Source organism: Dendrobates tinctorius, unplaced genomic scaffold (genome assembly GCF_039654945.1).
Source record: "Dendrobates tinctorius isolate UK_male_01 unplaced genomic scaffold, ASM3965494v1 ptg000257l, whole genome shotgun sequence".
Taxonomy (NCBI): Eukaryota; Metazoa; Chordata; class Amphibia; order Anura; family Dendrobatidae; genus Dendrobates; species Dendrobates tinctorius.
The window spans coordinates 7,417,562-7,559,943 of record NW_027361924.1 but is presented as its reverse complement, the minus strand read 5'-3'; the positions used below and the strand labels follow the sequence as shown (position 1 = coordinate 7,559,943).

At 48.2% G+C, this 142,382-nt stretch overlaps 6 protein-coding genes and 1 long non-coding RNA gene across 13 annotated transcripts; 4 read left to right on the top strand and 3 right to left on the bottom strand.

Moving 5' to 3' along the window:
• The first annotated feature begins 15,409 nt into the window (after positions 1-15,409).
• Positions 15,410-16,330, top strand: LOC141069254 (olfactory receptor 1L4-like). The gene has a single exon (XM_073558707.1). The coding sequence runs from the start codon at positions 15,410-15,412 to the stop codon at positions 16,328-16,330; it is 921 nt and encodes a 306-aa protein (XP_073414808.1).
• A 10,881-nt stretch (positions 16,331-27,211) lies between these two features.
• JMJD8 (jumonji domain containing 8) lies at positions 27,212-45,382 on the top strand. Of its 3 annotated transcripts, none has more exons than XM_073558606.1 (10): positions 27,212-27,283; positions 37,536-37,682; positions 40,066-40,158; positions 40,604-40,652; positions 40,731-40,827; positions 42,517-42,585; positions 42,684-42,803; positions 42,948-43,015; positions 43,092-43,226; positions 45,005-45,382. In XM_073558606.1, the coding sequence occupies exons 2-10, from the start codon at positions 37,585-37,587 to the stop codon at positions 45,083-45,085; spliced, it is 810 nt and encodes a 269-aa protein (XP_073414707.1). In that variant the 5' UTR covers positions 27,212-27,283; positions 37,536-37,584; the 3' UTR covers positions 45,086-45,382. The 3 variants fall into 3 exon arrangements, with proteins under 3 accessions (XP_073414707.1, XP_073414708.1, XP_073414706.1); XM_073558605.1 differs by lacking the exon at positions 27,212-27,283 and adding an exon at positions 35,976-36,505; XM_073558607.1 differs by lacking the exons at positions 37,536-37,682; positions 40,066-40,158; positions 40,604-40,652; ... (4 more) ...; positions 43,092-43,226; positions 45,005-45,382 and adding an exon at positions 30,780-36,504 and having other exon boundaries at positions 27,215-27,283.
• Positions 45,383-45,580: 198 nt separating this feature from the next.
• Positions 45,581-57,466, bottom strand: STUB1 (STIP1 homology and U-box containing protein 1). Its single transcript, XM_073558603.1, has 7 exons — positions 56,211-57,466; positions 53,270-53,468; positions 52,813-52,978; positions 52,381-52,471; positions 46,629-46,685; positions 46,414-46,530; positions 45,581-46,330 (listed from the first exon to the last, which is right to left on the bottom strand). Exons 1-7 carry the CDS (start codon positions 56,391-56,393, stop codon positions 46,205-46,207), a joined length of 939 nt encoding a protein of 312 aa, XP_073414704.1. The 5' UTR covers positions 56,394-57,466; the 3' UTR covers positions 45,581-46,204.
• Positions 57,467-57,691: 225 nt separating this feature from the next.
• Positions 57,692-61,146, top strand: LOC141069192 (uncharacterized). 2 transcript variants are annotated; one of them, XM_073558608.1, is made up of 6 exons: positions 57,692-57,842; positions 58,009-58,177; positions 58,573-58,666; positions 58,763-58,922; positions 59,014-59,166; positions 60,355-61,146. In XM_073558608.1, the coding sequence occupies exons 2-6, from the start codon at positions 58,050-58,052 to the stop codon at positions 60,495-60,497; spliced, it is 678 nt and encodes a 225-aa protein (XP_073414709.1). In that variant the 5' UTR covers positions 57,692-57,842; positions 58,009-58,049; the 3' UTR covers positions 60,498-61,146. The 2 variants fall into 2 exon arrangements, with proteins under 2 accessions (XP_073414709.1, XP_073414710.1); XM_073558609.1 differs by having other exon boundaries at positions 59,014-59,179.
• A 2,625-nt stretch (positions 61,147-63,771) lies between these two features.
• On the bottom strand, positions 63,772-117,819 carry RHBDL1 (rhomboid like 1). Its single transcript, XM_073558602.1, has 8 exons — positions 117,317-117,819; positions 92,347-92,505; positions 91,814-92,038; positions 86,631-86,779; positions 83,371-83,483; positions 72,753-72,853; positions 71,537-71,597; positions 63,772-65,188 (listed from the first exon to the last, which is right to left on the bottom strand). Exons 1-8 carry the CDS (start codon positions 117,353-117,355, stop codon positions 64,917-64,919), a joined length of 1,119 nt encoding a protein of 372 aa, XP_073414703.1. The 5' UTR covers positions 117,356-117,819; the 3' UTR covers positions 63,772-64,916.
• A 2,727-nt stretch (positions 117,820-120,546) lies between these two features.
• On the top strand, positions 120,547-131,036 carry LOC141069189 (uncharacterized). The gene is made up of 4 exons (XR_012226527.1): positions 120,547-120,658; positions 124,766-124,887; positions 127,182-128,627; positions 128,715-131,036. It is a non-coding gene; the product is annotated as an uncharacterized lncRNA (long non-coding RNA).
• On the bottom strand, positions 130,825-141,108 carry RHOT2 (ras homolog family member T2). Of its 4 annotated transcripts, XM_073558599.1 has the most exons (19): positions 140,952-141,108; positions 140,363-140,421; positions 140,159-140,240; positions 138,581-138,624; positions 137,572-137,625; positions 136,881-136,933; positions 136,692-136,800; positions 136,472-136,573; positions 136,232-136,330; positions 135,971-136,079; positions 135,628-135,748; positions 134,435-134,519; positions 134,027-134,172; positions 133,850-133,950; positions 133,336-133,466; positions 132,972-133,052; positions 132,358-132,480; positions 131,883-132,079; positions 130,825-131,612 (listed from the first exon to the last, which is right to left on the bottom strand). In XM_073558599.1, exons 1-19 carry the CDS (start codon positions 140,986-140,988, stop codon positions 131,495-131,497), a joined length of 1,851 nt encoding a protein of 616 aa, XP_073414700.1. In that variant the 5' UTR covers positions 140,989-141,108; the 3' UTR covers positions 130,825-131,494. The 4 variants fall into 4 exon arrangements, with proteins under 4 accessions (XP_073414700.1, XP_073414699.1, XP_073414701.1 ...); XM_073558598.1 differs by lacking the exon at positions 140,952-141,108 and having other exon boundaries at positions 140,363-140,922; XM_073558600.1 differs by lacking the exons at positions 140,159-140,240; positions 140,363-140,421 and having other exon boundaries at positions 140,952-141,085.
• Between the last annotated feature and the right edge of the window lie 1,274 nt (positions 141,109-142,382).

Genomic DNA, 142,382 nt, shown 5'->3' with positions numbered 1-142,382 from the left:
GTCTCCGGCACGTCGACCCAAAAGGGGGTCCGTGCGGGGGGCTCCGCCGCCACTGGGCGACGAGGGGGAGTGGCCGGCCCTGCCCGTGGCAAGTGGTGGGCACAGAGTGGCGGCGGTGGTCTGCGAGGGGGGCGGGGCCTCCCCAAGTGTTGCCCGGCCTGCAAAGGCTGTGGCATGCGGGGGGGCGTGTCCTCCTTGGCCGCTGTCCCGCTCGCTACGTCCGCGTCACCTGGGGGGGCGTGGCCTCGCAAGGGGTCACTGCTCTGCCTGTGGTGGCTGTGACTGGCGGGGGGGCGTGGCCACGGCAGGCCCGCTGCCCTCTGTCCCACCCACCCTCCCAAGCAGTGCAAGCAAGCTGCCCCCAAAAGCTGGCGGGGGGTTGTCGGGGTCCCCAGCCCACCTACCTTCATCTGAGGGTGCGGGGACTCTGGCGCCCCCTGGCAAGCCGGCAGAGGGAGTGAAGAAGGATGCAGGGCAGGGAGCTGTGCCAGAGGCCGTCCCTGCCCAGAGCAAGGAAAACAAAAGAAACTCTGAAAAAGAAAAAAAAATGGTGCTGGAGAAACCAAGAGCTGCTCCCAGGCACAGCCAGGGAAATGTGCAGTATGCTATCAGCGCTGAGGCACTTAAAGGGGCAGCAGCACTCTTGGCCAGTAAGGGCAATCATGGAGCACCTGGCCAGCTAGGGCCCCCAGCAGGTGGGAGGGAAAATTGCAGCAAAGGAACTGTTAATGCTGATGTAAATAAAAATGTAAATATAAATAAAATTGGTGCTGAGGAGTATGAGGAGTGCGTGAGTGAATGTGAGAGCGGGATGACTGATATTTTTGAGGAGTTGTTTGTGGACGTGAATGGGGATGTGAGTGACATGGATGAGGGAGTGAATGTGGCTGAAAGTGCTGGAGTGAATTCTGGGGTGAGCGGGAATAATAGAGTGAATGGGAGAGTGAGTGGGAGGACGAATGAGGGTGCAGGCACAAGTGGTGGTAGGAGGGCTGGCCCATCTGCCCCCCCCGGCCGTGAGACCCCAACGTAACTATGCGGGGGCCACGACTGGGGGTCAGGGTGGTCCTGGGGGGGTCTCCTCGCCTCCGGGCTCCAGGGACAGCGCTTTGCACCACCGTTTCCTGGAAGCCCTTAAAAGGGGAGAAAGGTCGGTAACAGTAGAGGGGAGGACAGTGGACCTGTCTTTCTGGATAGAGAGACACGGCCTTGCTGCCTTCCAAAATCAAAGGGAGGGAGGGACTGTTTGGTCTCTCCCCACAGCTGGGCAGGGGCCGCCAAGAAGGAATGTGGTCTGTCTTAGGTGGGGGGGCAATGAAGCTTGTCCACCCAGGAGCAAGGTGGTGGAGCTCCTCCTAAAGATGGGCTTCGGGGCGAATGACATCTTTGCCCTGATACATCCTTCGGCGTCCCGCTTCTTTGATGTCAGTTTCGTGCGGCCAGAGGGGCTTGAGCTCTTCTGGTCGAACTACGAGCTGGTGCGAGAAGAGCCCGGATGGCGAGACTTCGTTGCGCAAGCGGTGTCTCGCCAAAATGCCGTCAAGCGAGTGACCGTGGTGACTTGTAACGAGTCGCTCGCAGGCGTGGACATAATGACGTGGCTTTCTCGTTACGGGGAAGTCACCGAGGTCCCAAAAAAGAACAGGGATGAATTTGGCATCTGGTCGGGGGGCTGGACCTTCATGGTAAAGCTGAAGGTTTCCAGCGGCACGGTCACCCACATCCCTTCCTCGGCGTTCTTGGGGAGGGACAGGATCCTGGTCTTCTACCAGGGGCAACCGAAGGTCTGCCACAAGTGCGGCGACCCCACCCACTTCAGCGCCAGCTGCAAGGTGCAGAAGTGTGCGTTGTGTGGTGGGGTAGGCCACCTGGCCGCCTTGTGCAAAGACATTTGGTGCCACCTGTGTGGTGACCTAGGTCACCCGCTCAGCCGCTGCCCTCGCTCTTTCTCCAATACTGCTGCAGGCCCGGTGGGGGGAAACCGTGAGGGGGTAACCTCTGGCGGTGCTTCTGCCGTGGCAGGTGGTGGTGGAGGGGGAAGGGCTGAGGGGGTGGTGAGGAAGGGCAATGCTAAGGCAAGGGGCCCCGCGTATGAGCGGAGGCAAGAAAAACGCCATGGAGGCAAGGGGCAGTGGAGCCTCGGGAAACTGGGGTGATGCCTGCCCCTCCCTCTAGGCCCGTGGCAAAAGCCTCTGAGGCCCTGGGAGAGAGTGCAGTGAGTGAGGAGATCAGGAGGATGGAGAGAGAGGAGAAAGCGGCTGACTCAGACGACTCCTCTCATTATGAAAGTGTCGACGAGGATGTCAGGGGGCAGCCTACAGCATCAGGTGGCAAAAACAAGCGTGCCAACCTTAAATCGGGAGGGAAGAGGGCTGACAAGTCTTCAAAGTCCCCCCCGCCCCCGACCACAAGAGTGCATACGGAAGGGCCCGCTGACCCCCCTCTGATCAGACTCTCCAACCGGTTAAGCGCCCTCGGAGGTTCAGATGATGATCCGCAAGACGAGGGTGCTGGGCCGTGGGTAACACCGGAGGGTCCTTCAGGGGATGGTGGAGTCCGTCCCTCAGGGGGCACTGTTCCTCCTGAGGGGGGGACAGGCCTGGAACCCGGGGGCGAGGACACTGGGGGGAAGGGATGGACACGTCGGGGGCTTCCCTAAAAAGGAAGGTGTCTGACCCCTCCCCAGGAGGAGGTGATAGCGGGGCAGGGAAGAAACTGGCCATCCAACTCGATCACCCATGATGGCTGAACTCGCCCCGTTGACGCTGGCATCCATTAATGTCGCCAGCATTAAGTCAGATGCGGCTCGCTTCACGGCCTTTGATTTTCTCTCCCGGATTGAGGCAGAAATGTTATTTTTGCAAGAGACCAGACTAATGGACATGGGGGCCATCTTTAAAGCACGGAGGGAGTGGAGGTGCGAGCACTCATACTGGTCTCTTGCGACTGAGCCGTATAGCGGGGTGGCAGTCCTTTTTAAGACTGCAGATGTTGAATGCCGACGGGTTACTGAGTTGGAAATGGGGAGGTGCCTGATCCTAGATGTCTTCATGAGGGGACAAGAGCTCCGGCTCATTAATATCTACGGCCCACAGTCCAAGTGGGACCGTAAATGTCTCTTCCTGAGGATCAAGCCCTTTCTTTTTACGAGCCGACAGGTGGTCTTCGGTGGGGACTTCAACACCGTTACAAGGTCCCGTGACCGGGGGGGTCCCGGAGACCGCCTGGCTTATGACAGCGTCGCGCTTAATAGCATAGCTAGTGAAGCTCGCCTGGTGGATGTCCACATCCGGCACACCCCAGGCCACGGGGGTTTCACCTACCATAGGGGTAGCAGTAGGTCTAGAATAGACAGGTTTTTTTTGAAGGAGGACGCCATCTTTTCTGCTGTGTCCGCCGTTGAGGTGGAGTTCTCCGACCACTGTTTAATTTTCTTTTCTCTGAATGTTGCAGAGACTCCTCGGATGGGAAGAGGGCTGTGGAAGCTCAATTCGTCCCTGCTGGAAGAAGCGGAGGTGAGACAATCCTTCGAGGATTTTCTTCAGAGCCAGGTACCGCTGTTGGATCTCTGTAGTAGTAAGTCAGAGTGGTGGGAGATCTTCAAAAAGCGGGTGGCGGGGTTCTTCCGTCAGCTCTCGAACCTCAGAAGTCTGAACAGGCACCGCTTGTATCAGGCTCTGGGGAGGAAACTCGAGCAGCTTGTCTCGACTGGAGGTGACCGTGAGGAAATCTCCAGAGTGAAATCTTTGCTCAAGAGGTGCCAGTATGATAGACACACATCTTTAGTTTTTGAGAGGGACTTCGGGAAGTACCGCTCGCCCGACCCTTACAGAAACTGTAAGATGTCAGTGAATTGTAAGATGGTGACAGGACTGATCGACAGTACGGGGTCCCTGAACAGATCCAAATCAGGGATCCTGGAGGTGGTCAGATCCTTCTACTCGCGCCTCTTGGAAAAGAAGGATCTGGATCGGGATAGGATGTCGGCTTTCCTGGCTGAAACCATCCCTGAGCCAGGGGGTGATCCCTCTCTTGGTGTTTTGGCAGAAGAAATTAGGGAGGAGGAAGTGAGACTGGCCATTGATGGGCTTCGGCCCAAGAAATCGCCAGGTCCGGATGGCTTAACATCCGAGTTTTATAAGACTTTTAGGGACTCCTTGGTCCCCCTCTTGACAGGGGTCTTTAATGAGTGTCTATCCTCGGGCACTCTTCCCGACTCAATGAGGAAGTCAGCCCTAATTATTCTGTCAAAGGGTAAAGATCCGTCCCGTATCGAGAATTGGCGTCCCATAGCGCTTCTCGATACGGACCGGAAGGTTCTGGCCAAAGTGCTGTTTAATCGGCTGGTGAAGTTTGCACCCCGGCTCCTTTCAGGGGCCCAGCATTGCTCTGTTCCAGGCCGCAGTACTTTTAGTGCTGTGCTCGGTGTCCGGGAGGCAGTGGAGCAGGGTAGGGCAGGCCACTGGAAGGGGTACTTGCTGTCGTTAGACCAAGTGAAAGCCTTTGACCGGGTCAACCATGAGTACCTCTGGTCCGTCCTTTTGAGGTATGGTCTGCCTGGGAGGTTTGTAAAATGGTTAGAGATCTTGTACCAAGGGGCTGAGACTTTTCCGCTGGTGAACGGTTGGTCAGGTCGCCCTTTTGAGGTGGGTTCTGGGGTCCGTCAGGGCTGTCCGCTGAGCCCGCTTTTATACGTGTTCGCAATCGATCCCTTCCTAAGGAGGGTAGATCGTGGACCGTTGGCGGGAGTCGGGATGGACCAGGCGGGCTCTGGGTCCTCTCTGAGGGTGGTGGCGTACGCCGATGATGTTTCCCTTTTCGTGTCCTCGAGGGGGGAGGCGGATTGGGTCATGTCAGAGGTAGTACGCTACTCTGAGGCATCCGGGTCCATGATCAACCGGGATAAGTGTGAAAGTCTCTGGCTGGGAGGGGGAGATCCTAGTTTTGATCTCCCGGACACCCTTCTAGGGCCCCAGGCCACCGCCAAAATTCTAGGCATCGAATTTGGCCCTGGGGACTACCCCCAGCAAAATTGGGAGGGCAGACTTAAGATCGCCGCCCAAAAGGTGGACCAATGGAAGGGTTGGTCTTTGTCCCTAAGGGAAAGGGTTGCCCTGGCTAAAGGCTTTCTGCTTCCCTTGTTAATTTACCTTGGCAGCGTGTGCATCTTGCCAGAACCTCTCTGGACACGGGTCTATAGCCTGTTCTTCCAGCTATTATGGGGGAATAGGCTCAACCTAATCAAGAGAGAGGTCACATACCGCACAAGGAGACTAGGTGGGTTGGGTATGGTCAACCCGGTAGTGTTCTTAGTGAACACCTTTCTTAAAGCCAACATTTCCAACCTCTGGCTAGAGAGGGCTCCTCCGTGGGTAGTATCCTGCAAGGGTTGGCTTCGGCCCTTCTTCCAGGAATGGGAGACAGGAGGGCAAGTGAAGGACCTCCGCACACCTCATGGGCATCTCCCGGCTTATGCTACCCCGGTTCTGAAGGTGATCCGCCGGTGGGGTCTGGGAATGTGGGAAATCAGGACCATGTCGCGGCAATGCCTTGACAGGAGGGTTCTGTTGGCCCATTTCCAGAAGCCCCTGGCCCTTAAGGATTGCCCAGGCTGGGATCTGGAGGTGGGGCTCGGGCTTTTAAATTCTAAGCGGATCCCCACGAAGTTTTGGGACTTGACCTGGCGCTGCTTCCACGGGAGGCTGTATGTAAAGGATAACCTGAAGTGCAGGAAATCCGATGATCGGGGTTGTCCCCGTGAGGAGTGTGGCGACGTGCTGAAAAGCATGGAGCACTTCCTGCTTCAGTGTCCCTTTAATACAGAGGTTTACAACAGGGTGGGGGCTTCCATACGTTGGCCGCGGCTGGCGTCCCTCTCCTATGCCGAGTGGGCCTATGGAGCGTTCAGAACTCTGGGTGGCCGAGACCGGGGCACTTTATTCCTAGTCAGTGTAGTGGTTAGGTTCTACATTTGGAATGCACGGTGCTTAGTTTCGACGCGGCAGAAAGCCCTCCCAAGGGAAGAGGTGGTTAGTAACATCCTGGGTGACCTGGTGAAGGTGCGTTCTTTGGAGTTCGAAAGGTTGGGTGTGAGGAGGGCCTCTTGGCTTTGGAGGGGCCTTTCCTTTTAAAAACGCACTCTAGGGAGAGCTAGATTTTGTGTGAATGTGGGTAGGGACAGCATAAGGTGGTGTGGGTGGTGAGGGACAGAAGTAGGGGCAGATAGGGACAGGAAGGGACAGGCACTGAGGGACAGATAGAGAGTTAGTTATGATAAGGTAGGTAGAGTAGGGGCAGGTAAGGACAGATAGGGACAGTTTCTTTAGGGACAGAAGTAGGGACAGTCTTAGTTGTTGAGGGACAGGGTGAATGTGTTAGTGAGGGATGGGGCCTCTAGAACTCCTTTTTCCTGGTGGTGGGCTACTGCATGGCACATCTAGATTTTTGTTTTGAGATAGAGAAATAATGGATATTGGGCTTGCAGGCACTGAACTTGGGCCTGTAAGTAAAGGTTTGTGGTGTGGTAATATTCGGTAAAGCAAATGATGTAATGACATTGCATTGTAATATTGTATTGTAATATGTATTGTAGTATATGTATTGTAGTATGTGTTTTTATTCTTTTCCGTAGTCAGAGGTGCATGGGGGGCGTAGTGAGGTTGGGAGGGGGGTGAATGGGGGGGTGAGAGCGGAAAAAAAAAGTAAAAGGACCCTAAAACAAGGGGAAAGTGGCGACTGGATATAACATATACCATGGACCATGGAAATTATGGAAAATGGACCATTTTTGAGCACATCGGGGGCAAATGGGTGAGGGTTTTGCTTGTGGGCATAAACTTTCGTGCTCATCAGGCCTAGACGTGATAAGGCCATGGACATTTATGGGCCTGTGGTGTGGGTGGTGGGAAAAATAATAAAAAAAAAAAAAAAAAATGTGTATGTATATATACAGTGGGGAAAAAAAGTATTTAGCCAGTCAGCAATAGTGCAAGTTCCACCACTTAAAAAGATGAGAGGCGTCTGTAATTTACATCATAGGTAGACCTCAACTATGGGAGACAAACTGAGAAAAAAAAATCCAGAAAATCACATTGTCTGTTTTTTTTTTTCATTTTATTTGCATATTATGGTGGAAAATAAGTATTTGGTCAGAAACAAAATTTCATCTCAATACTTTGTGATATATCCTTTGTTGGCAATGACAGAGGTCAAACGTTTTCTGTAAGTCTTCACAAGGTTGCCACACACTGTTGTTGGTATGTTGGCCCATTCCTCCATGCAGATCTCCTCTAGAGCAGTGATGTTTTTGGCTTTTCGCTTGGCAACACGGACTTTCAACTCCCTCCAAAGGTTTTCTATAGGGTTGATATCTGGAGACTGGCTAGGCCACTCCAGGACCTTGAAATGCTTCTTACGAAGCCACTCCTTCGTTGCCCTGGCGGTGTGCTTTGGATCATTGTCATGTTGAAAGACCCAGCCACGTTTCATCTTCAATGCCCTTGCTGATGGAAGGAGGTTTGCACTCAAAATCTCACGATACATGGCCCCATTCATTCTTTCATGTACCCGGATCAGTCGTCCTGGCCCCTTTGCAGAGAAACAACCCCAAAGCATGATGTTTCCACCACCATGCTTTACAGTAGGTATGGTGTTTGATGGATGCAACTCAGTATTCTTTTTCCTCCAAACACGACAAGTTGTGTTTCTACCAAACAGTTCCAGTTTGGCTTCATCAGACCATAGGACATTCTCCCAAAACTCCTCTGGATCATCCAAATGCTCTCTAGCAAACTTCAGACGGGCCCGGACATGTACAGGCTTAAGCAGTGGGACACATCTGGCACTGCAGGATGAGTCCATGGTGGCGTAGTGTGTTACTTATGGTAGGCCTTGTTACATTGGTCCCAGCTCTCTGCAGTTCATTCACTAGGACCCCCCGCGTGGTTCTGGGATTTTTGCTCACCGTTCTTGTGATCATTCTGACCCCACGGGGTGGGATTTTGCGTGGAGCACCAGATCGAGGGAGATTATCAGTGGTCTTGTATGTCTTCCATTTTCTAATTATTGCTCCCACAGTTGATTTCTTCACTCCAAGCTGGTTGGCTATTGCAGATTCAGTCTTCCCAGCCTGGTGCAGGGCTACAATTTTGTTTCTGGTGTCCTTTGACAGCTCTTTGGTCTTCACCATAGTGGAGTTTGGAGTCAGACTGTTTGAGGGTGTGCACAGGTGTCTTTTTATACTGATATCAAGTTTAAACAGGTGCCATTACTACAGGTAATGAGTGGAGGAAAGAGGAGACTCTTAAAGAAGAAGTTACAGGTCTGTGAGAGCCAGAAATCTTGATTGCTTGTTTCTGACCAAATACTTATTTTCCACCATAATATGCAAATAAAATGAAAAAAAAACAGACAATGTGATTTTCTGGATTTTTTTTTCTCAGTTTGTCTCCCATAGTTGAGGTCTACCTATGACGTAAATTACAGACGCCTCACATCTTTTTAAGTGGTGGAACTTGCACTATTGCTGACTGACTAAATACTTTTTTTCCCCACTGTATATATACACTCACTGGCCACTTTATTAGGTACACCTGTCCAACTGTGTGTTAAGACTTAATTTCTAATCAGCCAATCACATGGCGGCAACTCAGTGCATTTAGGCATGTAGACATGGTCAAGACAATCTCCTGCAGTTCAAACCGAGCATCAGTATGGGGAAGAAAGGTGATTTGAGTGCCTTTGAACGTGGCATGATTGTTGGTGCCAGAAGGGCTGGTCTGAGAATTTCAGAAACTGCTGATCTACTGGGATTTTCACGCACAACCATCTCTAGGGTTTACAGAGAATGGTCCGAAAAAGAAAAAAAATCCAGTGAGCGACAGTTCTGTGGCCGGAAATGCCATGTTGATGCCAGAGGTCAGAGGAGAATGGGCAGACTGGTTCGAGCTGATAGAAAGGCAACAGTGACTCAAATTGCCACCCGTTACAACCAAGGTAGGCAGAAGAGCATCTCTGAACGCACAGTGCGTCGAACTTTGAGGCAGATGGGCTACAGCAGCAGAAGACCACACTGGGTACCACTCCTCTCAGCTAAGAACAGGAAACTGAGGCTACAATTTGCACAAGCTCATCGAAATTGGACAGTAGAAGATTGGAAAAACGTTGCCTGGTCTGATGAGTCTCGATTTCTGCTGCGACATTCGGATGGTAGGGTCAGAATTTGGCGTAAACAACATGAAAGCATGGATCCATCCTGCCTTGTATCAACGGTTCAGGCTGGTGGTGGTGGTGTCATGGTGTGGGGAATTTTTTCTGGGCACTCTTTGGGCCCCTTGGTACCAATTGAGCATCGTTGCAACGCCACAGCCTACCTGAGTATTGTTGCTGACCATGTCCATCCCTTTATGACCACAATGTACCCAACATCTGATGGCTACTTTCAGCAGGATAATGCGCCATGTCATAAAGCTCGAATCATCTCAGATTGGTTTCTTGAACATGACAATGAGTTTACTGTACTCAAATGGCCTCCTCAGTCACCAGATCTCAATCCAATAGAGCATCTTTGGGATGTGGTGGAACGGGAGATTCGCATCAGGGATGTGCAGCCGACAAATCTGCGCCAACTGTGTGATGCCATCATGTCAATATGGTCCAAAATCTCTGAGGAATGCTTCCAGCACCTTGTTGAATCTCTGCCACGAAGAATTGAGGCAGTTCTGAAGGCAAAAGGGGGTCCAACCCCTTACTAGCATGGTGTACCTAATAAAGTGGCCAGTGAGTGTATATATATATATATATATGTATGTGTGTATATATGTGTATATGTGTGTATATTGAGGTGTTTAGCTGGTGTAGGTAATTTTGCCAAAAAAGAATTGGCTAGGTTTATTTAAGGCAGCATGGGCCAAGAATATTATTTTTATTTTCCTGTATATAGGTATGGGTGGAAGTGTGAATGGGGAGTGAAAGATTAAAAACTGTTTTTCATTATTTTATGGGAAAAGTTTTCTGTTGGAAAGTTCCTGCTGGGGGTCCCCTAAGCTGGAAAGCTTGGGGACTATAACAAGTTGCGGTTTTGCACAAGCGTCTGTATGTCCTAAGTGTATGATTAATATGTGTATTTTGGTTTATGTGTTTTCTTTTCTGGAATGTTGTGTTGTATTGTTTTTGATATTTTATAATAAAAGAGATACAGGAGGTAACTCAGGATCAGTAATGTAATGTATGTACACAGTGACTGCACCAGCAGAATAGTGAGTGCAGCTCTGGAGTATAATACAGGAGGTAACTCAGGATCAGTAATGTAATGTATGTACACAGTGACTGCACCAGCAGAATAGTGAGTGCAGCTCTGGAGTATAATACAGGATGTAACTCAGGATCAGTAATGTAATGTATGTACACAGTGAGTGCACCAGCAGAATAGTGAGTGCAGCTCTGGGGTATAATACAGGATGTAACTCAGGATCAGTAATGTAATGTACACAGTGACTGCACCAGCAGAATAGTGAGTGCAGCTCTGGAGTATAATACAGGATGTAACTCAGGATCAATAATGTAATGTATGTAGACAGTGACTGCACCAGCAGAATAGTGAGCGCAGCTCTGGAGTATAATACAGGATGTAACTCAGGATCAATAATGTAATGTATGTAGACAGTGACTGCACCAGCAGAATAGTGAGTGCAGCTCTGGAGTATAATACAGGATGTAACTCAGGATCAGTAATGTAATGTGTGTACACAGTGACTGCACCAGCAGAATAGTGAGTGCAGCTCTGGAGTATAATACAGGATGTAACTCAGGATCAGTAATGTAATGTATGTACACAGTGACTGCACCAGCAGAATAGTGAGTGCAGCTCTGGAGTATAATATTGGCTGTAACTCAGGATCTGTATAATTGCTTGGGGTGGAAAAGATATTTCAGACTTTACAATTATGCAAAGTTGTTAAAAAAACAAGATCCTGAGTAAATAAATCATAATCCAGGTTGAAGATAAAAATACCATAATTAATCCTAATAATAACTAGCTGGGCATTTCCTGAAGGAAATACATGGTGCTTGAACAGCGCTGCCAGCTTTACAGCAGTGTATTAGGTGTCGACTGTAAGGCTATGTGCACACGTGTGCAGAAAATTTCTGCATAAAAACCGGACTCCTTCCCAGAAAACGTGCGTTTTTGCGCGTTTTTAACGCGTTTTTTGTGCATTTTTGCCACAATTTTTTCCGGAGAGTCCCCACATAGAAAATAGCCACAAATGCGGAATTTACGGCGAAATTAATGCGCATGCTGCGTTTTTACCGCAAAGCTTTTTTTCCGCGGTAAAAAAACGCATCAACATGCACAAAAAGTGCAAAATGCATTAAAATGAATGAGAAGCTTCTTTTAGGCGTTTTTTGAGCGGATTTTTTGGTAAATCCGCGGGAAAAACGGGAAAAAAAAGTGTGTGCAACGTGTGAACACGGCCTAAGAGAGTAAAGTTAGAATATGAATGTTGTGTATAGCGATGGCACAACCTGGGATGGGCTGTATATGAAGCCAATGGGGGGGATGTAGTGATGCCACCATCATATAATATTGGGTGCCGGCTAAAGGACCTGTGCGATGTCACCATTTGCTTCCAGGGGACGCTGGGACCCACAATGATGAAATGAACGGGGTCCGGACACTTGTGAAAAACCGGCAGAGCGTCCTAGGCAGAGTCTGTATGGAAGACACTGTGGCTGCTCCGTCTGATTTACTGATTTCACTAGAAATAATGTATGATCTCTGTGAGAACCTGCAGGGCACAAATCAGATTATCTAAAGCTGAAAATGAATTGAGGCTTCCAAGAGATGTCAAAAGCAATAATAAAGGATTTTGGGGATATGTCAAAAGTAAAAGAAAAGTCAAAGATGCTATAGGATTTTTACAGGATGAAAATGATGAAATGGTAAGACAGGATGTTGAGAAGGCTGAACTTTTAAATTCCTATTTTGCATCTGTTTTCTCTCAGAAAGGAAATGTAACATCAACTGTTATTCACTGTCCTATTAAGGGAATAGAAGAATCCAGGATATCTATAAACAGAAAGATAGTGAGGAAACACTTAGCTAACCTAAATGAATTCAAGTCTCCAGGTCCAGATGAATTACACCCCAGAGTACTGAAGGAGATAGCAGAAGAAATTTTTGAACCCCTCTCCATAATCTTTGAAAATTCTTGGAGAACAGGAGAAGTGCCAGAAGACTGGAGAAGAGCAAATGTTGTTCCTATCTTCAAAAAGGGGAAGAAGGTGGACCCAGGCAACTATAGGCCGGTGAGTCTGACTTCTATACCAGGAAAGATCTTTGAACAAATTATTAAACAACATGTATGTCAATAACTGGATAAGAATGAAGTGATTAAACAGAGTCAGCATGGGTTTGTAACTAATAAGTCATGTCAGACTAACTTAATTTCCTTCTATGACGGTATCACTGATTGGGTGGATCAAGGAAATGCTGTAGATATAGTATATCTTGACTTCAGCAAAGCATTTGACAAAGTCTCTCATACAATCCTTATTGAAAAAATGACTAAGTATGGAATGGACAATGCAACTGTTAGGTGGATTCATAACTGGCTTAGTGATCGGACCCAAAGAGTGGTCGTAAATGGCTGCACATCCAGTTGGAAGAATGTCTCAAGTGGGGTACCACAGGGCTCTGTCCTGGGCCCTGTATTGTTCAACATCTTTATCAACGATTTAGATGAAGGAATTGAGGGTAAACTGATTAAATTTGCTGATGACACAAAGCTAGGAGGGATAGCTAATACTAGAGAAGAGAGAGAGAGGATTCAAAAAGATTTAAATAAACTGGAGAAGTGGGCAGCAACTAACAGAATGGTTTTTAACAGGGAGAAATGCAAAGTACTACATCTGGGCAATAAAAATGAAAAAAGCATTTATAGAATGGGAGGAATAGGGCTAAGTGACAGCACATGTGAAAAAGACTTGGGTATACTAATAGATCACAGACTGAATATGAGTCAACAGTGTGATGCAGCAGCAAAAAAGGAAAATGCAATTCTAGGATGTATTAACAGAAGCATACAGTCTAGATCACGTGAAGTCATTATTTCCCTCTACTCCTCTTTGGTCAGACCTCATCTGGAATATTGTGTCCAGTTTTGGGCACCACATTTTAAAAAAGACATCAACAAACTGGAGCAAGTTCAGAAAAGAGCGACCAGAATGGTGACCAGTCTGCAAACCCTGTCTTATGAGGAAAGGTTGCAGGATTGGGAATGTTTAGTTTGCAAAAGAGAAGACTGAGAGGAGACTTAATAGCTGTCTACAAATATCTAAAGGGCTGTCACATTGTAGAAGGATCAACTTTATTCTCATTTGCACAAGGAAAGACTAGAAGCAATGGGATGAAACTGAATGGGAGGAGACACAGATTAGATATTAGAAAAAACTTTTTGACAGTTAGAGTAATCAATGAGTGGAACAGGCTGCCACGAGAAGTGGTGAGTTCTCCTTCAATGGAAGTCTTCAAACAGAGGCTGGACAGACATCTGACTGGGATGATTTAGCGAATCCTGCTTTGAGCAGGGGGTTGGACCAGATGGCCCAGGAGGTCCCTTCCAACTCTACGATTCTATGATTCTATGATTCTATGTAGCAGCTGGTTCTCACAGGGAGACTCTGCTAACAGATGACGGTCTGCTTTAGGCAGATGTTAATAGGGACGGCCATAATGGAAACCAACTCTATTTATGTAGCTAATGAAGTCACATTTAGGGCTAGTACACACAGTCAGAATCAATAATCGGTCGAATTCGGATGTAAAAATCGGACTGTGTGTACTAGCCCTTATAAAGCAGTGTATAAGTGTACACACCCTACAGCACGATTACTTACATAGAGCTTCAAAATCAAAGGAAAGCGAATTAGAATGTTTTATGCCAAGTCAGAGACCAGGAAGCCTGGGCTAGTCCGGCACCACACACACAGCTTTGTAAATTGTAAATGGGTGGTGGTGGCCACAGCTTTTCATAAATCAGAAACTCTCACATTTTAAAAATTAAAATCATTGAAATGGAACAGGAAGCAGGGTGCCACACACCCTTGGTAGCCACTTTGGCACATTCGGCACCTCTGCAGCCACTTTGGCCACTTGCTAGCCACTTTGGCACATTCGGCACCTCTGCAGCCACTTTGGCCACTTGGTAGCAACTATAACCACCTGGTAGCCACTTTGGCACATTCGGCCCCTCGGTAGCCACTTTGGCCACTTGCTAACCACTTTGGCACATTTGGCCCCTCGGTAGCCACTTTGGCCACTTGCTAACCACTTTGGCACATTCGGCCCCTCGGTAGCCACTTTGGCCACTTGCTAACCACTTTGGCACATTCGGCACCTCAGTAGCCACTTTGGCCACTTGGTAGCCACTTTGGCACATTCGGCCCCTCGGTAGCCACTTTGGCTACTTTCTAACCACTTTGGCACATTCGGCTCCTCGGTTGCCACTTTGGCCACTTTGTAGCCACTTTGGTACATTCAGCACCTCAGTAGCCACTTTGGCCACTTGGTAGCCACTTTAGTCATGTTGACACATGCTGCCACTTTGAATCGGGGGCCACTTTGGCACACTGGGCTTCTGAAGCCACCTTGGCGTCCGACTGGGCTTTTCAGAAGCCATTGGCGCGCTGCGCCTTTAAGACCTTGAATGAGCGATCTGTCAGCTTCAATTAGCTAATACGGGTCATGTGTGGAAGCTGCACAATGGGGTCTCTGCGCCGAGCGGTTCGGGCCGTAATAATTGCAGAAAGCACGGAGAAGAAGAAGTAGAATAAAATATAAGAAATCGGAACCTAGAGGTTCAATCACCATAATAATAACATAGTGGGAACACAAATTAATACAGCAGATGCTAGTGCTGTAATTTCCCTGTGAGACTCTCCTTTACACCTGACAGATGGATCGCTCTATAAAACCTGTCTCTCCTTAGTCAAATTATTCCCCAGTAGGTTTCGTCCCGGTGTCTGATGTTCCCATGAGGATCAGTCGAGTATAAATATCCTCCTGTATTTCTTCTTCTCCTAACAGAAATGTAACTCAGGTTACAGACACATGATGGATTTCCTGAAGCACTGACATGGATAAGAGATATTCTCTTTAGCACCGGATTCTCCGATGATTTAGGCTTTATCCCGGCAGGTGGTGGTCGGAGCATTCATCGACGGTTGGCCTGGAGCTCCGTTTCTCTGCTTTACGCCAATGCAGACAAGGATGTGAGATGAAACAGCAGTTTCTATATCTAGCGCTGCTGGAAAGCCGCTCTTGTAGGTAGGATACAGGTGTGCTGGAGCAATTGTTTTCAGTCCAGACGGGTCTTTGTGAGGTTTGTACTCACGTCATCTCCAAAATGTCATGGCGAACTTCACCTCCCCAGGATATTTCCACATTGTGCCATTTTCATGTACCTCGGAGGATAAGCCGCTCATTTCCACGGTGTTCGCCTTCTTGTATCTATTCGGAGGAGTTGTGAATGGCGCTATCATAGCTGTCATATATGGAGATAGCCATCTGCACACCCCAATGTATTTACTCCTCTGTAACCTATCCATCGTAGATATCTGCTACACGACAGTCATTATTCCAAAGCTGATGGAAATGTTAATATCCGGAAATAACTCCATGTCTTTCAGCCAATGCTTCACTCAGTTGTACTTTTTTTTCTGGACTGGGAGTACGGAGGATCTGCTGCTGTTCGCTATGGCCTACGACCGATACGTTGCCATCTGCAATCCTTTACGTTATCAACTTGTCTTGAGCCGGAATACTTGCATCCTGATGATCACTTCTTTATGGTTTGGTGGATGTTTGAACGGTTTCTTCCTTTTACTTTCATTTACAGGATTGTCCTTTTGTCGTTCAGACACCATTCAACACTTCTTCTGTGACTCTAAGGCCCTCACCAAGATCTCTTGCAGCGGGACAAGCTTATTTTCCATCGCCATGTACATAGAATTCGTTCTATTTGGCTTTTGCCCATTTGTTTGCACTGTCGCCTCGTACGTGAAAATCATCAACATCATCCTGTGTATTAAATCTATGGATGGAAGGAAAAAAGCCTTCTCCACCTGCACATCCCACCTCACCGTCCTACTGATCTACTATGTCACGGTGGCCGTGGTGATAGTAATGCCAGCATCGCAGTACGCAGACCTCATGGAAGAGGTCTTCACAGTCCTATATGCCACAGTCGCCCCCATGATAAATCCCCTCATATACAGTCTTAGGAATAAAGAGGTTAAGAAGGCTCTGCTGAGATTAGCCGGGATAAAGTAAAAAATCTAAAGGGAAAACACACACTTGTTAAAAAAGTAATGTTCAGGAATCGATTATCACCACCGGGTTGTATGAACATATAGACATGATAAACTTCCCTGCTTGTTCAGTTTCCTTGCTCTATGCTCTCTGTAAGGCTGACCACATAAACACATTGCTATACGTATACTGTACTAATAGCGAGAATCTGAACTGTTGGATCTGTTACTTCTGTGTTTCTCAAGTTCTTCCATCTTTCTGCAGATCCTGTTTCTGAGGCTCAGTCCTTCTGCAGATACATATTTCTGAAGCTCCATCTTACAGTGGGTCTCTTTCTGAAGCTCTGTCTTCCTGCAGATGTGTATTTAGGAATTGTTCTCTTTCAAAATATCCTTGTTTTTAAAGTTTAATCTTCCAGAAGAGCCTTGTTTCTGAAGCTTCATCTTCCTGCAGATCCATATTTCTGATTTCTGAAGCATCGTCTTCCTGCAGATCCATATTACTGAAGCTTCGTCTTCCTGCAGATCCATATTTCTGATTTCTGAAGCTTCGTCTTCCTGCAGATCCATATTTCTGATTTCTGAAGCTTCGTCTTCCTGCAGATCCATATTTCTGATTTCTGAAGCTTCGTCTTCCTGCAGATCCATATTTCTGATTTCTGAAGCTTCGTCTTCCTGCAGATCCATATTTCTGATTTCTGAAGCATCGTCTTCCTGCAGATCCATATTTCTGAAGCTTCGTCTTCCTGCAGATCCATATTTCTGATTTCTGAAGCTTCGTCTTCCTGCAGATCCATATTTCTGAAGCTTCGTCTTCCTGCAGATCCATATTTCTGAAGCTTCGTCTTCCTGCAGATCCATATTTCTGAAGCTTCGTCTTCCTGCAGATCCATATTTCTGAAGTTTCGTCTTCCTGCAGATCCATACTTCTGATTTCTGATTTCTGAAGCATCGTCTTCCTGCAGATCCATATTTCTGATTTCTGATGGTTCGTCTTCCTGCAGATCCATATTTCTGATTTCTGAAGCTTCGTCTTCCTGCAGATCCATATTTCTGATTTTCGAAGCTTCGTCTTCCTGCAGATCCATATTTCTGAAGCTTCGTCTTCCTGCAGATCCATGTTCTTGCAGCTCTACCCTAATGAAGCACTTAAGGGTCCAGTTTATTTATTTATATTATTAGCTAGGAGGGATAGCTAATACTAGAGAAGACAGAGAGAGGATTCAAAAAGATATAAATAAACTGGAGCAGTGGGCAGCAACTAACAGAATGGTTTTTAACAGGGAAAAATGCAAAGTATTACATCTGGGCAATAAAAATGAAAAAAGCATATACAGAATGGGAGGAATAGGGCTAAGCAACAGCACATGTGAAAAAGACTTGGGTATACTAATAGATCACAGACTGAATATGAGTCAACAGTGTGATGCAGCAGCAAAATAGGCAAATGCAATTCTAGGATGTATTAACAGAAGCATACAGTCTAGATCACGTGAAGTCATTATTTCCCTCTACTCCTCTTTGGTCAGACCTCATCTGGAATACTGTGTCCAGTTTTAGGCGCCACATTTTAAAAAAGAGGTGGAGGTGCAATAGTCATGATGAATACGTCAGACTACATGAAGGAAGCAAACAGGCAACTTATGGACACACGCTACTATAGAAAATTGGAGTCGGATCCTACACAGGACTATTACAAGGAACTAAACAAGTTGGTTTCTTGTCTGCCTGACCAGTCCTTAAGAGCTGGCGATGACCTGATACCAGAGACTCCAAGAATAGGGACATTCTACATGCTTCCCAAAATCCACAAATCTGGAAATCCAGGAAGACCAATTATTTCATGTGTGGGCACCCTCACTAAGCAGGTATCTGGATGGGTAGAGGGTATTTTAAACCACTGGTGAAGGATACATCCAGCTACATTCAGGACACAACTGACCTATTGAATAAACTAGCAGCAATAGGTCCTCTACCAGAAGGAACCATCCTGGCCACCATGGATGTGGAATCTTTGTACTCTAATATCCCACACCAAGATGGTTTAAATGCCTGCAAATTCTTCATGGAAAACACAGGGACTGATGCTGATGCTGTGGTGAAACTTATAAAATTCATCCTCACCCACAATTACTTTGAATTTGACAACAGGATCTATCTACAGGAGACTGGCACAGCTATGGGAAGTAAAATGGCTCCACAGTATGCAAATCTTTTCATGGCAAAGCTTGAAAGCGACTTTTTGTCCTCATGTCCTATCAGGCCCGTGGCCTACTACCGCTTCATTGATGATATTTTAATCATCTGGATGGAGTCTGAGCAACAGCTAAAGACGTTCCACGAACAGTTTAATCAATTTCATCCCACCATCAATTTAACACTCAACTACTCCAGTACTGAGATTAATTTTTTGGACACCATCATTAAGCTAAAAAACAATGAAATAGAGACATCCCTGTATCAGAAGCCAATCGACCGTCCAACGTACCTTAAATGGGACAGTTTCCATCCAAAACACATAAAGAACTCTATTATCTATAGCCAAGCCATCAGATACAATCGTATATGTTCCAACCCCATGGATAGAGACAAACACCTTGGTCACCTCAAAAAGACCTTTTTGAATCAGGGTTACCATCCAAGAACAATTGAAAACCAAATTACAAGAGCCACCAGATTGTCAAGGAATCACCTGCTACATTACAAAGCTAAAGAAGAAAATAACCGGGTGCCTCTAGTAGTCACCTACAACCCAAATCTGGAAGTGCTAAGGGGAGCTGCACGGAAATTACAACCTTTACTACAAAAAGATGCCCGATTACAATCCATTTTTCCAGACCCCCCACTGCTGTGTTTTAGGCAGCCCCCAAATCTAAGAAGCATCATTGTCAGAAGCTCCCTGTCCTCTCCAACAGCTGCAGGAACCTTTCCCTGCAACCAGAAATGTAAAACCTGTCCATCTATAATGACCACGGACAAGATAAAGATCCCCAACTCACATCAGGACTACAAGATCCCAGGTACTTTCAGCTGCATCACATCTAATGTGGTGTACTTAATTATTTGTACTAAATGTCCAACTGGGGGTCTGTATGTGGGGGAGACAGGGCAAAAGCTTAGAACAAGGATAAATTCTCATTGTCACACAATAAGAGAAAAAAGAATGGATCTACCTGTGGCAAAACATTTCTGTATCCCTGATCACAGCAACATGGATATGAAATTACTGGTATTGAAAGGTAACTTCACATCTCAGAGAGAGAGACGAGTTTGGGAGTATAAATTTATGACGACCTTTGACACTCTCAGTGCTGGAATGAATGTGTCACATGGATTTATGTCTTTTTACATCAATTAAGAAATTTGCTCCTAAGACCTGGTGGGGGCATCACAACACAGAACCAGACACCAATCAGAGGACAATAAAACATCCGGACTCCTTATCTATGTACTGGTCCAATATTTATGTTTCTCCCTCTCCCATAATCATAATTCTGCTTCACGTCACTTGTCTTATCCATTGCATTTTTTCTATGCTGTATTGTGCATAAATATGTGACTTCAGATTTTGTATTAGTCTATGCCTGAAGAAGAGACCTGAGTAGTCTCGAAAGCTTGCAATGTGTTACCATCTTTTCAGTTAGCCATTAAAAGGTATCAACTACTGAGGACTCTCAATATTTTTACATTTTAAAAAAGACATCAACAAACTGGAGCAAGTTCAGAAAAGAGCGACCAGAATGGTGACCGGTCTGCAAACCCTGTCTTATGAGGAAAGGTTGCAGGATTTGGGAATGTTTAGTTTGCAAAAGAGAAGACTGAGAGGAGACTTAATAGCTGTCTACAAATATCTAAAGGGCTGTCACATTGTAGAAGGATCAACTTTATTCTCATTTGCACAAGGAAAGACTAGAAGCAATGGGATGAAACTGAATGGGAGGAGACACAGACTAGATATTAGAAAAAACTTTTTGACAGTTAGGGTGATCAATGATTGGAACAGGATGCCACGAGAGGTGGTGAGGTCTCCTTCAATGGAAGTCTTCAAACAGAGGCTGGACAATCATCTGTCTGGGATGATTTAGCGAATCCTGCTTTTGAGCAGGGGGTTGGACCAGATGGCCCAGGAGGTCCCTTCCAACTCTACGATTCTATGATTTTATTCCAATTACTTGGAATAATTTGAGACTTTTTTTTCTTACATGACATAGTTATTACTCACTTGCCCCATTTCCTTATTTGCACCTAAACAGTCAGTTCTACCGTTTGTCGGTGAAAGTGTGTGAGGTCACTTTGCCCAATGTTTTTACACAAGTTTCTGACCTGAAACTTTAATTTTTTTGATCCAACTCAAAGTTTGCCTCATTAAAGGGAACCTGTGATCAGGATTGTGCTCGGTAACCTACACACAGTGTCAGGTCGGTGCCGTTATACTGATTACAATGATACCTTGGTTGATAAAATCCATCTTGTGGTTGTGTAATCTTTATTTTTCAGTTTTTTGTTAATGAGATTCTCATGCCCTAAGGCGGGGTTCATGTATGTGGTGCTCTGCTTATGTATTCATAATGCAGACTGCTGACAGGTCACTGACCTGCCCCCATTGCATAATGAATATCTGTATATACTTAAAAAAACGCTTCTGTTGGCAGTGGCCGGCCGTGACACCTGCTCTGCACCAAAATCGCAGGTTTTGTGTGCCAATAATACATTTTATTCAGGTTATTCAGCTAGAGGGAAAAAAAAAATCAATTTGAAAACGGCGCCCGCCGCGCCTGCGCAGTAGCTGCTATCGGTGTCTAGCTGTCATCTGAAAACTGCTACTGCGCAGGCGCGGACCGCGCCATCTTGGAGGAGGATTTGTTTTTCTTCTCCGGTAAGATGACGTAGTGGAGCAGTGGAGAAGGATAGGTCAGGACCTGGGGAGGGTAGGTATAGCTCCTTGCTTGGGAAAAATTAATCCCAGATAACCCCTTTAACGCCTTCATGATGCCTCGATTTTCACACTTTTTATTTTTCCTACAGCCATAACATTTTTATTTTTACGTTTTTAGTTAATAGAGTTGTGGGGGTCTGATTTTTTCCTATGGAGAAATGTATGTTTTTTTATATTTTATTATTTATAAAATTTGGGGAACAATAACATTTTTATCGCTTTTTGTTTTTCCAAGGGGAAATACGGTGACCAAGAAAATAGTAACCAGGCACCAGGACAATCAGCAATTTTGTTGTTGATTTTTTCTTTTTACCCTTTGCAAGGTATGAAACATATTAGAGCGCGGCGGATCACGGGACTCCGGTCTGTAGTTTCTGGCCACTGGTTGGGACGCTCGCCGATCTCTTATCTTCCTAGATCCCCGATGCGTCTTCTGATTAGCCGGCCAGGCACGAGGTCTTCATGGCGATGTGACGCACCCACAAGACGCTGTACAGACTTGTGAATAGATCCGGGGGCTGTAATGGTTTCCTATCTGATCTGCAAACATCACGGATAAAACAAGTACAGCACGTGAAAACCAGACATGTGAGCGAGACCTCACGGTATAGTCACTGTATGAACAGCACAGGTTATGACCATTATAACACAGTGTAAATTCAGGAACATTGGATGCTTTTTTTTTTTAGTGCTTAGCATTTTTGGTCTCAACGGGGAAAAAAATGAAGAAAAAACGCTGTAAAAAAACACACCGAAAACTGCGCACCGTGTGAACACAATTTTAGAAACCTTTCGTTTTGCTGTAAAGAAATAAACGCATAAAAAAAACAGACAAGATAAATGCTGAAAAAAGTTTAATATCGATATGAGCCGGAATACAGATGTGATGCTACAGAAAGCCATTTCTAGCCGCATTCATTTCACGTAACATATTATGGAACTTTATGGAACCCGTCGTAGTTTCGCTGTATAGGCGCTGGTCCCCAACAGAGATCCGATCAAGAGAAATCTGGTAGAGAAGCCACATGAAAATCAAGCTGAAAGTGCACTGGGGGGTGTCAATGCACTCAGAACACACCCCCGTGCACTTGAACATTTCTTATGATTGGCATGCCGGATCTCTACAAAAAAAGTATACCGTAATTTTTCATTAGGAGACAAGCGCCTACACAGGCGTACCACCGCTAGAAATAAGCAAATCCCTTTTAATCCTTCACAACTATTCCCATAGTGCAACTTTACTTTCACCTATTAAACAAGAAAAAATCTATAATAATAACAGTAAGCTGCTAAGACCAGTCGGCCGCTCCCCGTTAGCAACATTTCCTAATATCAAGCACTCAGTTCCTTACAAAAAATATTTAATAAAACTTCTCCCTCCCAGAAAAAAAAGAAAACTAAACTTTGACAGCACCCGCTGTATAAACTCCTTATTCCTAAAGGTGACACACAACTTTTAAGGATTAAGTGCAACCAAAAAAAAAATATTTCTGACACCATTGTAGATAGGCAACTTGTGAAATAACAGTAAAAGTTGTGTATAAAAGTTTCCTTTAACTTTAAAGGGGTTGTCCATGAATATCAAGCTGTCTCTCGTCCAGTGATCGGTGGGGGTCCAGACTCCCTGTTAGAATGGAGTTGATGCAAAAAGTAAAGGCAGCCCCATAGGGAATGAATGGCGAGGCAGTCAAGTAAGTGCAGTTTCCGTTCCCAGACCAGCACCGGTCAACTTGTTCCCTATCCCTTGTACTGGTGACACCTTAGACAACCCTTTTAAATTTTAAAATTGACAGAAGAACTTGTTAGAAGGTAAGAGAACCTATTTGTGTTGCTTCATTGGGGGGGTGATCTTAATCCAGCCATCGACTACATAAAAGGCAGCATGAAGCGGCTCGGTGAACATGGCCGAGGTGGTGTGCAGGCGTGTGACTTTTCCACAAAAGCTGTAGAAGGTTAGTTGTCCGGCTTCATAGTCTAGAAACAATCCGACGCCGCGGATGACGCCATCTTCCGATTCGATCTGCGTGCAATCAGAGTCGTGGTAGACTTCGATGCGGTTATGACTCCAGATCAAGCACCAGGACTTCTCGTATCATAGAAAGGACTTTAAACCGGATCTCTCCATGGTGGGATAGGCAACGCCGATGGATTTCACTCCGAACTTTCTGGTTTTCACTTCCCAAAAGTGTCTTCCTGAAGAGAAAGACTCGATGCTGATGACCTGGCTAGATTTAAACCGGGATGGCGTGGTTTCCATGATTTTCCATGGAGTATGATAAACTTCTGAGGCCAGGGGAGAGACTGAGATAATTACTGGCGGGTTCTACTTTTAGCAGTAAATCGACTTTGTACTGTAAATGGTACCGCTTACTGGACAGAAAGCGCGGCAGAGAGTCGGAAACACGCTTTATGCATTTCTGGAAGAGTAAGGAAATCAGTAACCTGTCAAAGTATCGGTCGGCCATGGCTGCTTGGTTGCCTGTGTCGGTGCTTGTTGGCTCTTGTGAGGCACAGAACAGATCCATCGTGCTGGAAGGAGCCTGATCTACGTCCGGGGACATCTCGGCTCCTCTCTTGCAGACAGAATTAATTTCGCCACCTATCTGTTTTGCGATCTCTCTCAAATGTCTCCCGACTTCTTTACCGCGTCGACGTGCGCTTCCAAAATGTGATTGCTTAATTCTTTGCGCATGGCTTCGAAGTCTCTTTTCACTTGCGCTAGGTTTTCCTCCTTGCTTTTGAAAATGCTGCGCGAGACGTCCTCCGTTTCCTTAACAAGACGCCCGCTCTGATTTTAAGCCCCGGAGAATAGTTTTCAGGCGCTGTTTTTCATGCTGAACGACTTCTTCCAGGGGCTCGAGGTCATGGTCTTTGTGTTCCGACAAGCAGCAGGATGGACAGATGCTAGCCTGGTGGTTTACGCAATAATACTTGAAATTTCGTTGTGGATGTGGCATTTTCTGCTCCTTATCGACGTAGTGGGGTCAACTAAAATGTGTTCTTTGCTTTGGCTGTGGCGCACCAGATGCTGGCGGCAGAACGAAGCTTCGCACACAAGTCCTGGCAGCGGTGGAAGGGATCAGAATACAGAAGGTGCACGGCACCTCCTCTGGGCGCTGACCGCCCTTCACGGACTTATAATACTCCGCTATGTACCCCAGGTTAAAGTTGAGCCGAGATAAAGCGTTGGCTGAACAGATTTTCCGGCATTTGGGACAGGAATTATTTTCATTGTCTATCTGCCGCTCAATCAACATTTGAAAGCAGCCGAGGCAGAAGCTATGTCCACAGTCTACCACAGGGTTCCCCAACTCCAGTCCTCAAGGCCCACCAACAGGTCATGTTTTCAGGATTTCCCTTGTATTCTACAGCTGATGCAATTATCACCTCTGGGCAATACTAAGGAAATCCTGAAAACATGACCTGCTGGTGGCCTTGAGGACTGGAGCTGGGGAACCCTGGTCTAACATGACCTGCTGGTGGGCCTTGAGGACTGGAGTTGGGGAAGCTTGGTCTAACATGACCGGGCTGGTGTAAATGTCCAGATGGAGCAGGTCAGCTCGTAATCCAGTGTCGTGACCGCCATTGCTTCCCACTCCCACAACTCCTTCCTTCCTTCCTTCTACCGGTTTCTAATGAAGATTGACGCCGTCCAAGCGTGGACCCGAGATTTCCGTATCTGTTCAGGAGCGATTGAATGAGAAATAAGAGAAGCTCTAACATGGAATCTTAGAGCAAAAGTCACAAATTTCGGCAGAAATACATTTATATTCTCATTTTTTAATAAAGTCAATGATATCCGTTTGTCAGAAGCGCCAAAAGACGTGATGCCGAAGTGAACAGAGCCTCATACCAAGCTCCACAGCTGCTGCTGACCCCCGGCTGCCTGCAGTCACCACCAGGGAGTGTAGGAGCTCACCGTGTATGGAAGCAGTGGCCTCCTGAGCTCCCCCTGGTGGTGGCTGTGTGCACACAAAATTGATCGATCAATGGAGATCCGACCTCTAGGACCTTCATCATTCCCGAGAAGAAATGTGCTCTGAAATACCCTGAGCGGAAGTCGGACGAGCGCCCTGATCATTCTCTATGGGACTGCCAGAAAAAGCCGAGAGAACTGGGAGATCTGCACCAGTCCTGCAGACGATGCACGGAAGGAAAGTGCAGGTCCGGGAATGGCTGCAGCCTGAGTCATGTCCTCAGAATCAGTGGGGAGGCCAACTATGGACGAGGAGGCTGTCAGGATGGAGGAGACTGTCAGGATGGAGGTTGTCAGAATGGAGGAGGCTGTCAGGATGGAGGTTGTCAGGATGGAGGTGGCTGTCAGGATGGAGGAGGCTGTCAGGATGAAGGAGGCTGTCAGGATGGAGTTTGTCAGGATGGAGGAGACTGTCAGGATGGAGGTTGTCAGGATGAAGGAGGCTGTCAGGATGGAGGAGGCTGTCAGGATGGAGGATGTCAGGATGGAGGAAGCTGTCAGGATGGAGGAAGCTGTCAGGATGGAGGATGTCAGGATGGAGGAAGCTGTCAGGATGGAGGTTGTCAAGATGGAGGAGACTGTCAGGATGGAGGTTGTCAGGATGAAGGAGGCTGTCAGGATGGAGGAGGCTGTCAGGATGGAGGAAGCTATCAGGATGGAGGAAGCTATCAGGATGGAGGAGGATGTCAGGATCGAGGAGGCTGTCAGGATGGAGGAAGCTATCAGGATGGAGGAAGCTGTCAGGATGGAGGAAGCTGTCAGAATGGAGGTTGTCAGGATGGAGGGGGCTGTCAGGATGGAGGTTGTCAGGATGGAGGAGGCTGTCAGGATGGAGGAGGATGTCAGGATGGTGGAGGCTGTCAGGAAGGAGAAGGCTGTCAGGATGGAGGAGGCTGTCAGGATGGAGGAGGCTGTCAGGATCGAGGAGGCTGTCATGATCGAGGAAGCTGTCAGGATCGAGGAGGCTGTCAGGATGGAGGATGTCAGGATGGAGGAAGCTGTCAGGATGGAGGAAGCTGTCAGGATGGAGGATGTCAGGATGGAGGAAGCTGTCAGGATGGAGGTTGTCAGGATGAAGGAGGCTGTCAGGATGGAGGATGTCAGGATGGAGAAAGCTGTCAGGATGGAGGATGTCAGGATGGAGGATGTCAGGATGGAGGAGGATGTCAGGATGGAGGATGTCAGGATGGAGGTTGTCAGGATGAAGGAGGCTGTCAGGATGGAGAAAGCTGTCAGGATGGAGGATGTCAGGATGGAGGATGTCAGGATGGAGGAGGATGTCAGGATGGAGGATGTCAGGATGGAGGATGTCAGGATGGAGGATGTCAGGATGGAGGAAGCTGTCAGGATGGAGGATGTCAGGATGGAGAAAGCTGTCAGGATGGAGGATGTCAGGATGGAGGATGTCAGGATGGAGGAGGATGTCAGGATGGAGGATGTCAGGATGGAGGTTGTCAGGATGAAGGAGGCTGTCAGGATGGAGAAAGCTGTCAGGATGGAGGATGTCAGGATGGAGGATGTCAGGATGGAGGAGGATGTCAGGATGGAGGATGTCAGGATGGAGGATGTCAGGATGGAGGATGTCAGGATGGAGGAGGCTGTCAGGATGGAGGATGTCAGGATGGAGGAGGATGTCAGGATGGAGGATGTCAGGATGGAGGCTGGTGTCCTATAGTGACCACTTTGTACAGTGACAGACCCAGGAGTGGTTATTACACCGCTGAGCATCCTCCCTTGTGTGCAGCCTGTCACACGGCGCCTCCGGCCTTCTCCCTCATGCCGGTCAGTGACGGTGGTAATACCCGCTATGCCGTGCCGGTACACCGCCCGAGCCGCCACCTGTGTCCGGTGTGTGAGGCGCCTGTCTGATTCTGGAAGGATGAGGTCAGGTGACTGCGCCGCTGCCTAACTCTTATAGTGCAGCCTAACCTGCTGAGCAACCCAGCACGGAAATTCTGCAATTCAGCTGATTGGTTGTTTGATTTAACGCCAGAGCTGATTGGCTGCCAGAGTGTGTGAGCGGCTCTTCCTCGGCGAAGTCAATCGACCTAGAGGTCTGTGCGGTAAGTCGCGGGCGGAGCGCAGTGTCCGGTGTCAGGCCCGGGGCGGTCCGTCCACACCGTGTGCTCCCAGCACATACAATAGAGGGTCCTCACCTTCTGTGTAGCCCCGCAGACCCCGTGCGCACAGGCAGCGTGTCACCTCACACACTGCGCTCTCCGGCCCTGGGTGAAGCCCCTCACAGCCAGAGTGTAGCCGGACATGTTATTAATATGTGAGAATCAGGGGCTGCGGCGGCACCGAGCCGTCACCCCCTGCACCCGGTACCTTACAGCAATTGGGCTGGTCTGTGAGCGGCCGCGGTGTCACATCCCTTCCTGCGCCTGCGCGCTGAGAGACTGCGCGAGCGCCGCGGTGTGATCACAGTGTCCGTGCGGAGCGCTCTCTGATGGATGATGCCAGTACTCAGCAGCCCCATGTCAGGACGTACTCAGCAGCCCCATGGCAGGACGTACTCAGCAGCCCCATGGCAGGACGTACTCAGCAGCCCCATGGCAGGACGTACTCAGCAGCCCCATGTCAGGACGTACTCAGCAGCCCCATGGCAGGACGTACTCAGCAGCCCCATGGCAGGACGTACTCAGCAGCCCCATGTCAGGACGTACTCAGCAGCCCCATGGCAGGACGTGCTCAGCAGCCCCATGTCAGGACGTGCTCAGCAGCCCCATGTCAGGACGTGCTCAGCAGCCCCATGGCAGGACGTGCTCAGCAGCCCCATGGCAGGACGTGCTCAGCAGCCCCATGGCAGGACGTGCTCAGCAGCCCCATGTCAGGACGTACTCAGCAGCCCCATGGCAGGACGTACTCAGCAGCCCCATGGCAGGACGTACTCAGCAGCCCCATGGCAGGACGTACTCCGCAGCCCCATGGCAGGACGTACTCAGCAGCCCCATGTCAGGACGTACTCAGCAGCCCCATGTCAGGACGTACTCAGCAGCCCCATGTCAGGACGTACTCAGCAGCCCCATGTCAGGACGTACTCAGCAGCCCCATGTCAGGACGTACTCAGCAGCCCCATGGCAGGACGTACTCAGCAGCCCCATGTCAGGACGTACTCAGCAGCCCCATGTCAGGACGTACTCAGCAGCCCCATGTCAGGACGTACTCAGCAGCCCCATGGCAGGACGTACTCAGCAGCCCCATGTCAGGACGTACTCAGCAGCCCCATGGCAGGACGTACTCAGCAGCCCCATGTCAGGACGTACTCAGCAGCCCCATGTCAGGACGTACTCAGCAGCCCCATGTCAGGACGTACTCAGCAGCCCCATGGCAGGACGTACTCAGCAGCCCCATGGCAGGACGTACTCAGCAGCCCCATGTCAGGACGTACTCAGCAGCCCCATGTCAGGACGTACTCAGCAGCCCCATGTCAGGACACCCCGTCATCACTGAAGGCCCTCTCGCTCTACACTGACACACGAGAAGCCCCTGGTCCCCGCAGTTCCTCCGCACCTTTCTGGCGGGGACACGCTATATATATATTAAAAAAAGAGCCTTCAACCCCTTTAATGATAAAATTCATCATTTCATCCCTTTAACCCCTTGGCGACCCAGCCTGTTTGCACGTTCATGACCGGGCCAATGTTTACAATTCTGACCACTGTCCCTTTATGAGGTCATAACTCTGGAACGCTTCCATGGATCCCGTTGACTCTGACAATGTTTTCGCGTGACATATTGTACTTCATGTTGGTGGTAAAATTTCTTTGATATGACTTGTGTTTATTTGTGAAAAAAATGGAAACTTGGAGAAAATATTGAAAATTTCACAATTTTCCAACTTTTAATATTTATGCCCTTAAATCAGAGAGTCATATCACACAAAATAGTTAATAAGTAACATTTCCCACATGTCTACTTTACATCCGCACAATTATGGAACCTTTTTTTTTTTCTGCTAGGAAGTTATAAGGGTTAAAAGTTGACCAGTGATTTCTCATTTTCCAAGCAAAATTTACAAATACTTGTTTTTTTAGGGACCACCTCACATTTGAAGTCACTTTGAGGGGCCTTTTTGGCAGAAAACAAAAGTTATTGTACAATTTCTCCTGAATACGCCGATACCCTACATGTGGGGGTAAAACACTGTTTGGGCGCATGGCGGAGCTTGGAAGGGAAGGAGCGCCGTTTGACTTTTCAATGCATAATTGGTTGGAATTGAGATCAGACGCCATGTCGCGTTTGGAGAGCCCCTGATGTGCTCAAACAGTGGAAACCCCCAATTCTAACTCCAACCCGAACCCCAACACACCCCTAACCCTAATCTCAGCCCTAACCCTAGCCCTAATCTCAGGGGTTTGATTTACTATTTATGGCGGTTTTTATGTTTGGCGGCTGTCGCACGCTAAAAGACGCTTTTTATTGTAAAAATAGTTTTTGCATCACCACATATTGAGAGCTATAATTTTTCCGTATTTTCACCCACCGAGTCCTGTGAGGTCTTATTTTTTGCGGGACGAGTTGACGTTTGTATTGGTGCCATTTTTGGGCATTGGACGTTTTTTGATCGCTATTTATTCCAATTTTTGGGAGGCAGAATGAACAAAAACCAGCGTTTCATGAATTTCTTTTGGGGGAGTGCGTTTACACCATTCCACGTGCGGTAATATTGATAAAGCGGTTTTATTCTTCAGGTCAGTACGGTTACAGCGATACCTCATTTATGTTTTTTTATGTTTTGGCGCTTTTATGCAATAACTTTTACAGTATAGAAAAAAATAATTATTTTTGCATCGCTTTATTCTGCGAGCTATAACTTTTTTATTTTTCCGCTGATGACGCTATATGGCAGCTTGTTTTTTGCAGGACAAGGTGACGTTTTCAGCGGTACCATGGATATTTATATGCGTCTTTTTGATCGCGCGTTATTGCACTTTTTGTTCGGCGGTATGATGATAAAGCATTGTTTTTTGCCTCGTTTTTTTACAGTGTTCACTAAAGGGGTTAACTAGTGGGACAGTTTTATAGGGCGGGTCGGTAAGGACGCGGGGATATCAAATATGTGTACTTTTATTGTTTTTTATTATTTACATAAATATATGTATTTGTTGGTAAAATATTTAAAAAAATTTCTTTATTTGGGGATTTTTTTAAAAATATTTTTACGCATTATAATTTTTTTTTTTTCCTTTATTACATTGTCCCAGGCTGGCACATTAATATAGCATAGCACTGTGTCAGGTGTCAGATCAGCGATCTGGCAGGCAGTGAGGTGGCTTGCCGGTGCTTGCTTTCAGCAGGCACTGACAAAGCCACCTCATTGCAGGACCCGGAAGGACTCCGCGGCCATCTTGGAGCTGGGGGTCGCCATGCAGACTACAGGAACAACGCGATCACATCTCCCCTCCTTTACCTAAGCTCAGATCCCTCCTGTGTGTCTGCAGCAGGAGCCTCTCCCCATAGCTCATTCCTGGCCTGGGAGCGGTAGAATGTAAGTACGAAATAAAGATCAGCTCCAGTTTTTTGTGTGAATTGTGTTTTTTTTGCTGTCTTTTCCAGGCGGCTACCACCACTCTCAATATTCTCCTTGAAGCCGTGGACAATGGCGGACACGTTCCTGAAGAAGCCGACCATTTGCTCTCTGTGCAAGGCCACGTACCCAGAGGGGGCGGCGGGGCACCACTGCGGACATGACCAGGGTGACACGGTGGACGCCTCCCGTGACGAGCTGCCGAGGGCTGAGGATACCAGGAGCATTGAGATCGACAGCCTTATGAGATCAGTGACCATTCTGAAGGAGGAGATGAAGACACTCCGAGAGAAGAACGAAATAATGAAAGACGACATCAAAGACTTGTGCCGCATCTTCCTCAACTCCCTGCTGGAATCGATGATGTTCGTGGAGGAGAACATTAACCAGCAGAACTCCCTGCTGGAATCGATGATGTTCGTGGAGGAGAACATTAACCAGCAGAACTCCCTGCTGGAATCGATGATGTTCGTGGAGGAGAACATCAACCAGCAGAACTCCCTGCTGGAATCGATGATGTTCGTGGAGGAGAACATCAACCAGCAGAAGGTGCAGTTGTTTACGGAAATGAAGGTGAAAATACTTAATCTGAAGGAGAGGGAAATCTTCTTATCCCCGGAGATAAAACTCTTGGAGGATCTGTGCAGCCAGGGCGATCCTGTGGCCATCATGCAGAACCTAAAGAGCTACAAGGAGCAGGAGAAGACCGAACTCCAGGCAATACACCAACACTGACCTCATGCTCTTCTCCCTGATATTTAAGAAAAATTTGGAACTCTTTTCAGAGTTGGTCCAAAGATTGTTGGCCTCCCATTGCCTCCACCTGAGGCATACAGCCAGCTTCCTGCTGAACAAGGCCACGGCCAGCAGAGGCCTCCTGGTGATGGCCACCGGCAGAGCCGTCTTGTATGTCGGGAGTAAGGAGAGCCGCCAGGTCCTGTGAGATTCAAGACCTGCAACATCCTCAGCAATGCGGCCTTCTCGTCTGGAAAACACTACTGGGACGTGAACGGCAGCAAGACCGGCGTGCAGAGCGTCGGAGTAGCGTACCCGTCCATGGAGAAGAATGGTCTGGAAGCGTACCTAGGGTACAACGAGAAGTCCTGGTGTCTGACCTGGTGCCGCAGGTGCATGGAGGTCTGCCACGACTCGCGTGCAGGGAGGTCGCCTCTGAAGGAGCCGAGTCGTCTTCCATGGCCGTGTATCTGGATTACGATGTCGGCCGGATCTCCTTCTACCGGTAGGACCCAATCGCGCATCTCTACACCTTCTTCGCCAGCTTCAGCGAACCTCTCCACCCCGCATTTTGCGTGGTCTACGGCTCGATCAAGATTAACCCTTAAAAGTCTCCCGCACGGAAATAGATGTGATGTTTGGTCGTCACGTGAAGGATAAAAGTCTGTAAAAAAAAAAAAATTACCCATAGACGCCGAGATTGAATGACGTGACCTGCCGACTACAGGGGTCCTCTCCCATCCTCTGCTTTGCCTGAAAGCTCGGCTCCTCTTCATCACTTGTAGCACATTCCAGCATGACTTCCTATAAGCGGAATATCCCTTTAACAGGGAGAAGAAAAAGTCACGATTCCTGAGTTATTAAAGGGACAGTAAAAAAAAAATTAGAAAAACATGCTTACTTCCTAAAACAGCACCACCCTGCTCCCAGATTGTGTCTGGTACTGCAGCTCAGCCGCTTACCTGTAAATGAGACTGAGTTGTAATACCAAACACGACCAGTGGGGCGGCGTGGTTTGTAGGAAAGAGCAGCCTTTTTTTTCTAATTATGACCAACATGATTATTATGTCCAATTATTTTTTTTTCAATTTTGATATCTATTCAGAGAGGGTCGTGCCGGGGATTGCACTTCGTCTCGGGTCAGAGATAGATTATGGGTCGTTTTGGTGATGGGGGCAGTAGTCCCGCTCATAATAAGTCCTTACAGTTGTTACATTTTCTATAGTATTTTACGTTATCTTATAATTTATCTCTGGTGATAAGTTAGAGAATAGCTCAGTGTTACACAGTTGAGGGCAATTTAAATATTTAGGATTTTTTATATTTAAAAGTTTGAATTTTTGGATAGAAATCATTCTTGCAATTGTGTTTCATTAAAAATTGCGTTTTATAGCCTCGTGCATTGCACTGTCTAGCTGGCTGCAGAATGGTTTAACTGGGAATCCATCAGTGAGCTCGTGGGTGATGAAGAACAGGTAAGGCCGGTTTTATCGACCCAAGTACAGACCGCGATGTTCGGACCGGCTGCGAATCTCCTGATCCAAACTCAACACCTTCCTTAATGCTCATGAGTCTGTAGAGTTTGGGTGAGGAGTCTTCTCATCCCGGTCCCGTACATCGCAGCGAGCGCTCGACCCGTTACCGACCTGAGTCATGTGGCTATAAACCAGCCGAGAGGAACAGATGATGAGATCGAGCTCGCTGGTGGAGCCTCAGTTTTCTCATTCTGCAGCCAGCAACAGATAGAAGGAGGAAGCAAAGTTTTAATGAAACCCGTTTACAAAAATACACACATTTAAGTAATAAAAAATATCCCCTGTAGGAGTCCATATATTATATAAAATCCACGAAAACAGCGCCAGGTTCTCCAGTCACATCCAAAGCTTACATTTCATGAGTGAGCATTTCACTTCTGCCCTTCAGTGGCTGTGTGGGATTGTAGATGCAGCTTTGGGTGTGACTAGAGTATAAATTAAGGATGGACCGATAGTGAAGAAATAATTTTTTTTATAACTTTCTATTAGTTTAGAATCTGCAGAAACGTTTACACCTGGGGGGGCGGCGGGGGGCATCTCACCTAAATATGCCTTTTGATTCTGCTACCGCTTCTCCCATCTGTTTTGCAGCTTCTCACTTTACAGCAGCGACACAGATTCTCATTTTATCAGTGATATCTCCGTTTAGTGATAACTCTATCCTATTGACTCGTTCTCCCGCTGTCAGAGTTGCGTTATTTAATAAAGTTATGTTATAAAAGCACAATGGCGTCCTGCTTATCTAGCACCATTATTACTGCCCCCCCAATACAGGGAGCCCAGCGGCTTCTATAGGAGTCAGGGGTCTCACCCTCATAGCTGACAGCGCCTAGACTCGTGTAACAATGGTGACATCTAGTGGACGAAGATCAGAATTACACCACAACAGAACTTCTGCCTGATTGTGAGCTGATTCCGGGACCTGGCAATAAACGGGGACTTGTCCTGACTGTACGGGGGGGTTTTACTGTATTTTTCTTTCACGGTCTCTTTTTTATTTTTTCCATTACACCTGACAAGATGCAATCTCGGCTCTGCTCAACCTCTAGACATGAGGAAAACTTTACAGCCCTGAACCATATAAAGTACATCTGTGTCACTCATCGGGCCCCATTCTCTAGTTGCTGGGGGTTTTTTTTTAGTCTTGTGGTTTTTGTTAATTTTTTTTCTCCTTTAAATTTTTTGAAATTAACGGACATGGTCATGTGTTTCGTACAGAATCAAAAAAAGAAAACAAAAAAAAAAACCTTTTCTGCCAGATTTATTGCAATCGGACATTGCTGATCATTGTATCTGATGTTTTCTGCTGATTTATCAATTTGGCGACTTTGTAAAAAGTTGCCATATATTTCGGACAAATCCCCCCACCCCTGAGTGATTTTGCACAAACTTTGCAACATTCTGTTTGCAACTTTATGCACTAAAGGGTTAAAGATATTTTGACTGATGTGTTAGGCCTCTTTCACAAGTCCGTGAGACACACACAGACACATTCCAGTGACCTTCCGTGGACCGTGTGTCCGTTTTTTACCGGCAGTACGGACTGCAAAACATCACGCACGCGGATGACACACTGAGATGTCATCCGTGTGACATGTACCGGCACCTGAGAAGCAGCGGTACAGTAAGCGCTGTTCCCCGGCACCGGATGCTGAAGACGGCTCTCATCATTCTCCCCTGATCTGCCGGCGATCAGCGCTATCAGGGGAGAATAATGAGAGTGGTATTCAACCGATAACAGCAGGCGGCGACTGATGGAACTATTAACTCCCATCAGCGTACGCCTGCTGCCGCTAATACCAGTGAAAGCCTACTCTGTAAGTAAGTAATTTTAAAAAAACACCATTTTTGACAACCAGCCTTGCTAAAACTGACAGCTGGAGACTGGTATTCTCAGGCTGGTAAGGGACCATGGATATTGACCCCCCAGCCTAAAATAGCAGCTCGCGGCTGCCCGGAAAAGGCACATCTATTGGATGCACCACTTCTAGCGCTTTGCCCGGCTCTTCCCACTTGCCCTGTAGCAGTGGCAAGTGGGATTCATATTTGTGGGGTTGATGTCACCTTTGTATTGTCGGGTGATATCAAGCCCACAGCTTAGTAATAGAGAGACATCTGTTAGACACCTATCCATTACAAAGACACGGAATAAAGTCTTAGTAGAAATAACACTAAACACAGTTTTCCTTTTGTTATTTAAAAATAATTTCAGTTATACTCACTAAACACCTATTCCACCGAAGCCCTCGTCTCCTGTAATAAAAAAAAATAATATCCCTCACCTCTCCGCCGTTCTGTCCCACGCCGTAATCCATGTCTGGGAGGAAAAACAGTTTTCAACCTGGATGCTGCCAAGATGCGACCGTCCAGGCTGAGAACCACTGAGGAATGAGCAGCTGCGAGCGCAGCCTCAGTGACCAGTGGTGACGTTTTTGAGGTTACTGGAGGTCACTGTGGCTCCGTTCCCAGCCGGGCTGAACTGCGGTGACCTCAGCCACGTGGGAAAAAGTCAGTGATGAGGTCACTGCAGTTCATGCTCAGTGACATCACTGTGAGAAACGTACCAGCCTGAGAATACCAGCCCCCAGCTGTCTGCTTTATCAAAGCTGGTTGTCAAAAATGGGTGGGGACCCCATGCTGTTTTTTTAAATTATTTATTTCAATAGTTTAAAAAATAAGAGCGGGGACCCCTCTATTCTGGATAGCCAGCCTTGCTGAAGCTGACATCTGAGGGTTGCAGCCCCCAGCTGTGAGTTTTGCCTGGCTGGTTACAGAAAATACAGGAGAACCCGCGCAGTTGGCGGGTGAGGACTACTCCCATCAGCCGCTCCTGCTCTCACTCTTCTCACTTGAATATAACTCTCTCATTCTCCCCTGATCGCTGGCAGAGCAGGGGAGAATGATGAGAGCCGTTTTCAGGCGCCGGGGAACAGCGCTTACTGTACCGCTGCTTCGGTGCGTGTGGTACCGATGTGGCACACGTGTGCAGCATATTTTACACACACGGGCACTGACATCTCCAGACAAAAATGGACGTGTGAGGCCGGCCCTAGTGAGGCCATCGCCCCTAGCAACCAAAGGAATCCTAGCTTAAATCTCTAACATGATGTTAACAACCAATCAGATCGCTTCTTCCGTCCCAGACTCTGCTGTGCCAAAATGAGAGCTGCAATCTGATTGGCTGGTTCCTGCCAGTAGTCTTGGCAGGTGTTTGTCTCCGCTTTGGTTCCGCACTAATGACCAATGACAGCGGTGAAGGAGTTAATCTTTTTTTTTCGTTTCATAGAGCAGCTTTGCATGTCGGGTAATGTAGTTCTCTCGCTCTGTGATTCGTACTATGTCACGATTAGGAACTACACCTCCCAGAGTGCAGTGCGGCTACGGACGTGTGGACGGCAGTGAGTGGCCGGGCGGAGATTTCATGTGCTTTCTTTGTAACACATCATCAGTTCCCGTACACGGAGAGCCCCAGAGCCGGCAGTCAGGTCTGTCACACTATGTGCATGGGCGGAGAGAACGCTGCTGGATTATGGAGTAGTGAAACTACAGCTCCCAGCGTGCCCAGATGTATGGAGCGCAACATGGGAACGATTCCTGTCTTTGTAAATAAAGTTTATTGACAGTGCCATATATTCACCAATCAGATCGCTGCTTTCAATAACCCGCCATAAAAACTGGATTCTGATTGGTAAAGTAATTCGCACATAGCTGTCTTCCAATGGGCTTATTGTTTACACTAACCAATTAGATTCCAGCTTCTACAATGAAGAACGGAAGCTGATTGGTTACCATGGGCAACAGGCCAATCCAGTACTTGGTACAGCCTTATGTTGTCTATCAATAAACTTTATTCATACAGTGTGTATATCGCGATATTGGCACTCAATATATTTCACGATATTGGCGTTCTGTATAATGTATATCGTGATATTGGCGCTCTATACTGTATATAATGTATATCGTGATATTGGCGCTCTGTATATAATGTATATCGTGATATTAGCGCTCTGTATATAATGTATATCGTGATATTGGCGCTCTATACTGTATATAATGTATATCGTGATATTGGCGCTCTGTATATAATGTATATCGTGATATTGGTGCTCTGTATATAATGTATATCGTGATATTGGCGCTCTGTATATAATGTATATCGTGATATTGGCGCTCTATACTGTATATAATGTATATCGTGATATTGGCGCTCTGTATAGAATGTATATCGTGATATTGGCGCTCTATACTGTATATAATGTATATCGTGATATTGGCGCTCTGTATAGAATGTATATCGTGATATTGGCGCTCTATACTGTATATAATGTATATCGTGATATTGGCGCTCTGTATAGAATGTATATCGTGATATTGGCGCTCTGTATAGAATGTATATCGTGATATTGGCGCTCTGTATAGAATGTATATCGTGATATTGGCGCTCTGTATAGAATGTGTATTACGCACTGGAGCTTATACCCCGTTGTATCTGTCCCTCTCCTCCTTCCGCTGCAGGTCTGGGCTTAGAGGTGAAGCCGTCTGTGCTGCGGGGCCCCAGGGCCACATGGCTTCTCTCGCCCTCCTTTACCTCCTGCTCCAAGTCATCGTAGCGCTGTCACCGGAGGAGCGGAGCGACTACACAGCGTGTGACAGCGGCGGATGGTGGGTCCTAGTCATGGCCGACAGCGTGACTGATGTCATCACGATCTATGATGTCATCGCCTCACTGTACATACACAGCCTGGAAAAGCTGTTCAACTACAACTCCCAGCATCCCAACATCTGTGGAGAATTAATAAAGCACATTCGCCAGCAGCAGACATCCAATGCTCCATGAATCCGGCATCGAATTGTGGCCTGGACAAATAACAGAAGGGTCGGCTGGAGCCCGCTCCCGGACTGTGGAAGGACCAGACCAGAGTCTAATGTGTCACACAAAGTGGCTGTCACTAATCCAGAGGATAGGTGACAGTTATAGATCTGTGGTGGTCTGACCGCCGGGAACCGCAGTGATTGGCAAAACGGGGCAGCAGTGTGCACGCTCCACCGACGCGCCATTCCTTATCTATGGGGCAGCAGTGTGCACGCTCCACCGACGCGCCATTCCTTATCTATGGGGCAGCAGTGTGCACGCTCCACCGACGCGCCATTCCTTATCTATGGGGCAGCAGTGTGCACGCTCCACCGACGCGCCATTCCTTATCTATGGGGCAGCAGTGTGCACGCTCCACCGACGCGCCATTCCTTATCTATGGGGCAGCAGTGTGCACGCTCCACCGACGCGCCATTCCTTATCTATGGGGCAGCAGTGTGCACTAGGGTGACCGCAAAAAATCGATGTTGGAATTTTGTCCGTCTGGACCCCACAAAATGATTCCCCTTTCCAGATATTGAGATAGCCAAAATTTGAGCGCGATCAAATGACGTTAACCCGTGCCGCTCGTCGCTCAAAGTTTGAAAAAATCCAAATTGAGGTTTTTTAAGATTTAGGTATTTTGCATAGTCTGTTAGACTATAAAGAATGTGACAACAACATTGCAGAAATAGCCCTGACCAAATTTTCGAACCATTTTTGGTATTTGAATGCAGAGTTGGTGGGATTATCGTTTTTTGATCCCACCATTACAGACAATGAAAAGTTGTTAATGGCTAATAAATTGCTCAGTAGCACAGATGAACCATCAGAGCACGCTAGGGTTGTAAAGCCAAAAGTTAGGAAAGAAAAATTAAAAGAGGTAGGAAGTAGCCGACTTTAACGACCTTCTGACAAAAGATGAAGAACAAAAGCAATATGTCCTGCAAGTTGTAAGCAAATGCCGAGCATTATATTCTGACGTTTCAAAAACTACTTTAACAAAAGCTCTAGAATAGATTAGATAACTATGTAAAATTATCAACTCATGTAGGTTAGCGTGCTCTGATGGTTCATCTGTGCTACTGAGCAATTTATTAGCCATTAACAACTTTTCATTGTCTGTAATGGTGGGATCAAAAAACGATAATCCCACCAACTCTGCATTCAAATACCACAAATGGTTCGAAAATTTGGTCAGGGCTATTTCTGCAATGTTGTTGTCACATTCTTTATAGTCTAACAGACTATGCAAAATACCTAAATCTTAAAATACCTCAATTTGGATTTTTTCAAACTTTGAGCGACGAGCGGCACGGGTTAACGTCGTTTGATCGAGCTCAAATTTTGGCTCTCTCAATATCTGGAAAGGGGAATCGTTTTGTGGGGTCCAGACGGACAAGATTCCAACATTTTTTCCCCCCCATATGAGATCCGGTCACCCTAGTGTGCACGCTCCACCGACGCGCCATTCCTTATCTATGGGGCAGCAGTGTGCACGCTCCACCGACGCGTCATTCCCTATCTATGGGGCAGCAGTGTGCACGCTCCGACGCTCCATTCCTTATCTATGGGGCAGCAGTGTGCACGCTTCGACGCTCCATTCCTTATCTATGGGGCAGCAGTGTGCACGCTCCACTGACGCGCCATTCCTTATCTATGGGGCAGCAGTGTGCACGCTCCACCGACGCGCCATTCCTTATCTATGGGGCAGCAGTGTGCACGCTCCACCGACGCGCCATTCCTTATCTATGGGGCAGCAGTGTGCACGCTCCACCGACGCGCCATTCCTTATCTATGGGGCAGCAGTGTGCACGCTCCACCGACGCGCCATTCCTTATCTATGGGGCAGCAGTGTGCACGCTCCACCGACGCGCCATTCCTTATCTATGGGGCAGCAGTGTGCACGCTCCGACGCGCCATTCCTTATCTATGGGGCAGCAGTGTGCACGCTCCGACGCGCCATTCCTTATCTATGGGGCAGCAGTGTGCACGCTCCACCGACGCGCCATTCCTTATCCATGAGGCAGCAGTGTGCACGCTCCACCGACGCGCCATTCCTTATCTATGGGGCAGCAGTGTGCACGCTCCACCGACGCGCCATTCCTTATCTATGGGGCAGCAGAGTGCATGCTCCACCTTCAGGTCCGGGCTTCTGCAGGAAACATGACGTCCTCTTATTTTTGTCTCCAGGCAAAGGAACAATTACTCCCCGGTCCAAGAGGAGGAGCGCTGCACGGTGGAGAGGAGAGACGCCTCTATCACCTACTCAGAATTCATTGAGCGGTGAGTGATCACAGGTGTGCTCCCCGCTATGTCTCCATCACCTCTGTTGCATGTGTAAAGAGCCACCGGCACCCCCACAACGTGCACCAAGCCCCCTGCACCTCCACAGCACATGGACTGAGCCCCCCGCAGCACATGCCCCCGAGCCTTCTCCCCCCCCCCCCCCCCCCGCAGCACATGTCCCCCGAGCCTTCTCCCCCCCCCCCCCCCCGCAGCACATGTCCCCCGAGGCCCCTGCACCTCCACAGCACATGGACCGAGCCCCCTGCTCCCATGCAGCACATGGACCGAGCCCCCTGCTCCCCCGCAGCACATGCCCCGAGCCCCCGTGCTCCCCCCCCCCGCAGCACATGTACTGAGCTCCTGCTGCACGCCCGTTGCACATGCCCGAGCCCGCTGCTCCCCGCAGCACACGCACTGAGCCCCCTGATCTTCTTCTTGACAGGTATGCATACAAGAGGCCGCTCATTATCGAGGGAATCACAGACAATTCGGTGAGTGTGTCTTTGGTTCCTGTCCCTCCCACACAGGACTCTTGTTGTGCGGATCTCACATGTTGTCGTTTATGTCAGGAGTTCCGGTCACTGTGCAGGAAAGAGCAACTGCTCCGGACGTATGGAGATCGCAGCGTCCGACTGAGCACCGCAAACACGTATTCCTACGAGAAAGGTGAGATACTAATCACAGGTGAGACCAGTAACATTATAATATAAGGGGGAGGAGGGGACCACACAATACAGGACCAGGGTATAATGGAGGAGGGGATCGCAGGGTACAGGATCGGGGTATAATAGAGGAGGGGGCCGCAGCATACAGACTGGGGCATAATAGAGGAGGGGACCGCAGGGTACAGGACCGGGGTATAATAGAGGAGGCTGCAGTGTAGAGGACCGGGGTATAATAGAGGAGAGGGCTGCAGCTTACAGGACCAGGTATAATAGAGAAGGGGGCCGCAGGGTACAGGACCAGGTATAATAGAGAAGGGGGCCGCAGGGTACAGGACCAGGGTATAATAGAGGAGGGGGCCGCAGCGTACAGGACCAGGGTATGATAGAGGAGGGGGCCGCAGCATACAGGACGGGGTATAATAGAGGAGGGGGCTGCAGCGTACAGGATGGGGTATAATAGAGGAGAGGGCTGCAGCGTACAGGACCGGGGGTATAATAGAGGAGAGGGCCGCAGCGTACAGGACCGGGTATAATAGAGGAGAGGGCCGCAGCGTACAGGACCGGGTATAATAGAGGAGAGGGCCGCAGCGTACAGGATGGGGTATAATAGTGGAGAGGGCCGCAGCGTACAGGACTGGGGTACATTAGAGGAGGGGGCTGCAGTGTACAGGACGGGGTATAACAGGAGAGGGCTGCAGCGTACAGGACCGGGTATAATAGAGGAGAGGGCCGCAGCGTACAGGACCGGGTATAATAGAGGAGAGGGTCGCAGCGTACAGGACGGGGTATAATAGAGGAGGGGGCCGCAGTGTACAGGACTGGGGTACATTAGAGGAGGGGGCTGCAGTGTACAGGACGGGGTATAACAGGAGAGGGCTGCAGCGTACAGGACCGGGTATAATAGAGGAGAGGGCCGCAGCATACAGGACGGGGTATAATAGAGGAGAGGGTCGCAGCGTACAGGACGGGGTATAATAGAGGAGGGGGCCGCAGTGTACAGGACTGGGGTACATTAGAGGAGGGGGCTGCAGTGTACAGGACGGGGTATAACAGGAGAGGGCTGCAGCGTACAGGACCGGGTATAATAGAGGAGAGGGCCGCAGCGTACAGGACCGGGTATAATAGAGGAGAGGGCCGCAGCGTACAGGACCGGGTATAATAGAGGAGGGGGCCGCAGTGTACAGGACTGGGGTACATTAGAGGAGGGGGCTGCAGTGTACAGGACCAGGGTATAATAGAGGAGGGGGCCGCAGTGTACAGGACCGGGTATAATAGAGGGCTGCAGTGTACAGGACTGGGGTACATTAGAGGAGGGGGCTGCAGTGTACAGGACCAGGGTATAATAGAGGAGGGGGCTGCAGCGTACAGGACGGGGTATAACAGGAGAGGGCTGCAGCGTACAGGACCGGGTATAATAGAGGAGAGGGCCGCAGCGTACAGGACCGGGTATAATAGAGGAGAGGGCCGCAGCGTACAGGACGGGGTATAATAGTGGAGGGGGCCGTAGTGTACAGGACTGGGGTATATTAGAGGAGGGGGCCGCAGTGTACAGGACCAGGGTATAATAGAGGAGGGGGCCGCAGTGTACACGACCAGGTATAATATAGGATACACTGGAGGAGGCCGCATGATCGTGTCCCAGCCTCCTTGGGGGTCTCGTATGTATAACGCCGGCCTCCCTTCTCCCCAGTGGACGTCCCTTTCCAGGATTACGTCTCTCACCTCCTAGGCCCCCAGGACCTGGACTCTCTGGGAGTGGGTGAGTTATACACATACCGGTGACGTGACGGCTGTAGGGTATTAGGGACACGTGCAGGACCCCCAGTCACTACTAACAAATCCTCATTTCACCTGCAGATACTTTGTATTTCTTTGGTGATAATAACTTCACAGAATGGGGGTCTCTGTTTCAGAAATACTCCCCTCCTCCATTCACCCTTCCGGGCACGACCGGGGCCTACAGCTTTGGGATAGCTGGTAAGTGACATGATAAAAATGGCACCGAAAAATTGCAAATCTAGGGGTCTCTACAAATGCTGGCGGGAGGGAGACTCCCGGGAAGTGGTGGCACCCATGTGCTGTGCACAAATAAATGACCCCCAGCTCTCCGCTCCTCCACAGGTTCGGGCACCGGCGTTCCCTTCCACTGGCACGGGCCGGGCTACTCCGAGGTGATATACGGCAGGAAGGTGAGTGCCCCCCACACTGGGAGCCGCTCCGCTTATGTCTTACTACCAGATTATTTACAGTCCTTCTTTCTCCCAGCGCTGGTTCCTTTACCCACCCGACAAGACCCCCGAATTTAACCCCAACAGGACCACACTGTCCTGGATTCTGGAGACGTACCCGCTACTACCGGCAGCAGAACGTCCTATAGAGTGTACGATCCGACCCGGAGAGGTGAGGACCGGAGGGCAAAGGGTGGAGGAGAGAGCAAGAGGAGGCGACATAGTGTCTGGATGGGGGGCGAGCGGGATGATGACAGGATGGGTGGGATGTAGAGAGGGATAACGGCAAGATGGGGGATGTAGAGAGCCAGCGGGATGACAGGATGGGGAAGGTTGTAAAGAGTGAGCTGGATGACGGCAGGATGGGTGTGATGTGGGATGACGGCAAGCTGGAGGGGTCGTAGATGAGCGGGATGACAGAGCGAACAGGTTGATGGCAGAATCTGGGGGGCTCAGAGAGTGAGGGGGATGACAGCATTATGGTGGAGTCATAGAGAGCGAGCGGGATGACGGCAGTATGGGGGGGTCATAGAGAGCGAGCGGTATGACGGCAGTATGGTGGAGTCATAGAGAGCGAGCGGCATGACGGCAGTATGGTGGAGTCATAGAGAGCGAGCTGGATGACGGCAGTATGGTGGGGTCATAGAGAGCGAGCGGGATGACGGCAGTATGGTGGAGTCATAGAGAGCGAGCGGCATGACGGCAGTATGGTGGAGTCATAGAGAGCGAGCTGGATGACGGCAGTATGGGGGGGGTCATAGAGAGCGAGCGGGATGACGGCAGTATGGTGGAGTCAGAGAGCGAGCGGCATGACGGCAGTATGGTGGGGTCATAGAGAGCGAGCGGCATGACGGCAGTATGGTGGAGTCATAGAGAGCGAGCTGGATGACGGCAGTATGGTGGGGTCATAGAGAGCGAGTGGGAAGACGGCAGTATGGGGGAGTCATAGAGAGCGAGCTGGATGACGGCAGTATGGTGGGGTCATAGAGAGCGAGCGGGATGACGGCAGTATGGGGGAGTCAGAGAGCGAGCGGGATGACGGCAGTATGGTGGAGTCATAGAGAGCGAGCGGCATGACGGCAGTATGGTGGGGTCATAGAGAGCGAGCTGGATGACGGCAGTATGGTGGAGTCATAGAGAGCGAGCTGGATGACGGCAGTATGGTGGGGCACATAGAGAGCGAGCGGGATGATGGCAGTATGGGGGGGTCATAGAGAGCGAGCGGGATGACGGCAGAATGGTGGAGTCATAGAGAGCGAGCGGCATGACGGCAGTATGGTGGGGTCATAGAGAGCGAGCTGGATGACGGCAGTATGGTGGGGTCATAGAGAGCGAGCGGGATGACGGCAGTATGGTGGGGTCAGAGAGCGAGCGGGATGACGGCAGTATGGTGGAGTCATAGAGAGCGAGCGGGATGACGGCAGTATGGTGGAGTCATAGAGAGCGAGCGGCATGACGGCAGTATGGTGGGGTCATAGAGAGCGAGCGGGAAGACGGCAGTATGGTGGAGTCAAAGAGAGCGAGCGGCATGACGGCAGTATGGTGGGGTCATAGAGAGCGAGCTGGATGACGGCAGTATGGTGGGGTCATAGAGAGCGAGCGGGATGACGGCAGTATGGTGGGGTCATAGAGAGCGAGCGGGATGACGGCAGTATGGTGGGGTCATAGAGAGCGAGCGGGATGACGGCAGTATGGTGGGGTCATAGAGAGCGAGCGGGATGACGGCAGTATGGTGGGGTCAGAGAGCGAGCGGGATGACGGCAGTATGGGGGGTCGTAGAGAACGAGCGGGATAATTGTGAGAAGTGGCAAGAGCATTATTGGATGGATTTTGGCAGGGGATGGGGAATGCAGTACAGGCAGAGACCCTCGGGGACACGGATCTGTAGGAACCTTCTAGAAGCGGAGTCTTGTATTTGGCCGGTGATCTCCGCTACCGTCCTTCTCTTAGGTCCTCTACTTCCCGGATCGCTGGTGGCACGCCACCCTGAACCTGGACACCAGCGTCTTCATCTCCACGTTCCTGGGGTAGAGACTCCCCCATCACCACCGTTCTGCTGTACAACAACGAGAGACCTCAGAGCGCAGGCTGACAACTGCGAGACTGCGACGAGCGCCATCATCAGTGGAGTCCCCTTCCATGCTGACCGGCGGGGGAAGCACTGAGGCCCCCCTGACTGACATGCTGGCTGCTCGTAGCGGACACCTTCTGCACTTTTTTTTAGTTTGGATTTTTCTGTTTTCAGGTTTTAAAGTTTAAGGATTTTTATTGATGACGGAATTTTCTTCTGTAGTAAAACTGAATTAAAAAAAAAAGTCCCGAAGTGAATGAGGTTCTGGTCATCAATTGCTTAAAGGGATCACTGCTGCAGCCAGAGGTCGGGATCTGCGCATCACCACCAGGTGGCGCCCTCCCGTAGTTCTGTGTACGGGCAGTGGCGACAGCAGGCAGGGATGTGCGGCCATACTGTCTGTCTCCTCCGAGGACACCCCACCTCCAGAATCAACGGGACGCTCCAGCCGCAAAGCAACCGCATAACCGCTTTAATATTTGCACTGTGCATTCACAGGAGAAGCCGACACACTACCCCGACCCTCCCGTCAGACCCCGCGTGTCCCACCGGACATAAAGGTGGACGGTCCTGCAGCCGCACAGACACTGGAACCTATTTACATCAGCTATGTACAAGGAAGAGAGCTATAGTGGGGGACGGGGGCACCGTCTATAGCAGGCTAGTGACCGCCTGTTGTGGAAATATAATTTCCAGCATGCCTGTCATGACGCCACTGGGCTGTAAATAATGATCTGTGGCGCCATCTAGTGTCGCGTTTTCATCCACAAAGCGTAATAACACTGGGTATGCTGGCGGCCATATTGGCGTAGTCCTCGCGCTGTGAAGAAATCCATGTCTGATCTCTCTCTCGGATTCATTGGTGAGCGGCAGCGAGGAGACGAGAGCGGCCCCGGTGACAAGAGAGATGAGGCCAGAGCGCCCCGGAGAGGAGGTGCAGGCTGGTGATCTACGACGGGTGGACAGCGATGGGCGTGAGCGGGACAAGTAAGGCATGAAGGCAAATCAGGCACGTTACATCGCTCCGCCACCGCTGCTGGACACCTCCAAATATACGCCACCGCTGGGGGGGTACTCCACTAATAGTCCTCCACCCAACCATTCTCAGATATGAAGGCATCGATCACCTCCTTCATGGCAAGGTTCGGGATCAGCTGATCCTGGGTCAGGGGGCTCCGGGTCACCGGATCAAAGTGTCCCACTCTCTGCAGGAAAATAGATTTACCGTCAGTCAGGAGCCGGGGGTCCACGCCAACCCCAGCTCATCCCCCTCCCCATCCTCTGTTACCTGGAGGTGCTCCTCGATGTCCTTCCTGTCGTAGGTGATTCCGCTGGGGGTTATACACGGCTCCCGCATCAACTCAAAGCTGATCTTCCCGCAGAGGTAGTCCGGGATGTCTCTCTTCTACACAGAGGGAAAACAATGGGGTGAGTGACATTAGGGCGAGCTGGGAAGGGGGGCAACCAACATGGCTGATGGCATCCCAGACCGCGGCCTCTCACCTTACGTCTCTCGTCCACTTGGGAGAAGAGTTCGTCCATTTCTGCCAAATATTTGTCCTGCTCACAAAAGAAAGGGGAGTGTGAAAACACAGCATTTAATCAATTATGCCAGACGGATAACTTCAGTAGGCCAGGAGACATAGGCTAGTGGTGACTACTGAATTTGTATTTTTATTCCATTGGTCAAGAAATGCAGACTATTGCTCGTATAAGATAATTCTTGAATTGATGTTTGTGAATTACTGAATGACTGCTGTTTACCTCTTCTATCAGCGCCTACAGGTTATTGTCTGCTATCTTTGGAGGACAGGGATGCAGGGTCATTGAACAATCGATGTTTGCTAATATGTTGATTACCCATTGTACCGGGCCATGCAGTTTGTTGACCTGTAAACATTGAAGCTTAAACTATGAACCCTTGAACAATGTGAGAGGATATCCTGCCACCTTCCCCCAGTCCTGTGGAAAAATGCCTTAAGAGCTGTGAACTATAAAAGGGGGATCTGCTTCTGTTTCCAGAACACTGTAGGAAAAGGACGCCATGGCCCCATCAAGAGGGACTCTGCAGAACTGCAGCCAGGACGCCATGGTCCCATCAAGAGGGACTCTGCAGAACAGCAGCCAGGACGCCATGTCCCATCAAGAGGGGCTCTGCAGAACAGCAGCCAGGACGCCATGTCCCCATCAAGAGGGGCTCTGCAGAACAGCAGCCAGGACGCCAAGGGCCCCATCAAGAGGGACTCTGCAGAGCAGCAGCCAGGACGCCAAGGGCCCCATCAAGAGGGACTCTGCAGAACAGCATCCAGGACGCCATGGTCCCATCTAGAGGGGCTCTGCAGAACAGCAGCCAGGAGATCATGGCCCCATCAAGAGGGACTCTGCAGAACAGCAGCCAGGAGCTCATGGTCCCATCAAGAGGGGCTCTGCAGAACAGCAGCCAGGACGCCATGGCCCCATCAAGAGAGACTCTGCAGAACAGCAGCCAGGACGCCATGGTCCCATCAAGAGGGGCTCTGCAGAACAGCAGCCAGGAGATCATGGCCCCATCAAGAGGGACTCTGCAGAACAGCAGCCAGGAGCTCATGGCCCCATCAAGAGGGGCTCTGCAGAACAGCAGCCAGGACGCCATGGCCCCATCAAGAGAGACTCTGCAGAACAGCAGCCAGGACGCCATGGTCCCATCAAGAGGGGCTCTGCAGAACAGCAGCCAGGAGATCATGGCCCCATCAAGAGGGACTCTGCAGAACAGCAGCCAGGACGCCATGGTCCCATCAAGAGGGGCTCTGCAGAACAGCAGCCAGGACGCCATGGCCCCATCAAGAGGGGCTCTGCAGAACAGCAGCCAGGTGACCATGGTCCCATCAAGAGGGACTCTGCAGAACAGCAGCCAGGTGACCATGGCCCCATCAAGAGGGACTCTGCAGAACAGCAGCCAGGCGACCATGGCCCCATCAAGAGGGACTCTGCAGAACAGCAGCCAGGCGACCATGGCCCCATCAAGAGGGACTCTGCAGAACAGCAGCCAGGACGCCATGGCCCCATCAAGAGGGACTCTGCACAACAGCAGCCAGGACGCCATGGTCCCATCAAGAGGGACTCTGCACAACAGCAGCCAGGACGCCATGGCCCCATCAAGAGGGACTCTGCACAACAGCAGCCAGGACGCCATGGCCCCATCAAGAGGGACTCTGCACAACAGCAGCCAGGACGCCATGGCCCCATCAAGAGGGACTCTGCACAACAGCAGCCAGGACGCCATGGCCCCATCAAGAGGGAATCTGCACAACAGCAGCCAGGACGCCATGGCCCCATCAAGAGGGACTCTGCACAACAGCAGCCAGGACGCCATGGCCCCATCAAGAGGAACTCTGCAGAACAGCAGCCAGGAGACCATGGCCCCATCAAGAGGGACTCTGCACAACAGCAGCCAGGACGCCATGGTCCCATCAAGAGGGACTCTGCACAACAGCAGCCAGGACGCCATGGTCCCATCAAGAGGGACTCTGCACAACAGCAGCCAGGACGCCATGGTCCCATCAAGAGGGACTCTGCACAACAGCAGCCAGGACGCCATGGTTCCATCAAGAGGGACTCTGCACAACAGCAGCCAGGATGCCATGGCCCCATCAAGAGGGACTCTGCAGAACAGCAGCCAGGACGCCATGGCCCCATCAAGAGGGGCTCTGCAGAACAGCAGCCAGGATGCCATGGCCCCATCAAGAGGGACTCTGCAGAACAGCAGCCAGGACACCATGGCCCCATCAAGAGGGACTCTGCAGAACAGCAGCCAGGACACCATGGCCCCATCAAGAGGGACTCTGCAGAACAGCAGCCAGGAGACCATGGCCCCATCAAGAGGGACTCTGCAGAACAGCAGCCAGGAGACCATGGCCCCATCAAGAGGGACTCTGCAGAACAGCAGCCAGGACACCATGGTCCCATCAAGAGAGGCTCTGCAGAAAAGCAGCCAGGAGACCATGGCCCCATCAAGAGGGACTCTGCACAACAGCAGCCAGGACACTATGGTCCCATCAAGAGGGACTCTGCAGAACAGCAGCCAGGTCATCATGGCTCCTAAAGAAGTCGCTCTACAGAACAGCAGCCAAGGCATCATCAAGGGGAACACAGATTTGACATTCTACAGGATACCAGCTTAAGGACCACGGCACTAGCTGGGAGGATACAGATCTGCTTCATTGGCTATCAGTGAACCCATGGAGACATTAGGGGAAGCCAGGATTGGGACCCTCTGGTTACCTGGCCCCATTGAGACGTTCAGAGAGGCCAGGTTGTGACCCTCCGGTCACCTGGCCATGTGCTTCAATGGAATGTCAGCTTTGTAAGCTTGTTGACACCTCTCTGTGTGTACCCACGAAAAGCGGGGTGCCATTGGTGGGGTAGTCAGACCTAGAAGTCCAGAAGTGGCAGCTGCTCAATTCCTGGCGACTCAGTGGAAAAGGGAGATTCTAATGTGAGCCATTTCTGGTATTGTGCCGGGACTGTTTTACATGTTAGTGTTTGTGGATGGTTCAATAAAGTATTGCCCCAGTGTGTTACCCTCACCCTGTGCTGTCTTGGGTAGTCTTCTGCCCCCAGGAAAGGAGTGCAGGCGTTCAGTGGGATGAGCCCTGGGCCATGCAGTCTCAGGCCAGTGGACGAGAGCACCCACTGACCTTAGGGTCTCCACACTTGATTGCAGCAGTGGGATACTACTCCACCCAGCGGATCCGGGAGAGCTGCAGGGGGGACTGGTCTTCGCGTCCAAGGGCTCCACAACCAGGGAGGTATACAGACAGACCATGGGCGAGGCATGCACGGCAGGTTTCAGGAGGCACTATGTCCACCCTCACCAGCTCGGCCTTGAGAATAGGTCCGGAGGGGATATACAGCCTCAACAAGAAACCACAGGAGTTGTGCCGGCATTGACGGCTTTAATATAGGACCACCAACTCTCCGTCAGATTTGATACAGGAATATTGTATTCATATACACAGGAGATAGAGAGGAGCTGCAGGGTAGAGAATGGCAGATAACAGGGAACAATAGCCTGTATTCATATACACAGCTGATAGAGAATGGATGACAACAGGGAACAATACCCTGTATTCACATACACAGCTGAGAGAGGAGCTGCAGGGTAGAGAATGGCTGATAACAGGGAACAATAGCCTGTATTCATATACACAGCTGAGAGCGAGGAGCTGCAGGGTAGAGAATGGCTGATAACAGGAAGTAATAGCCTGTATTCATATACACAGCTGAGAGTGAGGAGCTGCAGGGTAGAGAATGGCTGATAACAGGGAGCAATAGCCTGTATTCATATACACAGCTGAGAGAGAGGAGCTGCAGGGTAGAGAATGGCTGATAACAGGGAACAACAGCCTGTATTCACATACACAGCTGAGAGAGAGGAGCTGCAGGGTAGAGAATGGCTGATAACAGGGAACAACAGCCTGTATTCACATACACAGCTGAGAGAGAGGAGCTGCAGGGTAGAGAATGGCTGATAACAGGGAACAACAGCCTGTATTCATATACACAGCTGAGAGCGAGGAGCTGCAGGGTAGAGAATGGCTGATAACAGGAAGTAATAGCCTGTATTCATATACACAGCTGAGAGGAGCTGCAGGGTAGAGAATGGCTGATAACAGGGAGCAATAGCCTGTATTCATATACACAGCTGAGAGAGAGGAGCTGCAGGGTAGAGAATGGCTGATAACAGGGAACAACAGCCTGTATTCACATACACAGCTGAGAAAGAGGAGCTGCAGGGTAGATAATGGCTGATAACAGGGAACAATAGCCTGTATTCACATACACAGCTGAGAGAGGAGCTGCAGGGTAGAGAATGGCTGATAACAGGGAACAATAGCCTGTATTCACATACACAGCTGAGAGAGAGGAGCTGCAGGGTAGAGAATGGCTGATAACAGGGAACAATAGCCTGTATTCACATACACAGGAGATAGAGAGGAGCTGCAGGGTAGAGAATGGCAGATAACAGGGAACAATAGCCTGTATTCACATACACAGCTGATAGAGAATGGCTGACAACAGGGAACAATACCCTGTATTCACATACACAGCTGAGAGAGGAGCTGCAGGGTAGAGAATGGCTGATAACAGGGAACAATAGCCTGTATTCATATACACAGCTGAGAGCGAGGAGCTGCAGGGTAGAGAATGGCTGATAACAGGAAGTAATAGCCTGTATTCACATACACAGCTGAGAGCGAGGAGCTGCAGGGTAGAGAATGGCTGATAACAGGGAACAACAGCCTGTATTCACATACACAGCTGAGAGAGAGGAGCTGCAGGGTAGATAATGGCTGATAACAGGGAACAACAGCCTGTATTCACATACACAGCTGAGAGCGAGGAGCTGCAGGGTAGAGAATGGCTGATAACAGGGAACAACAGCCTGTATTCACATACACAGCTGAGAGAGAGGAGCTGCAGGGTAGAGAATGGCTGATAACAGGGAACAACAGCCTGTATTCACATACACAGCTGAGAGAGAGGAGCTGCAGGGTAGAGAATGGCTGATAACAGGGAACAACAGCCTGTATTCATATACACAGCTGAGAGCGAGGAGCTGCAGGGTAGAGAATGGCTGATAACAGGAAGTAATAGCCTGTATTCATATACACAGCTGAGAGGAGCTGCAGGGTAGAGAATGGCTGATAACAGGGAGCAATAGCCTGTATTCATATACACAGCTGAGAGAGAGGAGCTGCAGGGTAGAGAATGGCTGATAACAGGGAACAACAGCCTGTATTCACATACACAGCTGAGAAAGAGGAGCTGCAGGGTAGATAATGGCTGATAACAGGGAACAATAGCCTGTATTCACATACACAGCTGAGAGAGAGGAGCTGCAGGGTAGAGAATGGCTGATAACAGGGAACAATAGCCTGTATTCACATACACAGCTGAGAGAGAGGAGCTGCAGGGTAGAGAATGGCTGATAACAGGGAACAATAGCCTGTATTCACATACACAGCTGAGAGAGAGGAGCTGCAGGGTAGAGAATGGCTGATAACAGGGAACAATAGCCTGTATTCACATACACAGCTGAGCGCATTGCCCGCCGCCCCTCTCGCACCAGGTACACACAGGTTGTTCCTCCGACCTTCATAAATGTTTAACCCCGCGCCACGTAATCAGGTGCGTACCCTCCGCCGTGCAGGGACGCCTCTAGCATGGGGGGGGGGGCAGATGTCTGTAGACCCCGGGTCTCTCCGGGACTCACGTGCTTGGTGGCCACTCCGGACAGCTGGGCCCGGCTCCGGGTCTCCTCCAGGTTCTCCTCCTCGTGTTTCCTCTTTGTCTCTTCCAGCTCCCTGTGAAGTGGAAACAGGCGAGAGGTTGGAGGCGGCATCTAAAGGGTTAAAGGGGCGATCGGCTCCGGGAGGCGTAAAAAGTGACGCCTGAAGCCAAATGTGTTTGCCCCACTGCTCTTGGAACTAAAAGGAAAAAAATAAATAAATAAATTTCCTGGTCCTTCAGGAGTTAATATAAGTCCCGCCCACCATTGCTGGACAAGGAGCTGTGCTGTGGAATGTTCCATTCTGGGTCACAGATGGGGGGGGATCCTGAGCTGGGACACTCCCCTGTACACATCCATGTTCTGCACTTCCACTGTCCAGACCCCGGGGGGGCGCTACACACGGCGGCTCCTCACCTCTCCTTTTCCACCAGGATCAGCTTGGTGAGATAGGCGTGCAGCTCGTTCTCCTGGTTGATCCTCCGCTCCTCGATGTTGTTCCACCGCTTCTTCTTGGCGATCCGCAGGGCGCTGGGGATGTCGTCTCCGAAGTTCAGCCGCTGCTCCTTGGCCAGATTGTACGCTGCGGAAGACAGAACCACCAGCCTCAAATTCAGTGTGGAAACCATCAGCAAGCATGGACGGATCTCATCTCCACAGTGGAGACACTGATCAGGCTTCTTGGCAGCGCAGTGTGAGCTAGAAGCAGTCGGCCTGCTTGCTGATGGTTTCCAAATACTTTTTTTTTTCCCTACAACTACATGAATGGAAGCTTTTCTCACTATAGTAGTCATTTAGCAGGAGATTCCGGATTATTGGAATTCTCCAGATTTTCCGCCTCTCTCCCGCCTGTCGGATAAGGCCGGGCTCTCACCTCTCTGCAGGTTGGCGATGGCCTCGTCGTAGTTCTCCATCTCCATCTGGCACTGCCCCAGGAAGAAGTGCGCCTTGACGGACTGGCAGTCCAGCTCCAGCGCGTGCTTACAGTCCGCCAGCGCCTTGTCCAGCTGCTGCATCTTCAGGTAGCACAGCGCGCGGTTGGTGTAGTACACCGCGATGGACGGGTTCCGGGTCTGAACGGTGCAGAGAGAAAGAAATCAGAACCAGAGCAGCAGCGCAGAGGATTTCAGCACAAGATCGAGATAATGTGACGGACAAGGCTGCACATGACAAGGGGGGTCCTGAGGGTCCCCAGCAGCACAGAGTGTTTCAGGAGGTGTAGGATGTGTAGGACAAGGCTGTACATGACAGAGGAGGGGGTCCTGAGGGTCCCCAGCAGCACAGAGTGTTTCAGGAGAGGTGTAGGATGTGGAGGAAGAGGCTGTACATGACAGAGGGGGGGGGGGTCCTGAGGGTCCTCAGCAGCACAGAGTGTTTCAGGAGGTGTAGGATGTGTAGGACAAGGCTGTACATGACAGAGGGGGGGGGGGGGTCCTGAGGGTCCTCAGCAGCACAGAGTGTTTCAGGAGGTGTAGGATGTGTAGGACAAGGCTGTACATGACAGAGGGGGGGGGGGTCCTGAGGGTCCTCAGCAGCACAGAGTGTTTCAGGAGGTGTAGGATGTGTAGGACAAGGCTGTACATGACAGAGGAGGGGGTCCTGAGGGTCCCCAGCAGCACAGAGTGTTTCAGGAGAGGTGTAGGATGTGGAGGAAGAGGCTGTACATGACAGAGGGGGGGGGGGTCCTGAGGGTCCTCAGCAGCACAGAGTGTTTCAGGAGGTGTAGGATGTGTAGGACAAGGCTGTACATGACAGAGGAGGGGGTCCTGAGGGACCCCAGCAGCACAGAGTGTTTCAGGAGGTGTATGATGTGTAGGACAAGGCTGCACATGAAAGGGGGGTCCTGAGGGACCCCAGCAGCACAGAGTGTTTCAGGAGAGGTGTAGGATGTGGAGGACAAGGCTGCACATGACAGAGGAGGGGGTCCTGAGGGTCCAAAGCACCACAGAGTGTTTCAGGAGGTGTATGATGTGGAGGACAAGGCTGCACATGACAGAGGGGGGTCCTGAGGGTCCCCAGCAGCACAGAGTGTTTCAGGAGAGGTGTAGGATGTGTAGGACAAGGCTGCACATGACAGAGGGGGGTCCTGAGGGTCCCCAGCAGCACAGAGTGTTACAGGGGAGGTGTAGGATGTGGAGGACACGGCTGTACATGACAGGGGGGGGGGGTCCTGAGGGTCCTCAGGACCACAGAGTGTTTCAGGAGAGGTGTAGGATGTGTAGGACAAGGCTGCACATGACAGGGGAGGGGGTCCTGAGGGACCCCAGCAGCACAGAGTGTTTCAGGGGAGGTGTAGGATGTGGAGGACACGGCTGTACATGACAGAGGGGGGGGGTCCTGAGGGTCCTCAGCAGCACAGAGTGTTTGAGGAGTTGTATGTTGTGTAGGACAAGGCTGCATATGACAGAGGGGGGGTCCTGAGGGTCCCCAGCAGCACAGAGTGTTTCAGGAGAGGTGTAGTATGTGGAGGAAGAGGCTGCACATGACAGGGGGGGGGGGTCCTGAGGGAACCCAGCAGCACAGAGTTTTTCTGGAGAGGTGTAGGATGTGGAGGACAAGGCTGCACATGAGAGGAGGGGGTCCTGAGGGTCCCCAGCAGCACAGAGTGTTTCAGGAGGTGTAGGATGTGTAGGACAAGGCTGTACATGACAGAGGAGGGGGTCCTGAGGGTCCCCAGCAGCACAGAGTGTTTCAGGAGAGGTGTAGGATGTGGAGGAAGAGGCTGCACATGACAGAGGGGGGGTCCTGAGGGTCCCCAGCAGCAGAGTGTTTCAGGAGGTGTATGATGTGTAGGACAAGGCTGCACATGAAAGGGGGGTCCTGAGGGACCCCAGCAGCACAGAGTGTTTCAGGAGAGGTGTAGGATGTGGAGGACAAGGCTGCACATGACAGAGGAGGGGGTCCTGAGGGTCCAAAGCACCACAGAGTGTTTCAGGAGGTGTATGATGTGGAGGACAAGGCTGCACATGACAGAGGGGGGGTCCTGAGGGTCCCCAGCAGCACAGAGTGTTTCAGGAGAGGTGTAGGATGTGTAGGACAAGGCTGCACATGACAGGGGAGGGGGTCCTGAGGGACCCCAGCAGCACAGAGTGTTTCAGGGGAGGTGTAGGATGTGGAGGACACGGCTGTACATGACAGAGGGGGGGGGTCCTGAGGGTCCTCAGCAGCACAGAGTGTTTGAGGAGTTGTATGTTGTGTAGGACAAGGCTGCATATGACAGAGGGGGGGGTCCTGAGGGTCCCCAGCAGCAGAGTGTTTCAGGAGAGGTGTAGTATGTGGAGGAAGAGGCTGCACATGACAGAGGGGGGGGGGGGTCCTGAGGGAACCCAGCAGCACAGTGTTTCAGGAGAGGTGTAGGATGTGGAGGACAAGGCTGCACATGACAGAGGGGGGTCCTGAGGGTCCCCAGCAGCACAGAGTGTTTCAGGAGGTGTATGATGTGGAGGACAAGGCTGCACATGACAGAGGGGGGTCCTGAGGGTCCCCAGCAGCACAGAGTGTTTCAGGAGGTGTATGATGTGTAGGACAAGGCTGCACATGACAGAGGAGGGGGTCCTGAGGGACCCCAGCAGCACAGAGTGTTTCAGGAGGTGTATGATGTGGAGGACAAGGCTGCACATGACAGAAAGGGGGTCCTGAGGGTCCCCAGCACCAAAGAGTGTTTCAGGGACTGAGGGTACTGATAATATGAGGTCGGGACCATTCACCTGTGACCATAATGAGGACAGGACAGTGTCATATGAGGAGTGTGCATCGGTGGTCACATATACTGGTCTCACAGCAGCACAGAGGATTTTCCTTGTGTGGACACTTACGATGGCTTTGCTGTAGCAGGAAACGGCTTCTTGGTATTTTCGGGCTACAAACAGCCGGTTGCCCTGTTCCTTTAGTTCCTGGGCACTGACACTTTTCTCTGGACTCCCCCCAATGCCCCCCAGACCGCCGCTGACTCCTGAAGGACGACCTCCGCCGCTCCCGCTCTCCTCCTTCCCCTTCATCCCAGGGCCTCCGGGGGTCACCCCTCCAAACCTGGGGACGCTTGGTGCCACCCCCAATTTCACAGCGGAAATGGGACCCCTAAATCTGGAGGGGACCCCCTTTTATGTGATGTCAAAAGCTCTCCTCCAGGGGACAGTTAATAGGAAGTCGCGGGCACCATAACAGGAGGGCGATGGCCCCTTACACCCTCATAATAACAGCCAGACAGCAGGGAGGGAAGAGGAAGACCCCAAAGGCTCAGATGTCAATACAAGCTATACACTGTATATTACAGGGGAGGGCACTACACAGCACCTTATACAGTGTATATAAGAGGGGAGGACACTATATATCACCCTATACACTGTATATAAGAGGGGAGGGCACTATATATCACCCTATACACTGTATATAAGAGGGGAGGGCACTATATATCACCCTATACACTGCATGTAAGAGGGGAGGGCACTATATATCACCCTATACACTGTATATAAGAGGGGAGGGCACTATATATCACCCTATACACTGTATATAAGAGGGGAGGGCACTATATATCACCCTATACACTGTATATAAGAGGGGAGGGCACTATATATCACCCTATACACTGTATATAAGAGGGGAGGGCACTATATATCACCCTATACACTGCATGTAAGAGGGGAGGGCACTATATATCACCCTATACACTGTATATAAGAGGGGAGGGCACTATATATCACCCTATACACTGTATATAAGAGGGGAGGGCACTATATGAGAACCTGTAGACTGTGTATTAGAGATAGGGATCCTATAACTCACCCTTCACACTGTCTAATAGGGGGAGGGCCCTATGTGGAGGGGCCTTGGCTGCCTACAGCGCCCCCTGTCACATTCGGCAAGGATGTGCCCCTCCTGACCTCCCGCAGGCCTCCGTCACACGGCATTCGGCTTTTCCTGACCCCCTCAGGCTTCCCTACATAACTCCTCCCGGGAAGGATCTCCAGCACTGACACAGCTCCGACCCGGACAGCCCCAGAGTCTCTGGAACCTACTACAGCAACCTCCAACCGGAACTTCCGGAGCATCCTCCGACTGACACAGCGTATTTGACAACATTGACGTTCATGTCCTCATCGAGTACACTGTTTTGTACAGTTGCGGCCATTTTATCGTAGAACGCATAATCCGTAAAACAATAGGTAAATGTCTTAACAAAAATGGCCTTCGAGAAGGGGACAATTTTGCTCGCACTGTGCAACCTCTGGTGTTTAGACGTACTTCGTCTTTGATTGGTCAGTTTTCTAAACAAGCAACAAAGACACCAATCAGAATTCAGGCTTATTAAATTCCTGTGGAACGCAAATCTGAGCTGGAACGCAGTCACGTGACCCGACCAAACTCGGTACTTTGAGCAGGAGAGCGGGAGAGGGTCCCCGCCGGTGAGAGGCGGCTGTTCTGCCTGTAGACGTGCAGTGGAAACGGTTAGTCTTAATTTTTTTTTTATTTTGCAATACTTTTATTTTTTTCCATTACTTTTCAGTCCCTGTACAGACTATGCTGCAGTGACGCAGTATTAGGTAAGATTATCGCGTTTGACTATTGATACTCGCAGCCTTATGTTTTCATTATTTTTCTACATTTTTGCAGATTTTTTATTGTTTCTGTGGTAAAGAAAAATTTTTTAAAAAATGGCAGCTGAGGCCGGCCTTTTCTACTGCAGCGATCCGAAAAAGTGGCAGCGTGTCTCCGATGTTTACTGGGAAGTCGTGGCGGCAAAAGCGGCAAAGCAGAAGCGGCTGCTGGAGCTGGAGAGATGGTGAGACGGCGGCGGCGGCCATCATGGGGGCTCGGTCACACACCGGCTGCCGGACGTCTGACCCCCTCAGATGCCGCAGTCATCGCGCGGTTAACTCCCACCCTCCTGGGAACCCCCATAGCGCACCGCATTGGGCGCGGGTTACATAAACTATGCTGCCTTTCAGGGTCCCTGGAAAGTTGGGAGACTGCCCCCCCCCCAAAATAAAAAAAAAATCTGAATCACTGTATCCATAAAAGTCCCCCAAAAAATATTAATAAATTGGCTTTGGAGGGAAAGGGTTAAACATAAAAAGTTCCACACAAACCCCATACAACTAAAAACTGCTGGCTTGTGAGCGGCGTCCTGCGGTCTCCTGCTCGCCGTGTTCTGTACAGTGCCGCTGTTGCTCGCAGGTGTCAGGAGGAGCTGCCGGCCTCCATGGCCGCTCGCCCGCACAAGTCCCTGACGCTGGAGGAGCTGGAGAAGCTCATGGAGTGGAAGCTAATGGTGAGTGAGGGCGTCTTCCCACCGTCTCCGTGGTTACCGTTGTGAGGAGTTGCCCTTTAAAGACGGTCGTGGTTTTCCCTTTTTGTGTCCGGGCAGAGGGGGAAGTTTCGTCCGCGCCTGAAGCAGCTGGTGTCGTGTAACTCGGCGAGCGCGGTGGAGCGCTGCTCCCGGAGAGCCTTCCAGCTGCTCCCCGATGTGTCTGCCGCCATCAGCGAGCTGTGCCAGCTGAAGGGCATCGGCCCGGCCACAGCGTCCGGTGAGTATGGCCTAGGTCAGGGCTGTTACCATGGTGACAGTAGCCCGTTACTACCGTGACGTGAGAATCCTCTGCCTTCCCCCAAATCCAGCGGTGCTGTCAGCTGGTGCCCCGGACATGGCGGCATTCATGGCAGATGAAGCTGTGGAGAGCGTCCCAGGCCTGTCCCCTGTCCAGTACACTGCCAAACACTACCTGACGTACCTGGGGGAGCTACAGCTGAAGGCCGAAGCCCTGAGCAAAGGTGAGGAGGAATGGTGAGCACAGCTCCAGAGTATAACGCAGTATCAGTAATGTACCCAGTGACTGCACCAGCAGAATAGTGAGTGCAGCTCTGGAGTATAATACAGGATGTAACTCAGGATCAGTAATGTAATGTATGTACACAGTGACTGCACCAGCAGAATAGTGAGTGCAGCTCTGGAGTATAATACAGGATGTAACTCAGGATCAGTAATGTATGTACACAGTGACTGCACCAGCAGAATAGTGAGTGCAGCTCTGGGGTATAATACAGGAGGTAACTCAGGATCAGTAATGTAATGTATGTACACAGTGACTGCACCAGCAGAATAGTGAGTGCAGCTCTGGGGTATAATACAGGATGTAACTCAGGATCAGTAATGTATGCACACAGTGACTACACCAGCAGAATAGTGAGTGCAGCTCTGGGGTATAATACAGGATGTAACTCAGGATCAGTAATGTATGTACACAGTGACTGCACCAGCAGAATAGTGCGTGCAGCTCTGGGGTATAATACAGGATGTGACTCAGGATCAGTAATGTAATCTATGTATACAGTGACTGCACCAGCAGAATAGTGAGTGTAGCTCTGGGGTATAATACAGGATGTAACTCAGGATCAGTAATGTAATGTATGTACACAGTGACTGCAGCAGCAGAATAGTGAGTGCAGCTCTGGGGTATAATACAGGATGTAACTCAGGATCAGTAATGTATGTACACAGTGACTGCACCAGCAGAATAGTGAGTGCAGCTCTGGAGTATAATACAGGATGTAACTCAGGATCAGTAATGTAATGTATGTACACAGTGACTGCACCAGCAGAATAGTGAGTGCAGCTCTGGAGTATAATACAGGAGGTAACTCAGGATCAGTAATGTATATACACAGTGACTGCACCAGCAGAATAGTGAGTGCAGCTCTGGGGTATAATACAGGATGTAACTCAGGATCAGTAATGTAATGTATGTACACAGTGACTGCACCAGCAGAATAGTGAGTGCAGCTCTGGAGTATAATACAGGATGTAACTCAGGATCAGTAATGTAATGTATGTACACAGTGACTGCACCAGCAGAATAGTGAGTGCAGCTCTGGGGTATAATACAGGAGGTAACTCAGGATCAGTACAGGATTAGGATGTCCTTTCAGTTCCAATAATCTGACACAATAAGTGTGTTGCAGTCTCAGAGGAAGAATGGACGCCTCACCGTGTGGAGCTATGTCTGTGGACCTGGAAAGTAGCCCAGAAATTGTGCCCCAAACTTATGGAGTTATCAGATGATGAGGATGAAAATTCTCCTAAGAGACAGAAGACCGAACGATGAGCAGAATGGATTGGTTCCTGTCTCCCGCTTCCTGCTGTTATAAAATGGTGGTGGGTCTCCGCCATATAGTCCACAATGCTTGTCACATCCGTTGGGCAGAGGAGGCACAATGTTAGGGGGGTTTGTGCACTTGGCAGCTTTGTCTTATGCTGCGTTGTGCGATGTCGTGTTCACCCTGGCACTGACCCTGAACGTGTAAGGCGCTGACAGGGAGCAGAATTGTAAATGCAGCTCTGAGCACATAATATCACTACTGTGCAGAAGAATACCAGCTCAGTCACGTACAGCATGTTGATTTTATTCAGTCTTTTTTTTTTTTTTCAAGCCATTGTTATTTTCTTCATACAATCTTCCCAAATAAGAGCAAAAAATAACATAAAAAAGCAATGTGGCACAATCTCCGTCAGTAATCGTAGAAAATTATCCCGTTCACGACATTTGGACTGAAAGTCATCATTTTTGGCACTTCAGACATGTTTTCAAGGGTTAAATGTTCAGGGCGGGGTTAAGGGGGCGATATAATAAATACGTCATCGTTATATTATACTCTGAATAATAAATATGCTTATAATTTACGTTCTATAATATCTTCCTTTTGGTCAGTAAATTTGCCTGTTTTGAAATAAATGTTTTTTCTTTATAACATAAATGTTGCTTTTTATTACGTTTTATATATATTTTTTGGAATGTGTCACCATTTTAGTGTTATTTAAAATGGCTGCCATTACGTTTTACTGGTTGGCTTTATACAAAATGGCTGACAGTCATTTTTTTTATCTCCTCTTCTTATCATTGTTGCTTATGGCAACCAATGGTATCTCAGAAATGAAACCTGTCAGTTTGGGGGGAAAAACATAAAAGCAGCCCTGTGATTGGTTGCTATGAGCAGGAAGGCAGCTTTTCAAATGAGTCTTAAGCGTGTTTGGATTGGTGCCCATATCAACCAATCGGAGCTTAACTTTCATTTGTAATATGTAGTGGGGAAAATGAAATATAGGCTCTGATTGGTTGTTCTGTGAACAAGGACATAAGTGGTAGTTTTCTGTTCTAAAATGGCCGCCGGTCAACCTTCTGACAACAGAAATGGCCGCCCATTGCCTTGAATAACAAAATGTGAGGTAAAATATTTTTTAGGTTGCATCTATTTTATAAATATTTCATATTATGATTGGAAATATACACTCACTGGCCACTTTATTAGGTACACCATGCTAGTAAGGGGTTGGACCCCCTTTTGCCTTCAGAACTGCCTCAATTCTTCGTGGCAGAGATTCAACAAGGTGCTGGAAGCATTCCTCAGAGATTTTGGACCATATTGACATGATGGCATCACACAGTTGGCGCAGATTTGTCGGCTGCACATCCCTGATGCGAATCTCCCGTTCCACCACATCCCAAAGATGCTCTATTGGATTGAGATCTGGTGACTGAGGAGGCCATTTGAGTACAGTGAACTCATTGTCATGTTCAAGAAACCAATCTGAGATGATTCGAGCTTTATGACATGGCGCATTATCCTGCTGAAAGTAGCCATCAGATGTTGGGTACATTGTGGTCATAAAGGGATGGACATGGTCAGCAACAATACTCAGGTAGGCTGTGGCGTTGCAACGATGCTCAATTGGTACCAAGGGGCCCAAAGAGTGCCCAGAAAAAATTCCCCACACCATGACACCACCACCACCAGCCTGAACCGTTGATACAAGGCAGGATGGATCCATGCTTTCATGTTGTTTACGCCAAATTCTGACCCTACCATCCCAATGTCGCAGCAGAAATCGAGACTCATCAGACCAGGCAACGTTTTTCCAATCTTCTACTGTCCAATTTCGATGAGCTTGTGCAAATTGTAGCCTCAGTTTCCTGTTCTTAGCTGAGAGGAGTGGTACCCAGTGTGGTCTTCTGCTGCTGTAGCCCATCTGCCTCAAAGTTCGACGCACTGTGCGTTCAGAGATGCTCTTCTGCCTACCTTGGTTGTAACGGGTGGCAATTTGAGTCACTGTTGCCTTTCTATCAGCTCGAACCAGTCTGCCCATTCTCCTCTGACCTCTGGCATCAACATGGCATTTCCGGCCACAGAACTGCCGCTCACTGGATTTTTTTTCTTTTTCGGACCATTCTCTGTAAACCCTAGAGATGGTTGTGCGTGAAAATCCCAGTAGATCAGCAGTTTCTGAAATACCCAGACCAGCCCTTCTGGCACCAACAATCATGCCACGTTCAAAGGCACTCAAATCACCTTTCTTCCCCATACTGATGCTCGGTTTGAACTGCAGGAGATTGTCTTGACCATGTCTACATGCCTAAATGCACTGAGTTGCCGCCATGTGATTGGCTGATTAGAAATTAAGTCTTAACACACAGTTGGACAGGTGTACCTAATAAAGTGGCCAGTGAGTGTATTTAAACCATTTTCTAGGTCAGAAGATAAAATTATAATGTGACAGGATTTTCTCCATGCGGATCGAGAGAAGTTATAAAAACCCAAATAACATTCGTATGTGTCCTGTCAAAACATTTCCCCTCGGTAAGTTGTAGACAGATTGGTGCCATGTTCTCTTCTCCTCTGTGTCATAAGGCCGGCAGAAAAAAAACAAAAAAATTGGATAAAATTGAGAGGCGGAAAACTGAGGCAACTTTGTGAGTGCTACAAAATTTCGGAGATGGGTTATCATCAGGCAACAGCGTAATCTGTAAAATCCATGACTAATCCTATTTGTTTTTTTTTTAGTTATATCCGGAGCTGAATTCAAAATTCTTCTGGTTGCCCTTGAAACAGACGGCGGTTTTGGTCAATCCTTGATTGATGTCAGACACGCACTCTGACTCTGTACTGCTGAATTCTGAATGCAGCTCCGGAGGAATATTCAAAATTCATTAAAAAAAAAAAAAAAAAGCTTCTCGGCATTACATTTCTGTTCCGGAGCAGGAGTTTTCCTATCAATTAACACATAATAAAATTTCTAATTAAAGAACGATGGAGTCGTAATAATCAGATGCACTTTGTCGTCACCATGGTAACAGACTCCCGTAGATTATAATGTAAATCTGCGACTAGAAAGTCTGGATTAGATGAAAGGATATGAGAAAAAACTCATCATGATTAAGAGTGCCTAGCCACTCGAAACGCGTAGATCGATCGCATGCCTTGTAACTCTTGCTGGCTTTTAAACCTCATTTCTATTGAGTGAATAAAGAATATTTTTCACTACATCGTGGAGCTGGACAAAGTTTTTTCTCATTGCCTTGGATTGTGCGCTTTGACACAGCGGTCTCGTGCTCCGATGTTGGAATGCCGGATCTGGTGAGCTGGATTTGTATCCTGATTTAGATGAAAGGATGCATCTACTTCTTCCATGTTGCATTTTTTTAATTTTTTTTTTTTTTTTTTTTTTTTGTTGCTCATCCTAGGTAAATTGTTCATAATAACAGGAAATTTAAGGCATTTTATTGAAAATAGCACTTCCCCTTTAAATAATAATGAAAAATACCGGTTAGCAGGGGTTGGGCGCCAATATAGAAAAAAAATATTTTATATATATATATTCACATCACCTCCCTTTTTTTTTTTTTTTTTCTTATATATACCATACTGTATGTTGTATCGCTGCGTACGTAATTTTCAGAACTAATAAAATAGATTGATCTCACAGGGTAAACGCGAACATGGTGGGGAAGCAAAAATGTTTTAAGAAAGAAAAGTCGTATGGACCCCAAAATCATAATTCTCACAAAAAATAAGAAAATCCCTGATGCAACTTTAGTAACGGAAAAATATTAAAATAAAAAAACTTATGGCTATTTAGAGGGTTTTTTTCGGAGGGATGGGGGTTTAGGGGGTAAATACTCTTAAAAGAAGCCGCAAATTTGCGCTGTCTACCATCAGAGGAAATCAGTTATAATACCACCATCGGCCACTAGTGGGCAGTATACGCTAACATCAGTAGTAACCGCGACCGCCACCTTGCCTGAATTGTACTGACGCCCACTGTGCCTTTTAAAGGGCCAGTAGCCTTGTATCCGCTTTGATATCACAGTGTAAATATTGCCCTGCATCGAGGAAAGGAACATTTTTTTTTTGGGGGGGGGGTATGCTCGCCCGACGATAACCCACCTATTGTTTAGCTCAGTCTACAGGCAGCAGAAGGAAAAATAATTTTGTTTTATAAAAAAAAATTAAGTCACCTAACCACATATATAGCAAACATCACATGACTCTGCTGTACTGGACGGAGGTAAGAAGGCCGCTCTTCTCCTCCCCCCCACTGTTAGTCATCCTGCTTTCCCCTTGTCCATTTCCTCCGTCCCGCCGGAGGAGGCTTCGGCCATTTAGACGACAGGCAAAGTCTGTTCCGATTCAGCACCAGAATAATGTCTATTTTCGAGGGCGCGATGAGTGTAGGGGGGGGCTGGCGACTGTCACGGAGGATGCGGGATCTGGACTCCGAGCAAGTCGTAAGCGAACACATTCCAGAAAATGGCGAACGCCAGGAAGGTGGCGTAGCAAAGCAAGATCACCCACCATCCGCACTGGTCCTGAAGGTTCTCCTCGTAACTGCGCAAGATGGTCAGTCCCATGCTGACCCCGACCGCTGCGCCCGCCAGGTGCGCCATGAAACTGGGCTGAGGGCCAGCGGCCGGTAAAGGAGGGGAAAAACGAAGCCAAACTGCGCGCCCCACCTCCGAGCTCACTGTGGAGAGAGAAAAGAGCGTCACTCCTGGATATAAAGGAGTTCTCTTTTTCATTTTTTTTTTTTTTTGCCTTCCCCCCCCCCCCAACTTCCATGACCCATATGGCCATATAATTTTGTTATTACGGTGCTCATTGTGGTAAAGTGATTCTCCGGGGCAGTACGATTAGGGCGATACCAAACTTGAAAAAAAAACTGAAGAAATTTGTAAAAAAAAAAAAAAATAAATTTTTATTCTTTTTTTTGATATTTTCTAAGACCTCTATTTTTTTCTTCCTATGATACAGCTATGTGAGGGCTTGTTTTTTGCTCGGTAAGCTGATGTTTTTATTGATACCATTTTGGGGTATATACTATAGGGCATGGGACTATGAGATGAAGGATGTGTGATGGGTATATGGGCACTGGACTATGGGATGACGAATATGTATGATGGGTATATGGGCATGGGATGGAGGATGTGTGATGGGTATATGGGCACGGGACTATGGGATGGAGGATGTGTGATGGGTATATGGGCACAGGACTATGGGATGGAGAATAATTATAATTTGCTATAACTAACCACAGTTAGTTACTATGCCCGGGCAGCGCCGGGCTCTTCAGCTAGTATACTATATTTTGATAACTTTCTACTTTTGGGGGAAGTGAATCCATCGAAAAATCACAATACTATTAAAAAAAAAAGAATCTTATGGAAGATCAGACTTTTACGAACACAGTGATGCTTTCGTTTTATTTATATTTTGATTTTAGTTTTGAAACTTTTTAATGTGTGATCATTTAACATAGTAACATACTGTAGTTTTGAAGGCTGAAGGAAGACCTTATGTCCATCTAGTTCAGCCTATTTTTAGTGCAGCTGTTCTGCATTGTTGATCCTGGGGAAGGCAAAAAACCCACAGAGTAGAAGCCAATTTTCTCCATAGGGAAAAAAATTCCTTCCCCCTAAGCTGGGTCAGCCATCTACCTATAATATTCTGTTATTCGTAACCTTCTATACTGTTACTCACAAGAAAAGCCTCCATTCCTTTCTTACATTCATTCAGTGAGTTGGCCATCACCACTTCCTCAGGAAGAGAATTCCAGAGCCCCACTGCTCTTACCGTGATTTGATCATTTTTGATTTGATCATTTTTTTTGTTACATACTAGCTATTGAACCCGTTCTACGCCCGGGTGGCGAGCATTTATATTTGTAAATGGTCTCCATCCTGGTATGTGCTGCTTCCATATTGCGCCCCCATCCTGTCATATGCTGCTCCCATCCTGCGCCCTCATCCTGTCATATGCTGCTCCCATCCTGCGCCCTCATCCTGTCATGTGCAGCCCCCATCCTGCGCCCTCATCCTGTTTTGTGCGCCTCCATCTTGTCATGTGCTACTCTCTTCCTGTGCCCCCATCCTGTCATGTGCTGCTCCCATCCTGCGCCCCCATCCTGTCATGTGCTGCTCCCATCCTGCGCCCCCATCCTGTCATGTGCTGCTCTCATTCTGCGCCCCCATCCTGTCATGTGCTGCTCCCATCCTGCATCCCCATCCTGTCATGTGCTGCTCCCATCCTGCGCCCCCATCCTGTCATGTGCTGCTCCCATCCTGCATCCCCATCCTGTCATGTGCAGCCCCCATCCTGCGCCCTCATCCTGTTTTGTGCGCCTCCATCTTGTCATGTGCTACTCTCTTCCTGTGCCCCCATCCTGTCATGTGCTGCTCTCATTCTGCGCCCCCATCCTGTCATGTGCTGCTCCCATCCTGCGCCCCCATCCTGTCATGTGCTGCTCCCATCCTGCGCCCCCATCCTGTCATGTGCTGCTCTCATTCTGCGCCCCCATCCTGTCATGTGCTGCTCCCATCCTGCATCCCCATCCTGTCATGTGTTGCTCCCATCCTGCGCCCCCATCCTGTCATGTGCTGCTCCCATCCTGCGCCCCCATCCTGTCATGTGCTGCTCTCTTCCTGTGCCCCCATCCTGTCATGTGCTGCTCTCATTCTGCGCCCCCATCCTGTCATGTGCTGCTCCCATCCTGCATCCCCATCCTGTCATGTGCTGCTCCCATCCTGCGCCCCCATCCTGTCATGTGCTGCTCCCATCCTGCGCCCCCATCCTGTCATGTGCTGCTCCCATCCTGCGCCCCCATCCTGTCATGTGCTGCTCTCATCCTGCGCCCCCATCCTGTCATGTGCTGCTCCCATCCTGCACCCCCATCCTGTCATGTGCTGCTCCCATCCTGCGCCCCCATCCTGCGCCCCCATCCTGTCATGTGCTGCTCCCATCCTGCGCCCCCATCCTGTCATGTGCTGCTCTCATCCTGCGCCCCCATCCTGTCATGTGCTGCTCCCATCCTGCGCCCCCATCCTGTCATGTGCTGCTCCCATCCTGCGACCCCATCCTGTCATGTGCTGCTCTCATCCTGCACCCCCATCCTGTCATGTGCTGCTCCCATCCTGCGCCCCCATCCTGTCATGTGCTGCTCCCATCCTGCGCCCCCATCCTGCGCCCCCATCTTGTCATGTGCTACTCTCTTCCTGTGCCCCCATCCTGTCATGTGCTGCTCTCATTCTGCGCCCCCATCCTGTCATGTGCTGGTCCCATCCTGCGCCCCCATCCTGTCATGTGCTGCTCCCATCCTGCGCCCCCATCCTGTCATGTGCTGCTCTCATTCTGCGCCCCCATCCTGTCATGTGCTGCTCCCATCCTGCATCCCCATCCTGTCATGTGCTGCTCCCATCCTGCGCCCCCATCCTGTCATGTGCTGCTCCCATCCTGCGCCCCCATCCTGTCATGTGCTGCTCCCATCCTGCGCCCCCATCCTGTCATGTGCTGCTCCCATCCTGCGCCCCCATCCTGTCATGTGCTGCTCTCATCCTGCGCCCCCATCCTGTCATGTGCTGCTCCCATCCTGCGCCCCCATCCTGTCATGTGCTGCTCCCATCCTGCGCCCCCATCCTGCGACCCCATCCTGTCATGTGCTGCTCCCATCCTGCGCCCCCATCCTGTCATGTGCTGCTCCCATCCTGCGCCCCCATCCTGTCATGTGCTGCTCCCATCCTGCGCCCCCATCCTGTCATGTGCTGCTCCCATCCTGCGCCCCCATCCTGCGACCCCATCCTGTCATGTGCTGTTCTCATCCTGCACCCCCATCCTGTCATGTGCTGCTCTCATCCTGCGCCCCCATCCTGTCATGTGCTGCTCCCATCCTGCGCCCCCATCCTGTCATGTGCTGCTCCCATCCTGCGCTCCCATCCTGCGCCCCCATCCTGTCATGTGCTGCTCCCATCCTGCGCCCCCATCCTGTCATGTGCTGCTCTCATCCTGCGCCCCCATCCTGTCATGTGCTGCTCTCATCCTGCGCCCCCATCCTGTCATGTGCTGCTCCCATCCTGCGCTCCCATCCTGTCATGTGCTGCTCCCATCCTGCGCCCCCATCCTGTCATGTGCTGCTCCCATCCCGCGACCCCATCCTGTCATGTGCTGCTCTCATCCTGCGCCCCCATCCTGTCATGTGCTGCTCTCATCCTGCGCCCCCATCCTGTCATGTGCTGCTCCCATCCTGCGCCCCCATCCTGTCATGTGCTGCTCTCATCCTGCGCCCCCATCCTGTCATGTGCTGCTCCCATCCTGCGCCCCCATCCTGTCATGTGCTGCTCTCATCCTGCGCCCCCATCCTGTCATGTGCTGCTCTCATCCTGCGCCCCCATCCTGTCATGTGCTGCTCCCATCCTGCGCCCCCATCCTGTCATGTGCTGCTCCCATCCTGCGCCCCCATCCTGTCATGTGCTGCTCCCATCCTGCGCCCCCATCCTGTCATGTGCTGCTCCCATCCTGCGCCCCCATCCTGTCATGTGCTGCTCCCATCCTGCGCCCCCATCCTGTCATGTGCTGCTCCCATCCTGCGCCCCCATCCTGTCATGTGCTGCTCCCATCCTGTCATGTGGCGTTCCCATCCTGTCATGTGCTGCTCCCATCCTGCATCCCCATCCTGTCATGTGCTGCTCCCATCCTGCATCCCCATCCTGTCATGTGCTGCTCCCATCCTGCGCCCCCATCCTGTCATGTGCTGCTCCCATCCTGCGCCCCCATCCTGTCATGTGCTGCTCTCTTCCTGTGCCCCCATCCTGTCATGTGCTGCTCTCATTCTGCGCCCCCATCCTGTCATGTGCTGCTCTCATTCTGCGCCCCCATCCTGTCATGTGCTGCTCTCATTCTGCGCCCCCATCCTGTCATGTGCTGCTCCCATCCTGCATCCCCATCCTGTCATGTGCTGCTCCCATCCTGCGCCCCCATCCTGTCATGTGCTGGTCCCATCCTGCGCCCCCATCCTGTCATGTGCTGCTCCCATCCTGCGCCCCCATCCTGTCATGTGCTGCTCTCATCCTGCGCCCCCATCCTGTCATGTGCTGCTCCCATCCTGCGCCCCCATCCTGTCATGTGCTGCTCCCATCCTGCGCCCCCATCCTGTCATGTGCTGCTCCCATCCTGCGCCCCCATCCTGTCATGTGCTGCTCCCATCCTGCGCCCCCATCCTGTCATGTGCTGCTCCCATCCTGCGCCCCCATCCTGTCATGTGCTGCTCTCATCCTGCGCCCCCATCCTGTCATGTGCTGCTCCCATCCTGCGCCCCCATCCTGTCATGTGCTGCTCCCATCCTGCGCCCCCATCCTGTCATGTGCTGCTCCCATCCTGCGCCCCCATCCTGTCATGTGCTGCTCTCATCCTGCGCCCCCATCCTGTCATGTGCTGCTCTCATCCTGCGCCCCCATCCTGTCATGTGCTGCTCTCATCCTGCGCCCCCATCCTGTCATGTGCTGCTCCCATCCTGCGCCCCCATCCTGTCATGTGCTGCTCTCATCCTGCGCCCCCATCCTGTCATGTGCTGCTCTCATCCTGCGCCCCCATCCTGTCATGTGCTGCTCTCATCCTGCGCCCCCATCCTGTCATGTGCTGCTCTCATCCTGCGCCCCCATCCTGTCATGAGCTGCTCTCATCCTGCGCCCCCATCCTGTCATGTGCTGCTCTCATCCTGCGCCCCCATCCTGTCATGTGCTGCTCTCATCCTGCGCCCCCATCCTGTCATGTGCTGCTCCCATCCTGCGCCCCCATCCTGTCATGTGCTGCTCCCATCCTGCGCCCCCATCCTGTCATGTGCTGCTCCCATCCTGCGCCCCCATCCTGTCATGTGCTGCTCCCATCCTGCGCCCCCATCCTGTCATGTGCTGCTCCCATCCTGCGCCCCCATCCTGTCATGTGCTGCTCCCATCCTGTCATGTGGCGTTCCCATCCTGTGCTTTGCTGATGTTCTATATAGGTTAAATCTATGCTGCACTACTCTGCTGACTTATCTATATATAGTATCCTCTATAGTTATATACTTATAGATATATGTGTACTATATATGTCTATATATAGTACAAAATGGTTTTTTTTAAGACAGAGACCGGAGGCACTGTGTGGCGCAGAAATCTTGTGTTTTTAAAATGGCGGCGAAGTGTGGGCGTCCGTTACACATTGAAATAAATCAGTGATAGCAGAGGGGCAGGGGGACACTGTGGCGCCGGAATTGGCGACTGCGCTGTCCAGTGCCATTTTGTTGGTGGGCGGAAATGTCGTGATGTCAGGAGTGGGGAGGGATTGCAGTGTCTTCAAGAAAATGGCGCCGGAAAGCGCAGACTGCGCAGGCGCTGCTTCCGGCGCCACAACCTGCCCTCTCCTGACATCACGTTGAGACCCCACAGCAATACCGGATCGGTAAGTTCTGCCGGAGATCGCGGTATGTATACAGCGATCTCCTGGGCCCACACTCCTCATCCCCGGATGCGTAACTCTGTGGGGTCCAGACTGCACAGGCGCGTCGTGCTTGCGCAGTCTATAAAGGCTTTGGACAGAGTGACGCTCCTAGCATATTATAGATGTATACCGCTATACTACAGTATTGCAATATATATTAGAGTTGACGTTCTCCTGCCAAGGGCTTTACAGGAGGAAAATAATGGCAGCAGTGGGCCCCTGCTGTCATGAAAACTTATCCGCACCCTGCGATTACGCTATTGTACATCACACTATAAGATAGACTGGTTGGTATGGATATATTATGGTGTGTAGGCTGTCGTCAAGCAGCATATCCCTAGCAACCAGTCTCAGACTACTAAGGGCTCAGAAGAGGGGGTAAGGATGCCTGGTGGTCCCTTACCAGACTTTTCTCTGTCCCTTACTGCTATTTTCATCAGTAGGATAGCAGTTTACATACAGGTGTCGAGAATCCCTTTAAACGTCATTATTTTTGGTCGCGATAGTCCCTTGTAAGGCAGAAGATTAAAGGGCTTAAATCTTTCCTAGGAGGGTGAGTACTTACTGCAGACCAAGGCAAGAACCATTCGGAGAACCTTGTACGGACAGCGCATCCCAGCCCAGTTCTGCCAGGTAGAGAAGGGAGAGGTTATCGGGAGCTGATCCAGTGAACAGGGACATGTTGGTAGCAATGATTAGGGAAGGGGGGGACACCAGACCTTATGCAACTTTTTGATACCAGAAAACTGACAGGGAGGATGATAAATTCCCCCCCCCCCTCCCCCCGCACACCCTAGGTGTAGTCATTTGCATGGAGTGTTCCTGTACAGGGATATTCCCATCTCCTAGATGCTATCCCAATATGTAGTAGGTATAATAACAATATTACAAATTGGAAATGTATAGTTCTTCTGATAAGCTATGTCACTTACCCCATGTGCAGGGCATCGCGGTAGCTTAGTTATCCATTGTTATGACCTAGCAACTAACTGTTACTATATATGAGTGGCAGTAACCATGGATGCCTACGCTAATGCCCTGCACATAGGGTATGTGACATTAGCTAATCAGAACTATACTACACTTCTAATTGGAGGTATTTGCTAATATTATTTTGTGATAGGATGTTGAAGACTGGAGCTGCACAGCGACATTGAAGTACTGACGCACAGGCCTGGTGGTCCCTTAAATTTCGGAATTATGACTAACATTTCAAACCGGGCATTGACTTGTAACTGAATTAAGGTCAGGATGTAGTTGCTATGGTAACCATGACTAGGCCTTGTCCTGTTCCCATGTCTCCCTATTATTGAGGGCGCCGTGACTGCCGGCGAGCCTCCCTGTAATGACAGGACCCCCATCCCATATGCTGCAGCTCCTGCCCTATGTCACAGAATAATCCTCCAGCGGAGGAAAATCCTCTGTGCGCCGTCAGCTCCCGTCATCGACGCCTGTGTCACTGCTGTCAAGCTGTCACCTCCCCTCATATCACTGGTGTCACAGGCGGTGACACGGGCTTCTTAATGGTAGCAGAAGAGTGCAGAGACTAATACTCAACCCACATTTGTTTATTTTTTTCATCACCTTCATAAATGTCCTTAATATTTGACAGAAAGTCGGGCATAGTACTGAGCCTACTGCAGTGATATGCCTCAAAGTGCCCTACTGCGTCAGGCTTGCCACAGGCAAGGGGGCTGGCAACTGCTGAAATATACAGGATACATAATCCCCAGTATACGGCTATTCTGATATATAATGTACAGTATGAGGTAATAGCTCACCATAACAACGTTGGCGAGATGGGCAGAACACAGCGCATATACACCGCCTGAGCCCCCCACTAATGGTGCTCTCATGTCTGTGACTGACACTGCAAGGGATCCTGGGAAAAAACAGACATGTCATCTTACAGTACATATAGTCTTCCCCGTAGGGACTATGTTATTATGGTTACATTCTTGTACATAGGAGCAGTATTATAGTAGTTATATTCCTGTACATAGGAGCAGTATTATAGTAGTTATATTCTTGTATATAGGGGCAGTATTATAGTAGTTATATTCTTGTACACAGGGGCAGTATTATAGTAGTTATATTCCTGTACATAGGAGCAGTATTATAGTAGTTATATTCTTGTACATAGGAGCAGTATTATAGTAGTTATATTCTTGTACATAGGAGCAGTATTATAGTAGTTATATTCCTGTACATAGGAGCAGTATTATAGTAGTTATATTCTTGTATATAGGGGGCAGTATTATAGTAGTTATATTCTTGTACATGGGGGCAGTATTCATAGTAGTTATATTCCTGTACATAGGAGCAGTATTATAGTAGTTATATTCTTGTATATAGGGGGCAGTATTATAGTAGTTATATTCTTGTATATAGGGGCAGTATTATAGTAGTTATATTCTTGTACATAGGAGCAGTATTATAGTAGTTATATTCTTGTACATGGGGAGGCAGTATTATAGTAGTTATATTCTTGTACATAGGAGCAGTATTATAGTAGTTATATTCTTGTATATAGGAGCAGTATTATAGTAGTTATATTCTTGTACATAGGGAGCAGTATTATAGTAGTTATATTCTTGTACATAGGAGCAGTATTATAGTAGTTATATTCTTGTACATGGGGAGGCAGTATTATAGTAGTTATATTCTTGTATATAGGGGCAGTATTATAGTAGTTATATTCTTGTACATAGGAGCAGTATTATAGTAGTTATATTCTTGTACATGGGGGGCAGTATTATAGTAGTTATATTCTTGTACATAGGAGCAGTATTATAGTAGTTATATTCTTGTATATAGGGCAGTATTATAGTTGTTATATTCTTGTACATAGGGGGCAGTATTATAGTAGTTATATTCTTGTATATAGGGGGCAGTATTATAGTAGTTATATTCTTGTACATGGGGGCAGTATTCATAGTAGTTATATTCCTGTACATAGGAGCAGTATTATAGTAGTTATATTCTTGTATATAGGGGGCAGTATTATAGTAGTTATATTCTTGTATATAGGGGCAGTATTATAGTAGTTATATTCTTGTACATAGGAGCAGTATTATAGTAGTTATATTCTTGTACATGGGGAGGCAGTATTATAGTAGTTATATTCTTGTACATAGGAGCAGTATTATAGTAGTTATATTCTTGTACATAGGGAGCAGTATTATAGTAGTTATATTCTTGTACATAGGGAGCAGTATTATAGTAGTTTTATTCTTGTACATAGGGAGCAGTATTATAGTAGTTATATTCTTGTACATAGGGGGCAGTATTATAGTAGTTATATTCTTGTACATAGGAGCAGTATTATAGTAGTTATATTCTTGTATATAGGGCAGTATTATAGTAGTTATATTCTTGTACATAGGGGGCAGTATTATAGTAGTTATATTCTTGTACATAGGGGGCAGTATTATAGTAGTTATATTCTTGTACATAGGGGGCAGTATTATAGTAGTTATATTCTTGTACATAGGGAGCAGTATTATAGTAGTTATATTCTTGTATATAGGGAGCAGTATTATAGTAGTTATATTCTTGTACATAGGGAGCAGTATTATAGTAGTTATATTCTTGTATATAGGGAGCAGTATTATAGTAGTTATATTCTTGTACATAGGGAGCAGTATTATAGTAGTTATATTCTTGTACATGGGGGGCAGTATTATAGTAGTTATATTCTTGTACATGGGGGGCAGTATTATAGTAGTTATATTCTTGTACATAGAGGACAGTATTATACAGTTAGGTCCATATATATTTGGACAGAGACAACATTTTTCTAATTTTGGTTCTAGACATTACCACAATGAATTTTAAACAAAACCATTCAGATGCAGTTGAAGTTCAGACTTTCAGCTTTCATTTGAGGGAATCCACATTAAAACTGGATGAAGGGTTTAGGAGTTTCAGCTCCTTAACATGTGCCACCCTGTTTTTGAAGGAACCAAAAGTAATTGGACAATTGACGCCAAGGCTATTTCATGGACAGGTGTGGGCAATCCCTTCGTTGTGTCATTCTCAATTAAGCAGATAAAAGGCCTGGAGTTGATTTGAGGTGTGGTGCTTGCATTTGGAAGGTTTTGCTGTGAAGGAAACATGCGGTCAAAGGAGCTCTCCATGCAGGTGAAACAAGCCATCCTTAAGCTGCAAAAACAGAAAAAACCCATCTGAGAAATTACTACAACATTAGGAGTGTCAAAATTTACAGTTTGGTACATCCCGAGAAAGAAAGAAAGCACTGGTGAACTCATCAATGCAAAAAGACCTGGGCGCCCACGGAAGACAACAGTGGTGGATGATCGCAGAATAATCTCTATGGTGAAAAGAAACCCCTTCACAACAGCCAACCAAGTGACCAACACTCTCCAGGAGGTCGGCGTATCAATATCCAAATCTACCATAAAGAGAAGACTGCATGAAGGTAAATACAGAGGGGTCACTGCACGGTGCAAGCCACTCATAAGCATCAAGAATCAAAAGGCTAGACTGGACTTTGCTAAAAAACATCTAAAAAAGCAAGTACAGTTCTGGAAGAACATTCTTTGGACAGATGAAACCAAGATCAACCTCTACCAGAATGATGGAAAGAGAAAAGTATGGCGAAGGCGTGGTACAGCTCATGATCCAACGCATACCACATCATCTGTAAAATACGGCGGAGGCAGTGTGATGGCTTGGGCATGCATGGCTGCCAGTGGCACTGGGTCACTAGTGTTTATTGATGATGTGACACAGGACAGAAGCAGCCGAATGAATTCTGAGGTATTGAGAGCCATACTGTGTGCTCAGATCCAGCCAAATGCCGCCAAACTGATTGGTCGTCGTTTCATACTACAGATGGACAATGACCCAAAACATAAAGCCAAAGCGACCCAGGAGTTTATTAAAGCAAAGAAGTGGAATATTCTTGAATGGCCAAGTCAGTCACCTGATCTCAACCCAATTGAGCAGGCATTTCACTTGTTAGAGACAGGGCTGTGGAGTCGGAGTCGGTGCTCATTTTGGTGGAGTCGGAGTCGGTATAAAATGGACCGACTCCGACTCCTAAAATATATAATAAATTGGGTACAGTAATTCAATGCAGGATGTGCTGAATATTTTTTCATAGGAATTTGGGAAAGTTATGAAATGTCCTATAAATGACTGTTCTATTCCTGATCTAAGGCTACATTCACACACAGCGTTTTTCCTGTGTTTTTTGAGGATACGTTTTTCAGCTGCAAAAGCTGATCATCTTTTTAAAAAACTGCATCACCTGAAAGGTTTTTGAGCTCATAGATAATGTTTTCAATAGCAAAAGCAGATTAGAAATTTGCTCTATCTATCCATTTATCCATATCTGTCTATCCATATCATATCTGTACCAAAAAGAATGAAAACCGGGTAGTACACCAATATATATTCTGTTCTATCTAAATATCTTGATTATTGGATCATAAAAATGATTAAATGTCTGAGGTTCACATTGTACTACAATAAATTTTTCACTTAAATATAAGCAATATGTGTGGGAGTCGGAGTCGTGGAGTCGGAGTCGGAGTTGGAGTCGGAGTCGGTGTAAGGGAAATTGAGGAGTCGGAGGCGGAGTTGGAGTCGCAGGTTTGGCTTACCGACTCCACAGCCCTGGTTAGAGACTAAACTTCAGACAGAAAGGCCCAGAAACAAACAGCAACTGAAAACCACCGCAGTGAAGGCCTGGCAGAGCATCAAAAAGGAGGAAACACAGCGTCTGGTGATGTCCATGAGCTCAAGACTTCAGGCAGTGATTGCCAACAAAGGGTTTTTAACCAAGTACTAGAAATGAACATTTTATTTACAATTATTTAATATGTCCAATTACTTTTGGTCCCTTTAAAAACAGGGTGGCACATGTTAAGGAGCTGAAACTCCTAAACCCTTCATCCAGTTTTAATGTGGAGACCCTCAAATGAAAGCTGAAAGTCTGAACTTCAACTGCATCTGAATTGTTTTGTTTAAAATTCATTGTGGTAATGTCTAGAACCAAAATTAGAAAAATGTTGTCTCTGTCCAAATATATATGGACCTAACTATAGTAGTTATATTCTTGTACATAGGGGGCAGTATTATAGTAGTTATATTCTTATACATAAGGGCAGTATTATAGTAGTTATATTCTTGTACATAGGAGCAGTATTATAGTAGTTATATTCTTGTACATAGGGGGCAGTATTATAGTAGTTATATTCTTGTACATAGGGACAGTATTATAGTAGTTATATTCTTGTACATAGGGGAAGTATTATAGGAGTTATATTCTTGTACATAGGGGGCAGTATTATAGTAGTTATATTCTTGTACATGGGGGGCATTATTATAATAGTTATATTCTTGTACATAGGGGGCAGTATTATAGTAGTTATATTCTTGTACATAGGGGCAGTATTATAGTAGTTATATTCTTGTACATGGGGAGGCAGTATTATAGTAGTTACAGTATATTCTTGTACATAGGAGCAGTATTATAGTAGTTATATTCTTGTATATAGGAGCAGTATTATAGTAGTTATATTCTTGTACATAGGGAGCAGTATTATAGTAGTTATATTCTTGTACATAGGAGCAGTATTATAGTAGTTATATTCTTGTACATGGGGAGGCAGTATTATAGTAGTTATATTCTTGTATATAGGGGCAGTATTATAGTAGTTATATTCTTGTACATAGGAGCAGTATTATAGTAGTTATATTCTTGTACATGGGGGGCAGTATTATAGCAGTTATATTCTTGTACATAGGAGCAGTATTATAGTAGTTATATTCTTGTATATAGGGCAGTATTATAGTTGTTATATTCTTGTACATAGGAGCAGTATTATAGTAGTTATATTCTTGTACATGGGGAGGCAGTATTATAGTAGTTATATTCTTGTATATAGGGGCAGTATTATAGTAGTTATATTCTTGTACATAGGAGCAGTATTATAGTAGTTATATTCTTGTACATGGGGGGCAGTATTATAGTAGTTATATTCTTGTACATAGGAGCAGTATTATAGTAGTTATATTCTTGTATATAGGGCAGTATCATAGTTGTTATATTCTTGTACATAGGGGGCAGTCTTATAGTAGTTATATTCTTGTACATAGGGGCAGTATTATAGTAGTTATATTCTTGTACATGGGGGGCATTATTATAATAGTTATATTCTTGTACATAGGGGGCAGTATTATAGTAGTTATATTCTTGTATATAGGGGCAGTATTATAGTAGTTATATTCTTGTACATAGGAGCAGTATTATAGTAGTTATATTCTTGTACATGGGGGGCAGTATTATAGTAGTTATATTCTTGTACATAGGAGCAGTATTATAGTAGTTATATTCTTGTATATAGGGCAGTATTATAGTTGTTATATTCTTGTACATAGGGGCAGTATTATAGTAGTTATATTCTTGTATATAGGGGCAGTATTATAGTAGTTATATTCTTGTACATAGGAGCAGTATTATAGTAGTTATATTCTTGTATATAGGAGCAGTATTATAGTAGTTATATTCTTGTACATAGGGAGCAGTATTATAGTAGTTATATTCTTGTACATAGGAGCAGTATTATAGTAGTTATATTCTTGTACATGGGGAGGCAGTATTATAGTAGTTATATTCTTGTATATAGGGGCAGTATTATAGTAGTTATATTCTTGTACATAGGAGCAGTATTATAGTAGTTATATTCTTGTACATGGGGGGCAGTATTATAGTAGTTATATTCTTGTACATAGGAGCAGTATTATAGTAGTTATATTCTTGTATATAGGGCAGTATTATAGTTGTTATATTCTTGTACATAGGAGCAGTATTATAGTAGTTATATTCTTGTACATGGGGAGGCAGTATTATAGTAGTTATATTCTTGTATATAGGGGCAGTATTATAGTAGTTATATTCTTGTACATAGGAGCAGTATTATAGTAGTTATATTCTTGTACATGGGGGGCAGTATCATAGTTGTTATATTCTTGTACATAGGGGCAGTCTTATAGTAGTTATATTCTTGTACATAGGGGCAGTATCATAGTTGTTATATTCTTGTACATAGGGGGCAGTATTATAGTAGTTATATTCTTGTATATAGGGGCAGTATTATAGTAGTTATATTCTTGTACATAGGAGCAGTATTATAGTAGTTATATTCTTGTACATGGGGGGCAGTATTATAGTAGTTATATTCTTGTACATAGGAGCAGTATTATAGTAGTTATATTCTTGTATATAGGGCAGTATTATAGTTGTTATATTCTTGTACATAGGGGCAGTATTATAGTAGTTATATTCTTGTATATAGGGGCAGTATTATAGTAGTTATATTCTTGTACATAGGAGCAGTATTATAGTAGTTATATTCTTGTACATGGGGGGCATTATTATAATAGTTATATTCTTGTACATAGGGGGCAGTATTATAGTAGTTATATTCTTGTATATAGGGGCAGTATTATAGTAGTTATATTCTTGTACATTGGGGCAGTATTATAGTAGTTATATTCTTGTACATGGGGGGCAGTATTATAGTAGTTATATTCTTGTACATAGGAGCAGTATTATAGTAGTTATATTCTTGTATATAGGGCAGTATTATAGTAGTTATATTCTTGTACATAGGGGGCAGTATTATAGTAGTTTTATTCTTGTACATAGGGGGCAGTATTATAGTAGTTATATTCTTGTACATAGGGGGCAGTATTATAGTAGTTATATTCTTGTACATAGGGGGCAGTATTATAGTAGTTATATTCTTGTACATAGGGAGCAGTATTATAGTAGTTATATTCTTGTATATAGGGAGCAGTATTATAGTAGTTATATTCTTGTACATAGGGAGCAGTATTATAGTAGTTATATTCTTGTACATAGGGGGCAGTATTATAGTAGTTATATTCTTGTACATGGGGGCAGTATTATAGTAGTTATATTCTTGTACATGAGGGGCAGTATTATAGTAGTTATATTCTTGTACATAGAGGGCAGTATTATACAGTTAGGTCCATATATATTTGGACAGAGACAACATTTTTCTAATTTTGGTTCTAGACATTACCACAATGAATTTTAAACAAAACCATTCTGATGCAGTTGAAGTTCAGACTTTCAGCTTTCATTTGAGGGAATCCACATTAAAACTGGATGAAGGGTTTAGGAGTTTCAGCTCCTTAACATGTGCCACCCTGTTTTTGAAGGAACCAAAAGTAATTGGACAATTGACTCCAAGGCTATTTCATGGACAGGTGTGGGCAATCCCTTCGTTGTGTCATTCTCAATTAAGCAGATAAAAGGCCTGGAGTTGATTTGAGGTGTGGTGCTTGCATTTGGAAGGTTTTGCTGTGAAGGAAACATGCGGTCAAAGGAGCTCTCCATGCAGGTGAAACAAGCCATCCTTAAGCTGCAAAAACAGAAAAAACCCATCTGAGAAATTACTACAACATTAGGAGTGTCAAAATTTACAGTTTGGTACATCCCGAGAAAGAAAGAAAGCACTGGTGAACTCATCAATGCAAAAAGACCTGGGCGCCCACGGAAGACAACAGTGGTGGATGATCGCAGAATAATCTCCATGGTGAAGAGAAACCCCTTCACAACAGCCAACCAAGTGACCAACACTCTCCAGGAGGTAGGCGTATCAATATCCAAATCTACCATAAAGAGAAGACTGCATGAAGGTAAATACAGAGGGGTCACTGCACGGTGCAAGCCACTCATAAGCATCAAGAATCAAAAGGCTAGACTGGACTTTGCTAAAAAACATCTAAAAAAGCAAGTACAGTTCTGGAAGAACATTCTTTGGACAGATGAAACCAAGATCAACCTCTACCAGAATGATGGAAAGAGAAAAGTATGGCGAAGGCGTGGTACATCTCATGATCCAACGCATACCACATCATCTGTAAAATACGGCGTAGGCAGTGTGATGGCTTGGGCATGCATGGCTGCCAGTGGCACTGGGTCACTAGTGTTTATTGATGATGTGACACAGGACAGAAGCAGCCGAATGAATTCTGAGGTATTCAGAGCCATACTGTGTGCTCAGATCCAGCCAAATGCCGCCAAACTGATTGGTCGTCGTTTCATACTACAGATGGACAATGACCCAAAACATAAAGCCAAAGCGACCCAGGAGTTTATTAAAGCAAAGAAGTGGAATATTCTTGAATGGCCAAGTCAGTCACCTGATCTCAACCCAATTGAGCAGGCATTTCACTTGTTAGAGACTAAACTTCAGACAGAAAGGCCCAGAAACAAACAGCAACTGAAAACCACCGCAGTGAAGGCCTGGCAGAGCATCAAAAAGGAGGAAACACAGCGTCTGGTGATGTCCATGAGCTCAAGACTTCAGGCAGTGATTGCCAACAAAGGGTTTTTAACCAAGTACTAGAAATGAACATTTTATTTACAATTATTTAATCTGTCCAATTACTTTTGGTCCCTTTAAAAACAGGGTGGCACATGTTAAGGAGCTGAAACTCCTAAACCCTTCATCCAGTTTTAATGTGGAGACCCTCAAATGAAAGCTGAAAGTCTGAACTTCAACTGCATCTGAATTGTTTTGTTTAAAATTCATTGTGGTAATGTCTAGAACCAAAATTAGAAAAATGTTGTCTCTGTCCAAATATATATGGACCTAACTATAGTAGTTATATTCTTGTACATAGGGGGCAGTATTATAGTAGTTATATTCTTATACATAAGGGCAGTATTATAGTAGTTATATTCTTGTACATAGGAGCAGTATTATAGTAGTTATATTCTTGTACATAGGGGGCAGTATTATAGTAGTTATATTCTTGTACATAGGGGGCAGTATTATAGTAGTTATATTCTTGTACATAGGGACAGTATTATAGTAGTTATATTCTTGTACATAGGGGAAGTATTATAGTAGTTATATTCTTGTACATAGGGGGCAGTATTATAGTAGTTATATTCTTGTACATAGGGGGCAGTATTATAGTAGTTATATTCTTGTACATAGGGGGCAGTATTATAGTAGTTATATTCTTGTACATAGGGGCAGTATTATAGTAGTTATATTCTTGTACATAGGGGCAGTATTATAGTAGTTATATTCCTGTACATAGGGGGCAGTATTATAGTAGTTATATTCTTGTACATAGGGGGCAGTATTATAGTAGTTATATTCTTGTACATAGGGGCAGTATTATAGTAGTTATATTCTTGTACATAGGGGGCAGTATTATAGTAGTTATATTCTTGTACATAGGGGGCAGTATTATAGTAGTTATATTCTTGTACATAGGGGGCAGTATTATAGTAGTTATATTCTTGTACATAGGGGGCAGTATTATAGTAGTTATATTCTTGTACATAGGGGCAGTATTATAGTAGTTATATTCTTGTACATAGGGGCAGTATTATAGTAGTTATATTCCTGTACATAGGGGGCAGTATTATAGTAGTTATATTCTTGTACATAGGGGGCAGTATTATAGTAGTTATATTCTTGTACATAGGGGCAGTATTATAGTAGTTATATTCTTGTACATAGGGGGCAGTATTATAGTAGTTATATTCTTGTACATAGGGGGCAGTATTATAGTAGTTATATTCTTGTACATAGGGGGCAGTATTATAGTAGTTATATTCTTGTACATAGGGGGCAGTATTATAGTAGTTATATTCTTGTACATAGGGGGCAGTATTATAGTAGTTATATTCTTGTACATAGGGGCAGTATTATAGTAGTTATATTCTTGTACATAGGAGCAGTATTATAGTAGTTATATTCTTGTACGTAGGGGGCAGTATTATAGTAGTTATATTCTTGTACATAGGGGGCAGTATTATAGTAGTTATATTCTTGTATATAGGGGCAGTATTATAGTAGTTATATTCTTGTACATAGGGGGCAGTATTATAGTAGTTATATTCTTGTACATAGGAGCAGTATTATAGTAGTTATATTCTTGTACATAGGGGGCAGTATTATAGTAGTTATATTCTTGTACATAGGGGCAGTATTATAGTAGTTATATTCTTGTACATAGGAGCAGTATTATAGTAGTTATATTCTTGTATATAGGGGCAGTATTATAGTAGTTATATTCTTGTACATAGGGGGCAGTATTATAGTAGTTATATTCTTGTACATAGGGGCAGTATTATAGTAGTTATATTCTTGTACATAGGGGGCAGTATTGTTATGGTTAGCTCAGTAAGGATATTTTTCACAGTTTTGTTGAGCAATAGTTGAATGTCTTGAAAGGTGACAACTGTGCCCGTGAGACAGAAATGTGCACCTTACAGTTGTCACTTTCCTTTATTTGAGGTTACAATAAACACTAGTTTTTGTGTCTCTCAGATTAAAAATATTTTTTATGTAGCTGGGAAAATGATGGACTCACCTGCCAGCACCCCGGCCAGGTACAGGAAGCCGATCCTCAGCACACCGTGAACCATCTCTAGCGGCACGCCAATCATTAGCTGGAGGAGGGTGTTAAAGCCGAGCTGTTCCAAGCTGGAAATACCACATAAAGGGTCAAATGTAGAAAGGATCGAGGTGATGTCAGTAATTAGTAGATTCATTAAAGGTTTTGTCTCTGTTTTCAGCCACATTCATGATCCATTATAGTAATCATGAAATGGACAGAATTTCTGACTACTCTGACCAGGAACGTGTGGTGAGAGTGGTTGTCACTTCTACATGCAGTCACTTTCCAAATGTCTGTCTTATTTATCGGAATTGTCTACAGCCATCATGTATTATCTTTGCCCCATTCCCCTTCTCTGTGTTTCATTCCTTTAACCTCTGTAGAAAATATTCTAGATTTCTCTCTGACTCTCTCTTCCATAGTCTGAATAATAAGCCATTTCTTTAACAAAAAACGAACCAAGTAAACAGCGTGCGTGAATATGAAGCTGCGACTCGGTGATTTCACCCTCGGTCACGGAAGCCTGTATTAAGCCTCTACGTGCGCTTGTTTGATCCCCTGTGAACACTGGGGGGATTTGCTGAGTGAAGCCTTTTTAAGGTTCAGGAGTTTTGTTATTGCGTGCACCATTAAAAATGACTCCTGGCGTCGTCTCTAAGTGTGAGAGTAAAGTCGTATTTCCTGGCTGAGAGCCCGGAGCCATCGTCGCGGCAGTTCCTTCAGAAATGTATATTCGCTTTGGCATGTGGTCATATTTCTGAAATAATCCGCCTCTATTTGCATTAAACACAAGATGTAAAAAATCCCCCCGTAACCCACGGTTAGTAATTACATCGATGTAAAATCCGCTAAAATGTCGTGTGCTAGTTATTAAAACTGTTCATGGAAACCGTCAGCAAGCTGCCATTGATTGTAGTTTTGTTTTTTTTATATTTTGACTAAAACATCTAACGATGGAATCTTTTTCAGCCTTGAGGTCCGACCTCTGTGACATCCTGTATTCTGAAAATGAAGGTGTCAAAGCATTAATTTTACCCTGATTCGCTTCCAAATTTTCACTGTCTAGAAGCACAAAATATTTCCAGGACTCTGGTCCAGGGGCTAGGATCGTAGTTCGTGGCCACTGGACCAGAGCGCTACGAACCCACTCCTATTTTCACGCCTCTTCTGATCAGTCAGCCCAGTGTGACACACACATGAAGCGGCGTCAGGGCTACTAATCGGAGGAAACATCGGAGATGTCGACAGGTGGGAAGAATTTTGTAGGGCTCGGGTCTGGCTGCTACGGAGTATTGACTTTTGCGTCTTGAATTTTTTTGCTTCACTCTACTTTCAGCTGTGCAAGGATGTAATTTGGCCGTACCTCTGCACAGAGGGTTGTGGAGAAGGAAAAATAGTAAAGGAGCTGCGGCGGATACAGGAGATAAGGCAAGGTTGGTGGCCCCAGCATCTTCACCTTCAGAAGTAACCCATCGAGTAGGGCGAGCTAGGGTGCCTTCTAGTGTTAGGGACAGGATAGGAGCCTCTGGTCCCGGGTTACATGACAACAGAGTCGTGACACCGCCAGTAATTTTACTATGATGTCAATGTCCCTTTAGCACACAAATTCCCAATTTCGGTAACTTGTATAGCCATGATGAGCTGTATACATTCACACGAGCTAGAAAGTAAAACGAAAAGATCTGTCAACAGCAGCGAGGTGCCTGCTTCAGTGTATAATCAGTCCAACTTATAGAAAATCACATGAAAATAATACCAGGAAGTTACAGAGCGCCGCCTAGTGGTGCACAGTGTAGTGGTCAAGAAGTCCTGGAAGGCTGGAGACCGTGCTCAGTAGCTGGGGCTGATGGATGTGGTAGAGGCTTCAAATCCGTACAAGCCCCACCGGCCTACAATAATAATACTACTGCTATAAGAAGACCTGGCGGTGGCGGCTTGCACACTGAGATGAGGATGAACCATTACGAGTCCTATAATTAGGATGTCACAGTTATGCTCTCGTGTTACCATGGTAACCACCACTACGGCCTTGGGATCAATGCACAGAACACGGCCCTGGGTGGTTCAATAAAGCAGAAGAGCAATGGAGGCGACGGAGCACAGAGAAATGGGAATTGCCGTACTAAACAGGGAAACGTTTCACCGCCATATAGGCTGCATATGGCCTCCATTACCGCTGCCTCGAGGCTGTCACCTGGCTTTCCCGGACTCCTAAATGGAAAATCTGGCACAGGATCTGCTGCTGGTCTCCTCATTAGCCTCTCAACCACCTAAAACCATTCCTCTGTTTGTCCCATCAGGTTTTGGCTGAGAAAAGACTGTCCATATCCAGAGCATTTTCGAAGCGCTGTCCTAGAAACAGTCAACAAGCAGGCAACTTCTGGCAGATCCTCTCTTGCAAGGTAAAAATACGTTCCCCTCTTTACCCTTCATCCCGAAACCTACTAGTGATATTACATCAGTAATGCAAAAGTATTTACACCCCTTCCATGAAACCATCTGGCCGGAGATTAGCCTAAATGTGTAGCCTTTTTAGGTGACTGCAAAAAAATAAAGTAGGAAATTTGCTCTGCAGATTTTCCACCAATCATATCTTCATTTTGCTTTCTGCCTGATTTACAGAGGAGGCGACTTGTTTTATTGTTTTTTTTTTTTTGTTTTTTTTTATAGACGAGGATTGAGGTTTAATGCACCAGGATCCTTCAAAAACATCTATAGAGTCCTCAGCGTATGATCTCAAGTACCTGGTTACCATGGAAATCACATGAAAAAATATCTCCTGTATCTCCGAGCAGATTTGCCTCACGAAATCTCCATCCTTCAGTAAAACCCGCAGGAGCGGAACAGAGATTGTGGCGGAGGAAATACTGCACCGTGACGCCAAAGAAGTGTAAGAAAAAATACATTTATGACTAGCCTATATTACCTGCTATTACTGCATTACCAGTTATTTTGGAAAGTGAAAGAAGCTTCCTCTTAATGCTTTGTGGAAACCATCAACAAGCAGGGTAGCGACCAATGACACATTGGCTCTACATTCCCATCACTAGAAGTTTTGGAGATGAACGGTGGTCTATACTGGTGCCATTTTGAATATTCCAGCCCATAAATCCTGTCCCATTTTATGCCTTCTGACAACATCTCTGTACACATAAGTAGAGCTGTAGTCGTCACTTTTTCTAGCACCACCCACCCCAAAGCACGGCAAGGTGTCATCTTAGGGCGGCACTTACCCAACGTGCATGAACATATACGTGAGGAAGCGCCAGGCTCTGGCTCGATGTCCCGGGTGGTATACCAGGGGGCTCTTCATGTACTCGGGGTGGTACGTCTGTAACACCCACTTGTTCAATTTGATGCCATAACACAGGAACACGATGATCTAGAGTGGATGAGACAGGCCTAAGAACAGCAGAAGAAGGCCAGTGGACTATTAACCACTTAGGTAGCCGGGCAGGTTCCTCCGCTCTCATACAACTACTAAACAAGCCCTGCTGCTGTCAGGAGGTTGTGCCAAACATCTTGTGTCACTGACCCCAGATCTTCTGCAGATACTTCTGTCTCTTCATGTGACCCCCAGACAGACTGGATGATGTGAGATCAGGACTCCTCTTTCTTTAGGACAATGGCTGGCTGCTGTGGGTCGTCCGGCTGCAGAATAAATTTTGTGTCAATCAGACAACTCTGATGGGATTACATGATGGATAAGTATCTTCCTGTATTTCTCAGCATTGAGGACACCAAGAAATTGGCAGTAGATGAAAGACGCAACATCATGTTACTTGTCTTTGAAATCGGCAAATATCCAGCAGTGGCATCAGCTCAGAGCTTAGCAGCAACCAGTGGGACCCAGCTTATACCCATCTACTGTTCGGAGAAGTCTGGCCAGAAGTGATCTTCATGGATGAATTGTGGCCAAAAAAAAGGGCTGAGATAATGAGGCAGATACTTATCCATCATGTGATACCATCAGGGAGGCATCTGATTGGCTCCAAATTTATTCTGCAGCCGGACAATCAACCCAAACACCCGGGTAATGGCCCCAAGTCATCATTCCTGTTTCTCCAATTTCTGTTTTAATTTTCTCCTTTTCTAAAGCTTTACTATATGAACCTTATTCTCTTCACATTATGTGGCAAGTTTTCAGTTGTTTTTCTTTAAGACTTATTTTATTTTTCCTCAACAACTTTGCTTATCCACATGTTTTGGAAAGATTCTGGAAATTTGACTTTTACCAAATGTCGCTTTTTTGGGGGGTGCATCTTACTCCAGTCTCTGCCTGGAGTAAGGTTTCTGGAGGAGTTTTCAATTGTGTCACATTTTTGTGACTTTTCAATGGAATTGTGACTTTTGGAAGAGAAAAGTCATAAAAACCTGCTAAAGATAAAAACAAAGAGCATTTTTTTTATTTTGCACCAAATTCATGGACCGTGTGTGTAATTTTTAAGAAACTGCCACTAAAAACATCAACTGATATTAAGTGAAAAAAAAAATGTGACATCAATAAATCACAAATGATGAAGCTGGCAAAATGTCATTAAGAACGATCTTCAGTGTAAAGAAGAACGAGAAGTCCTGGAGGTGATGATTCGGTCCCACAGATCCCTGATCTCACATCATCCAGTCTGTCTGGGATCACATGAAGAAGGATCCGCACAAGCCTCATACACAGAAGATCTGGGGTCAGGTCTCCAAGATGTTTAATAGATCCTCCATAACCTGTCTACAAGAGACGAGCAGAAGTGATGGAGGCGACAGGCTGTCACCAGATACTGATGATGGAGGCGATGGGCGGTCATCATATACTGATGATGGAAGCGACGGGCAGTCACCAGATACAGATGATGGAGGTGATGGGCGGTCACCAGATACTGATGATGGAGGTGATGGGCGGTCACCAGATACTGATGATGGAAGCGACGGGCGGTCACCAGATACTGATGATGGAGGTGATGGGCGGTCACCAGATACTGATACTGTTATCAGTGAATAACATAAAAAGCGCCCTCCTTCAAGCTACTTTCAAACATACTAGCACGTTATGTCTTATCCTTTTCTCCTTCAATCTGAGCACCCAAGATATATTTTTTGGTCTCTGTTGTAGTATTTCTTATATAATATTGTATATATCCACGACCGAATTGCATTCTGTGATTTTTGTACATACTTTATTTATTTTTGTTTATTTTTTTTCACACTGTAGTAACTAATGAAGGTCTATATTGACTGAAATGTTTTCTGGTACTACAATAAACTGCCTCACCAAGCATTAAGTTGAGTGCCAGGTTTTCATTTTATCACTGATGATGGAAGCGACGGGCTGTCACCAGATACTGATGATGGAGGCCACGGGCTGTCACCAGATACTGATGATGGAGGCCACAGGCAGTCACCAGATACTGATGATGGAAGCGACGGCCAGTCACCAGATACTGATGATGGAGGCCACAGACAGTCACCAGATACTGATGATGGAGGTGACGGGCGGTCACCAGATACTGATGATGGAGGCCACAGGCAGTCACCAGATACTGATGATGGAAGCGACGGGCAGTCACCAGATACTGATGATGGAGGCCACGGGCTGTCACCAGATACTGATGATGGAGGCCACAGGCAGTCACCAGATACTGATGATGGAAGCGACGGGCAGTCACCAGATACTGATGATGGAGGCCACAGACAGTCACCAGATACTGATGATGGAGGTGACGGGCGGTCACCAGATACTGATGATGGAGGCCACAGGCAGTCACCAGATACTGATGATGGAAGCGACGGGCAGTCACCAGATACTGATGATGGAGGCCACAGGCAGTCACCAGATACTGATGATGGAGGCGACAGGCGGTCACCAGATACTGATGATGGAGGCCACAGGCAATCACCAGATACTGATGATGGAAGCGACGGGCGGTCACCAGATACTGATGATGGAGGTGATGGGCGGTCACCAGATACTGATGATGGAAGTGATGGGCGGTCACCAGATACTGATGATGGAAGCGACGGGCGGTCACCAGATACTGATGATGGAAGCGACGGGCAGTCACCAGATACTGATGATGGAGGTGATGGGCGGTCACCAGATACTGATGATGGAAGCGACGGGCAGTCACCAGATACTGATGATGGAAGCGACGGGCGGTCACCAGATACTGATGATGGAAGCGACGGGCGGTCACCAGATACTGGTGATGGAAGCGACAGGCGGTCACCAGATACTGATGATGGAGGTGATGGGCGGTCACCAGATACTGATGATGGAGGTGACAGGCGGTCACCAGATACTGATGATGGAGGTGACAGGCGGTCACCAGATACTGATGATGGAAGCGACGGGCGGTCACCAGATACTGATGATGGAAGCGACGGGCGGTCACCAGATACTGATGATGGAAGCGACGGGCGGTCACCAGATACTGATGATGGAAGCGACGGGCGGTCACCAGATACTGGTGATGGAAGCGACGGGCGGTCACCAGATACTGATGATGGAGGTGACAGGCGGTCACCAGATACTGATGATGGAGGTGACAGGCGGTCACCAGATACTGATGATGGAGGTGACAGGCGGTCACCAGATACTGATGATGGAGGTGACAGGCGGTCACCAGATACTGATGATGGAAGCGACGGGCGGTCACCAGATACTGATGATGGAAGCGACGGGCGGTCACCAGATACTGATGATGGAAGCGACGGGCGGTCACCAGATACTGATGATGGAAGCGACGGGCGGTCACCAGATACTGATGATGGAAGCGACGGGCGGTCACCAGATACTGATGATGGAAGCGACGGGCGGTCACCAGATACTGGTGATGGAAGCGACGGGCGGTCACCAGATACTGATGATGGAGGTGACAGGCGGTCACCAGATACTGGTGATGGAAGCGACAGGCGGTCACCAGATACTGATGATGGAGGTGACAGGCGGTCACCATGTACTGATGATGGAGGCGACGGCCAGTTACCAGATTCTGATGATGAAGACGACGGGCGGTCACCAGATACTGATGATGGAGGTGACAGGCGGTCATGTACTGATGATGGAGGCAACGGGCGGTCACTAGATAATGATGATGGAGGTAACATGCAGTTACCAGATTCTGATGATGAAGGAGATGAGCAGTCACCAGATACTGATGATGGAGGCGAGGGTTGGTCACCAGATACTGATGATGGAGGCAACAGGCGGTCACCAGTTACTGAGGGGATTTAAATTTCTCATTTTTCATTCACTTAGTTTTTTTTTTTTTTTATCTATTAACAAATTATAATTATCACTTCTATTAATGAAAGCTTCTTATTCTCCAGCAGTTTTTTATCACCTGCTTTAGACTTTTGCACAGTACTGTATATGACATAGATTTGATCGGCGTGGAATGATGCAAATCACAGGATGGATAGATCTGTTAATGAAAACACGGAAACATTTTCAAGACATCTGAATTTATTCAGGCTGGAGTATGAGTGACACACTGCACTTCCAGCATTGGTTGCTATCAGTGAGGTTATTGATGGTCGTCTGAGGAAGGCATCTGCAGCTGAATGCACTTGTGCAAATCATCAGATTCCGCTGCTGGCAGCTCCTGTGTAATCTATGATTACATGGGTCCGGCTACAGTATGTTATGCCACTATATACCATATTCCCGGGAGTAGGACCAGCATGACAAGCCATAAGGAAGGCCTCTTCATGGAGTTGCCCATGTGGTCATCTAATGAAGATCAGAGGCTGGATTGGAAGTCTCTGAGTGACGAGTTACGTTTTTGTCTTGGACATAATGATAGCCAAAAGATTGGTCTGAAGACCACATGGACAACACCATGAAGAGGCCTTCACTAGGGATCGTCACACCGGTCCAACTCCTGACATTAGCCAATTTCTCCAAAGTGTCCCAGGAGCACAACATCAGGCTCGTGTCTCACGTGTTGCTGTGAGCAGCCTGCGTGGCTTGAAAGTGCTCCCATGGTTGCAGCGTCTCCAGACCTGTCTCCCCTCGAGCACATCTGGGATGTTATTGCTTGGTGATTACACAGGAGCTGCCAGCAACTGATCTTGATGATTTGTCCAAATGCATGCAGCGGCAGAACCTTCCTCAGACGACCATTAAAGACCTCAGTAATAGCAGCCGAGGCTGAAAGTGCCAGGATTTCTGCTTGTAACTCCTACTCCAAACTGAAGAAATCCAGATGTTTTGAATATTCAGTAATGTTCCCGTACTGTGATTTCCACACTTCCATAACTTCTTGGTATTGGAAATCCAATGTGGACGAGAGTAGATAGATATGAGAGTGATACATAAATTGATAGATGAGAGATAGGGAACTGGATTCATAGAGAAGTAGATACGGTTATGTTAGGAAACAGACACATTTACCATCTAGACCTGTTCCTAGTGAATACTTGCCTGTGTCAAAGTCACCGCTGCCATGAATACAGGTGGTGGACATGGGCGATGCTGGTAGAAGTACCACCGCCTCTCCATCTCCCCGGGCAGGATCTCATATGCCACATAACGAACAAATCTTTTGTAGACGCCCAGCCCGGCCTGATCCAGCAGCACATCGCGAGGGAGAGCTCTCTGGCCGCTGCTAATGGCTCTGCGGAAACTACTGGACCTCTTGCTGCTTATCTGTGGAGTCACAGTAATGTTTCCATGTCAAATAATATGAAAGTCATTGATGATTTTCAGATGTTATCTATTATGCATTCATTCCCTAATCGTCTCATGGAAACCACCACCAAGCAGGTTACTAATCTTCTTACAATTCAAAGAAAGACAGTAAGTACCGTAATTCTCTTTTTTCAGAACTACCAGTAATACGAAGGTAAGGAAAACTGACAGCAAGCAGAAATCTGGAAAACGATTTAGAAATTTTAACATAAAATATATTGCAAAGTTATATAACATTTTTGTTAAAAGGATATGACATTGCTCACCAGGTCCACGAGCTGCGGGTAGCATATCTGTCCCTCTTCATTGCCCTGTGACAGAGCAAATAACATCTCCAACTTAGCGGGGTCCAGGGGCAGCTCATTGTTATTTACCAGAGCAGCAAAGGTTTCGGCGCATACAAAACCTGTGTTATCTGGGTCAAGCTGGAAAAAAAAGAAAGCAGCTGATATAACATCCACTCAATGCCATAAAACATACTGTTGCCACGTCTCCACCAGGACCTGTTCCTGCGACATATCCTGTTGCCAGGCTCTGCCGCATTCATTATGTGGACAGCGCTGGTAATAGAAGAGACGTTGGAACCAAAAATTCTGGACGACGCAGGCTCTATCCAGACATTTAGACTAGGGCATTTGGAACCTGCAGTGCCGTTCAGTTTGACAGTATGGGTGTGTGTTCTGTCCAGCTGGAGTTATCAGCTCCTTGCTACCGCCAATTGGAGAGCACCACACCCTACGTGAGCTTCCAGCTTACTGCTGGAAGCTGCCAGATATAGTTTTGTGACATTCAGACCTGGTACTAAAGACATGAAAGCTGACACACTCTTCAAAAGTTTCTGTCCTTCTGTCTGAGGACTCTGATCCAGTTCCTATTTTAGCTGATGGTATAGTTGTGTCTTCTGTTTCCTTAGATCTTGTAGAAGACATCCATAGATCATAAGAGTTAGCCCCTGACCCTACTCCTACCCAAAAACTATTTGTTCCTCCCCAGTTTTGCCTACGCATTCTTCAGGAGTCTCACGATTCTGTGCTTGCAGGTCACCCAGGTCTTAACAATACCATCTGACTGGTAACCAGTAATTTTTGGTGGCCAACCATAGTGAAGGACTGTCGGAAATATGTGCTCAAACCAAGACAGCCCTAAGCTGTCCCGCTGGTTTTCTCCAGCCCCTACCTAGGAGTTCTTGGACCCACCTCTCCATAGACTTTATTACTGACCTCCATACTGTTATCTGGGTGGTGGTTGACAGGTTTAGTAAACTGTCGTTTTGTCCCTTTTGTCTTTGTTGCCTAACTCTGAAACCTTAAGCTGTTCATTAATCACATTGTGCGTTTACAATGCATTCTAGAAAACATAGATTCCAGTTTTTGGAGGGCATGCTGTAAAAAGATCAATATTGAGTTGTCTTTTTCTTCTGCCTATCACCCAAAGACCAACGGCCAGACAGAATGTACTAATCAAACACTCGAGCAATATCTTCGGTGTTGTGTCTCATCATCAGTCTGACTGAGTGGAACATCTCTCATTAGCTGAATTTGCTTTTAATAATAAATATCAAGAATCCATTAAAACTTCTAAATTTTTCTGTAATCTTGGATTGCATCCTCGTTTTGGTTCCTTTTCAACCACCGTGATGGATACTCCGGAGACTAAGAAATCTGTTGATAAATTAACTATAACCTTGGACGTATCATTGCAGGATGCATTGCATTGCTTTATATCAGCGATCAAACTGCAGAAAGTGAAGTAAAAAAGTTGGGAAAAAAAAACACAAAATAAAAAATAAATACAAAATATATTGTATAAATAAATATTTGACTGAAAAAAAAAAGTACAAATATTTGGTTTCACCACTTCCAGAATGACCAGACCTAAAAATCTGTCCCACCAGATAACCCCTTTACTGAACTAGTGGTGGGGAAGAGGGAGAGGGAGGTTTGGATGCTTATGACGTTCACCATGTTTAATCTATTTTTCAATAAAGAAAAATTTTACTTATATCCTGGAAAGATGTGCCGACATACTGTACTTCCTTTTCCTCCACCCTTTAGTGAACACCATAAAAATATAATTAAAGACGAGCCAAAAAACTATGCTTTATCATATCTCCGAACAATAAGTAGAATAAAACACACTCAAAAAGACGAATGTTAATAAAAATGGTTAAGCTGAAAACATCATCTTGTCCTGCAAAAAACAAGCTGCCATACAGCTCCATCAGCCGAAAAATTAAAAAGTTATAGCTCTCACAATAAAGCAATGCAAAAATAATAATTTTTTTCTGTCAAATAGTTTTTATCTTGTAAAAGTACCAAAGCTTAAAAAAATTATAAATGTGGTATCGCTGTAATCGTACTGACCAGATATAAAATTCTGTTACCCACCAATTGATCACTGCACCCCTAGATGAATTCATTGAGTGGTGTAGTTTGTAAAATGGGGTCTCTTATGGGGGGTTCTGCTGTTCTGGCACCTTAGGGGCTTTGTCAATGTGAAATGGCACTCTCAAACCAGTCCAGCAAAATCTGAATTTCACTTCTGAGCTGTGCACTGTGCCATAAAGTAGTTTTTCGACCGCATATGGGGTATCTGCGTACGCAAGAGAAATTACACAACAAAATTTGGGATCCATTTTCTCCTTTTATCTAGCGAAAATAAAAAAATTTGGTGCTAAAACAAAATTTTTGTTTGAAAAAAATGTTTTGTTTTTTTTTAATTTTCACGGCTCAATGTTATAAACTTCTGAGAAGCACCTGGGGTTTTAAGGTGCTCACCACACATTTAGATACATTCCTTGAGGGGTCTAGTTTCCAAAATGGTGTCACTTGTGGGGGATTTCCACTGTTTAGGCACATCAGGGGCTCTCCAAACTCAACATGATGTCTGCTAATTATTCCAGCAAATTTTACATTCAAAAAGTCAAATAGCACTCCTTCCTTTCTGAGCCCTGCTATGCGCCCAAATAATATAACAAGCAGGCAAAGGTAAATAACAGCATCATGTGTATTATACCTATATAAGATGCCGATAATGTAGGATAAACAAGGGATCAGTTGTTAATATGCATAGCATGGGGGATGTGGAAACCTCAAATTACGACCAAAAGATCCATTAGAATCAAAACATGCTTTATTAAAGAATCACACAGAACGGGAAAATGGGGAAACGCCTACAAGGAGGCAAAGTGCTACAGTGCAAAAGACACGTGACCAGCCCTTGGCCTAAACTACATATACCAGAGTCTGCAAAAAAAGTTTGCTCACATCATTCCTGTAGCCTAAATAACCTGGCAAGCCCATTATCTTCCTATCATTACAACATGTTTATTTATAAATATTAATGGGCTTAATTACATATGGGCAACTGCAAATATTCAGGGCATAATCCCCACCCCTATAACAAGCCCAAACTGTAAGTGCCAAATTGAAGATGATACAACAACCGTGCACACAAGGTCTGATATCCACCATGTGTCTGGCACATAATCCGCCCACCCACACATTGGTGGACAGCACAAAAGCAGAAGTAATTACCTGCAGAAGGGAATGGGTAGGAGGCCGGGCAGTCATCGCGTCACCCCGACGCGCGTTTCGGAGAGGATATTATAGACACATGGTGGATACATGGCCAGACACATGGTGGATATCAGACCTTGTGTACACGGTTGTTGTATCATCTTCAATTTGGCACTTACAGTTTGGGCTTGTTATAGGGGTGGGGATTATGCCCTGAATATTTGCGGTTGCCCATATGTAATTAAGCCCATTAATATTTATAAATAAACATGTTGTAATGATAGGAAGATAATGCGCTTGCCAGGTTATTTAGGCTACAGGAATGATGTGAGCAAACTTTTTTTGCAGACTCTGGTATATGTAGCCAAGGGCTGCTCACGTGTCTTTTGCACTGTAGCACTTTGCCTCCTTGCATGTGTTTCCCCATTTTCCCGTTCTGTGTGATTCTTTAATAAAGCATGTTTTGATTCTAATGGATCTTTTGGTCGTAATTTGTGGTTTCCACATCCCCCATGCTATGCGCCCAAATAGTAGTTTTCTCCCACAAATGGGGTATCGGTGTACTCAGTAGAAATTGCACAACAAATTGCATGGTGTAAGTTCTCCTGTTAATGTTGTGAAGATGCAAAATTTGGGGCTAAATTAAATTTTTGGGGAAAAATTTGATTTTTATTTTCATAGCTAAATGGTATAAACTTTTTTAAAGCACATGGGGGTTCAAGGTTCTCACCATACATCTAGATAAGTTCAGTTTGACAGGAGGTGGGGACAGTGACACCAGTGCTGATTTGGCGCCGGTGTAATGTGTCATAAGAACTGCATGCGAGCCTCTGGAGACGGAGTGTTGACACCGCAGGAATGGCGACAGCATGAGAGTTTAGTATAGGCTTTATTTTATCGGCCCCAAATATTCTGATTAGGACTGTGTTGTCCTAGTAGTGGACAACCCATTTAAGGAAGGGGCAGTCAGAACTCGACTGCTAATAAGAGACATTCTAGATGCCTAAGCTTTGAAGTTGGGGACAAGGTATGGTTGTCCACAAAAAATATAAAGCTTAAGATTGCTTCTAGGTTCAAGATTTATTGGTCCTTATGAAATAATTGAGGCCATTAACCCTGCAACTTTCCACCTGAAACTTCCTCATTTAAGATAATTAATGTGTTTCAGAAGTTCCTCCTGAAGCCATATTGTTCCCTGGATCACCCAGTCAGAAAGCCTCCTATGATTGTTAAAGGCAATTTGGAGTATGAGGTGCAAAGAGTCCTTGATTCTCGTATGGAGAAAAGTTCTGTGCAATACCTGGTGCATTGGATGGGTAATGGCCCAGAAGAGAGATTCTAGGTTCCAGAGAATAATATGAACACCAAAAACCTTACCAGAAAGTTTCATCTGTATCTGAATAAACCTGGTTCTAAGGGTCTAGAGGCTTCTCTTAAAGGGGGCTACATCTCCATCGTTTTCATTCTTTAGGAGGGCGATGATGATAGAAGAAACGCTGGAATCAGGAGCTCTGGACAACGCAGGCTCTGTCTAGCTACTTCATAAATTTGGGTGGCTGAGACCACCAGCGCTGTCTGGCAGTATGGATGTGTGTGCTGTCCAGCTGGAGCTTTCAGCATCCTGCTCCAGCCAATTGGAGAGCACCACACCCTACTTACGCTTCCAGCTTACTGCTGGATGCTGTCATATATAGCTGTACTTCCTTGGTTTAATCTGTGGTTTCTGCTCCTCTGTTTTGCTTTCCCGCTTTGACCTTGGTTTGTTTATTGACACTGAGGTGTGTTGTAGTATATAGAGGGTGTGTCTCCTGTGGTGTATACAGAGGATGCGTCCCGTGTGGTGTAGTATACAGAGGATGTGTCCCCTGTGGTGTAGTATATAGAGTATGTGTCCCGTGTGGTGTAGTATATAGAGGATGTGTCCCGTGTGGTGTAGTATATAGAGGATGTGTCCCGTGTGGTGTAGTATATAGAGGCGGTGTCCCGTGCGGTGTAGTATATAGAGGCGGTGTCCCGTGCGGTGTCCCGTGCGGTGTAGTATATAGAGGCGGTGTCCCGTGCGGTGTAGTATATAGAGGCGGTGTCCCGTGCGGTGTAGTATATAGAGGAGGTGTCCCGTGCGGTGTAGTATATAGAGGCGGTGTCCCGTGCGGTGTAGTATATAGAGGCGGTATCCCGTGCGGTGTAGTATATAGAGGCGGTGTCCCGTGCGGTGTAGTATATAGAGGCGGTGTCCCGTGCGGTGTAGTATATAGAGGCGGTGTCCCGTGCGGTGTAGTATATAGAGGCGGTGTCCCGTGCGGTGTAGTATATAGAGGAGGTGTCCCGTGCGGTGTAGTATATAGAGGATGTGTCTCGTGTGCTGTAGTATATAGAGGATGTGTCCCGTGCGGTGTAGTATATAGAGGATGTGTCCCGTGCGGTGTAGTATATAGAGGAAATGTCCCGTGTGGTGTAGTATATAGAGGAGGTGTCCCGTGTGGTGTAGTATATAGAGGAGGTGTCCCATGCGGTGTAGTATATAGAGGAGGTGTCCCGTGCGGTGCAGTATATAGAGGATGTGTCTCGTGTGGTGTAGTATAGAGGATGAGGCTCGTGTGGTGTAGTATATAGAGGCGGTGTCCCGTGCGGTGTAGTATATAGAGGCGGTGTCCCGTGCGGTGTAGTATATAGAGGAGGTGTCTCGTGCGGTGCAGTATATAGAGGATGTGTCTCGTGTGGTGTAGTATAGAGGATGTGTCTCGTGTGGTGTAGTATATAGAGGCGGTGTCCCATGCGGTGTAGTATATAGAGGCGGTGTAGTATATAGAGGCGGTGTCCCGTGCGGTGTAGTATATAGAGGATGTGTCCCGTGCGGTGTAGTATATAGAGGAGGTGTCCCGTGCTGTGTAGTATATAGAGGATGTGTCCCGTGCTGTGTAGTATATAGAGGAGGTGTCCCGTGCTGTGTAGTATATAGAGGATGTGTCCCGTGCTGTGTAGTATATAGAGGATGTGTCCCGTGCTGTGTAGTATATAGAGGATGTGTCCCGTGCGGTATAGTATATAGAGGAGGTGTCTCGTGTGCTGTAGTATATAGAGGAGGTGTCCCGTGCTGTGTAGTATATAGAGGTTGTGTCCCGTGCGGTGTAGTATCTAGAGGTTGTGTCCCGTGTGGTGTAGTATATAGAGGAGGTGTCCCGTGCGGTGTAGTATCTAGAGGTTGTGTCCCGTGCGGTGTAGTATGTAGAGGAGGTGTCTCGTGTGGTGTAGTATATAGAGGATGTGTCCCGTGCGGTGTAGTATATAGAGGATGTGTCCCGTGCGGTGTAGTATATAGAGGATGTGTCCCGTGCGGTGTAGTATATAGAGGATGTGTCCCGTGCGGTGTAGTATATAGAGGATGTGTCCCGTGCGGTGTAGTATATAGAGGATGTGTCCCGTGTGGTGAAGTATATAGAGGATGTGTCTCGTGCGGTGTAGTATATAGAGGATGTGTCCCGTGCGGTGTAGTATATAGAGGAGGTGTCCCGTGCGGTGTAGTATATAGAGGAGGTGTCCCGTGCGGTGTAGTATATAGAGGATGTGTCTCGTGTGGTGTAGTATATAGAGGATGTGTCCCGTGCGGTGTAGTATATAGAGGAGGTGTCCCGTGCGGTGTAGTATATAGAGGAGGTGTCCCGTGCGGTGTAGTATATAGAGGAGGTGTCCCGTGCGGTGTAGTATATAGAGGATGTGTCTCGTGTGCTGTAGTATATAGAGGAGGTGTCCCGTGCGGTGTAGTATATAGAGGAGGTGTCTCGTGTGGTGTAGTATATAGAGGATGTGTCCCGTGTGGTGTAGTATATAGAGGATGTGTCCCGTGTGGTGTAGTATATAGAGGATGTGTCCCGTGTGGTGTAGTATATAGAGGATGTGTCCCGTGTGGTGTAGTATATAGAGGATGTGTCCCGTGTGGTGTAGTATATAGAGGATGTGTCCCGTGCGGTGTAGTATATAGAGGATGTGTCCCGTGCGGTGTAGTATATAGAGGATGTGTCCCGTGCGGTGTAGTATATAGAGGATGTGTCCCGTGCGGTGTAGTATATAGAGGATGTGTCCCGTGTGGTGTAGTGTATATAGAGGATGTGTCCTGTGTGGTGTAGTATATAGAGGATGTGTCTCGTGTGCTGTAGTATATAGAGGATGTGTCCCGTGTGGTGTAGTATATAGAGGTGGTGTCCCGTGCTGTGTAGTATATAGAGGAGGTGTCCCGTGCGGTGTAGTATATAGAGGATGTGTCTCATGTGCTGTAGTATATAGAGGATGTGTCCCGTGTGGTGTAGTATATAGAGGTGGTGTCCCGTGCTGTGTAGTATATAGAGGAGGTGTCCCGTGCGGTGTAGTATATACAGGGTGTGTTCCGTGCGGTGTAGTATATAGAGGAGGTGTCCCGTGCGGTGTAGTATATAGAGGAGGTGTCCCGTGCGGTGTAGTATATAGAGATGGTGTCCCGTGCGGTGTAGTATATAGAGGATGTGTCCCGTGTGGTGTAGTATATAGAGGAGGTGTCCCGTGCGGTGTAGTATATAGAGGATGTGTCCCGTGTGGTGTAGTATATAGAGGATGTGTCCCGTGTGGTGTAGTATATAGAGGATGTGTCCCGTGCGGTGTAGTATATAGAGGATGTGTCCCGTGCGGTGTAGTATATAAAGGATGTGTCCCGTGCGGTGTAGTATATAGAGGATGTGTCCCGTGTGGTGTAGTGTATATAGAGGATGTGTCCTGTGTGGTGTAGTATATAGAGGATGTGTCTCGTGTGCTGTAGTATATAGAGGATGTGTCCCGTGTGGTGTAGTATATAGAGGTGGTGTCCCGTGCTGTGTAGTATATAGAGGAGGTGTCCCGTGCGGTGTAGTATATAGAGGATGTGTCCCGTGCGGTGTAGTATATAGAGATGGTGTCCCGTGCGGTGTAGTATATAGAGGATGTGTCCCGTGCGGTGTAGTATATAGAGGAGGTGTCCCGTGCGGTGTAGTATATAGAGGATGTGTCCCGTGCGGTGTAGTATATAGAGGATGTGTCCCGTGCGGTGTAGTATATAGAGGATGTGTCCCGTGTGGTGTAGTGTATATAGAGGATGTGTCCTGTGTGGTGTAGTATATAGAGGATGTGTCTCGTGTGCTGTAGTATATAGAGGATGTGTCCCGTGTGGTGTAGTATATAGAGGTGGTGTTCCGTGCGGTGTAGTATATAGAGGAGGTGTCCCGTGCGGTGTAGTATATAGAGGAGGTGTCCCGTGCGGTGTAGTATATAGAGATGGTGTCCCGTGCGGTGTAGTATATAGAGGAGGTGTCCCGTGCGGTGTAGTATATAGAGGATGTGTCCCGTGTGGTGTAGTATATAGAGGAGGTGTCCCGTGCGGTGTAGTATTTAGAGATGGTGTCCCGTGCGGTGTAGTATATAGAGGAGGTGTCCCGTGCGGTGTAGTATATAGAGGAGGTGTCCCGTGCGGTGTAGTATATAGAGGAGGTGTCCCGTGCGGTGTAGTATATAGAGGCGGTGTCCCGTGCGGTGCAGTATATAGAGGAGGTGTCCCGTGCGATGTAGTATATAGAGGAGGTGTCCCGTGCGGTGTAGTATATAGAGATGGTGTCCCGTGCGGTGTAGTATATAGAGGCGGTGTCCCGTGCGGTGCAGTATATAGAGGCGGTGTCCCGTGCGGTGTAGTATATAGAGGAGGTGTCCCGTGCGGTGTAGTATATAGAGATGGTGTCCCGTGCGGTGTAGTATATAGAGGAGGTGTCCCGTGCGGTGTAGTATATAGAGGAGGTGTCCCGTGCGGTGTAGTATATAGAGGCGGTGTCCCGTGCGGTGCAGTATATAGAGGAGGTGTCCCGTGCGGTGCAGTATATAGAGGAGGTGTCCCGTGCGGTGTAGTATATAGAGGAGGTGTCCCGTGTGGTGTAGTATATAGAGGAGGTGTCCCGTGCGGTGCAGTATATAGAGGAGGTGTCCCGTGCGGTGTAGTATATAGAGGAGGTGTCCCGTGCGGTGTAGTATATAGAGGCGGTGTCCCGTGCGGTGCAGTATATAGAGGAGGTGTCCCGTGCGGTGCAGTATATAGAGGAGGTGTCCCGTGCGGTGTAGTATATAGAGGAGGTGTCCCGTGTGGTGTAGTATATAGAGGAGGTGTCCCGTGCGGTGCAGTATATAGAGGTGGTGTCCCGTGCTGTGTAGTATATAGAGGAGGTGTCCCGTGCGGTGTAGTATATACAGGGTGTGTTCCGTGCGGTGTAGTATATAGAGGAGGTGTCCCGTGCGGTGTAGTATATAGAGGAGGTGTCCCGTGCGGTGTAGTATATAGAGATGGTGTCCCGTGCGGTGTAGTATATAGAGGATGTGTCCCGTGTGGTGTAGTATATAGAGGAGGTGTCCCGTGCGGTGTAGTATATAGAGGATGTGTCCCGTGCGGTGTAGTATATAGAGGATGTGTCCCGTGTGGTGTAGTATATAGAGGATGTGTCCCGTGTGGTGTAGTATATAGAGGATGTGTCCCGTGCGGTGTAGTATATAGAGGATGTGTCCCGTGCGGTGTAGTATATAAAGGATGTGTCCCGTGCGGTGTAGTATATAGAGGATGTGTCCCGTGTGGTGTAGTGTATATAGAGGATGTGTCCTGTGTGGTGTAGTATATAGAGGATGTGTCTCGTGTGCTGTAGTATATAGAGGATGTGTCCCGTGTGGTGTAGTATATAGAGGTGGTGTCCCGTGCTGTGTAGTATATAGAGGAGGTGTCCCGTGCGGTGTAGTATATAGAGGATGTGTCCCGTGCGGTGTAGTATATAGAGATGGTGTCCCGTGCGGTGTAGTATATAGAGGATGTGTCCCGTGCGGTGTAGTATATAGAGGAGGTGTCCCGTGCGGTGTAGTATATAGAGGATGTGTCCCGTGCGGTGTAGTATATAGAGGATGTGTCCCGTGCGGTGTAGTATATAGAGGATGTGTCCCGTGTGGTGTAGTGTATATAGAGGATGTGTCCTGTGTGGTGTAGTATATAGAGGATGTGTCTCGTGTGCTGTAGTATATAGAGGATGTGTCCCGTGTGGTGTAGTATATAGAGGTGGTGTTCCGTGCGGTGTAGTATATAGAGGAGGTGTCCCGTGCGGTGTAGTATATAGAGGAGGTGTCCCGTGCGGTGTAGTATATAGAGATGGTGTCCCGTGCGGTGTAGTATATAGAGGAGGTGTCCCGTGCGGTGTAGTATATAGAGGATGTGTCCCGTGTGGTGTAGTATATAGAGGAGGTGTCCCGTGCGGTGTAGTATTTAGAGATGGTGTCCCGTGCGGTGTAGTATATAGAGGAGGTGTCCCGTGCGGTGTAGTATATAGAGGAGGTGTCCCGTGCGGTGTAGTATATAGAGGAGGTGTCCCGTGCGGTGTAGTATATAGAGGCGGTGTCCCGTGCGGTGCAGTATATAGAGGAGGTGTCCCGTGCGATGTAGTATATAGAGGAGGTGTCCCGTGCGGTGTAGTATATAGAGATGGTGTCCCGTGCGGTGTAGTATATAGAGGCGGTGTCCCGTGCGGTGCAGTATATAGAGGCGGTGTCCCGTGCGGTGTAGTATATAGAGGAGGTGTCCCGTGCGGTGTAGTATATAGAGATGGTGTCCCGTGCGGTGTAGTATATAGAGGAGGTGTCCCGTGCGGTGTAGTATATAGAGGAGGTGTCCCGTGCGGTGTAGTATATAGAGGCGGTGTCCCGTGCGGTGCAGTATATAGAGGAGGTGTCCCGTGCGGTGCAGTATATAGAGGAGGTGTCCCGTGCGGTGTAGTATATAGAGGAGGTGTCCCGTGTGGTGTAGTATATAGAGGAGGTGTCCCGTGCGGTGCAGTATATAGAGGAGGTGTCCCGTGCGGTGTAGTATATAGAGGAGGTGTCCCGTGCGGTGTAGTATATAGAGGCGGTGTCCCGTGCGGTGCAGTATATAGAGGAGGTGTCCCGTGCGGTGCAGTATATAGAGGAGGTGTCCCGTGCGGTGTAGTATATAGAGGAGGTGTCCCGTGTGGTGTAGTATATAGAGGAGGTGTCCCGTGCGGTGCAGTATATAGAGGAGGTGTCCCGTGCGGTGTAGTATATAGAGATGGTGTCCCGTGCGGTGTAGTATATAGAGGAGGTGTCCCGTGCGGTGTAGTATATAGAGGAGGTGTCCCGTGCGGTGTAGTATATAGAGGCGGTGTCCCGTGCGGTGCAGTATATAGAGGAGGTGTCCCGTGCGGTGCAGTATATAGAGGAGGTGTCCCGTGCGGTGTAGTATATAGAGGAGGTGTCCCGTGCGGTGCAGTATATAGAGGAGGTGTCCCGTGCGGTGTAGTATATAGAGGAGGTGTCCCGTGCGGTGTAGTATATAGAGGAGGTGTCCCGTGTGGTGTAGTATATAGAGGCGGTGTCCCGTGCGGTGCAGTATATAGAGGAGGTGTCCCGTGCGGTGTAGTATATAGAGGAGGTGTCCCGTGCGGTGCAGTATATAGAGGAGGTGTCCCGTGCGGTGTAGTATATAGAGGAGGTGTCCCGTGCGGTGTAGTATATAGAGGAGGTGTCCCGTGCGGTGCAGTATATAGAGGAGGTGTCCCGTGCGGTGTAGTATATAGAGGAGGTGTCCCGTGCGGTGTAGTATATAGAGGAGGTGTCCCGTGCGATGTAGTATATAGAGGCGGTGTCCCGTGCGGTGCAGTATATAGAGGCGGTGTCCCGTGTGGTGTAGTATATAGAGGAGGTGTCCCGTGCGGTGTAGTATATAGAGGCGGTGTCCCGTGCGGTGCAGTATATAGAGGAGGTGTCCCGTGCGGTGCAGTATATAGAGGAGGTGTCCCGTGTGATGTATATAGAGGTTGACATGATGTGAATACAGTTTTAAGGTGAAAGTGGCTGCTGCACCTGAACCCCCTTACAATGCACCAAAAACAGCTCTCTGATTGGCTAACCCCAATCCCAGAACAACTAATTTATCATCACTGAGTTTTTAGTTTTTCATTTATTTTACTGCCTTATATAGTGCCATAAATTCGCCATCACTTCACAGACATTATCCTCAGGTTCCTATATACTTGGGCTGACTGTCTCCCCAGATTCTGCAGGCTGCTTCTCATTTCCTTCCCTGTAGACCTTCTGTCCTTGTTTTCTGAATTAATTCTTCTATTGACTCTTAAATGAAGTTTATTTTCATATCACGAATCGCCCACAGACAGAAAATACTGCTACATGACCCGATCTCCCTGCAAACAGCGCTCTCCCACTCATGTACCTTCTACCAAGCGGATGTTATACACAGTCAGTACCACCGACCGCTGTTCCCTGCTCACCCACACGTCCTTTCTATAAATGTTTTACAATATTTTCCTGTAACAACTAGGTTCAGTTCCCTCCAATACCAAGAGCTCATGTAGTTATATTCTTGTACATAGGGGGCAGTATTATAGTAGTTATATTCTTGTATATAGGGGCAGTATTATAGTAGTTATATTCTTGTATATAGGGGCAGTATTATAGTAGTTATATTCTTGTACATAGGAGCAGTATTATAGTAGTTATAGTCTTGTATATAGGGGCATTATTATAGTAGTTATAGTCTTGTACATAGGGGCAGTATTATAGTAGTTATATTCTTGTATATAGGGGCAGTATTATAGTAGTTTTATTCTTGTATATAGGGGCAGTATTATAGTAGTTATAGTCTTGTACATAGGGGCAGTATTATAGGAGTTATATTCTTGTATATAGGGAAAGTATTATAGGAGTTATATTCTTGTATATAGGGACAGTATTATAGTAGTTTTATTCTTGTACATAGGGTCAGTATTATAGTAGTTATAGTCTTGTACATAGCGGCAGTATTATAGTAGTTATAGTCTTGTACATAGGGGCAGTATTATAGTAGTTATATTCTTGTATATAGGGGCAGTATTATAGTAGTTATATTCTTGTACATAGGAGCAGTATTATAGTAGTTATAGTCTTGTATATAGGGGCATTATTATAGTAGTTATAGTCTTGTACATAGGGGCAGTATTATAGTAGTTATATTCTTGTATATAGGGGCAGTATTATAGTAGTTTTATTCTTGTATATAGGGGCAGTATTATAGTAGTTATAGTCTTGTACATAGGGGCAGTATTATAGGAGTTATATTCTTGTATATAGGGAAAGTATTATAGGAGTTATATTCTTGTATATAGGGACAGTATTATAGTAGTTTTATTCTTGTACATAGGGTCAGTATTATAGTAGTTATAGTCTTGTACATAGCGGCAGTATTATAGTAGTTATAGTCTTGTACATAGGGGCAGTATTATAGGAGTTATATTCTTGTATATAGGGAAAGTATTATAGGAGTTATATTCTTGTATATAGGGACAGTATTATAGTAGTTATATTCTTGTACATAGGAGCAGTATTATAGTAGTTATAGTCTTGTACATAGCGGCAGTATTATAGTAGTTATAGTCTTGTACATAGGGGCAGTATTATAGTAGTTATATTCTTGTATATAGGAACAGTATTATAGTAGTTATATTCTTGTATATAGGGGCAGTATTATAGTAGTTTTATTCTTGTACATAGGGGCAGTATTATAGTAGTTATAGTCTTGTACATAGCGGCAGTATTATAGTAGTCATAGTCTTGTACATAGGGGCAGTATTATAGTAGTTACATTCTTGTATACAGGGGGCAGTATTATAGTAGTTATAGTCTTGTACATAGGGGCAGTATTATAGTAGTTATAGTCTTGCACATAGGGGCAGTATTATAGGAGTTATATTCTTGTACATAGGGGCAGTATTATAGTAGTTATATTCTTGTATATAGGGGGTAGTATTATAGTAGTTATATTCTTGTACATAGCAGCAGTATTATAGTAGTTATAGTCTTGTACATAGGGGCAGTATTATAATAGTTACATTCTTGTACATAGGAGCAGTATTATAGTAGTTATATTCTTGTATATAGGGGGCAGTATTATAGTAGTTATATTCTTGTACATAGGGGCAGTATTATAGTAGTTATATTCTTGTATATAGGGGGCAGTATTATAGTAGTTATATTCTTGTACATAGGGGCAGTATTATAGTAGTTATATTCTTGTACATAGGGGGCAGTATTATAGTAGTTATATTCTTGTACATAGGAGCAGTATTATAGTAGTTATATTCCTGTACATAGGAGCAGTATTATAGTAGTTATATTCTTGCACATAGGGGCAGTATTATAGTAGTTATATTCTTGTATATAGGGGGCAGTATTATAGTAGTTATATTCTTGTACATAGGTGACAGTATTGTAGAAATTGATGCAATGTGTAGCAGCCTCTGACAAGAACTGATCATCATCTCCTGTTCAAGAGAATAGATCATCAATATTAGATGCCCGCCCGGACAGTGCCTCTAAGGTACTGTGTTCCCTAATGAGGTTCATAATACATTAGTGAATACATTTGGAAAAATACACTGCGCAACAAATTTCAGGGAAGTTCTTGTCCCCTGAGAAAATGTTATTGTATCTTATAGATTTTGATATGCTGAACACAAATATGTGCTCCAAAAGTCTGTATCACGTAAAGTTTTTAAGAAACAACAGTTTATAGTCTACATTATGACGTCCGAGACACTACATACATGTGCATTGATGTCAGTAGCAATTGTTCAATAGTGTTTTGCAGACGACTTTCGTTTATAATCCGTGTCAGATGCTTCTCGACTAAGATTCCAGTAATAGTCAGCCAGCATTGACATACTCCACTTTCCCTGGTACCTTTTCTCCATCAGCACAATGTCTTGGTGAAATATTTCACCGTGTTCATCGCTAATGGCATCAAGATTGGCTGGAAAAAAGTCCAAGTGAGAATGTAGAAAATGCATTTTTAGTGACATATTGCATTTCATCAAATGATATGCTGTGAGCATGTTGTCCATGAGTTGTTCAAAGTTCGGTGCCCTGCTGTTGCCAAGGAAGTTGAAGGTCACATCTTTAAAGGCTCTCCATGCCACTTGTTCAGCACCTTGCAAAAGACCATCAAACCTACTGTCATTCATTATGTCTCTGATCTGTGGGCCAATAAAAATACCTTCTTTAATCTTTGCATCACTTTTTCCTGGAAATTTCAATCGCAAGTAAGAAAATGCTTCCTATTCTTTGTTCATTGCTTTGACAAAATTTTTCATAAGCCCAAGTTTAATATGCAAAGGAGAGAGAAATATGTTTGCTGGATCAACGAGAGGATTATGTTTAACTTTCTTCTGTCCAGCAACCAGGTTTTCGCGGAGTGGCCAGTGCTTTCTGAAATACTGCATTTCTCATGCACGACTGTCCCACTCACAAATAAAACAACAATAGTTGGTATATCCAAGCTGCAGTCCAAGAAGAAATGCAGTAACTTTTACATCACCACATATGTTCCAGTTATAATTTCTATAATTAATGTGGGTCAACAGTAACTCCATATTCTCATACGTTTCTTTCATGTGTACGGCATGTCCAATAGGTATAGAGGGATAGATATTTCCGTTGTGTAGTAAAACAGCCTTCAGACTTAAAACTGACGATTCGATGAACAGTCGCCATTCCTTTGGGTCATGTTCGCATCCAAGAGCACCAAACAACCCCAAGACGTCGTTGCAAATGGTTAAACTGTCGACATGGTTGAAAAATTGTTTAAGGTCTTCATGACGACTGCGAAAAACAGTAACTCTTGCTCCTGGTAATAAGAGATTCCGTTCTTGTAGCCTTGATCGCAATTCTGCCTGCCTCTTTGACAATTTCAAATCTCTGACCAAGTCACTCAGATCAGCTTGACTGAACAGATGTGGACTAGATGTAGAAGGCTCAAAGTCTGGGTCTGCAGCAGTTTCATTTTCCACTGACATTGTTAGCTCATCTTCGTCATCTTCCATTGTCCATACTTTGGGTGGCTTTGGAACAGGAAGACTTTAATCGTGTGGCACTGGTCTTATGGCTGAAGGAAGAATAGGATATGCTATTGATTTCTTGTTCTTTGTTGAATATCCTGTTACATTTATAAGGCAGAAGTAGCAATCTGTTACATGATCTCTCTGCTCTCTCCATATCATTGGGACAGTGAACGGCATAGAAGGTCGTGATCCATTCAGCCATGCTCTAAGTATGTCAGTATTGTCTTTTGATTCCTCCCCTGCCCAGGAGATGTGGTATGCTCCGTTCACGGTCAACCGAATGATTCACTGAGCCTGCGCGGAATTCGCATAAGTGCTTGCATATGTGTAGATCAGCGATTTTATGTTATTTCAGTGGAAAATTCAGAATATACTGTTTCAGAAAAAGTTCATATATGAGTTTTAGAATAACAGAATATTATATTTTGTATAATTTCTCAAAAACCTTACGTGATAGGAAAAATCTGAAGACATTTCTGAAATCAGCATGAAAAAATATATCAGGAACTCTCAAAATTGTCCGAGGGACAAAACCTATGTAACACAGTGATATCTGTGTATTGTACCACCTTATATGGTAACCAGACCTGTATATTATTATCGCACATTTCGATCCTCTATATAATGCCTCTATCCGTTCTTCACATGAAAAGTCACAGGTCAGAATCCTAGAGCACTGGGTCACTGAGCATTATCCTTCGCTGTTCCCACTCACACCCCAGACACTTTATAACAAAAAGTGCATGTTCTTATAAAATATAAAATATTAGGAAATGTTGAAATTGACCTGAGCTCAGTACCAGAACCTGTCTCATAAAGTCTTCGCTGTCACATGTATCGCTGCTTTTCTAGTCATCTGATCTGTGATATCTCTCCCTTCACTCATCATTAATACATGATATAACGTTATCTCGCTGAAATGTCTCCTCGTGTCACCGACACAGCTCTCACCACTGTCACTCTCCACCTTTCTGCCTATTTCACAATCAGTAGATGCTGTCACTCTCCTGTCTCTCTCTCATACACTCAGTAGATGCTGTCGCTTACCTCCTGTTTCTCTCATACACTCAGTAGATGCTGTCACTCTCCTCCTTCCACTCTCATACTCAGTGGATGCTGTCACTCTACTGTCTCTCATACACTCAGTAGATGCTGTCACTCTCCTCCTTCCACTCTCATACTCAGTGGATGCTGTCACTCTCCTCCTTCCACTCTCATACTCAGTGGATGCTGTCACTCTCCTCCTTCCACTCTCATACTCAGTGGATGCTGTCACTCTCCTGTTTCTCATACACTCAATAGATGCTGTCACTCTCCTCCTGTCTCATACACTCAGTAGATGCTGTCGCTCTACTCTTGTCTCGCTCATACACTCAATAGATGCTGTAACTCTCCTCCTGTCTCTCTCGTACACTCAGTAGATGCTGTCACTCTCCTCCTGTTTCTCTCATACACTCAGTAGATGCTGTCACTCTCCTGTCTCTCTCTCATACACTCAGTAGATGCTGTCGCTTACCTCCTGTTTCTCTCATACACTCAGTAGATGCTGTCACTCTCCTCCTTCCACTCTCATACTCAGTGGATGCTGTCACTCTACTGTCTCTCATACACTCAGTAGATGCTGTCACTCTCCTCCTTCCACTCTCATACTCAGTGGATGCTGTCACTCTCCTCCTTCCACTCTCATACTCAGTGGATGCTGTCACTCTCCTCCTTCCACTCTCATACTCAGTGGATGCTGTCACTCTCCTGTTTCTCATACACTCAATAGATGCTGTCACTCTCCTCCTGTCTCATACACTCAGTAGATGCTGTCGCTCTACTCTTGTCTCGCTCATACACTCAATAGATGCTGTAACTCTCCTCCTGTCTCTCTCGTACACTCAGTAGATGCTGTCACTCTCCTCCTGTTTCTCTCATACACTCAGTAGATGCTGTCACTCTCCTGTCTCTCTCATACACTCAGTAGATGCTGTCGCTCTCTTCCTGTCTCTCATACCCTCAGTAGATGCTGTCGCTCTCTTCCTGTCTCTCATACCCTCAGTAGATGCTGTCGCTCTCCTCCTGTCTCATACTCAGATGCTGTCACTCTCTTCCTGTCTCATACTCAGTAGATGCTGTCACTCTCTTCCTGTCTCTCTCGTACACTCAGTAGATGCTGTCACTCTCTTCTTGTCTCTCTCATACACTCAGTAGATGCTGTCGCTCTCTTCCTGTCTCTCATACACTCAGTAGATGCTGTCGCTCTCCTGCTGTCTCTCATGCACTCAGATGCTGTCGCTCTCCACCTGTCTCTCTCTTACACTCAGTAGATGCTGTCACTCTCTTACACTCAGTAGATGCTGTCGCTCTCCTGCTGTCTCTCATACCTTCAGTAGATGCTGTCGCTCTCCTCCTGTCTCTCATACACTCGGTAGATGCTGTCACTCTCCTGCTGTCTCTCTCATACACTCGGTAGATGCTGTCGCTCTCCTGCTGTCTCTCTCATACACTCGGTAGATGCTGTCGCTCTCCTCCTGTCCCTCATACCCACAGTAGATGCTGTCACTCTCATACCCTCAGTAGATGCTGTCGCTCTCCTGCTGTCTCTCTCATACCCTCAGTAGATGCTGTCGCTCTCCTGCTGTCTCTCTCATACACTCGGTAGATGCTGTCGCTCTCTTCCTGTCTCTCATACCCTCAGTAGATGCTGTCACTCTCTTCCTGTCTCTCTCATACACTCGGTGGATGCTGTCCCTCTCCACCTGTCTCATACTCAGTAGATGCTGTCCCTCTCCTCCTGTCTCTCTCGTACACTCAGTAGATGCTGTCACTCTCTTCCTGTCTCTCTCGTACACTCAGTAGATGCTGTCGCTCTCTCATACCCTCAGTAGATGCTGTCGCTCGCCTCCTGTCTCTCTCATACACTCGGTGGATGCTGTCCCTCTCCTGTCTCATACTCAGTAGATGCTGTCACTCTCTTCCTGTCTCTCTCGTACACTCAGTAGATGCTGTCACTCTCTTCCTGTCTCTCTCGTACACTCAGTAGATGCTGTCACTCTCTTCCTGTCTCATACACTCAGTAGATGTTGTCGCTCTCCTGCTGTGTCTCATACCCTCAGTAGATGCTGTCACTCTCCTCCTGTCTCTCTCACACACTCGGTGGATGCTGTCCCTCTCCTGTCTCATGCTCAGTAGATGCTGTCACTCTCTTCCTGTCTCTCTCGTACACTCAGTAGATGTTGTCGCTCTCCTGCTGTGTCTCATACCCTCAGTAGATGCTGTCACTCTCTTCCTGTATCTCTCGTACACTCAGTAGATGCTGTCACTCTTCCTGTCTCTCTCGTACACTCGGTAGATGCTGTCGCTCTCTTCCTCTCTCTCATACCCTCAGTACATGCTGTCGCTCTCCTCCTGTCTCTCTCATACACTCGGTGGATGCTGTCCCTCTCCTGTCTCATACTCAGTAGATGCTGTCACTCTCTTCCTGTCTCTCTCATGCACTCAGTAGATGCTGTCACTCTTACACTCAGTAGATGCTGTCGCTCTCCTGCTGTCTCATACCCTCAGTAGATGCTGTCGCTCTCTTCCTGTCTCTCTCGTACACTCAGTAGATGCTGTCACTCTCTTCCTGTCTCTCTCGTACACTCAGTAGATGCTGTCGCTCTCTTCCTGTCTCTCATACACTCAGTAGATGCTGTCGCTCTCCTGCTGTCGCTCATGCACTCAGATGCTGTCGCTCTCCTCCTGTCTCTCTCTTACACTCAGTAGATGCTGTCGCTCTCCTGCTGTCTCTCATACCCTCAGTAGATGCTGTCGCTCTCCTCCTGTATCTCATACACTCGGTAGATGCTGTCACTCTCCTGCTGTCTCTCTCATACACTCGGTAGATGCTGTCACTCTCCTGCTGTCTCTCTCATACACTCGGTAGATGCTGTCGCTCTCCTGCTGTCTCTCTCATACACTTGGTAGATGCTGTCGCTCTCCTCCTGTCCCTCATACCCACAGTAGATGCTGTCACTCTCATACCCTCAGTAGATGCTGTCGCTCTCTTCCTGTCTCTCTCATACACTCGGTGGATGCTGTCACTCTCCTCCTGTCTCATACTCAGTAGATGCTGTCCCTCTCCTCCTGTCTCTCTCATACACTCGGTAGATGCTGTCACTCTCTTCCTCTCTCTCATACCCTCAGTAGATGCTGTCGCTCTCCTCCTGTCTCTCTCATACACTCGGTGGATGCTGTCCCTCTCCTGTCTCATACTCAGTAGATGCTGTCACTCTCTTCCTGTCTCTCATACACTCAGTAGATGCTGTCGCTCTCCTGCTGTCTCTCATGCACTCAGATGCTGTCGCTCTCCTCCTGTCTCTCTCATACACTCAGTAGATGCTGTCACTCTCTTACACTCAGTAGATGCTGTCGCTCTCCTGCTGTCTCTCATACCCTCAGTAGATGCTGTCGCTCTCCTCCTGTCTCTCTCATACACTCGGTGGATGCTGTCCCTCTCCTGTCTCATACTCAGTAGATGCTGTCACTCTCTTCCTGTCTCTCTCGTACACTCAGTAGATGCTGTCACTCTCTTCCTGTCTCATACCCTCAGTAGATGCTGTCGCTCTCTTCCTTTTTCTCTCGTACACTCAGTAGATGCTGTCGCTCTCTTCCTGTCTCTCTCGTACACTCAGTAGATGCTGTCACTCTTCCTGTCTCTCTCGTACACTCAGTAGATGCTGTCGCTCTCTTCCTGTCTCTCTCGTACACTCAGTAGATGCTGTCGCTCTCTTCCTGTCTCTCATACCCTCAGTAGATGCTGTCGCTCTCCTCCTGTCTCTCTCACACACTCAGTGGATGCTGTCCCTCTCCTGTCTCATACTCAGTAGATGCTGTCACTCTCTTCCTGTCTCTCTCATACACTCAGTAGATGCTGTCTCTCTCTTACACTCAGTAGATGCTGTAGCTCTCCTGCTGTCTCATACCCTCAGTAGATGCTGTCGCTCTCTTCCTGTCTCTCTCGTACACTCAGTAGATGCTGTCACTCTTCCTGTCTCTCTCGTACACTCAGTAGATGCTGTCGCTCTCTTCCTCTCTCTCATACCCTCAGTAGATGCTGTCGCTCTCCTCCTGTCTCTCTCACACACTCGGTGGATGCTGTCCCTCTCCTGTCTCATACTCAGTAGATGCTGTCACTCTCTTCCTGTCTCTCTCGTACACTCAGTAGATGTTGTCGCTCTCCTGCTGTGTATCATACCCTCAGTAGATGCTGTCGCTCTCTTCCTGTCTCTCTCGTACACTCAGTAGATGCTGTCGCTCTCTTCCTGTCTCTCTCGTACACTCAGTAGATGCTGTCACTCTCTTCCTGTCTCTCTCATACACTCAGTAGATGCTGTCACTCTCTTACACTCAGTAGATGCTGTCGCTCTCCTGCTGTCTCTCATACCCTCAGTAGATGCTGTCGCTCTCCTCCTGTCTCTCATACACTCGGTAGATGCTGTCACTCTCCTGCTGTCTCTCTCATACCCTCAGTAGATGCTGTCGCTCTCCTGCTGTCTCTCTCATACCCTCAGTAGATGCTGTCGCACTCTTCCTGTCTCTCTCATACACTCGGTGGATGCTGTCCCTCTCCTCCTGTCTCATACTCAGTAGATGCTGTCCCTCTCCTCCTGTCTCTCTCATACACTCGGTAGATGCTGTCACTCTCTTCCTCTCTCTCTCATACCCTCAGTAGATGCTGTCGCTCTCCTCCTGTCTCTCTCATACACTCGGTGGATGCTGTCCCTCTCCTGTCTCATACTCAGTAGATGCTGTCACTCTCTTCCTGTCTCTCTCATACGCTCAGTAGATGCTGTCACTCTTCCTGTCTCTCTCATACCCTCAGTAGATGCTGTCGCTCTCTTCCTTTTTCTCTCGTACACTCAGTAGATGCTGTCGCTCTCTTCCTGTCTCTCTCGTACACTCAGTAGATGCTGTCACTCTTCCTGTCTCTCTCGTACACTCAGTAGATGCTGTCGCTCTCTTCCTGTCTCTCTCGTACACTCAGTAGATGCTGTCGCTCTCTTCCTGTCTCTCATACCCTCAGTAGATGCTGTCGCTCTCCTCCTGTCTCTCTCACACACTCAGTGGATGCTGTCCCTCTCCTGTCTCATACTCAGTAGATGCTGTCACTCTCTTCCTGTCTCTCTCATACACTCAGTAGATGCTGTCTCTCTCTTACACTCAGTAGATGCTGTAGCTCTCCTGCTGTCTCATACCCTCAGTAGATGCTGTCGCTCTCTTCCTGTCTCTCTCGTACACTCAGTAGATGCTGTCACTCTTCCTGTCTCTCTCGTACACTCAGTAGATGCTGTCGCTCTCTTCCTCTCTCTCATACCCTCAGTAGATGCTGTCGCTCTCCTCCTGTCTCTCTCACACACTCGGTGGATGCTGTCCCTCTCCTGTCTCATACTCAGTAGATGCTGTCACTCTCTTCCTGTCTCTCTCGTACACTCAGTAGATGTTGTCGCTCTCCTGCTGTGTATCATACCCTCAGTAGATGCTGTCGCTCTCTTCCTGTCTCTCTCGTACACTCAGTAGATGCTGTCGCTCTCTTCCTGTCTCTCTCGTACACTCAGTAGATGCTGTCACTCTCTTCCTGTCTCTCTCATACACTCAGTAGATGCTGTCACTCTCTTACACTCAGTAGATGCTGTCGCTCTCCTGCTGTCTCTCATACCCTCAGTAGATGCTGTCGCTCTCCTCCTGTCTCTCATACACTCGGTAGATGCTGTCACTCTCCTGCTGTCTCTCTCATACCCTCAGTAGATGCTGTCGCTCTCCTGCTGTCTCTCTCATACCCTCAGTAGATGCTGTCGCACTCTTCCTGTCTCTCTCATACACTCGGTGGATGCTGTCCCTCTCCTCCTGTCTCATACTCAGTAGATGCTGTCCCTCTCCTCCTGTCTCTCTCATACACTCGGTAGATGCTGTCACTCTCTTCCTCTCTCTCTCATACCCTCAGTAGATGCTGTCGCTCTCCTCCTGTCTCTCTCATACACTCGGTGGATGCTGTCCCTCTCCTGTCTCATACTCAGTAGATGCTGTCACTCTCTTCCTGTCTCTCTCATACGCTCAGTAGATGCTGTCACTCTTCCTGTCTCTCTCATACACTCAGTAGATGCTGTCACTCTCTTACTCAGTAGATGCTGTCGCTCTCTTCCTGTCTCTCTCGTACACTCAGTAGATGCTGTCGCTCTCTTCCTGTCTCTCTCGTACACTCAGTAGATGCTGTCGCTCTCTTCCTGTCTCTCGTACACTCAGTAGATGCTGTCGCTCTCTTCCTGTCTCTCACGTACACTCAGTAGATGCTGTCGCTCTCTTCCTGTCTCTCTCGTACACTCAGTAGATGCTGTCGCTCTCTTCCTGTCTCTCTCGTACACTCAGTAGATGCTGTCGCTCTCTTCCTGTCTCTCTCGTACCCTCAGTAGATGCTGTCGCTCTCTTCCTGTCTCTCTCGTACACTCAGTAGATGCTGTCGCTCTCTTCCTGTCTCTCTCGTACCCTCAGTAGATGCTGTCGCGCTCCTCCTGTCTCTCATACACTGGGTAGATGCTGTCACTCTCCTGCTGTCTCTCATACACTCGGTAGATGCTGTCACTCTCTTCCTGTCTCTCGTACACTCGGTAGATGCTGTCACTCTCTTCCTCCTGTCTCATACACTCAGTAGATGCTGTCACTCTCCTCCTGTCTCTCTCATACCCTCAGTAGATGCTGTCGCTCTCTTCCTGTCTCTCTCTCATACACTCGGTAGATGCTGACGCTCTCCTCCTGTCTCTCTCTCATACACTCGGTAGATGCTGACGCTCTCCTCCTGTCTCTCTCTCATACACTCGGTAGATGCTGACGCTCTCCTCCTGTCTCTCTCTCATACACTCGGTAGATGCTGACGCTCTCCTCCTGTCTCTCTCTCATACACTCGGTAGATGCTGACGCTCTCCTCCTGTCTCTCTCTCATACACTCGGTAGATGCTGACGCTCTCCTCCTGTCTCTCTCTCATACACTCGGTAGATGCTGACGCTCTCTTCCTCTCTCTCATACACTCGGTAGATGCTGTCGCTCTCCTCCTGTCTCTCTCTCATACACTCGGTAGATGCTGACGCTCTCCTCCTGTCTCTCTCTCATACACTCGGTAGATGCTGACGCTCTCCTCCTGTCTCTCTCATACACTCGGTAGATGCTGACGCTCTCTTCCTGTCTCTCTCATACCCTCAGTAGATGCTGTCGCTCTCTTCCTCTCTCTCATACACTCGGTAGATGCTGTCGCTCTCCTCCTGTCTCTCTCTCATACACTCGGTAGATGCTGTCGCTCTCCTCCTGTCTCTCTCTCATACACTCGGTAGATGCTGACGCTCTCCTCCTGTCTCTCTCTCATACACTCGGTAGATGCTGACGCTCTCCTCCTGTCTCTCTCTCATACCCTCAGTAGATGCTGACGCTCTCTTCCTCTCTCTCATACCCTCAGTAGATGCTGTCGCTCTCTTCCTCTCTCTCATACCCTCAGTAGATGCTGTCGCTCTCTTCCTCTCTCTCATACCCTCAGTAGATGCTGTCGCTCTCCTCCTGTCTCTCTCTCATACACTCGGTAGATGCTGTCGCTCTCCTCCTGTCTCTCTCTCATACACTCGGTAGATGCTGACGCTCTCCTGCTGTCTCTCTCTCATACCCTCAGTAGATGCTGTCGCTCTCCTCCTGTCTCTCTCTCATACACTCGGTAGATGCTGACGCTCTCCTGCTGTCCCTCTCCTGTCGCTTGCCCCTTAGTCTCCTGCTCCTCTCCCCCACGTCTTACCTGCCCCTGGATGAGGCGCAGCAGGGAGCTCCTGTCCATATACCCGCAGAGGGGCTGTGGTGGGGGGCGCTGCACTGTGGTGGAGGGTGATCTCTACCTGCAGAGCAGCCCCCCAACTCCAGGGCTATAGGGAGAGAGCGGGGAGATCCGGGAGAAGAGAGAATGGAGACAGGAAGGAGGGCGGACAGGAGAGGATGGAGGAATGATTGACAGCTCCCCCTCCTGCCCAGTGCAGTGGAGATGCCAGGGGGAGGCAGGTGAGGCCGGGGTGATGTGCAGAGCCGCAGAATGCGGGGATTATGGAGGATGCAGGGACTGCTTATACTGGGCAGCAGCTGGTGCTACAAGCACGATGGAGGCACGGAACAGGCGGGGAAGCTGCACACACTGAGGCCACCGGAGATCCAGGTGATGCACACCCAATCCACGCTTCCACACACGGCTGCGAGCTGTCACATCTCCCTCCCATCACACACACAGGCCGGGGCACCGCCTGCGAATGCCAATGAGGCAGATCGGGGGGGTGTGGCAGCCAGCAGCCAATCACAGGCCGGGAAATGGGGGGCCAAGCCTGGAGGGAGGGGGATTATACAGCCCCTTCATCACCTGAGACCCCCAGAGCCATCAGTGTGTCCTGTATCACAGGGCAACATTGTACCCTACGCAGATGTATGTGTGATGGACACTGTCACTGCTGTTATACCACTTCCATCTGGTGCTGAGGATCCAAGCGACCAATCATATTGGACCCATCGCATCTAAGCGAACACATCTAGTCCATCGTATCTGACCAATCGCACCCGAGCGATCACATCTCGCCCATCGTATCCAACCACCCACACCAGAGCGATCACATCTCGCCCATCGTATCCAACCACCCACACCAGAGCGATCACATCTCGCCCATCGTATCTGACCAATCACACCCGAGCCATCACATCTCGCCCATCGTATCCAACCACCCACACCAGAGCGATCACATCTCGCCCATCGTATCCAACCACCCACACCCGAGCGATCACATCTCGCCCATCGTATCCAACCACCCACACCAGAGCGATCACCTCACCCATCATATCTGACCAATCGCACCCGAGCGATCACATCTCGCCCATCGTATCCAACCACCCACACCAGAGCGATCACCTCACCCATCATATGTGACCAGTCGCACCCGAGCGATCACATCTCGCCCATCGTATCCAACCACCCACACCAGAGCGATCACCTCACCCATCATATGTGACCAGTCGCACCCGAGCGATCACATCTCGCCCATCGTATCCAACCACCCACACCAGAGCGATCACCTCACCCATCATATGTGACCAGTCGCACCCGAGCGATCACATCTCGCCCATCGTATCCAACCACCCACACCAGAGCGATCACCTCACCCATCATATGTGACCAGTCGCACCCGAGCGATCACATCTCGCCCATCGTATCCAACCACCCACACCAGAGCGATCACCTCACCCATCATATGTGACCAGTCGCACCCGAGCGATCACATCTCGCCCATCGTATCCAACCACCCACACCAGAGCGATCACCTCACCCATCATATGTGACCAGTCGCACCCGAGCGATCACATCTCGCCCATCGCATCAGAGCGATCACGTCATCCATCAGTTCCGACCGATCACATCTGACTAACCACATTCGAGTGATCGCTTCTGACCGATCACATCCCACCCGACTGATTGCATTCTACCAATCACATCCCACCCATCGCGTCTGACAGATCAAATCTGAGCTATCACAGAGTGATCACACCCCATCAGTGAGATTACATCTCACCCATCGAATCCAAGCGATCACATCATAGCAATCATATCCCACCCATCACATCATCAGATCGCATCCGTGCTGTCACATCAGAGTTATCACACACCGCCCCATCGCATCCGAGCAATAACATCCTAGCAATCATATCCCACCCATCGCTTCCGAGCAATAACATCCTAGCAATCATATTCCACCCATCGCCTCCGAGCGATCGCATCCCACCCCTGATCTGTGCCGTCACCGGACACAGGTTATTAATGTGAATGTAAGATTCAGTGCCTGTCCTGTGGGGGGGGGGGGGGACATGGGTCCAAATAGTGGACAAGCAGAGCCAGGATGCACCCTACCTGACCCCATCCCTGAACCCTGACATACAGGTGTGTCCCAGAGGAATGTGTCTTCTAATTAAGAGGTTTCATTCCATTCAGACTAAAGCGGCCTGGACGGCTGTGCCGTGTGTGCACGGGGGTCTAGAGGGTGGAAGACCATAGGCGCCAACAAAGTGGCTTCCGACCATTAGATGTAGGGGACTGAGCTACTATCGATAACTAAAGAACAGGTGAAGGGGCTCACGCTCTGGGGTTGCAGGGACCCACTCCGCTTTCCTATTTTCAAGGTGGTGTGGCTCACAGTATTCTATGAAGGTGTGGCTTGAGGCTGCCCTGCATAATTATTTTGAGCCACACCCCCTTGTACATACCATAAGAATTAGCACTTAATGAATGTAATAAAAAATATAAATACTCTGGAGCAGCGGGAATAAAATAAGTGCAAAAACTGGACAATATTGATCTGAAGACCGATCCCGCTGTAATCACATTGTGGAGAAGTTGCCTTTCTGCTGGGTGATGTAGTACTACATGATAGCCATTGTAATGTGCAGTCACAGCAGATAGGGGGAGTAGTGCTGCCTGATGGCACTGATGTCCTAATATTGTCCATGTCCCCTCCTGCTCGAAGTGGTCGAGGACTGGACTCCAGAAGACGTCGGTGAGTATCTGACACTTAAGCAAACAACTCCACAACTACAGACAGTTGCTCCTTTGATCTGCCCAGAATGTCACTTTTTAGACCAGCAGTTTGTGCTCCAGAGCTGCTTTTCATAGTGTAACTAAGATTTTCTGCATACAATAAAAAGAGTCTACAGAACGGCCATCATGTTTATTTGAAACAAATAATTTCTCATTCACAAGTTCATGATAACGTAACAAGAGGCAAAAGATTTATCATCAGTGTGTAAAGGGTGCAAGGTCAGCGCTTTAATCGTTTCTTGTTCCGCTCCTGTTTCCTCAGTAACAAGACGTCTATAAGGAATCATTACCAGCAGAAAAGACGATGCAAACCCTGCCAACGATTCACAGCATCTGCCCATCTCCCTACACACAGGAGACCCTCCACTGCCGCAGGGGACTCCTACCGGACGGGTTTGGCAAAGCAGAGGAGACTCTAATCAGCTGTAGGAGAATGGGGGCTCCCCATACAGAAGAGGAGGAGAACCGCAAGACTGGATGGAGAAAGTGCCTAGGAAATGAACGCAATGTCAGTCCAGGGTAAAGCACAGCTTTACAACAGTACAGTAAAGTGTCACAGCTTCTCTATGAAAATTCATCTGTTTTAATTTTATTAGTAACCATAGAGTGTAGTATTGTATTTTTAAACAAATTAGGATGTATTCTAGTAGTTATATTCTTGTACATAGGAGCAGTATTATAGTAGTTATATTCTTATACATAGGGGCAGTGTTATAGTAGTTATATTCTTGTACATAGGGGCAGTATTATAGTAGTTATATTCTTGTACATAGGAGCAGTATTATAGTAGTTATATTCTTGTACATAGGAGCAGTATAATAGTTGTTATATTCTTGTACATAGGGGGCAGTATTATAGTAGTTATATTCTTGTACATAGGAGCAGTATTATAGTAGTTATATTCTTGTACATAGGAGCAGTATTATAGTAGTTATATTCTTGTACATAGGGGGCAGTATTATAGTAGTTATATTCTTGTACATAGGAGCAGTATTATAGTAGTTATATTCTTGTACATAGGGGGCAGTATTATAGTAGTTATATTCTTGTACATAGGAGCAGTATTATAGTAGTTATATTCTTGTACATAGGGGCAGTATTATAGTAGTTATATTCTTGTACATAGGGGGCAGTATTATAGTAGTTATATTCTTGTACATAGGAGCAGTATTATAGTAGTTATATTCTTGTACATAGGGGGCAGTATTATAGTAGTTATATTCTTGTACATAGGGGCAGTATTATAGTAGTTATATTATTGTATATAGGGGCAGTATTATAGTAGTTATATTCTTGTACATAGGGGCACTATTATAGTAGTTATATTCTTGTACATAGGGGCAGTATTATAGTAGTTATATTCTTGTACATAGGGGCAGTATTATAGTAGTTATATTCTTGTACATAGGGGGCAGTATTATAGTAGTTATATTCTTGTACATAGGGGGCAGTATTATAGTAGTTATATTCTTATACATAGGGGCAGTATTATAGTAGTTATATTCTTGTACATAGGAGCAGTATTATAGTAGTTATATTCTTGTACATAGGGGGCAGTATTATAGTAGTTATATTCTTATACATAGGGGCAGTATTATAGTAGTTATATTCTTGTACATAGGAGCAGTATTATAGTAGTTATATTCTTGTACATAGGAGCAGTATTATAGTAGTTATATTCTTATACATAGGGGCAGTATTATAGTAGTTATATTCTTGTACATAGGAGCAGTATTATAGTAGTTATATTCTTGTACATAGGGGGCAGTATTATAGTAGCTATATTCTTGTACATAGGGGGCAGTATTATAGTAGTTATATTATTGTATATAGGGGCAGTATTATAGTAGTTATATTCTTATACATAGGGGCAGTATTATAGTAGTTATATTCTTGTACATAGGGGGCAGTATTATAGTAGTTATATTCTTATACATAGGGGCAGTATTATAGTAGTTATATTCTTGTACATAGGAGCAGTATTATAGTAGTTATATTCTTGTACATAGGAGCAGTATTATAGTAGTTATATTCTTATACATAGGGGCAGTATTATAGTAGTTATATTCTTGTACATAGGAGCAGTATTATAGTAGTTATATTCTTGTACATAGGGGGCAGTATTATAGTAGCTATATTCTTGTACATAGGGGGCAGTATTATAGTAGTTATATTATTGTATATAGGGGCAGTATTATAGTAGTTATATTCTTATACATAGGGGCAGTATTATAGTAGTTATATTCTTGTACATAGGGGCAGTATTATAGCAGTTATATTCTTGTATATAGGAGCAGTATTATAGTAGTTATATTCTTGTACATAGGAGCAGTATTATAGTAGTTATATTCTTGTACATAGGAGCAGTATTATAGTAGTTATATTCTTGTACATAGGAGCAGTATTATAGTAGTTATATTCTTGTACATAGGGGCAGTATTATAGTAGTTATATTCTTGTACATAGGAGCAGTATTATAGTAGTTATATTCTTGTACATAGGGGGCAGTATTATAGTAGCTATATTCTTGTACATAGGGGGCAGTATTATAGTAGTTATATTATTGTATATAGGGGCAGTATTATAGTAGTTATATTCTTATACATAGGGGCAGTATTATAGTAGTTATATTCTTGTACATAGGGGCAGTATTATAGCAGTTATATTCTTGTATATAGGAGCAGTATTATAGTAGTTATATTCTTGTACATAGGAGCAGTATTATAGTAGTTATATTCTTGTACATAGGAGCAGTATTATAGTAGTTATATTCTTGTACATAGGGGGTAGTATTATAGCAGCTATATAAAAAGTGCAGAGTAACATGTATGTAATAAATTGCCATGTGACTTATTGCTGTATGTTTCATGTTATCACCGGTGTGCGGTTTCGCTCTTTATCACGCGCTCAGTAGATTGCAGCTTGTGGGTAATCACTCACTGTATGCGACATCGGTTATTACGCCCCCTCCTGGATTTCATGTTTTGTAGTTGCTGCTCTCTGAAATAAGAACATACATAGAAGAGTCTTACTGACAAGAACTCAGCGTTTGGAGGACACAGGTTTTCATGAAGTCGCTTCCACGCTCTATAGCCATTAATGTCACTGAGTTCGCCATGTGGGTAAATGTAGTTGAGAGCTGGGGGGTTATTGGACTTGTAAACTGCAAAGCAGTAAAATGCCATAACAATACAGAACCTGTCAGCACAGAAGATGGAGGCAAGCATTAACTATCTGTGAGAAGACAATAATCCCTCATGTAATGAGAAGCCCCTTCCATAGTCTCAATCAGAGCGATGCTCCACCCCTGTGCTGGGAATTCCCGCTAAGAGAGGGGAGAGACGCCTGCATCATGTATTCAGATACTCAGGGAAAAAAAGGGACGATGGACGGATGTAGAAATGAATGAAGAAGTGACGGTTGGATGGATGGATGCGTAAAGGAGTGACGGTTAGATGGATGATGGATGGAGGGACGGATAAAGGAGTGACGCTTGGATGGATGGAGGGACGGACAAGAGAGGGACAGGCGGACGGACAAGAGAGGGACAGACGGACGGAGGGGGAAGTACGGATGGATGTTTCACCTGCTTCCTGGTCGGCTCCTGTGGACGGCCGTCTTTGCTGGGACTGCCTATTAAAGGTGATTCCACTGAATGTTTGGTCAATGAAGGAGTCCAGGTCTTTAATTTCATCGGTGGCTGTAATAACGAGCGACAGATGAGATTTGAACATTTCATAGCCTCTGACATGACGCGATACATGTACTTGTATACGTCCGGATAATAATGCCCTTATGTATATAGCAGCTCCATATTCCTGAACTTTGTACAATCAGGGGATGCAAAAAAATAATAATTGTACAGGGCCCTACTCAGTAGAGCTGACAATCTACAGAACAGAAACCTATAAGCCGGCCACACACCATCAGGCATCTCACTGAGACATCTTTGCCTCCAGTGCTCCTTTAGGTAGATGCGATGTTAGATGTCTCCCCCAAGGACTAAATCTAAAGATGTGAAAACTGTCTTCAATTTTCTTATAGGCTGAGATCTGATCATCTGAAGTTACAGGCCTGAAGCCTGAGGCTGCACCACTGACATCCCCATGACATGCCCCACTCTGATTGCTGCTCGCTGCACTGTTGTCATGGAGACCTTGTGTGGATGCAGTTTATGAAGGACATCAGTGTCCACAACATTGAGCCCATTTCATCATTTGCACTCTTTTTTACTTGTGCCAAGTCCTTGAAAATGTTGCCAACTTATTCAGGAGTTTTGTGTAAAATGAAAATAAACGCTCTATTTTTGTCTTAACTTTTTTACTCCATTTTACAGTAAAAGGTTGTATTATTTATAATATTTGCTCAAAGAGTCCTATGTACAAAAGAAAAAAAATAACTCCGGGGGGAGAGACTTCTGCAAAAAATTGTGACTTTTTAAAGTCACACAATAATGCATCGGCCACAAACATCTGAATTACACAAACCACAACGGTGAACGGAGAAAAAACAGACAAATAAGCGCAATTTAGAAGAATAATTTGGTGAAAAAAAAAAAAAAGCTTTAAAACAGGAAAAGCTAGGCACAATTGCAAAAATGACTTTCACATTTCTGTATTTATGCAGGTTCTGACCAAGAATATTAGTTCTTTTACCTTCGCTGTCGACCGGACCTCTGACATCACTCCCAGGATTGGACTGGAATGAAAAGGAATAATCCCGAAAAATGTTAAAGTAGTAATCACATGGTATGTACAGATGTAGTGGAGCAGTTTGTACTTTGGTACAACCCATGATAACACTGTCATGTGGTTTCACTTATAATTGTAAGTTCTTAACCCTCTTTTTGGGAACATCAGACTAAAATAGGCTGGTATGAGCCATAAAGGGTGCAGTGTTACCCATGTCAAAGGCAAAATCCAGCCCCAATAGTTGCAGAACACATAAACAATCATTACCTTAGTCATCCAGTCACGGAGGTCTCGGCTCAAATCCGACTGTTTTTCCCGCACTACAGGAGTATCTGAGGAACGCCGACTGCAAGACAGATTTAACGTCTTACGGTTTAAGGGGTGCGTCAGAGAGCCCGAGTGTGAACTACAGAGCTGAAAGGTGTACAGTATACAAAAGCAGAGGGATGTATCCAGAAAGAAAGCAGGAAACATACAAGTGAGCAAAGGAGTGTGACAAAAGAGAAAAACGGGGAAAAAAAAACAAAACACAGGGGCGTACAAGACAGCAGCGAGAAGTATGATAAAGCAGAGGGATAGTTAAGAGAATACATAGGTTTGTAAGAGCATCGGGGTGCAGAGGAGAGCAGGACGATGTACAGGAGGGCACTGGGGGTGCAGAAGAAAGGGTGATGTACAGGAGGGCACCAAAGAGTAGAGGAAAGTGGGCAATGTACAGGAGGGCAACAGGGAGCAGAAAAGAGCAGGACGATGTACAGGAGGGCACTGGGGTGCAGAGGAGAGAGCGGGACGATGTACAGGAGGGTACTGGGGTGCAGAGGAGAGAGCGGGACGATGTACAGGAGGGCACTGGGGTGCAGAAGAAAGGACGATGTACAGGAGGGCACCAAAGAGTAGAGGAAAGTGGGCAATGTACAGGAGGGCAACAGGGAGCAGAAAAGAGCAGGACGATGTACAGGAGGGCACCGGGGTGCAGAGGAGAGAGCGGGACGATGTACAGGAGGGCACCGAGATGCAGAAAAGAGCAGGACGATGTACAGGAGGGGACGGGTGCAGAGGAGAGAGTGGGACGATGTACAGGAGAGCACCGAGCTGCAGAGGAGAGAGCGGAACGATGTACAGGAGGGTACCGGGGTGCAGAGGAGAGAGCGGGACGATGTACAGGAGGGCACCGGGGTGCAGAGGAGAGAGCGGGACGATGTACAGGAGGGCACCGAGATGCAGAAAAGAGCAGGACGATGTACAGGAGGGCACGGGTGCAGAGGAGAGAGTGGGACGATGTACAGGAGAGCACCGAGCTGCAGAGGAGAGAGCAGGACGATGTACAGGAGGGTACCGGGGTATGGAGGAGAGAGGGGGACGATATACAGGAGGGCACGAGGGAGTAGAGGAAAGTGGGACGATGTACAGGAGGGCATCGGGGTGCCGAAGAGCGCAGGACGATGTACAGGAGGGCATCGGGGTGCCGAAGAGCGCAGGACGATGTACAGGAGGGCATCGGGGTGCAGAGGAGAAAGCGGGACGATGTACAGGAGGGCACCAGGGGAGTAGAGGAAAGTGGGACGATGTACAGGAGGGCACCGAGATGCAGAAAAGAGCAGGACGATGTACAGGAGGGCACCGGGGTGCAGAGGAGAGAGCAGGACGATGTACAGTAGGGCACCGGGGTGCAGAGGAGAGAGCAGGACGATGTACAGGAGGGCACCGGGGTGCAGAGGAGAGAGCGGGACGATGTACAGGAGGGCACCGGGGTGCAGAGGAGAGAGCGGGACGATGTACAGGAGGGCACCGGGGTACAAAGGAGCACAGGACGATGTACAGGAGGGCACCCCGGGGTGCAGTGGAGAGCGGGACGATATACAGGAGGGCACCGGGGTGCAGTGGAGAGCGGGACGATATACAGGAGGGCACCGGGGTGCAGTGGAAAGCAGGACGATGTACAGGAGGGCACCGGTGTGCAGGGAGACGTCACGAAGAGCATCAGAGGTTTCTTTACGGCTGAGTATAGTTATGTAGGAGAGGGCTGCATGATGGAGCGGGGCTGCAAGTAATAACCACCTCTTCCTGATGGACACCATGGTCTCCTGGATCGCCTGCAGCCATCTCGTCCTCTCCTCGCTGCTGCCTGCAGCCTGAAGCACAAAACTGAAGCAATCAACCCTGGATATTGCACCGCCACACCGTGCACCCTTCAAACTAATGCATTCTCTCTCATAAACCAGTGTTTATCCATCTCCTCCCACCAGTTTGTAGTCCAGCTAAATGGATTCTATTGTTCGCTGCTATCAGCCATTTCATTATACTCGGACTACCGTTATATTTACCAGTAAGATAATTTTTCCGTTCCTCAGGGTCATCTCAAGGATGTGCCGGGATCCCGACGAAGCCGCACTGACCAATGTGAGCACCTGCTCCGGATACAAGGTGAAACGTTAGGGGGGGGGGGAGCCGATAATAATCGCATTATTATTGTAACAATTTCCCCCCCTATACTCACATCCTGCAAGTTTATGGTGCCCCACAGCTCCCCCTGCAGGAAGAACAGGAACATCACATGAGGTTAAAGGGAAGCTCCAGACCTGGGCTGTGTGTGTAATCACAGCTCATGAAATACCACATACAACCTAAAAGCAGGTGTGGCGCTAGAAGAAAGCAGCCATGTTTTCCAGTCCTCGACAATCCCTTTCAGGTTTGCGTTTCTTACCTCTTTGTCATTACTCCCTCGCATCTTGAAGTATGACAGCTTCGTCCCGTTAAGTATAAACTGGTACGTCCTCCACTGGAATTTCTACCCGGGTGCAAAAAAACATAATAATACTATACCGCCCAGGTCTACAATGGGGAGTCTCTTCGCCGATACACAGGAGCTGACAATCTATCCTGAGTCTACAGAGGACGTCTGTAAATGGCTCCGTGCTGCAGAGGAGGAACGGCCCTTTCTGAGAGGCTGGATAGCGCTCTCCCCATGAATCAGTCCACAACATACTGATTGGGGCAAGCAAAAATAAAAAGGGAGGAAAACGCAAGCTCCACCTGCCTGACTCCATATGGCTTCAGGTAGGAGTCCTGTGAACACTCACCTCAGGCCCGCACACTAGGGGGGGGCACGTTTGGTTAGCCATTTTCCACACCTGGACTGACACCCCCTATTTTTCAGGTACCGGCTTCATTATGACATTTGTTGTCCACAAACAGTAAATGAAGTATGAAAAACGCCACAGAATCCCAACCCCCAGGATGATCAGAGAGCGGCTCCAGCTCCGCTGCACCGTCTGTTGGAGTATACGGTAGTCTCAGGTCCACCCCTTGCCCTATCCTCCATGCTTTACATGGCAGCTGTGCTTCACTAAAACAGGGTTCTTTCATTTCCAAAATCAACGTCCAGGGTTAGAAAGGATAGTTGATTTCTTATAGACAGCGCCACCCGTCTGCAGTTTGTGTCTGGTATTGCAGCTGCAATTCCACACAACCAGTGAGCGGACAGGCGTGGCGCTGTCTGTAGATAAAGCATCCATGTGTTTATAATCCCGGACATCCCTACAATATCACTAATCAGGGACTCCAGCCAAGCTGCATTGCCTGTTGGAGTCTTGCCTAGTCTGAATTCCACCAGCAGAGGCCCTCTCTTGCTTTACACTGCAGCTCTGCTTGCTCAGATGATATATACATGGTAGCATGGTTATTTTTCCTCACCAGATTCTGCCGCCTCTTCTCCAGGATCCCAGACATCACGGCTTGGCCTTTCCGGTCCATGTCTCCCGGTGACCCAGCCTCAGCTCATCTGGCAGCAGCCACAGGTTGGTATCGGATTTGGCAGCTCCGGCGGCGGCACGATCCTCACCAGAACGGCTGCAGCTTCCTGAACTTTGCTTTCTTCCTTGTAGTAATTGCTTCTATCAAAGTTCACCTGCTGAGCGGGGGAAATCTGTGATGTCACAGCGGGGTCACCGGGGTCCAGTTACATAATGGCGGGTTATCCGTCCGCTTCTGGAGATGAATGATTGATGAGTGCGCTGACAAGCGGCCGACCCAGCCCGGATTACTCATTACCCAAATAACAGAGCAATAAACCAAAAGAGGAAAGTTCTCACAGTGATAAAGAAGCCGAGACGGATCCAAAACCCACAGCCACAAGGTGCGAAGGGGGCGCCATTGTGAAGGTTGTGTAACGCCTGGAGATCCCTGCAGAGCGCGCTCTATGTAAGAGAGATCACATCTCCTGAGATGCTAATGTGGGGGGCACGGGTCACCTTTCAAGATCTCTGCTTGGCGTCAGTGAATGGAAATATTCTTTACATCTAGAGACTGAAAATCTGCTGCAGACACGGGGGTACGACGGGCCCGCCAGCTGTGAATCAGCTCACACTGCAAGGAGCTCTGCAGCCATCAGCAGGTTATGATCAGGATGCTCCTATTCACCGGCAGCAAGCAGAACTCTTGAAAACCTGTGAGTTGACTTAAAAAGACAAAAAAAAACCAGTAGAAGTTACCAAACTTTTCACTGTGCAGTGTTTAAAGTGAACCCTCCACCTGTTATCACTTTGAAGGGGCTCTCCGACGAGAAGATGGACTCCCTGTAAAACGTTTACCTGTGGTCACCACTAGGGGGAGCTCAAATTACTGCACACTGGATTATTATTGGGATGAGTCTGCAGTCAGCTTCTGAGCTCCCCTAGTGGTGGCTGCAGGTAAACCAGACCATCATACTATAGGCTAGATCGGAGATTTCAGGCTCCAACTACCATAGGTATCACTCATTTGCTGCATAACAAACTTAACCCCAGTAACTGCGGGACTCTTTCTGAAAGGCTCTGTGCTGCTGTGAAAACGGTTTGACTACATATAAGTCTAGGTCTATTGGATGCAGCTGAGCCATGGGTGGTCTACATCCTGCCCAGGGACCGGCGACATCACTAGGCCGTGCCCATGGACCGGCAACATCACTAGGCCGTGCCCAGGGACCAGCGACATCACTAGGCCGTGCCCGGGGACCGCCGACATCACTAGGCCGTGCCCAGGGACCGGCGACATCACTAGGCCGTGCCCAGGGACCGGCGACATCACTAGGCCGTGCCCAGGGACCGGCGACATCACTAGGCCGTGCCCAGGGACCGGCGACATCACTAGGCCGTGCCCAGGGACCGGCGACATCACTAAGCCCTGCCCGAGACCGGCAACCTCACTAAGCCCTGCCCCAGAGACATCACTAGGCCGTGCCTAGGGACCGGTGACATAACTAGGCTGTGCCCAGGGACCGGCAGCATCACTAGGCCCTGCCCCAGAGACATCACTAGGTCCTGGCCCAGACACCGGCGGCATCACTAGGCTCTGCCCAGAGACCGGTGACATCACAGAGATGATGATGTCACTGAACTACGGACCAGGAGACAAGTCTCTGTGTGATGTCAAGACGATGCTCATTTTGATTCTTCATCAAGTCCACAGCAGCCACCAATCCGTCCACCATCTGTGGGGTCAGAACCTCCGAGGGATGCTGCCTGCAATCCTGAGGAATCTGAATGCATCAGTACATTCTTCAATGAGCCAAGGATTATCGCTCCCATCGTGCAGCAAAGTGCAGGTAACACAGGTGTAAAGCTCCCGTATATCGCACTGGGCGCCGTTTTGCCACTTTATGATTCAGAGCACTGCACCTCACTGACAGAGGTGATGCATGCCCAGCAGCACAGAGCATTTCAGGAAAGGAGTGGCAGATCATGAACTGAAAGATGCATATAGAAAAGTGCAGGATATTGCAGCAGCACAGAGTATTTCAGAGGATGCCTTTGGTGATCTTGTGGCAGGCCATTGGGAGATAAGAGAGCTCCCAGCAGCACAGTATTTCAGATGATATGTGCTTTGCCATGTCTTTCCTTGTACTCAGACTCCAGCACAATTCTTTACATCACTAGCTGAGCCCAGGTCGCTGCAGCGGAGGACCAGTCTCCCCCCACGTGCGCCCCTCACACTATAACAGACGACAGAACATTATAATTGGGGTTTTCTTTAAAATTGGTTTATATATAATTAGATCTTGTGTGAAATCGTCCGTTCATGTGAGACTGTACACACGGCTGACCACCATCATGGCCGATCGTCCAAAACATGGGGGGGGTCCACACTGTATGCTGTACAGCTGGGAGCCCCCTGACTACTGCAGAGAATTACATCAGATCAGTTCATTAGGAAATAAAATAATACAACCCTGCAGTCGCCATCTTCACTTTGGTTTTGGCTCCGCTCCATTCACTTCTCCACAGCATTTATTGATCCTGAGCTCAATTCAGTCTTCTACTCCAATCACAGCCAAAGCTGCAGCCAATATCCCATAATGCACTGCTTTTTTGCTGCGCACATTACATCTCCCATAATGCAACACAGCAGGAGACATGTGCACAGAATTGTGACTGCAGCTCCAGCTGTGACTGGAGCATAAAGTGGCACCCGGCCTGTACATGCTGCAAACACAGAAGTGAATTCAACACTGGAGGGGGGAAAAAAAAAAGTTTTAAAAAGTAAAAATGAGGACACAACACTGTTATTTGTTAGTGCCCGAGCAGAAGGGGTTAAAAGTGCCAGTGCCGGGCGGCAGTTCCTCCGGGCAGGTCACAGTGGTCGTGCGGTGGATGCTGGTCAGTATCGGGAGGTGCAGAGGCAGTGCCAGTTATTTGCTGCGCAGCAGCGCTTTGTAGAGAGTGAATCCCACGACGGCGGCGACTGTGGCTCCCAGCGCCACCCGCAGCCAGAAGGAGGCTGTGCTGAGCTCCGTGTCGTGCAAGTGCCTGCGGGGGAGGGCGAGAGAAATGTCAGGGTACAAGGCGGTAACATCGGCACAATGACTGCTCAGTGGAAAGACCCTGCAAACAGCCCCACAAGGCTCAGCTTCCAGATCAGAAACACCAATCATATACTGTGAGCTGAGCCTGAGTGTCATCGGGGGTCCTTTTTGTCCCCATGGCAGTGCCTCTGACAGTCTGTATTTTGACAGCTTAGGTCTGGCGTTAACTATCAGGCGGACCAGCCCCCATAAATTAATGGCTTCCAATACTCACGGAAAGGCAGCAGCCGTGGCCAGCTTATTGTAGATGGCTTTGTCCACAGAGCCCTGGCAGCTGAAATGGTACGGTGTCGGCAGCCGGTGCTTGTGGCAGAACTCTGCAGGGGAGATCCCGTGCTGCTGCTTTACTTCTCCTTGGTCCCATTTACACCCCACAAACAGGCAGGGCGTCTGACTCTCCATGTAATGTTGCTGCAAGAGGAGACAACGAGGGGCAAAATATGTAGGAGAGGCAAATATGGAGACATTCCAGTAATCTGGCGCACAACAGTCCGAAATCTGTAGTCAGGGGCTGGACCGGAGAGATTCTTGGGGCAGAGATCCCACCCAGGGGGACTACTCATTCCTGGGCACCGGGCAGCCCGATAGTCTGGCATCACACTTCATCCATGGATGCCAGACTATTGGACGCATGTTAGACAGTGATTGGTAGAGGTCGTCCTCCCACTCCGGGCATCCCGGACAAATACCTTGTAGATACTAGCGCAGTAGTTGAAGGATTTGGGGTCAGTCACATCGTACATCAGACAGGCGACATCGCAGGCGGCATCCGACTGTTTCAGGAACTCCGTGTCCACATCCACTTCAAAAAGCTGGAGGAAGCAGGCGGCAGACAAAAAGTCAGTGCACCCCCTATTTCAGATTCGCCCATGCTTTACACTGCAGCTTTGCTTTTTCAGATTGGCACAAAGGCGTTTTTACACGAGAAGTAAATGACGATCAGGACACACGATTACAGTGAGGGGCTATAGCACCCCACGCAATAATGGCCTCTCTCCGGTGCCGACAGTGTAAAGCGTCTCCGAGAAGCTTCCTGCGAGCGTCAGTGTCAAAGTCAGGGAAAAGAAATATGCCTTTACATCACAAAGAATGAAGACTGGATGGAACTGTAACAAACCCTCAGCTGTGAGAGGTTTTCAGTCTCTGGATGTGAAAAATGACAAATTCTACAAGGATCAACATTAGTCAGGAAAAACTAGGTGGCAGGAAAAGAGGCGGCACGGTGTGTGCGCTCTCTGGAGTTTCCCTCCAAGCATTGTGACACAGCACACAGACGTGCGGCCGCATCGGCAGCAGAACTTACAATGAGATACTTCTCCTGGCCGCCCACGAGCACCGTGTTGACAGAGTAGAAGGAGGGCTCCCTGAGGGTCCGCAGCTGCTCCTGAGGACGGAGAAAAAGACAGGTCACAGCGGCCCGATGCGATGGCGTGTGGGCAGACAGGAACATATAGTAATATTGGAGTGAAAAGCTTCTCATGGAGCAGCAGATAACAGGCGCCAGGGATAAGCGGAGCTGACGGTCACAATCAGTGGCATCTGATAAAGGAAGGTAACAACAGAGGGGCCTCTGATCCCCACTAGTGATCACTGTTATCTGCCGGACCAAGTCTCCGCTTCCTGCATATGACGGATGGAGACGATGGACTGATAATCTGCTCCCTCACCTCCAGGCTCTGCCCCAGGAACGCCCGCAGGAAGGCAGATTTACCCGTCCCGCGGGGGCCGATCACTTTACATAGGAAAACGTTTCTCTGCGTCTGTCCCTTCTCCAGGTCGATCCGCTTCTCCCGGGTCACTGAGGAAGACAAGACGCGTCCATTAATAATACCCATCGCAGAGGGCAGTGCCCCCCACGATCAGCCGAGCTCGTCTGCTCGATCACAACTGGTGCCGCTCATCTCCCATGAAACAAAGCATCGAGCTCGTACCGAGGAGTAACTGGCCGTCATCAGCCTAAGGGCTCATACTCACGTGAGAGAAACTGCCGCAGGCATTCGGGAGCGGAGCGTGCGGCTGCATAGAAATACATTCAGCTAAACGCTCCGATCCGAGTGCCAGTGGTAGGTACTGACGTGTGAGACTCGTCCAAGTTTCTGGCATGAGAGTATGAGCCCTTAGCTCAGGTCTGGCCTCACCAGCGGGTGACATGTAAAGCAGCACTCCGGACCCCTGACGTACCGGTGATGGCCTGCGTCTGGCTGTCCTGCTCACACAGGATCGGATACCCCAAATACCCCAGATGTTCCAGGCAGCGATGGACGTCCAGATAGGCCACCAACCTGTGAGGAGGAAGCAGAGGACAATGTAGGACCTGGCAGGACTATGGGAGTACTCGACACAGAGCGGAGAACTTACGTCCACTGGCACATGAACCCGTGGAGGGGGAGCAGGCCGTTCTCTGCCAGGCACACGGTGCTGCTCAGCTCTGGGCCCCATGGGGTGTAAGGGAAGACGCTGAAGAAGCTCTGAAGCTCCGAGCGACTTAGGGCACCATCACCATCCTGAGGACACAGGGGGAGACTAAGGATCAGATTAATAGGCTAGGGACCAGACTAGGGGGTATACGAGGGGTCATCATCTGATAACGGCCCCTCAAAGTAAGAGACACCTACACCGACTAGTCATTCATAGGGTATTGGATATTCCTGCAATCAGATCATTGTCCCCCCAATTAGGAAAGAGGGGTCCAAGCTTAATCATAACCAAACCCAAAGCTTCTGATCTGCACCGGTGTCCGGACGGGGGGGCGTCTGTGGTCCTCACCAGGTCGTGCTTCTCGAAAATCTTCTGGAGGAACTGATACCCAAAATGGTTGAGCTCAGTGGAGGAGTCATGGGGGACACGCAGCCTGCAGGGGAGAAAGACGTCTGTAAGGGTGCGGTCTGACCAACATGGCCACCAGAGACGCCAGGCTCCAGAATATTTATGCCCCAACTGCCCCCTACTGCGGGATAACCGGGTCATGCTGCGCCCTCAGCAGCAGAGGAGAGCTGACTGACAACAAAGGACGGCAGTTACACTGGTTGTCAGCCAGCTTTTCCCAGAGTCAGTGATACAGTCTCATGTGAAGCGGCTTGTGAAGGGTTAAGCAATAGTTGGCAGCGAGCGCAGTCACGTCTGCTGCGTGTGAGCAGATTTTCAATGCAGATGCTGCAATCAGTCGCACGCGCCGTGATGGCTCAATAAAATCTGTTCTTGGATCCGTCACTGCTGGCGCGGAGGAAGAGCGATCCCCGGAGCAGAGCGGCAGCGAAAGGAATAACGCACCGTGCTGGGAGAAATGCTCGCTGCTCCGAACCCCACATCACTGCCAGTCTGGGAAGCGGAGATACAGGGGACTGTTTGTAGCGTCCTCACAACGCAGAATCACTGCAAACAGCTCCTTGTAGCTCAGCTTCCAGCACCTGTGTGCAGTCTAAGGCTAGTTTCACATTAGCGTTTACGGCCGCAGCGTCGGGCTGCGCACGGCCGCCGCTAAGCCCCGCCCCCTGCCACGCCTCCGCCGGTAGCCCCGCCTACGGGCGCATAACGCTGCATGCGTCCCCTATCTTTATCACTGGGGACACAGGCCGTGCGCAGTATGCGTTTGGCGGTGCATGCGTCCTTTTTACGGTGCGCCGACCAGCGCCAAACGCAACCTGTTGCAATTTGGTTGCGCTCGGCGCACCATCAAAAGGACGCATACGCCACCAAACGCATACTGCGCACGGCCTGTGTCCCCAGTGATAAAGATAGGGGACGCAGGACGCATGCAGCGTCATGCGCCCGTAGGCGGAGCTACCGGCGGAGGCGCGGCAGGGGGCGGGGCTTAGCTGCGGCCGTTAACGCTAATGTGAAACTAGCCTTATAGGGCTATGCCCATCAGCGCTATAGCTCCGCTTGGGGGGGGTCTCACGGATTGGGGTCTGAATCTCTAGATCAAGGGTCTAGTGGAAATCAGGAAGATTGTGACTCACGGTGGGTAGAGGTAGTCGTCGGTGAGCTCCAGCGTGTCGTCATACCCAAAGCGTCGCAGTATCGTCCATGTGGTCTCGTGGCGCCCCCGCTGGATGAAGAGGGTATTGAGGAACAGGAAGCCTGGGATTAAATAGGAAAACCTCTTACTTGTGGAGCACAATGGCTGCCCTCCTGGTAGATAGCTGTCATCTCTCCCGGATACAGACGTGCAATTATTTTATTTTTTTCTTATATTAACAGTTGGATAACCCCTTTAACCCTTACTCTTGAAGGGTAGGTCACCAGTAAACCTTTTCATTGCCCCAACACATGCTAAATACGCAACAAAGCATCTGATCTCACCGCTCAGTGTCAGACCGTTGTCCCGCACGCCGTCCGCTGTATTCTTCCTGACAACCATCTTCACGTCCTCCATGGCCTGAGGAACCAAGGGGTTCCCGAAACAGGACTGCTACCTCCCAAGAGACGGCGAGACACCAATCAGAAACACAAGAAGAAAGGCAACTGGTACATACAGTCACCCTGGGGGGACGCGGACCACCCAAAGTGTAAGCAGTGAGGGCAGCTGTGGAGATCGGGGTCAGAAGGTGTGGGGGGAGATACCTGGAAATAGTTCAGCTCATCGTCGCTCAGGATCTGGTTGTTGTCCTGGTCGGAGATGGTGAATATTCGGGTCAGCGCTTTCCTGCACTGCGGCCTGAGCTGGAGAAGAGTCAGATGTAATGAGCCGCAGTCCGGACCCCCGCATCTCACCTACGTGAGCACTGTTACCCCCCACTTTACAATGCACTGGCAGATGGTTGTATGGCACCACACAGGAGCGTGGCGATCACACCCACGTACCTGCTTCTCCTCCGGGTCGTACAGGGGAGCGGTGGGGTGAAGGACAGCTTTCTGGGCGTAGTAGAAAACTTCGGAGATGTTCTTGAGGTTCTTGGCCGAACACTGGAGGAGGAAGAGACCTGGCGGTGACTGTGACGTAGCAGCTCACATAGATGTGAAACAGGTGTAATGTCGCCATCTCATCAAGGGGGCGCCGCACCTGGCGCACACATCCGCTTACCTCCACGCAGGTCTCGATTTCCGAAAATTGGTTCATAATTGGGAGGATGGACTCCATGGAGCTGCCACATTGGAGGTCAGACTTATTCCCCACCAGGATTATGGGAAGCCTGCAGAGAAGAGAACGCTGATAAGATGCACGCCCGCTGCCCATCACCGGCGGGACAGGGGAGAAGACAGACAACTGTACCGGGAGCTTCGCTCAACATGGCCGTTCACCAGCGGGATCCACTTTGAGGAAATCTGGAAGGAAAACTCCTAATCAGTAATAAGGTTATTAATATAAATGTAATTATATGTCAGGAGCGGGGGGGCACGCGAGGAGCCTGGATAAGCTCAGATATCTGATCTCAGCCCATTCCCCATCACTCTTACATACCTCACCTGTCTGTCCCTTGTCCTTCACCTTCAATATGTAATATTCTATTCTGCACCCACAGCATCAGATGCACCGTACACAGTGAGGAACCGAGGTAAAGCAGGAAACAAGCACAAACAGCCGAAAGTGGAGGAAAAGGGCCGAGAGTGGAGGAGACGGGCAGGGGCTGCAAAGTCTCCACAGCTCTACATCACATTCTTCACTCCCTGCGGCCACCGCTAGAGGGAGCTCACAGAACATTACATAGCGCTACTCTTATATTAAGATATGGAGCTCCCTCTAGTGGTGGCTGCAGGTAGAGCATGTAACAGAGCAGAGGATTTGGAGCTCTGTATTAGGAAAACTGTACTCCAATCACTAAGAAGTAACCAGCACAGAGTTTTGGATCTAATCATAATCACAAAAATAATAAATGATAGAAACTCCTTTAAATTGACCCCATCAAGTGCCACAGAGCACATCAATGTCATAATGAGCGCAGTTCTGAAGTCATGATCCTCACCTTCTCAATGGTGCTGGACTCAGAGACATCATATACAATGCAGACAACGTTTGCCTGATGGAGGGAAGTGAAAATCACATGAGAAGCTGAAAATAAGAGAATCAGCAGCGAAAGTCAGAATATAAAAATAATCAGCTCTCCCGACACTATCCGTCCCCAGACCCCCCCAAGCGCTACCCATCCCCAGACCCCCCCACGCTATCCCTCCCCAGACCCCCCCCCAAGCGCTATCTGTGCCCAGACCCCCCCCAGCGCTATCTGTGCCCAGACCCCCCCCCAAGCGCTATCTGTGCCCAGACCCCCCCCCAAGCGCTATCTGTGCCCAGACCCCCCCCCCCCACCAAGCACTATCCATGCCCAGACCCCCCCAGCGCTATCTGTGCCCAGACCCCCCCCCCCACCAAGCACTATCCGTGCCCAGACCCCCCCCCCCCCCCCCCCCCAAGCACTATCCGTGCCCAGACCCTGCACTGCTGCTCTCAGAATCCTCCTGGGCCTCTGTGCTGGGGGGCCATACATGAAGGAGTTACTGCGGAGGACAGCGATTGGCTGCAGCACTCTCGGGGCTTACAAGGCGTGTAATTGTCATTTCACTACATTTCCTGCTTCCTGACATTTTTAAAATTCTGGACAATCCCTTCAATATCAGACATTTCCATGTTCAAAATAGGCCGCGTATAGGGGGTCTGGAGAGTTGACCTAATAGCCGTGATCAGACCCCTCCCCGGCTGATTCCTTGCCATTATAAAGTATCATCCACTGAGGACTCTCCATTCAGATTCCCCTTCTTCATCCCCAGCACACAGACTGGTGCAGTGCCTATAACCACCGCCAGGGGGCGATCTGTACACAGCAGCACATGGCTCCTATTATTCAGCTCGCCCTCTGGTGGTGGAAGTAGGAAATGCTGGACATCCCTTTGCTGATGATTTTTTCATTTTTAGTGGTTAGTAAGTGGCGGCTCCGCTCGCTGTTATGTGCCGGGCAGCGCGGGTGACGCATCTCTTACCTTCACAATCTCATCCCTGATCTCATCTTCCGTCTGTTCCAGTTCTATGGAATTAAGATAAGAACAGGAGCGTCCGTTATACTGCAGGACGGAGGATGATCACTGTACAATGACCCAACCCGAACATCAGTGGGAACACAGAACTCCCCACACCCCATGTGTGCACAGCTATGATCTGACTGCACCTCCTGTCCAGTGAGGGGTTCAGGAGCCTGATGTGTCTGTCCGCCATGATTTACACTTCTGCTCTGATCCACTAATAATTGCTCTACTTCATGACACCAGATGAACCGTCAGGGTGTGAGGTCAGAAACCCATCTCCTCACTGAAGCACTAGACTGCTGTTCTGTCTCTCCTCCATCCTTTATACAGGACCGCCAGCCAGCTAATATACATGGAGACCCCTGATGTCAGATGTCGGGGGGACAAGGATCCGGCAGATGGATTCCAACATGCACAATTCTTCTTGAGGGGAGATAAGACTCCTCCAGATGAAGAAACTGAGAACATGCCGACTCTGCTGAGGGTGAACGGAGGGGGCATCAAAAAAAAAAAAAGACATGGTGTACGGCCAGCCTCACCCCCATGCTTTACACTGCAGTCACCCACTGCACCACCCCAAGGATCAGTGGCCGGACACATCTGACCTGTAGCGCTATGTGCCAATCATATAACTGCACGACTGTCATGCAACGTATAGAAGTGACGCGTCCACCAGAGCGAGACTGTACTGGCACAGGGGAGGGTCCGGAGAAGAGGACTCCGCGCCCACACGGGGGGGCTCCCCAGGGAATGGATAGCACAGGGGAGGGTCCAGAGAAGAGGACTCCGCGCCCACGGGGGGTGGGGCTCCCTAGAGAAGGGATAGCACAGGGGAGGGTCCCAAGGAGAGGACTCCGCACCCACACGGGGGGCTCCCCAGAGAAGGGATAGCACAGGGGAGGGTCCAGAGAAGAGGACTCCGCGCCCACACGGGGGGGCTCCCCAGAGAAGGGATAGCACAGGGGAGGGTCCAGAGAAGAGGACTCCGCACCCACACGGGGGGGGGCTCCCCAGAGAAGGGATAGCACAGGGGAGGGTCCAGAGAAGAGGACTCCGCGCCCACACGGGGGGCTCCCCAGAGAAGGGATAGCACAGGGGAGGGTCCAGAGAAGAGGACTCCGCGCCCACACGGGGGGCTCCCCAGAGAAGGGATAGCACAGGGGAGGGTCCAGAGAAGAGGACTCCGCGCCCACACGGGGGGCTCCCCAGAGAAGGGATAGCACAGGGGAGGGTCCAGAGAAGAGGACTCCGCGCCCACACGGGGGGCTCCCCAGAGAAGGGATAGCACAGGGGAGGGTCCAGAGAAGAGGACTCCGCGCCCACACGGGGGGCTCCCCAGAGAAGGGATAGCACAGGGGAGGGTCCAGAGAAGGGACCAGGACTCTCCTGGTGGGACCCTCTACCCGCGTCTCTCCTGGGCCGTACAGTGGAGTTACACCAGGCGGCCCCCGCACAGCGGCGGTCAGCAGAGACGTCACATTTACACCGGGTAACTGTGTGAAGGACAATCCCCTACACGGCCCCAGCAGCGGTTACCGGATGTGTCCACGATGTGTGTGGGCACTCGCTCTGGCGTCACGTCGGCCGGGATGGTGATCTCCTCCGCACGGGCCGGCACCTGGTGGAGGGAGAGGATGAGGGGGTCAGTACCAGCAGCGGCACTCATCTGCTGATGTGCTCAGACAGCCTGCTGGGAGTTGTGGTTCTGCAGCAGCGATGATGTGACGCCGGCGCACCTACCTGATCCGGGAACTCCTCCCCCACCAGCGCCATTATCAGAGACGTCTTCCCCACTTGGGCTGCGGGATGAGAGGAGACGGGGTCAGTGCAGGCTCTGGGAGGTGGGGGTCCGGCGGGCGCTGCCCATGACCCAGGCTCTGCGCTGGGAGGTGCTCGCGGGGCCATCACTTCTCTACATTAGTGGGGTCCCAGCGGTCAGGACCCCCGCAGTCAGCAGGTGGAGCGGGGAGATGCTCAATCCAAAGGGACAGTACGCAAGATATCGGGTGACATTCTCCATAACTGCTCTCCGGTCACAGCCAAAGCTGCAGCTCAGGGCTGTGGTCACCTGATCGCGGGGCGTAGTGGGAGCACAGATGCCGGGTCACATGACCGGGGTAAGCAGCGGATCTGCAGCTTTGGATGTGACTAGAGAAGAGATTACACCGGAGAGCACAGCCACTAACTACAACCCCCGCCTGCTGCGGGACAGGACGCGCCGGGGCTGCAGCTCCATGTGCGGAGGTGACATTGACGCCCGCGCCGCTCTCTGCCCCGGGACACAGCCCGCCTCCGCCGCCTCTCCTCCCCCCTGTGCCCCGGCTCTCACCCTCCCCCAGGAGGAGGATCCTCACGTCCCGCTTCATGGTCCCGGTGCCGCTAACATCGACTTCCGGGTGTCCAGGCGGACAACCAGTGACAGGACTCCCCACTTCCGGCGTCTCTGCGGTAACCCTTACGTCACTTCCGCTCACGCTGCCAAGCGCGACTAAGGGGCGTCAGGATACCATGGCAACGAGGGAGGGGCGGAGCAGATACCTGGCGGAGCGCACGTAGGCCCGGGGGAGGGGAGCAGTCACGTGACTGCAGGTGAGCGGCGGCGGCGGCGGCACGGACTCTCCACATCCCCGCGTCATTTGCTCTGATCGTTTTGTGCGTTCATGATATTTTTCTTTCTTTCTTTGATTATTTTTTTTTGCCTTGATAATTTCTCTTCTCCGGAGTCTGTGCCGCAGCGCCACCTGCAGGAGGAGAGCGGTAATGACCAGCATCAGGAGTCTGCCACAGCGCCGCCTGCAGGAGGAGAGCGGTAATGACCGGCATCAGGGAGTCTGTGCCGCAGCGCCGCCTGCAGGAGGAGAGCGGTAATGACCGGCATCAGGAGTCTGTGCCGCAGCGCCGCCTGCAGGAGGAGAGCGGTAATGACCGGCATCAAGAGTCTGTGCCGCAGCGCCACCTGCAGGAGGAAAGCTGTAATGACCGGCGTCAGGAGCCTGTGCCGCAGCGCCACCTGCAGGAGGAGAGCGGTAATGACCGGCATCAGGAGTCTGCCACAGCGCCGCCTGCAGGAGGAGAGCGGTAATGACCAGCATCAGGAGTCTGTGCCGCAGCACCACCTGCAGGAGAGCTGTAATGACCGGCGTCAGGAGCCTGTGCCGCAGCGCCACCTGCAGGAGGAGAGCGGTAATGACCGGCATCAAGAGTCTGTGCCGCAGCACCACCTACAGGAGGAGAGCTGTAATGACCGGCGTCAGGAGCCTGTGCCGCAGCTCCACCTGCAGGAACAGAGCGGTAATGACCGGCATCAGGAGTCTGTGCCACAGCGCCGCCTGCAGGAGGAGAGCGGTAATGACCAGCATCAGGAGTCTGTGCCGCAGCACCACCTGCAGGAGAGCTGTAATGACCGGCATCAGGAGTCTGTGCCGCAGCGCCACCTGCAGGAGGAGAGCGGTAATGACCGGCATCAGGAGTCTGTGCCGCAGCGCCACCTGCAGGAGGAGAGCAGTTATGACCGGCATCAGGGAGTCTGTGCCGCAGCGCCACCTGCAGGAGAGCGGTAATGACCGGCGTCAGGAGCCTGTGCCGCAGCGCCACCTGCAGGAGGAGAGCGGTAATGACCGGCATCAGGAGTCTGTGCCGCAGCGCCACCTGCAGGAGGAGAGCAGTTATGACCGGCATCAGGGAGTCTGTGCCGCAGCGCCACCTGCAGGAACAGAGCGGTAATGACCGGCATCAGGAGTCTGTGCCACAGCGCCGCCTG

Bases quoted from the DNA above. Each gene is read 5' to 3' on its own strand.
- LOC141069254 (XM_073558707.1), top strand. From the start codon at position 15,410: ATGGCGAACTTCACCTCCCCAGGATATTTCCACATTGTGCCATTTTCA.
- JMJD8 (XM_073558606.1), top strand. From the start codon at position 37,585: ATGGCTTCTCTCGCCCTCCTTTACCTCCTGCTCCAAGTCATCGTAGCG. The intron at 40,159-40,603 runs GTGAGTGATCAC...TCTTCTTGACAG, and splicing joins TACTCAGAATTCATTGAGCG to GTATGCATACAAGAGGCCGC. The intron at 42,804-42,947 runs GTAAGTGACATG...GCTCCTCCACAG, and splicing joins CTACAGCTTTGGGATAGCTG to GTTCGGGCACCGGCGTTCCC.
- STUB1 (XM_073558603.1), bottom strand. From the start codon at position 56,393: ATGAAGGGGAAGGAGGAGAGCGGGAGCGGCGGAGGTCGTCCTTCAGGA. The intron at 52,979-53,269 runs GTGAGAGCCCGG...TGTCTTCCGCAG, and splicing joins CATCGCCAACCTGCAGAGAG to CGTACAATCTGGCCAAGGAG. The intron at 46,531-46,628 runs GTGAGAGGCCGC...CCCTCTGTGTAG, and splicing joins AAGTGGACGAGAGACGTAAG to AAGAGAGACATCCCGGACTA.
- LOC141069192 (XM_073558608.1), top strand. From the start codon at position 58,050: ATGGCAGCTGAGGCCGGCCTTTTCTACTGCAGCGATCCGAAAAAGTGG. The intron at 58,923-59,013 runs GTGAGTATGGCC...CCCCAAATCCAG, and splicing joins CGGCCCGGCCACAGCGTCCG to CGGTGCTGTCAGCTGGTGCC. The intron at 59,167-60,354 runs GTGAGGAGGAAT...AGTGTGTTGCAG, and splicing joins GGCCGAAGCCCTGAGCAAAG to TCTCAGAGGAAGAATGGACG.
- RHBDL1 (XM_073558602.1), bottom strand. From the start codon at position 117,355: ATGGACAGGAGCTCCCTGCTGCGCCTCATCCAGGGGCAG. The intron at 92,506-117,316 runs GTAAGACGTGGG...TTTTTTTTCCAG, and splicing joins TGCGCCTCATCCAGGGGCAG to CTTGACCCAGATAACACAGG. The intron at 86,780-91,813 runs GCAAGTATTCAC...CATCCACTCTAG, and splicing joins CAGCGGTGACTTTGACACAG to ATCATCGTGTTCCTGTGTTA.
- RHOT2 (XM_073558598.1), bottom strand. From the start codon at position 140,527: ATGGCCCCGCGAGCACCTCCCAGCGCAGAGCCTGGGTCATGGGCAGCG. The intron at 137,626-138,580 runs GTAAGAGATGCG...TCCCTCCATCAG, and splicing joins TCAGGGATGAGATTGTGAAG to GCAAACGTTGTCTGCATTGT. The intron at 136,574-136,691 runs GTAAGCGGATGT...TTCCTCCTCCAG, and splicing joins AAATCGAGACCTGCGTGGAG to TGTTCGGCCAAGAACCTCAA.